Raw genomic sequence first — 119,664 nt, forward strand, 5'->3', positions numbered from 1 at the left:
AGATGCCAAAGGTATTGATATATGAGCTCACCCTGAGACTATGACGAGATGCGAGGCACGGAGAGGGGGGGCATTCAAGCTACTGGCCTCCATTCAAAACATAGATTTGCAGAGTAATAGCTCAGACGCCACAATTGTTTCTGGAGCTTTTCTTCTCCGCTTGTTTTGAACGCATTTCGGTGTCGTGCATGCGACTTGTCGATATAAGTAAGGCATCTCTTCAGACACTAGTCAAGTTTTCCATCTGGCTTTCTTTCCATTGTTGTGTCTCTGTGTCATTAATGTATTAATGCTGGCTCACATAAGCTGCCACGGGTGCCAGAAGTCTAACTGTCGGGCGCATGATGTAAGCTTTACTCGGGCCACTGTTATTCCACTGGTAGCTCATCCTGAGAGAGCAGGGCACATTTTCAGAATAACAGCAGTAGCAGCAGTGGGACAAACTGAAGTATTTCTCCATGGAGCCATACTGAGCTGCTTTGTCCGACTTGATGCTACAGTAGCTTTCTTGTGAAATGGTGTATGAACAGCAGTAGCCTTTGCTATAGACCACAACTGGAAAGGCAAAAGCAGGAATTGCATGCCAGCTGAGACAGGCCACTTTTTTGCAATGGATCATTTGGGGAATTTGTTAAATTGACAGCTCACTCCATGTAAAGTACAATATAGACAACAATTTTGCTGCAGGCTGGTGGACAACTTTGCAAAACCCTTAATTAAATCGAAAAATGTATTGTATTACAGTATCATTACAGGAGACATATGATGCTTATTCAGTTTTTCTTTCCTCTAGTGGGATTTATAGATTAATGGTGAATATAAAAGTTCTGCAAAAGTAAAAAGCGCAAAGTCTGCTTCGTCCCCACAGAAAACACTGCTCCTGAAGATCCTAAACTTCTCATCAGTTGTCCAGCCGATACTTCTGGGGAGTCGTGACATTCCGTGACATCACGATTCCGAACATTTGCATAATAGACGCCTCGCAGCTAGTCTGACACACCCCTTTGCAAAGCCAGGTAAAGCGAGAGTGAAAGCCGACATTTCCTACATGCACTGGAAGTGGGTCGCTGGCCAATCAGACTTGGCTTTATCAGGAGGGGGGCTTTAAAGAAACAGGAGCTATAACCAAGCAGTTCAGACAGAGGCTGAAAAGAGGAGCTGCAGCAATGGATAGTGTGAGGAAAGTTATGTGTTTTCTGAACATTAGAGCATGTAAATAATTTCAAGTAATAACACATTTTAAAAATTATTAACATGAATATGATCAGAATACGTTTCCTTCAAAATCTAAAAGTTAATTCTTGACCTTGGAAACAGCACCCTGATTATTAAGAGCCAATGGACTTTTAGACTGAGATGAGGCTGCTTTGGCTACTGATGGATAAAGTGAACATGGGTCGGCCATACAAGTGCTCCGAATTATGAAAGAATTTGAACATCATTGAGTGTGTAATTATTGTGCATTTTCATCTTGTGCACAAAAAACCTTAATGGAGACATAAATATCAACAAAACAATCCCACTGAACTGACTAATCAATGATCAGTTTCAATTACTCATTCATTACTCAATGTATGAACATTTATGTCTGGCAGTGAATGCCTGCGATTCAAATTCAACCAAAAAAAACATTGACAAATTTTGAGCTCCTCTGTCCGAACGGTAATATTCAACAAACCCTAGCACACTCATTTCTCTCCAATTTAAATGCAAACTGTCATTTTCTAGATGTGATCTTGCTCTTCCACAGAAAACCCTCTTAGGTCCATAACTACTGATTTGTCACATTGTGCCCAAAGTGTTTCTCCAAATTTGCATAATATGGTGCGGAATGTTTGTGAAAATGTGTGGGAGATGTGTGTGACTATGTGTGTGTGTGTGTGTGTGTGTGTCTGCAGGCTTTGGGATTGTTTACTACCGGTCTCTCCCTGCCCCTACTCATGATCGGCCCCTAATGCACTACAGCTGTTAGGGTCCTGACACAGGGGCCTCCCATCAACGGTTTCATTGTAATGGACTGTGTGTGTGTGTGTGTGTTGTGTGTACATACTTGCTTTTGTGCATGTTTTTTCCTGTGTTTGTGAATGAGTGTGTGTAGTTTTGTTTTTACATGAACATGTGTATGTGTAGGTGCTCCACTGTGGATATTTGTTGCTCCTTATGTGTATTTTTTCTGTCTCTCTGTGATGGCATGTTGATTCTGTGTGTGTGTGTGTGTGTGTGTGTGTGTGTGTGTGAGTGTGTGCGTGTGTGTGTGCGTGCTTACATGCATATCCTGTCCTCATACGAGTGGCCTCCTCTCCCTCCATCTAGCTTGTGTCTCCTCCCTCCTGCCTTTTCCAAAACCTAAAAAAACACAACTCTGATAATGAACCTATTAATCACTTAACAAGAGTCTTTTGTTTCAGCCCAGGTGAAACGCTCCCTTTTTATTTTCTCGTCACTATTCTCTCGCTGATCATAATACACCCTGGTGGCCTTGTTCGTTCATTTTCATTTTTAACTGTAGATGCTAGCTTACACCTGAGGTTGGTAAATTCTGTGCCAGGCTTTTTTATACTTCTCCCCTTCATCCAGTCTCTCACTCTTTCTTTGCAGCTAAAAAACCCTGAGCTCAGGTTTACTGATATAATCTCATAAAAAACATTTCTGTGCGGCGACATTCACATTCATTGTCATGCGTTTACGTCGTCCCCTGGATCGCCATGTTTCCACTTAAGAATCCATTGTGCAGACAGAATTAATCCTGGCTTCAGTTCAATAAATTGTGAAGGCCACTACTCACTACTCATACCCATTGTGCACATGGTAATGACGAACTGAAGTCTCATCCCTGCTCTTGCAACGCCCTGCTGCAGGGAAGGAGTGCAGGGCAAGGGGTGTGCCCAGGTCAGCGCTGCTCCGTTATGTTGACCGATCGCCGCCAACTCAGCCGCATAATGAAGAAATTAAGTTTCTGTAATGCACAAATGAGGTTATCATTGGTTTTGCAGCTGTTTACGGGGTCAAGGAGAGATGGCGTTTCCAATCGGGGCTCAATTTAGTCGAGGAATGTGATTAGATTTAGCCGTCTCAGTGTATTCTCTCTATTTGACCATGAATTAGATTAGGTAAATAGAAATCTAATGCCACTGATTGTTGGTGACATTGACATGTTCATATCGCTGTCTTATAGTGAGCGAGAGACGGGGGGGAATCGGCATGGATGTCGGCTCAGTCTGTGCATGTGTGTGTACATACAAAGCAAACAAACGCAATGTAAAAATGGGAACTACTGTTGTTGTTAGGAACCGTCCTGTGAAATCAAGATCACAGTTCATCTCTGCCAGCAGCTTATTACTGCGTAGGTACATTTTAGCCTTAGACGACCTCTAGTGGCTGGAGTGATTATGACAGGTGCAAAGGAGGAAGTCAGGTAATGTAGTGTAATGAGCGACATAGGCTACAATCTTTGGGGGAGTTGTGTACAGTTGTTTCCGTGCATCAGTGCAAGAAGTTTTCTCATGATATTTCAGTACCTGCTGCTTCTGAAAAGACGCTGACTATTTAAATATCAAAATCACATCTTACACCCTGTTGTCACCAATGCTGACATTTTGCAAAACAAACCTTTACCTCTGCGTTTGGGCTTCTCGTCCACATGCGAACAGCATTTTATGTCACTAAAACTGAGATTTTTACAAATGTAAATGCAATAGTGGCTATATACCGGTTTATCTACATTTGCTAGGTCTAATTACAAGTTAGCAGCTAAATTTAGTTAGACCACAACGTTCTTCTCTGGTATTTGATGGATTGTTGATGTAGACATTATTGCCATCTACTGGCCCGGCATGCTTGTTTGTAATGGTTCTTGTGTTCTCCTCTGGGCAAGGATATTTTCTAAAATGCAGGGGAAAATATCTGTTAAAAAATATAAATGCAGTAGTATAGACAAGGCCTATAAGTTAACAAGAAGTGTATATCTACCACTAATTTCAAACCGGATCAATCTCAAACTTTTTAACATAACTATCACCAGACAACAACCAACATCTTATAAAGATTGATTGAGAGTATGTGAGCATATGGGAAGTGTGCTGGGCTGAGATGACCTTCCACCTTTTATCCCTTATAGACCTAGCATTAGGTCCATGCATTATTCTTTCTAGTCAAAACCCGGTGCCAGCATTACCCACAATACAGCTCTACAGTTCCATTTGGACATTTGGCTGTATTCTGTCAGCAGCGGCTAATGTAGCCTCAAACCTCCAGGCTCGAGCAGAAATGAGCAGCAGGCTACCGAGGTCTGATAAGCTCACTTCTTCCTAACTCATTTTCAAAATCGTAGTCTTCAGACAAAAACCAACACTGATTCAAGTGACATCGCTTGAGGCAGTTTATCAGACCGCACACAGCTCCCTCTGCAGCCACAAAAGACTTTATCACAACCAAAAGGCCGTGGTGCTCCCCAAGACCTGCAAACAGCCTTTTGATGAGTCAAATCGGCAGAGATTCCTTTTAACTGCCCTTCATGTTGCTTTACGCTGGGAAAAAAGAACTTGCTGCCCATTGTGTAACACTATCACACATATCAGCTTCTTTTTATTCTTTGTGGAAACTATATAATGTTTACAATAGGGTGAAATATTTCAATCAAACCCTCACATTTAGTTGTCACCTGACTTATTTGGGGTCTTGTAGCCACTGGTAGTTTGTCCAAATCTTTCAATGTCCGGCTCTAATAAGTAATCATTGATCTGGACACAATGCCTCTGCACAGGGTGGCAACATATGAGAATTGATGAAACGTTGGTTGAACATGTTCAAATGTCCACTTTTGAGCACTTTAGGAGTAGGGCTTGTCCATTTTTGGAAAGATTAAATGGATTAATTGGTCCTCTGTGTTGAGGCTGTTTTGAAAAATACTGTTTCCAACTTAAAGACTAAACTTTCAATCAACTTTTAAGCACCAGCTAGACAAAAGAAGACTTTAATATGGTTGAAATTTCCGTAACAGTTCTATGTGATAAGATAATTTTTGTCCATATTTGACAAAAGTCCAAAAGAAGTGTGTGTGTGTATGTGTGTGTGTGAGAGAGCGAGTGTGTGAGAGAGACTGTACAGAAGGGGTCTGTTTGACTACAGTAGGTAGAGTGACAAGACTCGCTTTCTCTCCTTCCTCTGTGTGTGTGTGTGTGTGTGTGTGTGTGTGTTTAAGTATCACAGAAGTGGCAGTCTGTCAACTCTGCTTTTCTCTGTGCTCACCAGAACAATAGCTGGATTGGCCGTATGTGTGACATGTAGACCACACACCCTTAATAGTGACTGACAGCACTAAGGGCTGAAAGCAGCATGCACTACTGACACACACGCACACACACATATACAGTACGTCTACCTGAGGACACAATGGGTGTGGGTGATCTGTGAAGGTTTTAGCCAGTTTGTATATGTGTATTTTGTGTGCGTGCGTTTATTCATGCGTGTGAGCTTCAGCATATGTTCTGTTGAAAGCGTTCAGCTGTCTTCTCGTAACAAAACTGCTCCATGTACCAGAATCAAACGTCTCCTTTGCACCGCATCAAAACAAAGGGGGGAAAGAAAGAAGGGAAATTAAAGTCTGTTAAAGCTTTTATTCCGTCTCATTTGTTATAATATGGCCCTGGAGAAGAACTAGCTCGGATTGGCTGGAGCGTGTGCATTATTTTCAGATTCCTGCCTCACTTGTCCTTGCAATTGTTCTGCATTAGTAAAAGCCATAGAAAAGTAAGATTAACACCCATTTAGTATAAACTAATGGCTCCAAATCTTAGAAAAAAAACATATTCAGCGTAATAATGGGAAAAGTGAAAGAAAAGGTTATGATGGTACAAATTAATCGAAATGGATGAATAAAGAAGGTCGACATTCTGACTTATCATTGTACCTCAAGATTGACAAAGATAAGTTTTTTTTCTCTAAAACATGAATTTGTTTGATTTGACATCATCAGTTAATCATTATTGGTACTGTTTGAATGCAGGAGAATAGTGATTTAACCATCTGAACTGTTTTCTGTAGCATTCAGCTACACCTGAAAGCATTTTTACTCCTTATTGATCTCGATTCAGGGTTTGTTCTACAGTACATCCACTGTTTTTGTGTGTGTGTGTGAGGCTGCAACAACACCAAGGAACTAACTCAGCATGAATGAGTCCAACGCAAAATGTACTAAAATTAATTTATTTTGAACCTGTCCTGTCTTTGTTCTGCCCACGTTAGTTTAACACTTAAGTTTCTAGGCTGCAGCATAATTGCAAATATTTGCAAGCATCTGAAAGTAGATAATCTCCGGCTTTTGTTGTTGTAATTTTTGTGTCTAATTTGTATTTGGTTTTGAACAGATGTTCTGACAAACAGTTTCACCTCTGTTTCACCTTCAGTCCTGAGTGCTAAATTACCACCAAATGCCAATGTGTTTTAATACTTGAGGTCACAGAACTCTCGGGGGAGCAAAACAAACTATTGTTGTTTTACTACAGAAGACAAGCAGTTATTGTTAGTTTCCCATCATTCTGTGAGTTTGTGGAAAAGTTAGAGCCTGGTGCCTGCAGCTCTTTATTTAAGAGCTCACTGTGGCTCATCCTGGCTGTTGCATTACTCACTGTGATATTTCAGATTGATCCACTGAAAAAGTATTTATAAATATCTCTTATTTGTAAATGCATGGTTGATAAACAGTAGCGGTAAGTTCGAGGCTGACTGACAAAAGTACAAGTTGCATTTCCTCTACTTTTATAATACAAGTCAAACCAGTGTCTAATCGGTTAAAAAAGTTTATTGTGAAGCTGCAGCGGAAGGAAATGTTTAATTCCCACTCACATCAACTGAATTGAGAATTATTTCTGGGAGCGTCGCCATAGAAACCCAGTCTTAATACTCCAAATATCACATTTGTGTTACCCACCATCGATAGGAAGTGACTCAACTCAACTGACATCGTATTGTGTAAAAGTTTGAAATATATAACAAACTTTTGAAAATATTTGTGCATGTGTACACGAATAAATAGATAGATAGATAGATTTATTGATCCCAATACAGATGTATTTATATTTGTAGAAGTATGTTTTATATAGTTCAGGGTAGTTTATTCCATATTGATCAATTCTGCTCATGTTGCATAATAAAGTGCACGTGGGCTTGCAGTGGTGTTGTCGCTCTGAAGTGTGTCTACACGATGTGTGACTGTTGTCTGAGTGTGTGAAAACTGTGTGTGTGAGAGAGAGAGAGAGAGAGAGAGAGAGAGAGAGAGAGAGAGAGAGAGAGAGACTTGAGGAAGGGGGCAGCATTTACACTCTGGGAGTGATGAGCCCTCTGGTCAAATGGCCCCTCCTCTCTGCTCCCTCTCTCTTTTTCTCTCCCTCTCCCTCTCTCTCTCTCTCTCTCTCTCTCACACTCACACACACACACACACACACACTGAGCGACAGAGGCTCTGCTGCTGGCCCTTTAAGAGCGGAGCCTCGATCTCCCAGCTTACAGCCAGGGAGGGAGAAGAGGAGGGACAGAGGCAGAGAGAGAGAAAGAGAGAGAGGGTGTGAGGCTGGAAGTGTGTGAGTAAAGAGAGAGAGGGAGAGAGAGAGAGAGAGCGAGAGAGAGAGAGAGAGAGAGAGAAGCAGCAGTGCGTTGGAGAGGTTGAAGGATCACTTCTATCCCGTCTTGTCTTTGGGAGACTAACCTTGTTCATCTGAGCGCTGTGGGACTGTTTTATGTTGTTGTTGTCGAGAGAGACGGACCCTTACTCCAGCATGCTCACTGAGCCTGAGCTACCTCAGGAGTGTAACAGGTACGTGACGCTTTCGCTCACACACACACACACACACACATCACACACACACACTCACATGCACGCAGAGATGACAGAGATAGAGGACAGGACAGATGTAGGAGAAAGATATGTGTGTTTAAGAGGAGTCTGTAAATGTGTGTGTGTGTTGAGCATGTGAATTGTCTCACTGAGTTGGCTGAGTTTGGAGTGTGTGTGTGTGTGTGTGTTGTTAAGAGTTGATGATTGACTCTATGCTTTGGGAGAGATACCATATGCAAAGCAGGAATTATGTGTATGTTAGTGTGTGCGTGTTGGAGTGTGAGTTCATACATGTGTTTGTCCCAGCAGTGACATTAATCACTCCCTTTATCCCCCTCCGTCCCTCCTGACTTCAACTTGTTCATTCAACTCAAAACCTCCATAGACAAAACTGTGTTGAAAAGAAAAAGAGACACACACTCTCTCTCTCACACACACACACACACACACACACACACACACACACACACACACACACACACACACACACAGAAAGAGAGGTGTGTTTGTGAGTGTGTTTGTGTGCGATCCTCATCATCTCATCTCCACTGCTCACCACAACTTTCTTTACTTCTGCTTTACCCCGTCAAGCTATTTTTAAAGCCTCTCTCTGTATCAGCTTAACATTTCAACGAGCTGTCAAGTCAAAAATACGCAGGGAATTTTATTTTCATTTTTAAACACTGAAAAAAACAGAAAAAAAATTATGAAATTAAAATGTTTACACCTTCCCCTCCTGCTCAGCCTCCTCTTTTAAAATTGATTTATTTGCGTTTTCTTTAATCCAAAGTAAACACATGCAAACCCTCATTAATCCTATTGTGCATTATCTGCATGTTGTTGTTTTTTTTATTATTCTTGCCTTATGCTAATAGTAATCTCACTGTTGCTCTGATGTTTGTGCGTCATTTATAGGTGTGAACCCTCTAACCTTGTCCCTTTTCCGACACTGTCAACACAAGGGGTTTTGCCTTTGGAATAATGGTTGTTTGATGCTAATGCTGCGAAAGACAGATTATGTTATAATACCCATCGTTTTAATACTAACACACACACTCACATGTATGTAAGCGCTGACACATACACACTCACCTCTTCTCCATCGCCTGCTTGACTTTTATTGTATTAAAGTAGCGCTCTGTTTTGCCCCACGATGAAACTAATCTTTTTCTTTTCCCCGAGATAAACTGGGGTCGGTGGGGTGGGATTGGGAGGATTTCAGGGGCCCCCGTTGAATTAAGAACACATTTAGATGTGGCAAAAATGTGTTTTTAATAAAGCGTTCAATCTGGCAAAGTGGTTGAAGAGAGGGGGAGAGGAAAAAAAAAAAAGATAACAACAGCTAGGAGGAATTAAAAATTTAAAGGATTACACAGAAAAGCAGAATGTATGGAGATAAATGCAGGGATTACAATGACTTAGGAGGAGAGCGCTTAAAACTCTTGCTTTCCAGTAATGCACTCCATCACTGTGGCTCTGGCCGTGTGTGTGGGTGTGTGTGTGTGTGTGTGTGTGTATATGTGTGTGTGTGTGTGTGTGTGTGTGTGTGTGTGTGTGTGTGTGTGTGTGTGAGAGAGAGAGAGAGAGAGAGTGTGTTCATATGTGGATGGATGTATGTGTGCGAGTGAGCGAGCAAGAGGAGGGTATCTTCCAATGCGTGCATCGCCAGTGTGTGTATGCTCCAGCCTCAGTGGTCGCGATGCTCTCCGTTCCTGCGTATCTGTAAGTGCCCGCTCGCTTCCTTCACCCGTGCTTCTTCTTCTCATCATACTTCCTCTTCTTTTACTTTTCTACACTTCTTCTTCTTCTTCTTCTTCTTCTTCTTGTCTTTTTCCTGAATCATCCAATTGTTAAAATTCACTTGGACCCATGCAGGCTTGATGGAAAATAGCAGATGAAGAAAAGTTTGTTAGAGTTTTAGGTGAGGGGTTGTATTTTATTTCTTTCAGATTTGTTTTCGTAGAAGCGAGAAGTCATCATTGGCATTTTAAATTTGTTTGTGGCATATGAGTGATCTGCTCGGAAGCTTAAAACATGCATTTTTAATCTCCATTTATTTATGGCAGCAAAAGTCATGCGATTAACATTTTTGTGTCAACTTGTTAAGCTGTTAAAAAGACGTTATTCTTCAGTTCTCTATTATTAATCTTATTTTGTCTTGTATCATTTTTATACTAATTATTAATTTGATAATAAGTGCTTTTTTTATTTAGTTTTCTTGGCGCTCGGCTTTGTATACAAATTTCCAGCTGACGCTGAAAATAGTGGAAAGCAGGCTGCCTTCGCTAAACACGGCCTCATCTGTTCACGCAAACAGAACAGAAATGTGCCCATGGAGAGAAACGGAGGGATCCAAAAGCAACCAGGACGCAGATGAAAAAGACAGGGAGAGAAAAAGAGACATTTGGAGGAGGCTGCTGTGGCAGGGGAAGGGGGGTGAAGAGATGAAGGGGAAAAGAAATGATGTGGTCAAACTGACACATTCCTTGCCGATGGAGAGGAAGAAGAAGGGGTGGAAGGAGGATCAGCGGAGTTTTTACAGAAAAGTGAGAGTGGTGGAGGTGAAGAAAGGGGGGGGTGAGGAAGAGGTCTGTGTCGAAGTGGTGTTAAGGCGGTGGTGGATTTTCACACCCCTCCATTTGTCTTCTCCGTTTATTAGTGTGTGTGTGAGTAAGTTTTTTGGGGGTGATGGTGGTGGTGGCGGCAGTAGTCAACAGTAGATGTGTCAACACTTTGACCAGTTTAAGCAGGACGCAGGCTGATACAATCTGACATTACTTGCGTCGCACTCAGCCACAAGGACGGCATCAACAGCCCGAAGGATTTTTATTTTCTGAATTTCATTGAGACAAACAATATTTTTTATTTGTTCAAACACTTTATCTCAAGTGGTAAAACTACATTCAGTCTCATTCTATACTTGTGTACAGCTTTAAGGTACTTGATATATACTTGAGTATTATTTTCTGCTCATATTTCAGATACTTGTTGCAAAGATTACATTTTATTTATAGTTGTTTTTCAAATTAACGTTTTATATCAGAATAATTATCACATTATGAAAATATAATGCTCTGTTTAAGATGAAACCACCTGGTAGATAAAGTGGTTAGAATGACATTGACCCTGTGCAACAGTAAAAAGCAGCCTAATAATTATTATTACATCACTGCTACTTCAAATGTATTTTTCCCGAGGATACTTCTAAAACTTCTGATTTAAAAAAATTAAATTTTAGAATACAGAATTATACTTATCGCGTTCTGCCCCTCAGTTTATTTGTATTTATTTAATAATCATGGGCTTTTATTTTGTAAGGCGAGTTCTCGCGGTGTGGTGATTAAAAACTTGTTCCCGATTTAAGTGAGCAGTGCGGCTTCCAGTGTAAGTGTCGCTGTACTTCATTTAAAAGGGTGAGATTAAAGTGGTGTGTGTGTGTGTGTGTTTGAGGAAAGAGTGTGTGTGTGTGCGTCTGTAAAGGAGAGAGAGAGAGTAATTGAGTAGAGTGTCCGTGCTCCGCAAACTAATGCGGCATTCTGCCCCTCTCTTCCCCTGTGGCCCTATACCGGCCTCTCTCTCTCTCTCTCTCTTCTCCTCTCTCTCTCTCTCTCTCTCTCTATCTCTTGCTCACTCTCTCCCGCGGCCCCCCCCCACCACCACCACCACCACCTCGGACTGGAGGCCATTGTCTGGGCCATATTGTCTGTCCCCAGAGAGCCTTGATAACCGTGTCTCCATCCACGGAGCGAGAGGGGGGCCAAGAAAGAAAGAAAGAAAGAAAGAAAGAAAGAAAGAAAGAACGACAGACAGAAAAATACCAGAGGAGAATGCTAAAGCCCCCCCACCTCCTCCTCCTCCCTACTTCCTCCCTCTCTCTCTCAGCACACTCTCACCCCCTCACCCCTTTCCCCCGGCTCTCTCCCCCCGACCACGACCTCCCACTCCGGTGCGGTCAGCTGACCCCTTTTCGATAGCCAATAGAGGAAAGGGAAGAGGAACTTAAAAGTTTCATTTGTTGTTGTTTTGTGATGATGGAGGGGAGGAAGAGGAGGGTGAGGTGGTGTGGGGTAAAGGAGAGAAAGTGACAGGGAAAGAGAGAAAGTGTGCGTGTGTGTAAAACAGAGAGCAACAGAGAGAGATGTCCCTCCAGGCTAACTTGAATCTGGTCCTATGACATGAGGTCACAGGGGAGGGGTCAAAGGTCAGATGAAGGAATTGCATTGTCAACAGAGCAGGAGTGCATACGTGTGTGTGTGTGTATGTGAGAGAGTGTGTGTGCGCGTACTTATCCAGGATTTCACACTTCACATCCCTTGTTCTCTCTCCCTCTTCTCCTCTTCTTCATCCATGTCTACGATTATCCATCAATCTAGGCACCATGTCTTACACTAATCTGTCTATGTTGCTCTCCGTCTTTTCACACACACACACACACACACACACACACACACACACACCCTGTTTACCATCCTTCCAATCCACAATAGGGGACAGTATTAAGAGCGCTCGAGCTCCCTCCCAGAGCGCCACAATGAAACCTCTGTCTTTCCAGGTAGTGAGAGGGTGAGAGAGAGGGGCGGGGGGCCCGGCACGATAGAGAGAAGAAGGGGGGGGGGTGGGGGTCAAAGGAAAAGGAGGGAGCATTTGGGCTGAGGTGGGAAGAGTTTTCAAAAGTGTGGGACGAAAGAAAGAGGCCAGCTGGGAGTGTGTGTGTGTGTGTGTGTGTGTGTGTGTGTGTGTGTGTGTGTGTGTGTGTGTGTGTGTGTGTGTGTGTGTGTGTGTGTGTGTGTGTGTGTGTGTGTGTGTGTGTGTGTGTGTGTGCTCTGTCATTTATGTGAGAGAATTAGCTTGTATCTGTGTGTGTGCGTGTCTGGGTGTGTGTATGCTTGTGTGTGTGTATTTGTGCTTGTGTGTGTGCCTGGTTTACAGGGGCAGGCCAAGTCGCTGACAGTGAGACAAATGTTGTGACTCCTTTATGGATTGCTTAACAAATGCGGCACAAATAGCAGCCCCGGCACAACAATGGAAAAAAACACTGTTCCCTCGCTCAATAAACATTATGCAGCGTCTTCCCCCCCTCGCAAAAACACCAGGGGAGCGGGGCCGCCGTCCACCGGATGCACTTTTCCTCTCTCCGTCTGGTCCTTCTCCTCCTCCTCCTCCCCCCAAAAATCTCTCTTTCTGCTTTTCATCCATTTCCTATAGAAACACTCAAGATTTTCCCACAGACTGTCTTTGCTCAGATAGATACGGTAGATACTGATAGATTCTTTTTCTTCACTTCCCACTGTCCTTTATCTTGACTTCATCCTTCCTTCAGCGCAGAAATGTCATTGGCGATCACATCATCCGGTGACTCAGTGTAAAGACATAAATAAGGTTTTAAAGACGGGAGGAAAAGCTGAAAACATGACAAGAAAAGTATGTGGAGCGCTGCCTCGCTGGTGACTAAAGCTTTTGGGTGGACGAGGGGACGAGAGTGGAAGACGGACAAACAGAGAGAGAGAGAGAAAGAGAGGTAGTTCCAGAGGCCACATGAGTTGGCCCACGTATTCTGCTCCCACCCCCTTTCGCCTCTCTCCATGCACATACACACATACAGAACACATGACTGTCTCTCCAGCGAGTGTGTGTGTGATTAACAGCGGTGACATTAGGTTGTGTGTTATTGCCTTTTGTGGTTAAAGCTGGACAGGAAACACAGTTTGGGCCGTCGGCCGGCGATTTAGGGCACCTCACAGAGGATGCTTTGTGTGTGTGTGTGTGTGTGTGTGTGTGTGTGTGTGTGTGTGTGTGTGTGTGTGTGTGTGTGTGTGTGTGTGTGTGTGTGTGTGTGTGTGTGTGTGTGTGTGTGTGTGTGTGTGTGTGTGTGTGTGAGGCTCAGTGTATGTCTATGCTTGTGTGTGAGGGTGTGTCTGTGTGTGTATATGACTGTGAGCATATACAGGCAGGAGCTGTGTTCATATTTTCTCCCTGTTTCACACTGTTTACTCGAGCAGAAAATTTTTACTTTACGATGTCATGGCGCATTTACACTTCACGTCGAAACGTACTTGGAAAAATTTTGATTTAAATTTATACTTTTTGTTTCACATTTTTGGATACTTTCTCTCCATATCAAAATGTTTTTAAAGTATTTAAAATTTGAACTTTAATTCTTAGAAGTTGTTGACGTCCTCTCAAAGATTTGAAAAAGCAATTTATGAAGATCATCCAAACTGCTCTAACTCAACAGAGCCACACTAAGGAAAAGAGGGGATCTCAATGACTCCCTACTCCAGGTCCTCCATCTCTCATTCTTTTATCCCTCCATCTCTGCCTTTCTTCTCTGTTGCTGCCCTACTCTTCCCACTGTTTGAAAAGGACAGCCTATAAATAGATATTAGGCAATATCCTTAAGAGTCTGCACAGAGAAGAAGGGAGAGAAGGGAGGGAGGGGAGGGATGGAGCGACATTCTTACAAACAGCTGATTGTGTAAAGTGGGAACAGTAAGTAAGACAACACCGCCAGGGAAAGAGAGAGAGAAAGAGAGGGAGGGAGGCACGGAGACAGAGAGCAGGAGGACATTCGATGTTAAAATAAGTTCAAGAGTATGTGACTGAGAGATAGAGATGGAGAGAGAGAAGGATACATTATTTTTGAAAGCTGAGAACAACAAATGCAGCGAGGGGGGGGGGGGTGAAGAAAAAAAGGTGATGGCACTAAAGCGAGTGATACTGTGACACGTGTGGGAAACATTTGTTTAAATTCCCGCCTGAGGTGTCATACAGATGTAAATGTTGCGGTCGGCACCTCCGAGGCAAAACCACCACAGGCGCCTTATCTAAAAGGCGCATTCCGCTCAACTATTTTGATATGCCCTTCCATTCCCTCAAGAGAACAATTTCAAAGATAACTCACATTTCCAAGCAAATAGACTTGAGTGACAGGCAGGCACCTCTCAGCAGTCACAGGAAAAAAAACCCATCACTTTGACTCCTGATAGCACTTTGGAATTAGCCCCTGTGCTTATTTTTACTGTAGAAGATAAATTTGACTGACCGTGCAGTGCACGTATACGTTTGTGTAACAGTACAAATAATGGGTTGCAATTTAAAGAGAGACTGAGCACATGCATGCACACACACACACACACATGCACACGCAGAAGCACACACACTTTAGTGTGGAATTCTCCAGAGGAGGCTCCCACGCTCCCTGAAAGCTTGTTCTGAGTAGAGGAGTTAACAAGAGCAGTTAGCAGCATGATTATGTTAGCAGCCAGACACACAGAACCATGTGTGTGTGCGTGAGTGTGTGTGTAAGTGTGTGATAGCCTGTGACATTTCTGCGATGGCTGCTTTGTCTCTGCCTCGCTCCTCATTGAAGCTGAAACAAATCTTTGCCCCCATTTTGCTTAATTCATTTCATGTGTTTGTGTGTCTCTGCATGTGTGTGTGTGTGTGCTTTTTGAAGTGTTTTTGCATGTGTGAGCCGCCTCCCCTTTGCGTGTTCATAAGCTGTCTGCCTGTATTTAAACGTGCTTGCGTGTGCATAAGCTCGCCGCTGCTGACGTGCCAACATGAAATGGGCGCGTTGATTACAGCGAGTGGCGGCCAGGAGACGGTTAACCACCGTCAATGGCGATTATTTCGGCCCGTTAATGGACGTCGGTCGCTGTCCGATTAGTGACTTAGCAGTGGACATATGTGATATGAGAGGGACTTAGCCGAGGAGCCGCTAATCATCAAAAAGCCAAGGGGAAGTGGCGCTCTAATCTCAGCTTAGAGCTCTCACCATGTGCATAGTTGTGTGTTTGTGTGCATGTTTGCGTGCATGTGTGTGTGGCTACTGAAACAAAAATGAGAGGTTGAGGGAGGAGAAAAGACAAACAGATGATATCAGATGATTTTTTTGGGGGGAGTTTGCATGTTAATATGATTTGTAAATCAAAAAGTACACTGCAATATTGTTGCAAAAGTGTTATGTCACATGAAAGACCATTTGCTGTTTCAAGGAAAAGGCCTATAGCAGCATGTCTGTATGCTAATGACTGTGTTTGCTGTGACATGTTCAGTTTTTTCGAAAATGTGGCGAAATTATGTTAATTTTCTCTAATTATGACCTGGACCACACTGCCAATTTATAGACTTAATAAAACCTCATCTCTCTTTTTAATCCTCGCATCATCGGTCCGCGCTTTTGAAACGTCTTCCTTTCGGGGTCTCTCTCCCGGCGTGACAGCCCTGCCAAACTTTAAATGAAGTAGCCGGCGTAACCTGCACACCCGCCGTGCTGCAATTGTGTAGTAATTCCACTTCAAAGGGGGGGACGGGAGGGAGTGAGGGATTTTTATAGCCGGAGAGGAGCTGTGAACGGCCGCCCCCATTCATAGACACCCACCTCTGAGGAAGTAGTAGCAGAGTCGGGCGGGGGGGTCGGGTTGGACGGGTGTCAAGAGGAGCAGAGGGAAAGGAAGAAGAGGAGGAAGAGGGGCAGAATACAGCAAAAAGAATGATGAAATGAATTGTTTGCCTGCAAGTTATTTTCTTTACAAGAGCTCTCTGGAGGTTTTGGGTGTATCGGTGTTGTTTCCTGTGTTAATATTTAACTCTTAATTGTCCACGGCCCGTCCGTCCACAAATGCCAATGAGGCTACTGTGGCTAAATGATGGACAATAAAGCTGCAATAACACAGCGAATAATCCTCCCCTGCTTTCCAAGAGCCGAGCCAAAGTGCAACTCTAGGGAGGAGAGAGGAATCGAAGCTGACCCTGGGGTCTGTGTGGGGGGGACTGTGGTAGAGGTGTTCACACGTTGGGCACAAGAGATGTGTGTGTGTGTGTGTGTGTGTGTGTGTGTGTGTGTGTCTGAAACAAAAGGCCTCAGTGTGAGACAGTGAAAGGAGGTAAAGTAAACAGGCAGTGATGACAACAGACCTGCAGTGTTTAGGGCCTCTGTTCAACGTGTGTGTGTGTGTGTGTGTGTTTGCCGTGTGGCCTCTGAGCCCTGTAGTTTGTACAGCTGGACCTGCCTTTTGCATGGGTTCATGTGTGAAACAATCGTGTAAAAGTTTGTGCACACCCACACGGACCCACACACACATACATACAGAGAGCTTTCTCCTCAGCTGCTCTATCATCACACAAGTTACCTGAGGTTGTTTTCAGTTTTAATATCAGTTGAATTTAATGGCAGCAATTTTGTGATCTTATCTCTAACTTCTTATTGTCATTAAAACAAATACAGAATCTTTACTGGTCATTTATGGCCTCAGTTTTTGCTGAGCATGCCCACGCAGGTAGAGCGACTAAGAGATACAGATAAAGAAATCAGCTACAGATACACATTCCACTCAGTTTACTTCTGTGTGTGTGTGTGTGTGTGTGTGTGTGTGTGTGTGTGTGTTCAGCATTAAAACAGTCCCTTAAATTAAAAGATTGTAGTTTTGCAGAACCCAAATTTATTGTAAAATCTGTATCTGCGTACGGGTGACTTGGTAATTTTCTTATTCAACTTCAAATGAAGTATTACATGAGTTCCTCATTCACAGATTAAGCACACAAAGCTCTGTAGGGCCCACTGAAACACAACAAAATTGCTTCTGTGTTCCTAAAAACTTTTAGCAGATTAAAAAGGGTTTTCGGAAATAATCACATGATGACACAAAATTTGCAAACTGGTTTAAATTATTAGATTATCTATGAGGTCTATGAATCTCCAAAACCTTCCAAAAACAATTAAAGCATATTAAATTACATCAATATGGTGGAGAGTTTTACAGTATTACTGCAGCGGGCATGATTTGATTTCGAGCTTAGCCTCCCCTGTGATAGAGCGCCACGTTGCGTCTGTGAGCGCCGAGCTTTTCCTCGTCGCCTCCAGTGAGCAGCACTCAATATTGTTTGCCTTTCCACTGTCATAAGGTAAATAAGCACTGAATTAGTGGCAGGGCTGCTCCTCGGAACAATGCCAGATGTACAGTCCAGAGGAAATCCAATAGAGTCAAGAGGGTAATCAGTTTACTGGAGACAAGCAGGGACGGAGGGGGGTGTGGGGGGGAATTTAGGAGCGAGAGGCTGGAGAGGAAGACGGAGGAAATCAGAGACGGATGGTGATGATGATGCCGGTCTCGCTGAAGGAGAGAACGAGCGAATCAGAGAATCAGCCGGGTTTTAGTCAGACGCCTGTTGCTTCTTTCCTGGTTTCAGCTGCTTCCCATCACACTCACACCCCTCCCGTCATGTTTTCACTGTCCCTCCATCCACGCCTGCATCCCTCCATCCCTCCATCTCGACTCGAGCGTGAGCAGCCTATTACCCAGGGTCATAGTCACAGTGGCTTCAAGGCTGACAAGTGCATCTGAAAGCATTCAGGCGATGCTGAGAACCACATTAAATTCTATTATTGCCACGTAGTCGCTGCATCCCCGCTCAGCTGAAGTACAGGGAGGCAAATTTACCTTGTGAGTGACAGAGTTCACCTAATAGACGTGGCTTTATATCCTTTCCTTCTTTTCAAGGGAACAAAGCCGTGGTAACAAATGCAAACAGCAGGGCCCTCGCGTTGCCAGCTATTTTCCTCCGCTTCCTCTATTGTCCCGAGGTTTTTATAAACACATATAATTGTCACTGTGCATACTGCGCTCACTCACTGCCCATTGTCAAGACATGGTCATTTCCTCCAACAATGCCAGTGCAAGCGGGCTCCATTTGCAGTAATGGCCCCCGTCTTTTGGGGAAAAAAACATGAACGCTGAATGGTCTCCATGGTAAACATACTGTAAGACCTGAGAGTGTGTTTGAAGGTCAGCCAAGGAGCCTGGTGCTCGCAAAACCCCCTGAAGGGGATATTGTGTGGCGTTGCACGGTGAGAGCTCTGTCGTCTGAACGTGCAGAATGCGCAACAACAAATGGGAGATAGACAATTGGTGTGGGTTGTCATGTTGAAGGGGAGTTTGTGAATACCTGCTGGAAGGAGTTTGATCAGACTATCCAAGAGTTTCCAGGAACTAGTCATATCCACCGTAACCATCACACTGTCTGCTGCCACCATCATTATACAACTCCAGATCTCAACCTGTTATATCAATCCTTTTGTATATTGCTCACTGTTCCTCCTGTTTTTTTTTTCCTATCCTTTCTATCTCCCTTCTCCTCCTCTTTTTTTTCCAGGATGTCTTCCAAGCGACCAGCCTCTCCATATGGGGGGACAGATGGAGACGTAACCATGGCAACCAGCAGACAGCGAATGGAGGATGAGGAGAGCGAGGGACTAGGCGGTGTCATCCACCTCCCCCTGGTCTCCTACTGCAGCAAAGTGTCCCCTCGTTCGCCCGCCAACCGCAGCTTGGACAGCCCCACCAACACGGTGAGGACAGCTACCGTTATTCGTGCTTCCGATCTGGCTTCAGTGTTTCTGTGGGTGAATGTGCCCACCTATGGGCGACCGTGGCCTATGGTTAGGGTTAGGGATGACTCAAGGTCATGCTTTGAAACAGGGGGAACATTAGTTTTATCTCACTTGGGAAACATTATCCCAGTTGAAAGCTTGCAATAAAAAGTTTTATAATATTTTCTATGAAATAAACACGTGTTAAAATTCTGCACTCTCCGAGGCATAACTCAGTCAAATCTGAACACGCGTACATGACAGCCTACCTTTTTAAAATCCAGAGCGACTCGCTTTCTGAGGACATTATCTGATGATCACTGATAATATACAAACATATATCCACGTAAAAATCATTGGAAACAAAACTCTTCTTATAGCTCCAGAACTTGCTTAAGAATCTGCCTGTTTTAGTTCACCATGGCGATATTTGTCTAGAAGTAAAACAAAAAGTAGGCAAAAGTCAGAGCTCAAGGTGTCGCCAAAGGATAACTCCATGGCAACGTTATGCCTCTGTAGTTCCAAAACTATCAAAACTTTCAACTTTAAAAAAAAATATTTCATCAATGTGATGCTTTCAAATGACAAACCATTTCCCGTTGTTGTTTTTGTTTTTCCCCCATTAAAACCGCCAACACCTGCTGGTTGACTCCGCCCCCCTGGTCACCGGCTGCTTGGCCTTCATCTCGCCTCTTTCTCCGCTGGCTCTCTGCCCTTGGCATTACTTCCCATGAGGCCGTCTGTCTGTGTGTGTGTGTTTGAGAGGCTGGAGGTTAAAAGTGACCCCCGGGGCACAGACCCCAGATCAGATTATGTTCTGCGTAATCCTGACCTCCAGCATTAAGAAGGGAAAGTCAGGGCGTTGAGGGCGAGTGTCAGTGATTAAAGCTTCGTAAACGAGCTGGAGAAGTAGGCAGCACCTGTCTGACACTGAATTACAACTATTGCGAGAAAAATCTTTTCTTTTGTGGATGTACTTTGCAAGAAATTAATGACACTGACCTTGTTTATCTGTGAAATTGCTACATAATGTAGTTTTGGCAATGAAACATGCTCGCAGTAATTAGAATTGTATGGCTTATATTGAATTTACCGTCGTATCTGGACAAGGAAACAGAAATGTTTCTGCATATTGGAAATAAAATGGTGGCATATGCATCCTGGATCTCTTTCAACATGTTGTTTACTTCCCTTATGTTGTAACCTTTAAAACCTCAACACAAAAAACTGCACTTTTCTCAGCAGTGAGGAAACCGAATATATGGATGTTTATCTGTTGATTCTCGACAGAATTGAAAGGAGTCAAGTTTCTAAAGAGGCAGAAATTGACTTTCCCTGTGAGTGAAAAGCAGTTTGGCGCTGAGAGCTGGAGGTTATTGTTTTTTTTTTTTTAAATAGGAGAGTAGAGAGAAAGGAAAAAACACGGAGGTTCAAGGCTACTGTTTGGGCGCACACGTGTTTTCGCTTTTATGTGCGCTCCACCAGCCGTCGCCTTGAGCCCGTTTGATGCACAGTTGCGTGACTGCAAAATGTGAGCCATGGCAGTGAGTCACTTCATCTTTGGGATGAAGTGTGACATTGTTGGTGGTGCTGAATGTATGGCTCTGTTTTTGTAAGTGCTCTGTGCGTGTGTTATTCATGTAAAATAACAGTGTAGACTTCACAGTATACAGGCTTATTGTGAACTTCTTGTCGTGTGTGTGTGTGTGTGTGTGTGTGTGTGTGTGTGTGTGTGTGTGTGTGTGTGTGTGTGTGTGTGTGTGTGTGTGTGTGTGTGTGTGTGTGTGTGTGTGTGTGTGTGTTTGCCCAGCTCTATGTGCATTTAAAGATGACTCCTGCGTGTGGCTCATTACACATTCAATACATGTGGTGTGATTTACAATGCATGTTCATTACATACGCGTGATTACGTGACTGTATGGTCTATTACGTGTTGCTGGTTAGCATTATTAAATTTTTTTAATTGTATTTGCGAAACAAAAGGTTGACGATCCACAACGACAAATGTGTTTAACCTTTCAGGGCATCTGTGAAAAGAATCCTGCTCGTATCTAAACTGTCTCCAGTGTGTTTCCTCGGTGTGTGTGTGTGTGTTACAGTGTCTGCGCTCTTCCCCTGAGCCCTTACCTTGATACACACCTAGTCACAGTGGCGCTCTGATAACGACCGTCGACCTTTCCCCCATAGTGATGATAAAACAATGAAACGGTGCTTAAGGGCTGTAATGGAAAGCTAATTCTGTAATTAGCCCACTGATTAGCCCGCAGGCCCCTCCCCACGGTGGACTCTGCATGTGTGCCTACTGTAAACCAAAGTCCTGGGGCCACGCTGAAACACGTTCACACTCAGTCGCACAAACGCACACGTGCAAACTCACACATATACAGTACGTACACATCCACCAGGTTATCTGTTGCCGTTGAGGACAGTGATTAGTTAATCTGTGGTTCATTTAGATTAGATTTATATTTACACAACGTGAAATACAAAGAAGTCTACAAATACTACTATCATTAATATTTGGGCCTTTATCACTGTCCTGCTTGTGTTATTATGAGAGCACCCCTCATTAAAAGACCATTAAATATCCTCAAATTGACACACAGCGGCTTTTCTAGTACATTAATTGGCAGTAGAAGGGGGGGGCAGTGGTGGTGGGTTTGTGTGTGTTGGAAGGACTTGTGTTGTTTGAGGAGGGGGGCTCATACACTAGCATAATATCTGATGTGGATTATGAAGTGGCGAGCGTGGTGTGTGTGTGTGTGTGGCTGGTATGTGGGGATGGGGGCTTATCCCACTCCCCACTTGGCATGTTGTAAGATTTGTGTTAAGTTTATTTTTTTTTCAATCCTTCACCGCTGACTGTCACTGAAGAGTGGATGAGGAGGGAAACAGAAAGAGAGATGGAGAGGGAGGAGGAGATTTACACCAAGGCGGTGGGGGAGTGTCAGTGGGGGACTCTGAGAGCAGTGGGGTGGGGGTCTCTCTCCTAACATCGCCCATCCCTAACCCTCTTTCCCAGGGCAATTGTCGTAAAGTGATAGGGGGAAGTAAATGGCTCATCGGCGACCAGTTGACTTGGAAGTGAGGCGGCGGCAGAGGGGGGGAGAAGGGAGGAAGGAGTGGGAGGTGTGTGTGTGTGTGTGTGTGTGTGTGTGTGTGTGTGTGTGGGGGAGAGGGGGGAGATTACAGCTTTATCTTGTCATAGTAAATTAACACGGCAGCGGAGAAGAGCTCAGCTACACACTGACCTCTTCATCCCGCCCGCCTCGCCTGCCTGCTCGGCTTTGGCCCGGCTGCTTTACCTGACTGCTGCAGCTGTACGGCCACACACACAGACACACACACACACACACACACGTATTTTAAAAGCCTGAAAGGTGTTGGATTATTTGCTTTTTCTAAAATTTTTGTTTTTGCACAAACCCCGGCTCTCCGGATAAGAATGGTGGCGGCTCATAATGGCTTGCAAATGAAGGTAGTTTAGCTAAAAGGGTGTTTTTACTAAACGCGAGGTTCTCACCGTGCAGCTGGACCCTGATTGGCTGAGAGCAGCTTGGTTCAAATGCCTGATGGGATGGATTTTAGAAGCGGTTCAGTGAGGTCGGCCAATCGACACAACAAATCCAGTTATGACGCACCTGCAGTTTTCAAAAGGGATGGATTTTTAAAACTTTTAGTGATAAAAACAAAAGTAAACATATATGTAAAAATGGTGATTCAGGTTCATAGTGCATAGATGTGATATTTTTCTCGTTTGCTTTCTTTTACGTCTTATATGTGTTATTGCAAAACCTTGGAGGAAAAAATGTTTGCACATCAGGCAGAGGCGAGCATCTTCTTTCATAAATGTGTTAATGGACAAATACTAATTATTTCATTAACAGGCAGGATGCACGTTAACACGATAGAAAAACTATAAAGGCATTATTCCTTTTTCATTTTCCTCCACAAGGCCCCTCGTGGTTTTTTTTTTTTTGGTGTAATTTGTATGTGTGATTGTGTGTGTATGTGTGCGCGCTCATGTGAATTTGACAGATTTAACACAGTCATTGAGCAGTCTTGAGACACAGTGGTCACACTTAATTTCTCATGCCAGTGATGCACTAATGAATCAACACACGCTTGCCTGTCAACAGCGAGGGGTCGCGGTAAAATATACTGGCGTGCATTTTAGCCAAACTGCTATTTAAAACACAGAAAATACAGCTGCGTGTTTTTAGATAAGGAAAAGGGCAAGTGTGTAATTCTTGGACAATAAGTTGCAGTGGCCAATTAGTTAATACAATGGTGCTTATTTTCAATTTTGTTAATTAAGCAATGATATTAATGTATTCAAATAATTATCTGTGTCACACACCACATGCACATGTATTTTTTTAATATAGGGTTTCTTTGGTGAAGCTGAACCATATTGTTGGAACATGAGGATAAAAGTAATGTGTGTGTTTGCCGGCTTGTCCCAGCCTGAGGGACATCAGAGTCAAAACTGACAGTCTCTGTGTTTAGCCATGGCATGTAAAGGGATTTGCTGTGTGTGTGTGTGTGTGTGTGTGTGTGTTTGGCCGTGTATCGGAGGTGTGTTAAGTGTACGTCGAGGAGATTGGCAGCCCTGGCGCGGAGCTAAGTCTTACCCCCCTGCAGGAGTGATCAGTGACATTCTCCTGGTGTGTGTTTGTGCGTATTTTAGTTCAGCAGCCGCTTCCAGTTCTTTCCTACTGCCACATTGTCCATGCCCTGATCCACCACGACGCGCCAAGCATCAAATACTGTTTTCCACACGTACACCTTGCACCGTCCAAGACATGTCAGGTCCTCAGAAAGAGAGAGAGGGAGCGAGAGTTTTCTTCTGTCGGGCAATAGAGGAGGAGGAGGAAGGGAAGAAGACGAAGGAATAAAAAAAAAAAGAATGAACAGTGGCATCTGTGCTGGCTCTAGGAAAAGAAAATAGCATTTAGATTTTTTTTTTCCCTCTTTTTTTGGCAAGAGTTAAGTGTTTTTAAACCAACATCCCCTCACAGATGAGCTTAAGAAGACAAAAGTTGTTTAATTCGGTTCCATTGCAGAGGCAGTAAAAGGATAAAGAGAGTGAGGCGCAATTTTTACTTTGTTCCAGTCATTTGGAAGAGAATTGACATCTGCAAACTAAAGGCAGAACCGCCCACACTGCCAGCCTGCCACATCTAGTGCATATAAATACACGCATGCAGGCGAACACATTTACACACACACACCTACAGGCTATGTGCACTGTGTCACACATATATGCACAGAACTGCTCGCACACATGCACGCAGAGGAGGGCAGAGAGCGTTTACAGTATCCATAATTTGAGTTTGTACTTGGGAATAAATGAATGTTGATGAGAAAAGTTTTGCACCCCCCCCCCAATCGGCTAAGTGACACCCGTTTGCAATAGAGGGAGCTCGTCTTGTGTTTGGTTTTTTTCATCCCTCTGTCTGGTCGTGGACTTTGCGGTGCTGATCGCCAGCGAGGCTCATGGATTACATGTTATGAAGTCCAAAAAAAATCATAAGCCTTTAAAGTTGTCATCTTGACTCCACGCATGAAATAACCTCATGGTCCCCTAATGTACCGGGGGTCTTTTTGAAGAAGCCAGGGCTCCCCCCTCCCCGCTAATTCCCTGTGATTGGGGGGAAATTGACCTTCATTGTTGGACGCGGCGAGATGACATCTCAGTGGCAGCTTTTTGACGGAGTGAGGAAAAAAAAGGAGAAGAAAGATCCGACAACCCCCCCCCGACCCCAACTCCACCTCCCAACTCCATCCCCCTCCCGTATTCTTGTTCTGTTTGTTTTGTTTTGCGCGACATCTTTCTCGAAAGAAAAGAGTGTGGTTGTTTTAAGTAGGCGCTGGATTAGATAAATGGGATGTGACAGGTGTGACCGCTGCCTTCAAGATGCCTGCCTTCCTCTCTCTCGCTCTATGTATCTCTCCGTCAACTCTCTCCCTCTCTCTTTTCCTCTAATAACACTGCCTCTCTCTTTCTTTGACTTCCACCCGCTTACGCTCCTTCTCCCTCTCTCTCTCTCTCTCTCTCTCTCCGTTTCGCTCCATTTGCATGTCGTGGTGGAGCTGACGCAACTCGTAATCACAAAGCCGCTCATTTGAAGTCTGAATTTCCCTAATCTGAAGAACAGGAGAGGGTGAAAGAAAGAGAGATGCAACAAAGAAAAGACAGGAGCGGTCCGAGCTCTCAACTTGGTCAGGTGGTGTTGTAGAGGAGAAGAAGTAAAGTCTTTGAGCGCTTTAAGATCACAAGACGCTTCCCGAGCGCAGTTAGCGGCCACACCGGCAACTGACTAGAGTCTCATCGCCCTGTCACACAGTAAATACACAACCGCTACAGCCATATCTTCGCTGTCACACCCTGTCCCTCCGTTACAATGCATGTGCACGAGCGCAGAGGAGAGAATCTGTGAATTATTGAGCATGCTGACTTATCCAGAAAAACTCACACACGAGAGAGAGAGAGAGAGAGAGAGAGAGAGAGAGAGAGAGAGAGAGAGAGAGAGAGCCGGTGAAGTGTAGAAAATGCCAAGTGATAATGGTCTTCTACCTGACAATGAAAGCATCGTCAATATTGAAAGCCTCTGTCCGGCTTTATTCTCTCAGTAGAGCCCAGAGTAATGATTTGTTTGGATGGTTTGAGTTTATTTTTCACTCTTCTGCTGAAAAGATGCTTCTATTAAAAATAAAAAGCTTTTGCCTATCAAACAGAAACCGGAGTCATCTGGGGGCTGGATGACTTCACCGTGGACTCTGATCTCAGTGTTAAGTTCCACTTCCACCAGTAACCTGCGAGTTAATGATTAGAAAACCATCTCCGCCATAATATGCTGTAATGACATTAATACAGATGGAATGTGCCACTGTCTTTCTGTCTCTCTCTCTCTCTCTCTCATACACACACTGAGACAAACAGAGGTACTGTTAATGTGTGCCGCTGTCCCGGGTGGCGTGCTCCATACTGTGGTCAGATTAGCCAAAGATTAACCCTGTGGACCATTGACCCTCCTGTCTACAGACTGACTGGCTGACAGACTGACTGACTCGCTTTGTTTCTGTAATCAAACAACACACGCACACTTCTGCTTGTGCAAGGACCAGCACCCTCTTATTTGCCTGCGTGTCTGTCTATACGTGTGTGTGTGTGTGTGTGTGCTCTCGCTCGGAGCTGACGCCGTCCTCCCTTTCTCGGCGTCACCTCTTAATTGGGCTGAGTCGGCGTTAAGTCTATTATGCAGGCTGTCCAAGCAAACACAGGTTTTATTGGGTCAAAGATTAAGATGCTCAAAGTTACTTACCACTCAGCTGCTGTCGCGTTTTATTGTTTGTTTGTCGCTGTTTGTTTGTCGCCGTTTCATATAAGTTAAACAACCCCCTGCGGCCATGCTCGAGGGCGTAGAATTAATTTTAAGTTGTAAAAAGATGTCTTGAATTTGTCTACAAAGCTTTTAAAGTCACGACAGGTGATATTTTCTCATCTTGTGCACACAAGATATTAACTTGTTTGCACAAGATCACACAAGATAATTACCCTGTTCAGCAAATTATTCCTGCTGATGACAACCACGTATCTCAAGAATTTATGTTATACCACATTGCAAGGTGAAAATAAAACTAGATTAGCTGAGTTATCCGGTGCCTGTGTGCATCTGTAGTTGCTAGAAACGCCTCAGTAAATTATTTTTGTACGCACAATTTAACACAAATTGCCACGAACTGTTTCTAACCTTCAACTGGTGATGTCACAAAACTTAAACTCATATATGCACGTTTTAAAAATCGGATTGAGGATGAGCGCTGAAGAACTTTCAAATTCAGCCGATGAATTTTAAAAATTACTTCATACATAATTCTGCAAGCGAAGTAACTTTAAGCAAAATTTAATTTTGAAACTGTCTTCAAAATAACATTTTATCTGCTATTTCTTTGTGAGTATTGTGATTTCCAAAGGTCATTAAACGTAACATGTTTAAGACTGTAAATGCAGCCATACGACAGCAGGATAATTATTCATGGTGACAGCTTGGCAAAAGCCACAGAGCTTCACTTTGTATATTTTATATTTGGTCGCTGTCATGCTGATTTCTATTTTGTGTGTTGTGAATTTTCCTCTACCCGTTCCATTCCTTTCATAAGTTTATGGAAATGATTTGACGCGGCTCCAAAGCTTTGTTTTTTTGAAACGGGATCTATTTTCTTGTGATTCCTCTGAGTGATGCAGTTGCATCCTCAGCGTTAATTGTCACGAATCCTTAGGACAAAAGTAGCGTGGAACTGAAACTTGGGCTCGGGACTCGGTACAGTGGCGTTGGACGTCCCTCAAAGCCAAGTCGTTGGAGGCTTTGTAACAAGGAGTTTGCGCGACTCTAAGAACGCGTGGAGTCTTTTTGCTGTTCGTTTCATGTCTTCGTTCTGTCAAGTACCTCCAAGTCAGTCAAATGCAGATTCCAGAGGATGTGAGAGGGAGAAGAGAGAGGAGAAGTGTGCCCTAACTTGAGAAAACTGGCTGCTGATGAAAGTTGGTTGCATTGAGCTGTGGGAAGGGGAGATGGATAGAATAAAGGCAGCAAGAGAAGAGGAGGAGGATGAAGATAAAGAGTGGGTGTATGCCAGCTCCTCCCCTACCTCCTGCTACTTTTTCTTTCTCGTAGTTTATTTGTCCTGAAGTTTATGTACATTTTTAAAAAGCAATAATTAAATTTTCTTTACCTCCCCTCCCTTCAGGACCAGGACGGCACTAAGGGGAGCTCTCTGAGTCCTTACCCCCAGCACAATTCTACCTCACCGGGCAAAGAAGAAGGCGGAGGCGGGGGACGGGCCTGCAGCGACGGGGGCTCTGCCGCGGGCGCCCTGGGAACCCCAGAGAGACGCAAAGGCAGCCTGGCAGACGTGGTGGACACACTGAAACAACGCAAGATGGAGGAGCTGATCAAGAACGAGCCAGAAGGTCAGTGATGAAAAGAGGACACTCGTGCAGGCCAGATGTGTGATCCACAACTCCCCATCATCTCTCTGGCTCCGTGCCGCTCTTTTATCACATTCTGTTGTCCTTGCTCCCATCGTCTTTTCTTTACGTCTCTTTTCCTCTACGACTCTATCGCTCTCTCTCTGATATGAACCCACACGCATTTTAGATGAGAGGCGAGCCTTTGTTTTTCAGCACACAGACAGATAGCATCAGCTGTTTGGGCCGATTGTCCACAAAGCTTTGCATATTTATTTCAATCTGACAAATAAGTTACGTGTGCGTGTGTGTGGTGTACCAGTGTGTTATAAGCCTGCAAACATACTTGGAGATCATAACAACCATTAACTGGCTTAACTTTAAAGATTCATATTAAGATATCTTTTAGCCTTTTAATCAGTGAGGGTTATATGTCACACATCACTTCCTGCTACCTTTATAACCGTTGCTGTCTCAGGCCTCACTTTAAGACTTTACACACTGTCGTGGAAGCTAAAACAGATTGTTGCCCAGGGCTACGTAGCTTAGCTTGATTACCCCCACATTTCATTCTCAAATTTAGCCCTGGGCTAACAGTTGGAGTCCGTGAAAGAGATCAAATTAGCCAGTGGCAACTCTAATTTCCACTGGGCAGATAAATGGCAGCTTAAATCACAATGAAATGCATGTGGTAGTGACAATGTGATAAGGGGATCAACAACAGGTGTCCAACTCCTTAGGAAGACGGGATAATGTGCTGTAAATAATGTGGTGCTTTATGGGTGGAGGAAGAGTTGGTGTAACACACAGGGTGAGACTCAGTGTTACAACTGGTGGAGCTTTAAAGCCTTGCTAAAGGGCACTTAAACCAAGCAGCCTGGCCCATTCTATCCGATATGCATAGCAAAGAGGCATCTGACCTCAGTAAAACTTAACCCGAATAGTCGCAAAGGATAATTAGACCCAATATAAATGTGATCAAACTGAACGGACCAGAATATAATGAGGACACCAGCATTATGTGCTTATAATAACAAGCAGCCTTGGTCAAAAACAGCAACAGCATTGGCAGATTCTATGAGCAAATTAAATTTTAGAAAAGTTTTTTGGTATAGTTTATCCATCTATTTATCTGTCCATCCATCCATCCAGTATCTATACCTCTTATCCTTTGAGGGTCGCAGGGGGAGCTGGAGCCAATCCCAGCTGACATTTGGCGAGAGGCAGGGGTAGGACGGACAGGTCAACAACCACTCATGCTCACATTTATACCTATGGTAAATTTAGACTCTCCAATTAACTCCAATTTGCATGACTTTGGACTATAGGAGGAAGGTAAAGTACCCGGAGAAAACGGACACAGGGAGAACATGCCAATCCCACACAGCACCGCACCAACGTGCCCCCCCTTATACATTCAATTTATAGAAATGATTAAAAATCCTGCAACAACAATACATTCTGTCATCAACTAGAAAAGAATAATTTTCTACTCAGTTGCATAGCTGTGATTGTGTTGACAATCTGTTGACATTGCTGAAGTTGCTGCAGAATCTGGGGGTAATCACCGTCACTTTACTCAGAGGCAAAGCATTGGAACTTGTATTGGGTCTTGAGGAGCTGCTGCTTTTATTTACTGACAAACCGCAGCTTAAAGTGTGCACTCACCGCTAAATACACCCTACTAACAAGACTCTGCCTCGATCACCAGCACCTGTCTGTTGTGGGTGAAGCTGCACCGTCATTCTCGACTGCACACACACTAAGCACACACTGCAGGCTCTTAAGAGTGGACCTCTAAAGCAGATGAATGCTACAACATCCACTACATCGTCTGATGCACCTCCACACTTTTCCTTTAGCTTCTAAATCCACCACTGTTGCACCGTCAGATTTCTATTCACACATCTCTGTGAACTGTGCTCAGCCTCAAAACCCACTGAGCCCAGAAGGTGAAAGAATGTTGTCAATTTAAGTGTTGATGGGGTTAGGTCTTAGATGGGTCTTTAAGTGTACATGCACATGTGTGTTTGTGTTGCCCTGGTGCATCAACAGGCTTCCATTTCAAGCTGTGATGTGCTAACCTTATTTTGAAGGCTGTGAGGGGTTTTGAAAGCAGCAGAGGCTGCTGGTCAGCTCTCGCCGTCTGGCTGTTTTTATTCCAGTCGATAGAGACAGCCTGTTGTGGTACATTTTAGAAAGAAAGAAAGAAAGAGAAAACTGGGCTGCTTGTTGATCTGAGCTGTTTTGGGTTGTTCACTGCTTCGCTGGACCTCATGAACTGGCTGCACAGGAAAAAACTGAAATAATGGATCTTTATGAGTCAGCCAGCGCAGAGGGAGAGAATGGAGGAGAGGAAAGAGGAGAAGGGGGAGAAGAACAGGACAGAAGGAATAAGAGAAGGATATGAGGAGGAGGAGAGTGGAGGAGAGAAAGACCAGTGTCTTCACAGACCCCATTAGCAGAGTGCCACTGTGGTGCGGCATCCAAACCGACCCCGAGCATTATCTTGCCGTGCGTTTTAAATGAAACGCGTGAACAAAAGCCCCCAGTGCCTCCAGACCCACACACACACATGCAAAAACCCTGGCCAAGCAGGAAGAGAAAGGAAGAAAGAAAAGACAGTAAAGGAAGAAAAGGGGAAGCTGAGAAAAGATGAAGAGAGGCAGAGGGAAATGAAGAGAGTGGGGAGAGGGGGAGCGCGGGGGACGACAAGGGGCAGTATTGAGCGCAAGATAGAAATCCCTTTTCTGTGGCCGGCTAGCTATTGTTTGGCTGTGTGGCTCAGAAAGGCCATTAGCAGCAAACAGCAGGTTGGGATGAAAATTTAATGAAGGCTTTAATCATTATGAAAGGCCTGGAATATTACTGCTCTCTCTCTCTCTCTCTCTCTCTCTCTCTCTCTCTTTTACACACATGCCTGCGCGCTGCTTCCAGTCGGATCAATGACACACACACACACACATTCAAGAGTGTAGGAACATTAACACCAGGAGGAGCGTGAACAAGAGGCCAAAGACACAAAATGGGTCATAGAACGATAAACATCTTAAAAACAGAAAGAGAAGCTCGACTTGTCGAAGGCAGCCCCTGAGCCAGCAGACACACACACACACACACACACACACACACACACACACACACACACACACACACACACACACACACACACACACACTCACACAAGTATGGCTTAAGTTTGAAAGATATAGTTTTGTGTCTGTGGCTAGTGTTGCTCTACTTAGGCTAGATGAATGGAGAGTGGTAGATACTAGGTCAGTGTGTGTATTTGTGTGTGTGTGTGTGTGTGTGTGTGTGTGTGTGTGGCTCGAAGCCTCTGGGAGCATATATACTTGTGTATATGTATTTGCATATGTATTTGTGACAGAATGTGTATACACGTGTGTTTAGGGAAGCATTGCGTTTGGCCGTATGTGTGCAAGGTGTGTGTGTGTGTGTGTGTGTGTAGGCCTCTAATAAATGACTAGTCATGTTGTCCCCCATGGCCTGGCCCAACCATGCTCCACCGCTCCCCTGCTCTCTCCATTCATCTCCTGTCTTCCTCCACTGGCCACCTGCTACCCTAGAGATACACACTCTCACACACACCGTTACATACATGAGCAGATGCACACACATAACCAAACACGGCTCGCCATCGTCTCTTAATAAGTTCTTCTGGAGCGACAGGAAGACAGGAAGGAACGAGCGAGGATAAGAATGCCATGACACCGCCTTGTGTGTGTGTGTGTGTGTGTCCGTGTATTCATCTGGACTCGAGGCCACTTGGTGAAATGGCTCGTGCTGGAGTGTGTGTGTGTGTCATTATGTGGAATAATGAGAGCAGAGTGCAGAGCAGCGGCGCAGGAGGCGCAGGGTCGAGAGGAGAGTCGGTGCTTAAACCCCAAGAGACATGGCTGCAAGTTCAGGATGAACACACGCACACACGTTGGATGCAAAACTGACTCACACACACACACACACACATTCACCTGGGGAGGACAGTTCCCTTGGAGTTGCCATTTAGCCCCATGTAACCCCTGTGCCACAGAGCAAGGCCTAGTGATAATGTATTAGCCCAGGTGTGGGGGAAAAACAGGGGTGGTTGGTGGATGGATGGATAGATAAGATAGATGGATAGATACGATAGATGCATAGATAGATACGATAGATGGATAGATACAAAAGAAGGATGAGACAGATACAAGAGATATGATAGATGGATGAATGGATGGATACAATAGATAGAAAGATACATACATGCATACTGTGGGAATGTGATGGATGGGTAGATGGAAAGATGGATGTTAATCTATTCAATGAAAGAGGAGATACATGACTAAATGGGACACAGATGTTCCTCTCTGCCCCTGGAGTAGTGCCTCCACTGCCCAGGACTTTCACCACACACTCAACCTCATTCCTCTCCTCTTCCTCTCCTCTTCCTCTCGGCAGCTTTGACTGTAAGTGGCTGTCATTAATTGCCAGCTGAGCTCCGTCTCTGGTCCCGTCTGTTGACCCTCTGCTACCCAGCTACAGCTACCCGTCACTGGGGCTCCGTGGCCTCTGGGACTCTTTAGGTTTTCTCTTCTTTTAGCTATAAACGGAAACAGAGGTCCTCATCTAGAAATTTGTTTCCACAGAATGCATTAACTGTACATCTGTTGAGGTGGCCTAAATCTATTCAAAGTGATTCAAATTAAGCTGCATCAGGCTGCAGGCGGTCTGTATTTACTTAAGTCTAAAGTAGGTATGAAAAAAGTATAAAATTCAAAAACCTGCTTTTTAGGCTTTAAAAAGTCTTATATATGTAGAAATATTATACTAGTTCTTTAATATGTTTAAGTAGTTCTTAATTCTGTTAATTACGTTCATTAAATACTTTTTAAAAATAAAAATGTTTTGGCGACATGCTCAGTTGTAACGTCTCTGTGAGATGTAGATCTTTCTCAATGATACAGATATTAGCATGTTGTAATAAAATTACACTACAGTTAAACTGATAACTGAATTTATCTTGGTACATCCTGTCTCGTAGAGTTAGTTTGTAAAATAACGTGGGGTTTAAAGGGTTATTCTTTAGTCAGCTACTTTATTATATATTTGATTTTTGGGGAGTGCAAGATATCCTGAGACTCCGATATTCCTTTATATCTGTCGTACTAGACATAGGTCTTTAATTTCATTCATAAAGGGAGTAAAAAAGTCTTAAATAGAACTAAACCCTGAACATTGCATGTTGCATTTTTCAAATAAAAATTATTTTTTTGAAGGAGAGCAGCCGTTTCCATCATTGATCACTCCCTGCTCCGGGGGAAAAGCCTGGGAAACCATTTCATAGTGATGCAGCAGCAGTTTAAAATGTATTAATGTCACTTTGGTTTTCCTTACTCGATGAGATCAGAAGTAAATCCCTGTAGTGTCAAATGACAGTTTGTCTACAAGTGACGGCTGTAGCTATGAATAAGAATCAGATCAGTTTCCTCTGCTCTGCGTTGCCGGGGTCAACAAATGCCAATATTGTTCTTGTTTTACTGAGCCTGGGTGCAGCTCCGGGGTCAGACCCTTACCTTTGTATTTTATGGCCTTGATCTGGACACACGTGCAGGGCCACAACACACACACACACACACAGACATTCTGCCGTGTACAGGTTTACAGCCTTGCTGGCAACCTCGAGGTCAACCAGAATGGTGTTTTTATGGCTGAGCGTACTCGCCGCTCCGAGGCACCGGCTTCCATACTGAAAATGCCAACTCAATGACAGATGTCACACAACACACACTCACGGACACATGCTCTCACATGCACGCACAGCACTTCATCTATTTTCAAGGCAGGGAGGGAACCCAGGGCTTGCTTTTAGAGCGCACTGAGGCATTTTATAGGACAGCACTTAGGCGAGGCCATTGTGCCACACAAGCACACAGTGACCGGAGCTCCCTCACGCCTCCATACACTCCAATGGGTGACAATGGGAAGGGCGGATACGTTCTGCCAAGAAGAAGGAGAGAGCGAAAGAAAGGGATGGGGAAAAAAAAAGACCCGGAGAAGTGGAGGGTTCTCTCGTTCATCTGTCCATCAGTGTAGCCCCCTCCACCCTTCACTTTGCCTAATCCTTCTACTGCTCTGCTGTCTGGGGGGCTATGTCACACACACACACACACACACACACACACACACACACACACACACACACACACACACACACACACACACACACACGATAAACATCAACAATGGCATATACAATCCTCACATGGACCTGCAACTTTTTAAGCACATATCCCTGGAGGGAATTTGTGAACTGAAACACAGCAGCGCTCGTGCACACAAACACGCGCGCACACACACACACACACAGATGCACAACAGCAGGTTCACAGCCTAGCGTGGGAGCGGGCGAACGTCTTTATGTGATTTCCACCCTTTGTCGGTAATTAGTTAGTTGTATAAATTAACATGAAGTGCAGCAGGACTCTCACAGCCATTGTTTGTCGCGATCATTCTTCTCGCGCTGGGAAAAAGAGGAAGGCAAGTGAAATGAAACAGAAGGGGAGGTTGAAAGAGAGAGTTGTTTTTTCTTTTTCTCTTTTTATTCACTACAAGCGGGAAAAGTAAGTTCAGGGAAAGGAAGAAAAAACAAGATTTTGTGTCCTCTTTACCACTTAAAGCGCTCTAAATGCGCGGTCAGCATTTGTTAAAGAGAAGTTGACATCACGCTTATGAGACCAACTCTGCCTTGAACCCTCTGCTAAGAAGATCGGAATTCCGCTTGTTTTTTTTAATTTTTAAGCAATGCTTCCTATCCCGTGACCATTTTCCTCACAACAGTGAAAAGGAAATGGCATCCTTCTGCACCAATAAAACTCACTTTATGCTGCATATCCAAGAACACCAGTTCCTTCCATATATGTCATTCTTTCCAGTCATCCCAGTGTCATTGTGTCAGTTAACTTCATGGCGTTTGTAGTAGACGAGGGGGGGGGGAAATCATCATAGACATGGCTCACGATTCAAATCGAGTCAATTCGCTTTTTTCTTTTTGTTTTGTTTTCGCTCTCCCTCTTTTGTGGCATGAGAAACAGGCAACGTCATGGGGCAAACCTGAGGCCTATTGTGGGGCCGGGGCCATTGTTGGCGCGATGAAAGACGCATTCAAGTCACTTTTCTTATTGAATTGTTTTGCGTCTGCTTTTCAACGTGGCATTCTCTCCCCAGCCTTGCACGAGACAATCGGTGGGGATGAAACTCCTTTCTGCCATTCTACCCCGTCCAGATGAGCGATATTAAGGAGATGAATAGTGTGCGTGTGTGTGTGTGTGTGTGTGTGTGTGTGTGTGTGTGTGTGTGTGTGTGTGTGTGTGTGTGTGTGTGTGTGTGTGTGTGTGTGTGTGTGTGTGTGTGTGTGTGTGTGTGTGTGTGTGTGTGTGTGTGTGTGTGTTTGCATGGAGAAGCAGTGCCCCAGCTTTTGTCCAATACATGAGCATAAAGGGGCTTAGAGAGAAGAGAGAGAGGGCCCTGCGGTTTTCCTCATGGTGTGTGTGTCTGTGTGTGTTTTCGGCCTCCTGGTGTGGCATTAAGTTAAGGACAAAGGCCGAGGTCCATGAATCAGCCTGTGCTTCCATAGCTTAGCTTATTGTGACCAACTCACAATTTGACTGCCCTACAGTACAGTGTGTGTGTGTGTGTGTGTGTGTGTGTGTGTGTGTGTGTGTGTTGATACCTGGTGAAGAAGCAGAAGAACGGAGGGAATGTTTGTGTGCTTCTTCGAATTTGGTGTCATACACACCATATGAATGAGCTGCGTTTTGGTCGGTGTATGTGTTAAGTGTGTGTGTTTGTGTGAATCGGACTGTCCCGCATAAAGGCCCCCTGTCACCGACTCCAAAATATTAGACAGGCCCCAGTGTTTTGGCATCCGCACATTCACTCCCATTCAACTGCATGTCCCATGACCGAATCAGTGGAATCCATGATTTATCTGCTCAGCTTTCTCATAAACTCTCTTCATTTGCACGCCCTGTTGTTTTTCCTCCTTTTCTGACATTTCTTTTCCTTTTTGGCTCTTTTCTCCCATTCCCATGGAGAGACAGAGGAATGTTTTTATGCCGGGAAATGGCTTTGAAATTAATGAACCTTTTTTGCGTGAAGTGCCGACTTTCATTTGTCTCTCAATGACTTTATCAAAAGGATATGAAATGCAGCTGAAAAAAAAAAAAAAAAGTGGAAAGGAATTGCTGCTTGGAAGCTGTTTTCAGAAGCCCCCCCCAAACATTTTTACTTTATAAGAACAATTATCTATATTAAGTCAGCCAATAACTTCAACTTCTTCCATTGAGTAGTTTATGAACATACCAGGAGTTACTTTTTGAGTGGGTGCTTGTCATATTTTGGAATCCTTGATTTATTTCATTTTCGACTTTGTGCCATAGCAAAATCTAAAAGCTTCAAGCTTTCCAGACGCTGTCATTAACATGCACGTGTTACAGTGTGTGAGCACGGAGGCACTTAAGTGTACTTAGAATAAAGGGTGAAATAGGTGGAAGGTGCACACGAGTTCTTAGATTTGTATCTTAAGGAGAAATCATTTGTGGGTCCAGAATTTCCCAAGTAAGCTTCCTGGAAAGGAGTTTTGTCATTTGATATTTATTATATGGAAAGTTTTGAGAAAGTCATTTAGTTTTGTATCGCTTTCTGTTAGAGCTTATTAGCCATGGTTTTCCAAGACGTTCAGTGTGTGTACTTATAGTATATTGTACATATGTTTATATACAACTGTAAATGTACAGGCAAGCCCCGTACAGACAAGTATGTTTGCCTCTCTGTGCCTTAAACACCACACATTGCATGTTAATATATACAGAGACTACACCCCAGTTCTGACTGTATAATCCATGTAGGCTTGTGTACAAAGTAGCACAATCTGCTTAGTGCAATTTTACATCTTAGCGCCGACACACATGTGAAAGCATTAGAGCCCTGCTACTCCCCATCAGCCAAGTCAGCGGCGTCCAGCGCAGGATTTAAGGCCTGACATGGATGTAAAGGGGCTTTAAATGCCTTAGCTGAGGCGTGGGATTGGTGTACATCACTGCATAGCTCCTGTAACATGATTTTACATATGCAGTGTGTCGCCCTACACTTGACGACAGCCCGTGTGACCTGACCAAGGAGCCAACGCTTTACCCATGAGGAATCGGCGATAGCAAATTGGACGCATGCCTACGATCCATGCAATCGTCACCCATGGGGCCACCCTTATCCTTTCCGCTCCCTCTTATTTGAGCAGATAAGAAGGTGGTGTGTATCCTGTTGCGTAGCTCTAGCACTTCAGTCATTCACAGAGCAACAACTCAGGGAGCCAGTGACTCAGTCAGGGGTTTAATATGTCAGCCAGCCAGCCACACAGTTAGCCACTCAGCTATTCAGGCCTCCATTCAGTCAGAGAGGGAGTCATTCACTCAGCGGGTCCATCACCAAGTCAGTGTGTCAGTCTTTGAAGCCACGGGGTCTCCATTAATTAACCCCTGGCTCTCTGGTCAAAGGGCGGGTTCCGCAGATGAAGTGGTAGCGTCTGTGTTGTCAGCCCCAGGGGTCACGACCCTGAGCCCTCTGCACTGCCCAGCCTTATTTGAGCCAGATGTTGGAAGACAAGCATCTCCAGCGCCCCCTCTCAACTCCCACCCTCCTGCCCCGGCCACATTCTTGTCCTCCGCAGCTCACGCGGCAGATCCAATGCTCCTCGGGATCGCTGTCTGCCTGCCTGCTTCCCATCCCTCCTCTCTCCAGCAGTCTCTCTCTCTCCCCGTGGGATCCGTCCATTCACCTCTTCCCTCCCATCCCTCTATTTTCACCCCTCCCTCCTCGTTTGGCCCACTGCCCCTTTCCGCTTCGCTCAGAGGAGAGAGCGCCATGTGTGTGTGTTGCCTGGCAGCGTGCCCGTTCTCATCCCCCCACCACCTTCCCCCAGTTCCCTCCTTTTCTCCAACCTCATCCCTCCCTCTCATCTCATCTCTTGCTCTCCATCTTTTCCCTGTAGCCTCGCATCTATTCCTCTTCTCCACTACCTTACTCTCCATTCATCTCCTCCCACCTCCCTTTGTCCATGTCACTCTCTCCACCTGCTTCTAATCACTCCCCCTCCATCTCTTTCACTCCCTGCCTCCATTCATACTTCGCTCTCCCTCCTCCCTCGCGCCCTCTTCCTGTCGTCTCTTCCTTCGGCTGGGCTCAGGAGCAGTGAACAGGTGTTGTCTCCTTTTGATTTGGGTGCGTTCGGATTAATGCTGTCAGCTCAGCTGTTAAAACAACTGCCAGCGCCAGATGCCAGTCAGTTTGGGGCTGGAGCTGTCACCTACACACACATGCACGCACGCGCACACACATATTCAAACATCCAAACGCACACTCAGATGCAGACGTGCACACACACACACACATGCACAAGGCCTCTTGGCTCATTGTAATAGCGACAAAGCAAATCAGCTGCTGTACGCCAGTCATGTCTGTAACCCAGGTGTGTGTTTCTGAAGCCTTTCCAAAACATCGCAGTCAGTGGGTATAAAAGAGAAATCATACTGTAAGACATACATCATACAAGACATACATCATTTAAGATTTGTGTTAAGACCCCATTCAGACCTGTTATTAACATTTGTGCTGAGTGACCCCAATCATGATATAATTCTTCGTGGGACAGATTCATTTAATAAATATATTTTTTTCAATATTATCCATTTATAAAATAATTGTGGAGATCAGTTTTCATCCATCCTGAACCGAGGTTCGACATTTTTGAAATCTTATGAATTCATCAACTGTGACACATTTTAAAACTTATTACAAATCAAATACTGAATGTATTTGCTTCGATGCATTCTTAGTTTTAACTGTGAAATCTGAACTTGCACTTTTACCCTTGTGAGGACAATTGTGATCATTGTCCCACTGAACATGCTTACTGTGGGTCAAAAGGTCACCGAGCTTCTGAAGCAAAAAATTCATTTACAGCCAAAAAAATCCATTATTCACACAATAATCATCTACTTCTCTTATATAAAGACAAAACTCAAACTCAAAACTATTTTTGCATGTCATCACCTTGGTTTTTGCTCATTAAATCTTATCAGAGCTCGTCTTTAACTGAAAGTTGGACATTTGCTGGTGCGTTCAGTGAATAAACCTTCAGTGAGGCTTGTTTATATTAGCCTGGCCTATAACTGTGTTTACTGTTCGAGGAACTCTCCATTCCTAAGGCAACACATGATTTCTACCTCTCCACCTTCACCCTCCCTCCCTCCCTCCGGCTCCAGACCCTGCTCACACTCACTTGTTCCTTTCTTTCCTCCAAAACATCCATCCTGCCCCGTCTGCACTCGGCACACAAACAAATGGACACACACACACACACCTATCAGGAGTTTCTTAGAGCAGTGCAAGAACTGATACCCGCTTCGTCTTAAACTTTCATCTTCTATGTGTATGTGTGTGTGTCACCATTTTCTGGCACCGGCTCCCATCCTACGCTCGCAGCCGTTTTTTGGGCCTGACGAAGGCTTAAATTTAGAATCTGGATCCTTGTTGTTTTAACTTGTGAGTAAAATGATGATTAATTATGAGTATTGATGACCGGCGCTGTGTAATCGGTGTGTAACAGAGCTGTTTAAGGCTCCTTTTAGATGTGGGTGGAGCTCGCAAGATTCCTTTCCGTCTGCATTTGTGTGTGTGTGTGTGTGTGTGTGTGTGTGTCTCTCAGATGGTGAATAGTGGGCTTCAGTGTGGTGATGCTCATTTCTTGTTCCACTTTATATAGACACACATTTACAAACAAAAAGTCTGAAGGGAAACATTCCACTTTTCACCTTTTCCTTCTGGCAGATTTTTGATCCATCTTTATCTCTCTCTCCCTCTTGGTCTTCTCTCTCGCTCTCTCGCTCTCTCCCTCTCTCTCTAATTGAACTCATGTACTCATATTTGTTTCCAAGATTCACACTAGACTGTCTTGTGATGCTTGTTCAAGGAACAGTCCACACTAAGACACTGGACACTTGTTTGTTCGGTCATGTCTGTTTGTCTGACACACCGCTACACCCAAAAGCACATGCACCCTCTCTCACACACACACACACACACACACACACACACACACACACACACACACACACACACACACACACACACACACACACACACACACACACACACAAACACACACTACTAACATTGAGACCTCTGTCTAGGTCTCCCTTCCCCCTGTGAGTTAGTTAAGTGTGTGAAAGAGCTCGACCTCCAGACCCCTTGTCTCTAACCCAACTAACCAAACCGCGTCTTGCCCCAGTTTCCTGTACTGTCACGCCCTCCTCGTCCCGTTTTTGTTGGTTTGTGTCATTACACTAACAAAGTTACGGCCAAGGTTACCATAGCCCACTGAAGTCTCTGGTCTCCGCCGAGCCAAAGGTTGTTAAGACAATTAGCCCACTCAAAAAGAGTCATGGGTGTCTTGTCGGGGGAATGGAGCAGGAAGAGGGGAGGTGGTGGGGGTTTCAAAGACTGAAAGGAATGTTCGGGGAAGAAAAGACGTATTGATGCGGGGAGCCGCGTCTGCGAGGGGTCGAACAGAGACACAGTTAACTTGTCTGGATCGAGATACGAATGATCAGATTAACAGAGGATTGATTTGATAAAAAACAAACAGAATATGTCATGACAAAAAATGATTTGATACAATTCCAAATCATTTATTAGATACTGTGCATTATTAAATGTTTCCATCAGCAGTTATTATTTATTCAGGCTCTTGCTTTATATGCCAGTCTAACTTTCCATCTCCAGTGGGCGACTTGTACAACAAAGCTTATTGATCCGGAATCTGTTTTTAATGTTACCAATAACTAGGTGTCAACATTTTTTTAAAGGGATCATTTACTCCGAATGGCTTTTACATTAACACATTAGGTGCTGCAAATAATAAATAGTGACACAGGTGCAGTAACTAAATAAAAAAAAAACACTTCTAGTAAATTAGCAAGTTAGGGATGACATTATTTAACCCTGCAAAATCTGTTCACTACTTGTAAATGGTAATAGTCTGTATTTATATGACGCTTTTCTACAGTTTTTGTCATTCAGTCATTCACACACATCCATACAGTGCATCTGTGTGCAGCACTTTCTCTATCACACATCACTCACACACTGAGCCTCAGCGTCTTGCCCAAGGAAACTTGTGCGGAGATTAAACCACCAACCTTCTGGTTAGTGGACGACCCGCTCTACTTCCTCAGCCACAGCGACCTACAAGTATAGTGCACTTTGTGACAAGCAAGCTTGGCTTCATGTGTAAATAAGTTAGAGAGTCTGTTTTTATCCATTTATACAAATTCAAGTCCAACATTAGTCCCTCACTCTCGCTGCAGTACGTCCATTGTGCTCTGTTATTGTCATTCATTTGTGTAAGTTCTGCCGCTCCTATTCACTGGCCACAGATGGCAGAGTGATCTAAAGTTGACCTAACCGGCAGCATCAGCTGTTATTGACGAGGCAAATTTCCTCCACCAACCAAACAGTTTTTTTCTTCTCCGAAAAACAATGTGATCTTTCCAGGAAAATTGTGCGGTAGGAAAAGATTTCCAGGGAGAGACGTCGACGTGAGCGAATAATTGGTGCACAGTGACTATTAGGGCTCTAACAGGTCAGGCACACAAACTCTCGCAGGCGCACACACACAAACCCAAACACACACATGCTAGTCAGCAGAGCATTCCAGTGCTGTTTGGACTGTTGTTGCCATTGGTCTAATGGTTCTCACATGTCTGTCGCCCCATCTTTGAGCAGCACACAGGACAATGTGGGCTATTCTTAAGACTCTACAACGCGCTCTGTATCAAGCTGATCGACGCACAGATGGAACAAACATTCACACATAGAGAAGAGAGAGATGCATATCAAGATTCAAACACAAACAGAGGCAGAAGTGTGTGCGTGCATGTGCTTGTGTGTGTGTGTACGTCTGTTTGCGCTTGTCAACAGTGTCCGCGCTAACTGCAATAGGCGGGTCCCGCCTCCGCCGTCCAACAGCGTGAGGCCACTCTTAAGCCAGGCCAGCTGTCAATCAAACAGCCGACACGGGGCCAAAACTGTAATAGCATCAGAAATAACAGTCTTTACCCATCAGTCTCACATGCGCAAATGTACACGCACAAACACTCCAGCACAGGGGAGGTTAAAGTCACAGCTCAGCCCTGTTTGAATAGGCTTCCAACATGCAAAGCAGCATTAGTGTGTCAGGAGTGTCTTGCTGTTCTGTCTGTCTCTCTGTCATTGCTTTGACAGGCAGACCGAAAATGTCAAGACTCACAAGAGGGAACGCAGCACTTGGTGTGTGTGTGTGTGTGTGTGTGTGTGTGTGTGTGTGTGTGTGTGTGTGTGTGTGTGTGTGTGTGTGTGTGTGTGTGTGTGTGTGTGTGTGTGTGTGTGTGTGTGTGTGTGTGTGTGTGTGCCCGCGCTCTGTGTCTGCCTCTCTCACTCGTAGTTAATGCGTGGGTCACTTCTCCTCCTATACACGGCAGGCCCAACACACAATGTCTTCTTTTGTTGTCACGTTAAAGTGATGCAATAAAGCTGTGCAGTGACAAGGACGGCCCGGGGCCCGCCGCAGCGACAGAGACGTTGAGTGTATGTGTGTGTGTGTCTGTGTGTGTGTGTGGAGACAAGAGCGCTGAAGAGGGGTTATTGCCACGAGACAGATTGCAAGTGTCATTTTCCATTACAGCAGCCTGAGCCACTGTGTACGACACACACACACACACACAGATGTGCACAGATACACACTCATACACATGCCTTGGCCTACTTTAACAGGATGCTTTTGACAGGGAGAGATGTGCGTGCATTAAGAGAGTGCCGGACCCGACTATTTAACCCCCTCCTCACCCTAACGCCAGGTTGAGAAAGCAGAATTTGCACACACTCGCACCTTTTTCTTTTTCGCCTTGTCTGATTGGCTAATTCACAGGCTATTGATGTGGTTTTTTGGTCGTCCCACGAAACTTACGATTTCAAGAATGAAGCTGTTGCTGAAATCCTTTTAGTTATTGATTTTCATTGTTCAGTTGAAAGATTACATCACGGGCTAAGAAAAACTCGTTGACCTCTCGGGCTTATGACGCAGCCTCAGAACACATCGGGCTGTTTTTAAAAATGTGTCGTCGCATTGAGTAGGTGTGTTTTTCTCTTCTTTTTTGTTTAGTTTCCAGTCAGGAAAAGCAATGTTTTCACCTGGCGGCGTTTCAAAGGAAAACATTAAATACACTGAGTGTTAATACAGTGAACACATTGAGTCTAAATACAGCATGAGCCATTGTTGCATGTGAGCCTCTATTATCTATTCAAATGTCTCTCGTGAGGCTCTGTTTGTTAACCAGGCAATTAGCGGGCAGTATTTGGTGGTTATCAGTACCACAGTTGACACTTGGTCTCTTCAGCGTGTAAAGCATGAGGCTGTAAAATGAAAATGGGATCTGTGCTCGGTCCCATAGCTTGTCCCTAATAAGGTGCGGTGGCAGTGGCTATCAGGGGCCGAGCTGAATTAGTCCGCAGCGGATTCAAATGTCTAGATGCTATCAAACACCATTTAATGATAATGGAGGTCACAGAAGCAATTGGGAAAATGGTGTGTGAATGTGTGTGTGTGTGTGTGTGTGTGAAAGGACCGTTTCTCTGGTCTCCTGCAAAAAAACACAGCATTAAGATAGCATCGCTAATTTCTCCAGCTCGGCACAAAAACAACATGCAGAGGAGAGAGAGAAAACACACACACACACACACACACACAAAACAACACACGAGCAAAATGAAACAACAAGGAAAGTTTTTCGGCGACTTTCTCGAATGTCGCTCCAGATTTTGCCCTTCATCGTTCTTTCACAATGTCGCGCCCTCTCCGCTGCTATTTCTGACTGCCAGTGTGTGGATCTGGCTCGCTGAGATTTCATGCCAGTGTAAAAATTGGCTGAGGGTTTGGTTCAAATCAAATTGGACATAAGCACCCACAACACCATCTGTTAGGGAAAGGCAGTGGAGTGAAGGGCAGAACTCTGTATTCAGATAAATGGATTTCCAATTTATTAAATTGTTGACTGACACCCTTGTAAATTTTCACTTTACACGCCGCGGCCTATTCTTAGAGCATCACGTCTAATGGAAACATGTTGCTATAGTATACATCCATTCAATTCCTAATATTAGAAAAAAGATTCTGCTACATCTGTTGTTTTGTGAGTTAAATTCTACATTTTTATAGTTTTGCACACAAGAAGAAAAAAAAACTAATTTGTCGCTTTTTCAAGTTTTTATTTATTTATTTATTTCTAATACTGTCTGGCTTTAAATAGACAAAAATAAAACCCTCTCCCTGGTTAGTCTTCAGGTGTTTTGGCAAGTGATGTTGTGTGTGCCTTTTCTGTTAACAGCTGTGTCGCCCTGAAATGTGTTTAGAGACGCGTCTGTGATTGTCACAGTACTTTGGGGGGGGACCATATGTCCCCTGTCGCCTCACCCGAAAAACTTTAACTTTACTTTGCAAGGTGAATATCACACACATAGAACTCTCAGAAGTGGATGTCATGTCGCTCAGTGTGTATGTGTGTGTGTGTCCTGGTGTCCCCCTAGCCTGCCTACTGGTCTGGATGTTTATTAATAACTAAACTTGGAGCAGCTTCTGAATGACAAGTCACTACGGACGGCGAGAGCAACCGGGGACTGACGAGCACACACTCACACACACAGTGTTTCTTTCTGCTGCGATCCCCTGCTTCAGTGGGAGACGGGGAGCACTGGGAGGAGGGGGTTAGAAAGTAAGGAGGAGACGAAGGATGAGGAGGAGGAGAGGGATTTTAGTGTTTACACAGAGGCCCAGCCACGGCAGCAACTGTTGCCAAGCACTGTTCTCCCCAACAACAAGCCAGTAATTGGTACTTTCAGCAGCTAACCTTGCGGAGGTGGTGGTGCGAGGTGGGCTTGGACAAAAAGCTTTTTGATACATCTCCCTCTCTATCGCTGTCTCTCTTTCAATCCGCCATATATGGCCCGTGTGTTGTTTTTTTTCCCGTAATCTTGGCACGGCCCTCCTTCGCTTTGGAAATGATTGGCCTGCCTTTAGAAGGAATTGATGAAAATGTGTCCAGACACATGGCCCAGCTCAACCAGACATGAATTGATCATCAAAATATCAACATCATCATTTCGTAATGGAGTTGTGTTGGCTCCGTCAGCGTGGAGGGAGTAGCCGCGCTGTAAAAAAGCAAAAGCCGTGGTATCAAGAGTGTGTAAATAAGTGAGGAGTTTTTTTTTCTCCTCCAAATTCTGCTTTTATGAAGTTTCTTTGAACATCTCCATAATGTAGAAGATCCAGTCTGTTAAAAGTTGTAACATTTTACTACTGAAAGACTTCAGTTATCTCAGATTATTGAAATAGTAATGCTGCTTCCAGGTCTTGTTTTTTTTTGTAAGAGAAACAACTTGTTAGTTTTAAACCACAGCCCTATTCTTTGAATACTGCTGTAGTAGGTGTTGAGACAGGTAAATCTATAGCATACTTTAGTGCAGCTTGGATCTATATTGAGCAAACTATTTCTACGTCTGTGCAGGTGTGTTTGCAGCCTCGCCTCACGCTTGCACTAATTTTTCTTTTTCTTTAACCCAAATGAAGACGTAAAGGTTGGATTAGGGCAGAATAATAATAAGATTTCACTTGATTTGGCTTTTAAAGATATTTTTTTAATTCAGATTCTGCTTGCCATCTTCGGTCAAGGGTCTGCTCTCACTTCCTAAATCTAGGCTTAAGTGTCTTCTTTTAAGTCTCGGGAAAATTGGAGGCATATTCCTAAATTTAATTGGGGTGACAGATTATTATTGCACTTTTATTTCTATTATAATAATAATAATAATTATTACCATTATTATTTAAGTATTTCCATCTGTATTTAAACCATTTGTTTTCTTTTCGTGCAGCATGTTGTACTTTGTGATAAAATGCATGCTCTCAAATTAGAGTTAATTATTATTACTATTATTGTTAATCTAAAGAATGATGAGGGATCCTGGTCTGTCGTACTTGGTTCAGGTGTTTGCATGTCAGGTGCTGTGCTTCACCTTAAACTGGTTTAAATCTAATATTTGGGTCACGTGTAAACATACTCCTTCTGTCTCTGCCATGGCCGCCAGCTATTCTCACCGCACGTCTCCGCTCCTCACTCTCTCCCTCTCCCTCCCTCCGTTACTCCTTCCCTCCATCTCAATACTTCAGTGTTCAGGGTGGCAAGTCTTAGACAAACTCCACCAGTGCTTGTATAATTGCTTATTCAATGCTGACCCCTTCTCAGTTTAAGGGGGAGGGTGGTTGATGAGGAGGAGGAGGGGGAGGAGAATGGAGAAGGAAGGGGTTGGGGGGGGAGTAGCTGGAGCCTCCCCATGGCTGCCAAGGCCCAAGTCAATGTGGAGTCTGTTTTTGGGCCGGCCATGGGTCCCAAGCCAGGGCGCTTTCCTGTGGGCCCACCTCCTCCTCCTCCTCATCTTCACTCTCCTCCTTCATCCTCCACCCTCCTCTGAGCCCGGCTGGGCCTGGCGCTGGCACAGAGGTCCCTTTGTTGTGTACCCGAGAGCCTGGGCTCTCTCTCTCTCTATTTTCCTCCCCTCATTCTCTCTCTCTTTCTCTCCTTCCCTTTCTCTCTCTCTTTTTCCACACACCCACCACCTCCCCCTCACCTTCCTCTCCCTACCGTCTCCTCTAAAGGTCTCCAGGCTTCACAAATATGAGATAATAGGAAAAATAGAGCTGGCCGCTTGTGGTGACTCAGGGCAAAATGTCTGAGTGAAAAGTAGAGAGTGAGTGAGAGAGCGAGAGAGAGAGAGAGAGAGAGAAAAAGAGAGAGATGGTATTGTTCGTGAAGTCGGTCGGAGTGAGCTGGACTGAAGTTGAGTCTCCTCCCATCTCTCTCTCTCCCTCTCTCTTTCTCTCTTTCCTTCTCTCTCCAGCAGCTTCTGAACCAAAAGCTCGCTGTGGATCCAAAAGCCGGATGGGGGCTCGCTCTAACACACACACACACACACACACACGCTCGCACACGCTGTTTTCACTCTCTGTCTCTCTGCCTCTCTCGGCAGGTGGACGGGGTTGTTTTGGCTCGGCTGCAGGGCACCAGCTTGACTCCGTTTGAGCCAATGAGCCAAAATAATAGCCGACAATTCCAGAGTTATTGTCAGCGTTTTCCCCCCTCTGCTTTTCCCAGAATCCCTCTCAGCCGTGCGGGATCAGAAATCGGAACATCGCCCTCAGATTAATTAATTATGGCGCTTTCGCATGAAAGTCACCAGCGGGATTCGCAGTCATATACCGTGTGGTCAAAACATCAACGGACAGATTTTCATCTTAAACCCCTCCAACCTGTCCAGGCCCAAAGTTCCCAAAGATGCCTGGGTTGTCATATTTATATCTAAGTCTGTCTCTTTAAAATTACTTGAGGAGAAAGACAAGATGTGCACTGTGGAACTGAACACTTCCACTTTCTTTCTCTCCATCTTCTTTTAATTTCCCTCACCCCTTTATTCTTGTCAAGTGGGAGGAGGGTAATGTCCCTCGCCCTTGCCTCCCAACACCCCACCCTGCAAATATGCGGCCCACACCCCTGCGTGGGTACCAGACTCAACCCGCTTACCTCACAGAACGCTAACACACACACACAGACATATAGTACGTGTGTGCACGCACACACACACACACACACACACACATTCAGTGTCCCATACGTCACAAGAACAGGGAGTAGCCTCTCTGATTTTCATGGAAAGTGTTGTGCTGTCCTCCTTTATTATGTGATTCTTGGCCCTAATTAGCAATAGTAGACGCTCGCCGTGTTTCCATCCAACTGTCAAGCGAATCTTGTGAAAACCCCATGAAAAGTTGCAGAACATAAAATGTGAATCATGTGCATTTCCATCCGCTGAGCTGAAACAAATAAATCCGTGAATGTGAGAGACGTGGAAAGAGTTGTTTAAGAATTGTTTCGTATCAGGGGAGTTGTGATCATTGTGCAGTTCATATTCTAACTTAAAGACAAAGACGACCAGTTTGAGAAGTTAATGCGTGGGATAGGTCACAGTTACAGGATGTCCAAACACACCTTTTGACTCATGCACAAGTTGTGAGGATCTCAATCTGTTTACACACTCACATTTTGGCGACTTGTCTTTCTTATGGGGACAAAAATCAAATCCCCATTATGTAAATCATAAAATTTTAAGGTGAAGAGCTGTTTCAAGGTTAGGTTAAGGTTTAGGTTAAGGATAGGGTTAGGCAAGTAGTAACCATGGTTAAGGTTAGAGTGACAGTGGGGGTTCATTTCACATTGAGATCTCATCGATTTCTCCTCTCTTTTCTTCTCTTCTCTTCTCCTTCTCTTCCTACCACTCCTCTTGCCCATTTCCTCCCATTTTTCAGTCTGCCACACAATGAAAGAGCCCCTTGGCTTTTATTAATAGTTAAAGTGGCCCTGGTCTGTCACTGGGGACAATGGCTGCAGCCCTGTTAATAAATAAAAATAATAACTAGTAGATGGAGAGAGAGAGTGCAATGGAAAGAGAACAGGCGACACTGCCATTTGTTGTTCCCTCTCACTTGTCAAAGCTCTTTGGCTTAAAAGCCTCTGTCATTGTTAAGGGAGAGGGAGCTGGGGGGAGAGATGAGAGCGAGAGACATGGAGGAAGAGAGGGAGCGAGGGAGTGCCCGGGCCTAATAGCACCTGTTGGGGTGATGGTGAGACAGCTGTCACGGGCGGGGGGAGCACAGGAGCGCACTCATCTTCTACGAGTGTTTCCTTCCCTCCGCCTTGTTTTTGCAACCGCTTCTCTTTCTATCTTAACTCTACTCGTCCTCCTCCTACATTCATCCCCATCATCTGCTAACCTATTCCCTGAAGGCTTTGACAGGGACGCGGCGCTGAAACTCAGTTTGCTGACTAACTGGGTGAGTGGCGGCGTCAAAACCGCAAGGACAGACCAGTCAGAGCGCAAGGATGGGGGGAAGAGAAATAGAAGGAGTGAGAGATGGAGTGGCTGCAAGTTCACTATTCAGTATTGATCTTTGGCTTAGAGTGTGTGTGTTTGCAATTGTGCGCTCATTGTAATCAACGGAGCGTGATGCTCTTGTCTCAAAGCCAGAGGGAAGGACCTGATTCAGGCCTCTAGGGAGGCTGCAGGCACGCACACACACACACACTCACACTGAGGTATAGGTAGGACACGCTGCTGTGCTTCATGTGTGCCGGAGCAAGCCTTGTACATCTCGATTCTCTTTGCAACACCTCCTTGTTTGCTTGGGATCATGTGACATTTCAAATCCCAAAAATCTCCTGGTGGTTTCTCCTCCTCATTTCTCCAAATTCACTCCATCACAGATGGGAAAAAGAGGGAGAAATAGAGTTTGGGGGAAATCACTGTGTTTGCATGACGGGTAAAAGTACCTCGATTTGTTGTGTTTCACTTAGAGGAGAAAGAGCACTAAGATCTTCAACTCAATACACCTGACATGTCCCTCTCTGTGGAGAGCATTAGTGTTTGTGTCAAAACAGGCACAAGTGTGTGTGTGTGTGTGCAAGAGAACTGTCTAATACCAGCGAGATTAAGACTTTTTTCTTAAATCAGTCTTGTCGTTCTGGGGGGAAAAAATGTATCCAGGAACAAACAAACTTTTCAGCTGCTTTCAACATTTGCCAGAGTGTATACAGTGTGTGTGTGTGTGTGTGTGTGTGCAGCTACATATATGAGTGCATTCAACTGTATCTGTTGTGTATGTGTGTTTTGCAGGTATTTATGCATTCACGTGTGTGTGTGTGTTTGCGTTGGTTAATCACCCCTCTCAAAGTGTAAAACCTCTTTCCTTAGCAAGGACTCGTATCCCTAGTGCAGATGGCTCCCAGTAAATAGAATACTCTCTCTCTCTCTCGTTCTCGCTCACTCTCTCTCTCTCTCTCACACACACACCTTTTAGTCATCCTCATCACCTCCCTTTGTTCATGTCAAAGATAGACAACATGGTAAACAGGTTAATGGCGGTATTCATGTGTACATGCATGTTTGCGTGCGTTTAGATACTTTGATAGAGTATGTGCACACATCAAGCATTGAATCTCCATGTGTGTGCCCTCATGTGTGGCATTTCCCTTTACCCCCACTGTGTGTGTGTGTGTGTGTGCGTGCGAACATCCATGTGTGAGCGTGGCCATAGTTAGGATTGTAATTAGTGATTCTGCGGGTGTGTGTGTGTGTTAGGGTCTGTGGAGTGTGTATTGAAAACAAAGCACTAGCTGATAATGTGTCCATTGTGGTGGGTGCATTAAGGCCCTCTTTGTCTCAGGACCCACAGGGCTAATGATTCTCTAGCAGCAGGTGAGAGGGGAGAAAAAGCCTCTCGCTCTTTCTCTACTCCTTTCTCCTCCACTTGTCTCTCTCTTTATCTTGCTTCGTCTCTCTCTCTCTCTCTCTCTCTCTCTCTCTCTTTTTTCTCACTTGCTTTTGCTCTTCAGATTTCCTCTCTTTTTTTCGATTATCAGCTCCTCTCTTTCCACCTCTCTCTCTCCTGCTGATGCGACCATTAGGCTGAGCTGCCGCTGCCTTTATTACAGCAAATGGACTTTAAATGAGCTTTATTGTCATGTTGGCCAGCCAACTGAATCCCTCTCTCTCTCTCTCTCTTTTTCTCTCTCTCTCTCTCTCTTTCTTTTTTCTCTCTCTCTCTTTCTTTCTCTCTCTCTCTCACTCTCTTGCTCTCTTGCTCTCCCTCTCTCTCTCCTCTGCCTCCCCCCTCCTCACCTAAACAGAGGCCCCCAGCATTGAGAGGCTGTTGTCGAAGGACTGGAAGGATAAACTTTTGGCCATGGGCTCAGGGCACATTGGAGAAATTAAAGGTACGGTACAAACTAAGTACACCACTAAACTAAAGGGAGCTGCACTTAACTGTTGATTGAAGACATGTCTGATGTCCATTCATGAAAACTGTCCATAAATCTATTTAGAAATCATCAAGAGACTCATTTCAAATCTATATCCGCGTCATTTTCTTCAGTGTCAAAAGTAATTCAGGTGCTCATTGTCCGTATCCATGGTTACATTGCAAAGAAAGTGCAAGTAGTGAACGCGTCTTGTCGTTTTACGGTGTCGATTTACAATAATGTAAAGAGATAAGTGGGAAAACAGGCAATAGTGGGATGTAATTAAGTACTTTTACTGAATTACTGTAATTACTTAATTACTAAAGTACATTTTTCATGTGCCTGTACTTTACTTAAACAGATTTTTTGGGGGGGGACTTTTCACCTTTACTTCACTATATCTGCAAATACTTTAACAAATATGTTTGATTCTACTGCTACATTTTTGTCTATTTATTTGCACTTTTACGAAAGCAAAATACTGGAGTACTTCCTCAACTACTGAAAACACGTATATAACTTAAAAAAAGAATAAATGCCTCGGTAATATGAGCAGTGAGTACAGCATAAGCCTGTAAGTAAAGTGAAAGGAATCTGAGGAAAATCTGGTTAAATAGAAATAAACAGAAATGGACTGAATCCAGTTGAGCTGGAGTCAAATGAACCGAGCTGCCCTGAACTGAACCAGTCTTTGTCTGGTGCGTTTAACCAACAGGTCAGAAAGTCAGAGACGTCTCTGCTTGTTCATCAGCTCTGTGTTAATCTCAGTGTTAATCACCCATTTTATCCACACCAGCCGCTCTTAACGTCTGAGAGCGAGGCAGACAGAACAGAACAGAGCGCAGGAAAGAAGAGGGGGACGAGAGAGCTGCTGCGCTGTGAGCGGGCAAGAGCGAGAATCAGCCAGAGAGGGAAAGAGGGAAAAAGATGTGAGAGAGGCAGAGAAAAAGAGAGGGAGAGAGAGGTGGAAGGGACTGGCTGTTATTCCCTGTAACTCCGGGGCAAAGCTGTCGTTCTACTCTCGTAATTGAGCTTCATTAGGAAGCAAAGCAATATGTAATCAAAGAAGCTCGCGGAGCGGCGTCGCTGTCGAGAGGGGGGCTCCATTGATCAAACCCCCTTTTCCCAGCTCCCCGTCGCGTTGACATTTCTATGTAGGGGCGTCCCGCTTGGCGCACCACACACCAACAGCTGGGGAGCAATATCAGGAGCATGTATGAGAGTATCAGTGTGTGTGACGATGTGTGTGTGTTTGTGCGCAGTTTAAGTGTGTATGTCCCTTGTCCATGGCTCTGTCTTAAGAGTGCTGACATAATAATGTGTGTCGGTGAGTGTAAACCGTTATTGGCTATTATTGTGGGAAAAGATAGAAATATGTGGAAAGTGGGCGTACACCGGTTTGTTTCAAGTGTGTGCGTGCATGTGTGTGTGTGTGTGTGTGTGTCAGTGCATCCCTTAACCCCCCCTCACCCTCAATCCATTTCCATTGAAGAGCTTTGAGTGTGGAGCAGTGATTTTGAGCCACCACCTCCCGCTCCGTTGGCCTCCAGTAAAAGGCCCCATGCAGCTCCCATAGCAAAACTCACTCATTTACACATAAGTCACTTACATGGAGCCTGTTATAATGATACTTACTTAACTCTGTAACATTTATAACACAATTACCCTCTGTAGAACTTGTAGAAAAGCCGACTGCAAACTTGTGCAGCTCATTTTACCATAAGTGAAACTACTTAGAACAGTGTTTTCCTGTTCCCTCTCAGTTCTTCTTACGTTACATTAAATCTGATCCTTGCAAAAATACTTAAATATAACCCAATTCAAGGGGAAACAGCAGTATTCCTAACAGTCGTGGCCAGAAAAGTGTTGGGGGAAAAAACTATAATATTAACAAATAACGCCGATTGTCATGCTCAGTAAAAATATTAAGGCGAGATGCAATAAACAGCGACGGTAAGATACTCAGGCTACAAATCATGTCGCCAGTCCTGTCGCCACACAAGCCATGTACTGGGAAAATCAGGTTACCACAAACCATGTTGTATGTGCTTTAATCAAACTTAAATTGGATCAGGTTAAAAAATCAACTCAATTTGATTATTTGCAGTAATATGGTTATCGTGCTCATGTAAATGTACTTCTCAATATACTTGTTATACTTCCAGACTGTTTTCCTCCGTCGACATTCTTGTACCGATTCTGTCTCCCCCCTCCCCTCCCTCTTCTTCTCTTAACTCCCTTATCTTCCCTACACCATCTTCTCCTCTCCACCTCTCATTGCTGTCTTATCCTTTCCCTCCGCTCTGCTCCTTCTCTCCCTCCTCAGCCTTCTCATCCCCACACCTCCCTCCTTACCGTGGGGGAGTTATCAATGCAGCCGGGGTCATTAATTAGCGGCACGAACGCGGTGACAAGTATTACATTGTTACAAATTGGTTAATTACGCCGTAGTGCGAGTTATGTGTGTACTGAGAGGGAAAAACAGAGTGGGGTTGGTGCTGGTCCGGCAGGTTTGTAGGTAAGCACAGGCCGCAGCAATCTGCCTAAGGAGGAATGTGTGCGAACCGATGGAGGAAACCAGTTATCGATCCACCTTCCCGCCTCGCAGCAGCTGAGGAAACAGGCCGACGCGAGGTTGATTTATGGGGCTGAACCAGGGAAAATCTGAATGGGTGAGACAGGAGCGGCTCGCAGCTTCACAAGTTTTCTCAGAGCTTCGTCTCAGTTAGGAAGCGTGTTGTTTTCCTGGATTCTCCCTCGTCTTCTGCAAATAGCCTGGTTTACTGATGAAAGATCCACAGCTGAGAGGGGGATTGAGAACAGCTTGTATGAAAAAAAGAATAGACTGTCTGTCTTCTCTTTCGCACCTTACTACTCAGAATGTCCCTCCACCTCGGCACACACACACACACACACACACACACACACACACACACACACACACACACACACACAGTGCTTTTGCACAGAAGTACCTCATTTTACTGTGTTTGCATTTGTGTATGTGCATGGATGTGTGTGTGCACGTGCAAAGGGGGGGCTTAACCCTAAAACGAACGCTCCAGCAAGAAAGACCCCTTTGATCCATCATTTCACCTTTGCAACACCCCCACCCCAACCACCACCACCACCACCCTTCGTCTTCTCCCTCTTGCCCCCTTCCTCCCCCACCCCCATTTTGAACAGGCTAACGTTTTTAACACAAGGCTCTTTCTTGTCTTGGTCAGCTTCGGCTACACACACACACACACACACACACACACACACACACACACACACACACACACTCTTTCTGGCTCTACAAAGGTGGGTCTGTGAGTTAGGACAGCGGCGTGTTTATTTTTCCAGCGGCCAGCGCTCCCGACAGTTGCCTTTATTGTTCATTGTTGGCGGATGGATGGAGTGCGGGGGGGTGTCGGTGGGCAGCTGAGGGGGGGGTGAGGTGAGGTGGCAGTGGCTACCAACAGGGAGGACAAATGGATGGCTCTCACCTTCCCCGCGCGGTCAAAGGGCAGGTCAGCCGCCGCAGCTCGCCGCCTTCGCTCCCTCCGTCCCCTCGTCCGACTCCCCCCTTTCATCTCCCCTCTCGTGTTTTATCCTTTCTCTCCTTTCCTTCCCCCGTCTCTTTCTCCCTCTTTCTCCCTCTTTCTCCCTTCCTCATCTGGTTTGACTGGCCCAGGAATGTGGCCCTGTTAAAGGTAGCAGCTGAAGAACAATGGAGGATTGTGCTACTCCACACATGCGCGTACCCACATGCACACGCGCGCGCACACACACACACACACACACACACAACAAAGTCATGTAGGCAAACATCGGTACATATGACCAGACATGTGCGCACACACTCGTGCTGATTGTGCCTCAGTGTGCCTCTCTCTAACTACATCCTGTTGAATGATTTAGGCCTTGTGTGGAAGCGTGTGTGTGTGTGTTTGTGTGTGTGTGTGTAATGGAGCTGGTATGTCAGGATCTAAGGAGTCAAAGGTCAGGCCATGCTAAATGTGAGCAGGAGGTTGGCTGACTGCAGGGTAAACACAGACCAGACACTCTCCTTCTCTCTTTTGCTCTATTTCCCCCCTCTGTCTCTCACACTCTCTCTCACACACACACACACACACACGCACACACACAAATACAGCATGGCAAAAGACGAATCCCTGAATTTGCGCAATATTTACCACCAAATAAAATAAAATTCAGATATTTCCTCAAGTTTTAGCGCAAAAATGTAAATTTTAAACCAGGCTGAAGATTTATTGTGTTTGTTATACAAGAATGAATCTGGCTACGATTTTTTATATTTGTTTTGCCACCAGATTTTGCCTGTTTACAAACGTTTCAGTGCCAGATTTATTCTGTATTTCAATGACGGCAGTAACGGATGTGGTCTCGGTGATCACTGCTGTGCCCAGGGAAAGGAGTCAACATCTGGTTTTACAACTCAGCATGCAGCACATATGCCCACCTTCCGCTGACGTGCCCCCCTCCTGCTGTCAACTAACCCCTAACCAGTCATATATTAAGTTGACCAACAAGCCATGGATAGCTTTACATCGCTTTGTTGTTCCTTCCTCGCTTCCCTCATACCTCTGACCTCCGACCTCACCCCCACAATCCTTTCTGACCTCTGGATAGCCATGGAAATGTCAAACACACGATGAAAACCACGCCGTCACATCTCAGCTTGATTTAAAAAAAAATATATATAATTTCCAACTTTGTATCTTGTATGTTCATGTAACCGTGCATCTTTTCTGATGTTGTTCTTTGCCGTATTCTGATCCCTTTATTTCCCTTAAATCTATTGGGCTGAAACATAACTAACGCTGATTCCTTTGCAGCATATTCACTTTATTCACATTACTTTTGATATTTGAGGTAGAGAAAAAGCAATTTTACTTCCAAGGAAAATCAAACTGCAGATTGCTGGTGCCTTGCTGAAGGACACGACAGCAGGCACATAATTAACAACATATCTGCAATTTGACTGAAGGGTGAACCACAGATCCCAGTCAGCAGTTGTAGCATTTGGTTTACTGTCTGTCTATTTGTCTGCTACATCTGAACAGCTTTTAAAGTGCATCATAGTTTGTTTCACCAAAACACTGCAGAGATATTCTTTCTAGTTGTACCAATCAGGTTTTAATAGCCCAGTTTCATTGCGTAACCTTAGCCGAGTCTTGCTCTCTTCTTCAAAGTGCTGCCATCTCACCTTTGACCCCTTTCCCCCCCCCTACTCTCTCCTCTTAACCCCATAGGTACCCCAGACAGCCTGGCGGAGAAAGAGCGCCAGCTCATGGGCATGATTGGTCAGCTGAGCAGCCTGAGGGAGCAGCTCCTGGCGGCCCATGAAGAGCAGAAGAAGCTGGCCGCCTCGCAGATGGAGAAGCAGAGGCAACAGATGGAGCTTGCCAAGCAGCAACAGGACCAGGTAGAGGAAGTGTTTCATTTGGAAGTATGATGTGTGCCTAAACTGCAAAAAAAAAAGTTAAAAATACAAACTCTACAGGTTTTTCCTGATGTGTTTTTTGAAAACACATTTTCCCTGCAGTGATACCACCACATAAAAAAGCCTGTGCATTTATTTTGCCTGGCTGTAAACACTAAACAAAGGCACATTCTGGAATCAAATGCTATATGGACACACATAACTCACATACACATAGACACAGAAACATCACAAATGGTCATCAGACATCTTCACGCAGATTTACAGCAGGTGGACTCACAGGTATGATTGAAAGCAACAAATCACACAGCGGTTTTTTCTCTGTCCTCTACTGTCTCTCTCAATTACACACACACACACACACACACACACACACACACACACTCATGCACGTGCAAACACACATACATCTCATATAGTGTACATGTAGTCAGGGACATTGCAAAGGAATGAGCAGTGGTTATGTAGTGCTGGAGTGGATGTCGCTGAGACACACACATACACACTCCAAGCTCCCAGGCAAGAGTCTGCCAGGTATTTGCATAGAGAAGGGTTTCCCTCTTTGTTGTGCTTTTTCGCTCCTGGAAAGCTCGGGTTTACAAAGAGAACAACTTACACACAGGAACACAGCTGTAAGGACAAATCACCTGTGACAAACACAATGCCGTTCAGTGCCCTTGGCTGCATCCCGCACCAGTGCACATTCAATGAGTCTTGTCGTATGAGCACCATGAGTAGTGTATATGTGTACTGTACACGTTTAGTGCTTCCATTCCACTAGATTAAGCACTGGAGAGTTGTCTGTGCAGAAGTTAATTATATTTTTTTGGAATGTAGCTGAGGCGTTGATGCAAAACAAGTAAGAATGAATTCAAAAGAAGAGCAAACAAAGAAATTGGTTATAAGTAATGAATGACAGTTTGAGGATGTTGTGACATGTCATTTGGCGGATGCTTTTATCCAAAGCGACTTACAATTAGTGCATTCAACATCTATGAGGGGCCATTTAGGGGTTCAGTATCTTGCCCAAGGACACTTCGGCATGCAGATGGGAAAGACTGAGTATCGAACCGCTGACCTCATGGTTGGTGGACGACCACTATACCCCCTCAGTCACAGCCGCCTGTTGACCTGAAAATGTTACGTTGACTATTATGTATTTTTTTGTTCATCCAAACTGTCTTAAATGGATTGTATACATTTTATAAACCCCAATGCCACAGAATTGACTCAACCTGAGGAAGTAAATCCTGACATACAGACTCTTTCAGAGTCCTTCTCTGTATCAAAATGACAGAGAATGCTGTCAGTAAGTGTGTCGGTGTGACACTGATTGTCCGTTTGGCGATGAGCTGAGTCCAGATGAGATGAGCTTTTCAATATTTCATCGCAGGACATCGGCCCTGTGTCGTGCAAATGGGGCCTCGGAAACCTGCAGATGTGTCGCCTCTCCCCTAGGGCCTTTGCACACACACACACACACACATATGTACTATATATACTGTACGCTCTAAAAGTGCGTTGTGTGCTCTGTCCTCAGATTGCCCGGCAACAGCAGCAGCTTCTGCAGCAGCAACACAAAATCAACCTCCTGCAGCAACAAATCCAGGTGAGGCCGGTGTGTGGGTGTGTCATGGGTGGAGGGGGGTTCAATCTTGTGTCTGTGATTGTTACAACTTTTCTTTGCTCAGCCATCAGCATTTGGGACCTGAATCAGCTGTGACTTATTACATCCCCTCCCCTTTAAACACACACACACACACACACACATGCACGCAACTATTCACAACCTGTGTAATCACTTAAAAGTGGTCAGTCTGTTTGGAGAAATCAGAAGCTGGGAGCTGGCAAGTACAGTGTGTGCATCTTAAGTCCTTATTATATAAATCAAAGTTTACACATCAGACTGTCAGTGAAGCACACTTCCCTAATGTTTATTCCATTCTGTCTGTGAGTGATTGCTGAGCTTTTTGCAGAGAGCGCAGTAGATTGGCTCGCTTCAGCGACAGCTGCGTTGTACAAATCTAGAGTAGGCAACTCGGCCAGAAGACACTGGTGAGATGAAGAAACAGGTTCCAGAAAAATCCAGGGTTTGTTTTTATTTTTGGGCCATTTAGTGGTGACAGTAGAGGGATGACAGAAAAAGAGGGGAGGGAAGGAGAGGGTCGGCCCTGACCCATAGCCCTCCATGGTGAGCGGTTATTTTATTTGGTTCAATTTAAAAGGTAAAATAGCCTTATTTTGTGGGGTTTACCTGCATTTAAGTAACTCACATATACCTGCTTATTTTGGTGTAAAAGTAGTTATATATACAACATATCCTGCAGAGTTATGAGAAATAACAGTAGATAGAATTAAGCATTTTCTGGCTTTTACTTCTACACACATTTGGTGTTGTAATCAGCTTGTTTTTCTCCCCTCAGGAACAGGAAAGGATTATGTTTCCCTCTGCTCTTTGTCACCTGACATGCACAGGAGTAATTCTCCTCACCAGGCAACACCAGGACACACAAACTGAGTTGACGTCTTATTTGGAGCGACCTTGTTGTTACATAAATCAAATAATGTCGCTTGTACACACACATAGTCTTAAACAGACAAAAATATCGACCAAGTAGATGGAACTAAAAGGTCCCTGTCTTTAGGTCTAGTGAAAATGGGGGTGGGGGTATATTCACTTAAAAATGGAAGTATTGTCCTTTTTTTTTGGGGGGGGGGGCTACACTGGAGCCTCTATGTTGGTCCAGGTGGCTTGGACCGAATAGCCCAGGCCTTTGTAAAGGCAGACGACACTGAATTTTGAGCTGAGAAAGCCGCGCTTTGTGTCATAAAGAGACACCCTGTCCAAGAAGGAGCTCACACACACACACAGGCAGACGCACATTCCCTTTCCTCCGGAGAGTTTAGCCATGCACAGTTTGTGTGATAAGAGACCTTGTGATAGCATGTGTGTGGGACGTGTGTCTCTGTGAGTCTGCGGTTCTGCGTAAAGCAGCTGTGTTTATTTGCTTTGTGCGAGCTAAATTCTGAATTGTTTCTCGTTTTTTTTTTTTTTGTCCCTTTGACAAAAAAAGAGAGCACGTTTGTTTCTGAGGATTCCTCTGTGCATTCTTGAGCGTCCATCCCTTCACCCGTGCGTGTATGTGGCATGTGTGTGTTTGCCGCAGCTGTGTGTGTTAAGCTATAAACACGTCCGCTCATGATTCACTCCCTCACGACCCCGCAGAGACAAAGCTCTCTTTTCCCATGACTTTGCAACCTTTTCCCAAACAAGCATCTCACCATTGAACGGGCCCCAACAATAGTTTCTCACAAGCAGGGGCAGCTGTAGGCAGCCTCGTTAAGAGAGGGACACAATCAACAGGGGCTCGTCGCCGGAGCTCAACACACACACACATATTCACGTACATCGCACACATCAAAGTATGCACAAATATGGACAATAATATGAAATATGGGCCTTGATTCACTCGCACACACACATATCGCAAGCAGTCACAGAGAGCGTTGCACTCTCGCCCGATGATCAAACACACACTCATCATCAAAGACTTGGTTGAGAAATACACTGCTTAATCATTCATGAAGAGATTGTCCGCACAATCCCACAATACAATGGCCTGCCAGGGAGAGGGCACCAGGTTCAGTATGTTTGTGTGTGTGTGTGTGTGTGTGTGTGTGTGTGTGTGTGTGTGTGTGTGTGTGTGTGTGTGTGTGTGTGTGTGTGTGTGTGTGTGTGTGTGTGTGTGTGTGTGTGTGTGTGTGTGTGTGTGTGTTTTTGTCTGTATGATAAGCCCCTTGTGATTGCATTTCTCCCCAACAAGGCTGAGTTCAGCTGTCCCTCCGTGTGTGTGTGTGTCTGTGTGTGCGTGTGTTTGTGTCTGTGTGCGTCCTTGGCTTTGTTAGACCCAAACCCCGAAAGGCCTGTGAAGAATGCTTTCAACCGTCCACTTGGAAGAGGTGATGAAATGAAATGAATAATCAAGCTCATGAAAAAGAGAAGAGAGTGACACACATCCCCCCATGAAAGGAGGACAAATTATTTATTGTCCTCGCGTCCGGTTTCCTTTTTTTTGCACCCCGAAACCCAAATCAAGCTACCGATATGCATGTTAGCATCAGTTATTTAGGCCGACGGCACCCGCCGAACACGGTGCGGGCCAATGAGCGAGCGCAAGTTTATTTGCAGAGGCCAGTTCAGAAGCAACACCAGCTAATGACATACACTATTAACAGCACACACACTGGGATGCAGCGTTCATTAGGGTTCTCAAGTCACTAATTGATTCTACCTGGAATTATCCACAAATTAGCAACGATTATGATTCATTTATTTTCACACACATACACACACACTCTTGCATGTAGTTGCACACAAATTGTTCAAGGATTCTTTTATTCTGCATCAGCTAATCCTGGCTTAACCCTTGATCTGCTCTTTAGTCCACGTCCTGAATTTAAACTCAGTTTAACTTTAACCTCTATAGTGACTAATCCTAACCCTCAATCCAAGGCCTGATCCTAAATTATCCTTAACCTTAACCCAACTGACCTAATCAAAATTTCAGTCTTAAACTTAAACCCCAAGCCTGACCTTAAAACTTATCCCCCTGGGAAAGTAAATAACAAGAAAATCGACCCTTACTTTGTTGTTACCTTATTTTGTTCAGTCAGAGGGTAAAACTAGGAAAATAAGAACATGCATGTACAAAAAGACACGCAGACACACTCAAACACACACACACTCACTCCCACCCCCCGCTAAGGGGCTTCTTGTTAGGCTTGAAGGGGTGAGCACATTTCCTCAAACTTCCCTTTGCTTTCCCTCTCGTCTCCTCTCATTCTAATTAAGTGACTTGTCTTCGAGGCTCCCCTCGGTGTTGCCGGGGACGACTGTTGCTGGCGCGCGGGGAACCGCGACGGGGATGAAAGGAGCTCACCTGCCGAGCGGCTCGGAGCTTACCTTGAGAGCATGCACACATTTTCATAGAATAGACACACACACACACAATGTATATTGAAACAGAGGGATGAGGGGACAAAAGTGTGTCCTGCCTAATGAATCAAAACTTACTCAACCAAAACACACACACACACTCGCGAACATACTGTTAACGTGTCTTACTCTGTTGTGGTACCCCCGTGTGCTGTCTTTAATCTCATCGAGCTCCACCGTTGCTGTAAGTGGGAGTCGGCACAGCAGACAGAGAAGAAGAGAAAGTGAGGAAGAATGAGAAAATGAGTGAAGCCACCTGACTCTTTGACTGGTTGAAGAGAGGCCAGACATGCTGGCGATAGCGGCTAACAAGCTCCCTATTAAGGCTAATCTACATTGGTAACTCAATCACAAAGACACACACACCTCTCAGTGTGTGATACCTGATGCAGTCACAAGCACAGCCTGTGTCCGTGCCGAGTATTTTTCATTCTGTGGCAAAGGAAAAGGAAAAGAAAAGCAGAGACTATATAAAATAGCCTGCCTTTCATTCACTTTCACACACACACATATACAGTACACTGCATACACACAACACAACACCAGCACCTCTGTACTCTGTGCATAGGAGCGGCTAACCCAATTGCCTGTGTAATTGTTTAATCACTCCCATTACACCGCAACCAGTGTAATTTGTGTTTTACTTACACAAATGTGTCAATGTGCAGGCACACACACACACACACACGTAAGCTGGACCACGACCAACCAGCCATTCCCACTGAGACCTACCCTCGCTCACATGATTTCTCTCTAATGTACGCACACACAGACGTACCTGTGTGTGTGAGTGTGTGTGTGTGTGTGTCCTAGCCACTGCGGTGCCATTGTGACACGAACCGTTGCCCTTACACTCACAGCAGGCTGGCCTCTAATAGCCCCCCTCCACAGCAACTTAATGGACAAATATTAAAAGCCGGCTCCTTCTCTCTTTCTCTCTCACTCCCTCTCTCTCTCCAAATTAATTATTGGTTCTATCGCTCACACGTCCCCTCTTCAGCGATAGGTCATCCAGGTCTTGCATTAATTGCCGGAGCATATGGTCGCCAACAGATTTTAGCTGTGGGACTCGCACTTAAGCGGGGGCTATTTTGCGCGCTCAGATGCGAGCCATATTGTGCGGCGCTGGCAGCTATTGTTCGGCGCATTAACTTCATAGAGCTAATTACTCCCCAATAATAACTTTACCTTGGAGTTTTTAGCGCGCCGCGTGCCAACCAACCTGTTTCGCACCCCATATGTTAATTAGCGGCCACATCTTCATTATGCCGCAGCGGCGCTTTAAGTTCAAGCTGTGCCGCCTGGCGCGTGGTGAACGCAGCCTCGACTCGCTGCCAATTATCCAACTCTTGCTCCCCTCACCGTCTCTCCTTCTCTGACTCGTTCTTTCGTTCGTTCTGGTGTCCCTCTCGACTGTTTGTTTCCTGAGAAGTTCTCTCTCGCCTGGGTGAGATGTCGACGTGACTCTTTCTTTCCGTCATCTTTGCCCCCGTGAAAGTTCTCAGGAAAAAGTTTTCACACTCTTTCGTTTTAGTATATGATGCTCTCTGCATTCTTTTTTTTGCGCTCCCTTATCGCTGATTAGAGGATTTTCAGGCGAGTTTTGTTTGTTTCAGGTTTCTCTTCTGGGTGTGGAGGAGGGGTGCGCAGATAAAACGTGGAGCCCCTTCTTCTCCACGTCAGCAGCCCACAGTCGTAGCAGTGTGATGTTTTGCCTGTGTGTGTTGTAGGTTTTCATGTTCGCTTTGGGCCTGATGTGAAAGAGAAGCGGAGGAGTGCAATATTCCCCAAAGTGCCTGCTGTTTGAGATGTGCCTTTTCCTTTATGTGGGATCTGGAGATTGTCTGATAGATGTGGCCTCACTCTTCCTCTTCCTCTCTCTGTTTCTTTCACCCTTAAGTTCTCGTGCAGACTTTTTTTCCTCTTCTTCTGTCAATCCATTTCTTTGTCTCTGATTCTCATTCTCTGATTTGGGAGAGCTCTCTGTCCTTGTCTCGCTTTCAAAGTTTACATTATGATCAGTGATCACGGGGCTAACATACAGATCCCGTAATCCACTTTAAGGTATTGCATTATTGTATATCCAGTATAAGGATAAATATCAGATTAAGTCATTTTGTAGATGGCAAAGGAATGTAAATAAGAAGGAATGCACTGGGGGCCATGGTCAGGGAGATGGGTCCATTCCAGTGGCAAGTAGACAAACCCCCCTCTGTCCCCACCCTCCTCACCCTCTCACCCCTACACACACACACACACACACACACACACACACACACACAGTTCAGACAGTTTCAGAGGAGTCCCTTCTTTCTCGTTGTTAAGCTCAACTTGTTCTGACCCATGTTTTCTGCCTCATATATGTGTGTGTTGCACTTTACAGGTCTGTGTGTGTGTGTGTGTGTGTGTGTGTGTGTGTGTGTGTGTGTGTGTGTGTGTGTGTGTGTGTGTGTGTGTGTGTGTGTGTGTGTGTGTGTGTGTGTGTGTGTGTGCCAGTAAGCATGCTAGGGTAGCGGTGCTGCTCATCAGCTCAGCAGCTGTTACACTCATATCTAACTCAACTATTATAACAACAACATATGGGAGGGATTGAATCCTCCATACACCATCCCTCTGTCTCTGTCGTTATATTCCGTTTTTTTCTTTTATTCTTTTGGGCCTTTTTTCTTGCCATTTTGTTCCTTTTTTTTCTCTTTTGCTAGATCTTCTTATTCCATTGTGGAGACTTATGTGTTTTGTGCCACAGTTCTGTAGGCTGATAAATGTCTTCCCATTGTGTGCCGGCTTTTTGTTACGAGACAGAAAGAAGCAGAGATAGACAGGAGGAGATTTGGATGCTATTAAAGGATCTTTTATGATATTTTCATCTGCAAAGAAAGAACGCTAAGCCATGTGCACACACACACACACTCAGGCGTCATACACTATGTGTGCCACTGTGTCTATGCACAGTATGTACGTATAACAGCTGCCACGGACTCATCCTCCTCTCCTCTCCTCTCCTCTCCCTCTCCCTCTCCCTCTCTCCTCTCCTCCTCCTCTCCTCTCCTCTCCTCTCCTCTCCTCTCCTCTCCTCCCCTCCTCCTTCTCCTCCCTACGGTACATTACAGTATTTCTAGCCAGCTCCACTCCAGCATATGTCCAATTAGGCCTGAAAGGCAAAGTGGAAATGTTCTGTCTGTGATTCGTCCCCGCGGGGGTCCTGTCCGAGCGTTGCGCTGGAACGCCTCTCCCTTCTGATCGCGCGGCGCAGGCGGCTCGGCGGTTTATGGTTAACCAAAATGGTGGGGTAATTATTGTTTTTGGTGTAAGGGGGGAAACAGGAGCCGCTTGAAGAGAGCGCTATTCCCCCTGCGCTGTGATAGTTTGATTACAGTGCTGCTGGCTGCCGCGTGCCGACACACAGGAGCAGGGGGAGGGGGAGGAGGAGACACATACACACAGAAACAAATAGACATACACACATAGGTATTTACAGTACACAAGCATTCATACGCCCAGGGAAACTTGAGTATTACACACACAGACAGGGGAAGCTGGAAGCGCCGCATGCTCACTCTGAGCGACAGCAGCTCTCTCTCTCTATTTACCTGTCTCAAGCACTAACCACTTCAAGTGCCTACATCACTGAGACATTACCTGATTGTGTCGTGGCACAGCCGCATTCCTTATGATTGTGGAGCCATTTTCCAGCCATTTCCATCAATCCAGATCAATTTTCCACATCAAACAGCTTTTACCTGCTTATTGTCCCATTCAGCCATTACCGCTCTGGCCTCCTGGCAAAATAAGAGGAAGAAGGGGGAGAGACGAGATGAGTTGTAAAGAGGGAACAAAGTGCCGTGCAACCGGGAGTACAGGTCAAAGACCTAACGACCCCCATCAGGGGTTTGATTTCAAGGGACACGCTGCCATTTTAACGCATGCAGTTAGTTTAATCGTCATGAGGAGGGTTAGTCGGCCTGTGAAATCACTTTTCTGCTCACATGAGAAATTTATAACGGAAGCTTTTAGTGCAAAGTTTGGGTGTGAAGTTCATCAAGAAGGAAAGATGCTATGAGTGGCATTGTGGGAAATGAACAGGGCTAAAGGTCAGGGTTTTTTTATTCGTTTCACACAAGCACCCCCAACTTTATGGAAGTCCACTGCTATTTCCCTTTATGTCCATTTGGATTATTTGCTTTAGAAAGACATAATTTCTTTAATTTAAGTATTTATGTTTTGATCTGTTTCAAAACAGAGTTGATTTTTGTCCACTTCGACTTGTGAATATCAGATTTGGTTTCTACTACGGCACAGGAGGGGGAAAAAAAGGTTTTAATATCAGGACATAAACTGAAAACATGGCTGCAAACAATCACTGAACAAATGACAAAGCTTGTCCCTCAAGCCAGCACAGGTGGACTCCTAATACTTTTAAAGTCTGTTTTCAAACACCTGTTTTATGGCGTTTTTTAATCTTAATGTCTCGCAGAACTGAAAACATAAAAGTCTGAAAAACAACCTGAATATTGCATGAAAAAGTTTTATGCAGGAGAAGCGCAGTAGTGATTTGTTTAATAAGTTATTCGATTTTATCTCAGTGCAGTGTAGGCACAGCGTTGCATGTCCAAACATCTTAATAAATTTAAAGAAAGATACACGGCCTGATCGACCTATAGAGCTGAAGAGTCACCGAGGCTCAATTGATTATGTGATGTTTCCCACGAGTTTATAGAAAAACATTTGTATTCTTGTTCTGACTTTTTTTGGAGAATGGGAAAAAAATATGCACAGAATTTGGCTTGAACACCTTCCTCCTCTCTATGGCCGTTGTCTCTTCATCATACCAGCATTACTTTTCAGCTTTACAGTACAGCCGAGATAAGATCCATTCTCTTCTCCCTCCTCCTCCTCTCACCTTTTTCCACTCTCCCTCTCCTCCTCACTTCCTCATCCCTTCATGTCTTTTTCCCTTTTCAAACTGTCAGTCGGTCCATCACACGCAAGTCTTTGTGTGTTGTTTTTGGCAGAACGCTGTTTAGTGCAACCATCTGTCTCCTACTTTTCTCTCTTTCTGTCTCCCTCTCTCTCTCTCCGTCTCTCCCTCTCTCTCTCTCCCCCTCTCCTGTCATCCCTGCCAAAGCCACCCATCGGAGGAGCTTTTTTCTGCGTCTCCTTTTTAAAATCCTGGAAACCTTGTGAAGTCGTATGGCTCTCTGCCGACGCGCGCAGAGAGGATTGCGTCTGTGTGTGTGCGTATGTGTGTGTGTGTGTTTGGGTTGTTGGGGGAGAAGGAAGGGGGTTGAGGGGTGGTTTGATGTGGGGAGATGGGAGAGAACATCATCATCCAAATAAAGGAAGAGGCCAGCTGTTGTGAGAGGAGAGTGAACTGTCCTCGTGATTCGCTTTTTGTCTTTGAATCAAAGAGGTTGTGTGTGTGTGTGTGTGTGTGTGTGTGTGTGTGTGTGTGTGTGTGTGTGTGTGTGTGTGTGTGTGTGTGTGTGTGTGTGTGTGTGTGTGTGTGTGTGTGTGAGAGAGAGAGATTACTTTATCAGTGTCTTTCCAGACTTATGTCATACGTGTGTATTCAGCGAATTTCTATGGTTGGTTATTCAAAGAGATTTCAAATGTGCTCATGTTTTCTACCTACCTTTCCCTTCTCTTCTTCTTCTCCTCCTCCATCCACCCATCCTTCCTCACTGCCTTTCACGCCCACCCCTGCCCTCCATCCCCGCCTCTTCCACCTTCACCAGCAGGTCCAGGGCCAGCTCCCTCCGCTGATGATTCCCGTCTTTCCCCCGGACCAGAGGACCCTGGCGGCTGCCGCAGCCCAGCAGGGTTTCCTCATGCCCCCTGGCTTCAACTACAAGCCTGGCTGCAGTGAGTAACAACCACGCACAATCAAACGCCACACACACACGTGCGCTTGGAAATTTGTTAGAATGTGCAACTTGTGGAGTCAAAGAGGTTTTTGTGTACGGTTTTTCAAATGTTTTTCACCAGGCAAGGTAGAGTGTGACCGTTTTCCCACACAAGGACTCGGACTGTTTCCCAAAAGACAAGCTCGCCCCTACAACAACAGCTCTCTCTCTCTTAATAGAAAAACCAGTCCAAATACACCCCTTCCTGTTTACACTCTCCACCTCTTTCTCTTTATCTCCTTCTCTCTCTCGCTCAGTCTTTTTGGCTCCTTACTTTTGTCTTGTCTATTTTTTGATGTATAAAACAAGAAAATGCAGGACATGTTTATTTATTTTTTTGGCTATCAAGCTCCGGCTGTGTGGCAATGTGTTGTTTACCATGAGAGACAGAAAGAAGGAGAGAGAGAGAGAGAGAGAGAGAGAGAGAGAGAGAGAGAGAGAGAGAGAGAGAGAGAGAGAAGGGTGGGTGCTTGCCAGGGGATGCTGGGAATAAATGCACAGTGGGGGGGTGGGGGTGGTAATGTGACCTGCCCCAGGTTCTCCTCACATTAACAAGGGACGCAGCCAGAACATGTTTCCAACACAGCCCACACACACACAAACTTCCAGGCAGCCAGAGATGGTTTTGCGATTTTCCGAACACAAAAGGGATACAATGGAAGAAAAAAAAACTCAAACGCAGATCCGCGAGCGTGCACTGAAACGCAAGCTCGTGCACATTCGAGTCCTCGCTGCTAACCCCCCCACCCCCTCCACTCCCTTCGAGTTTCACAGCTTCCCAAACAAGTCCACTCCATTTTAATTAGTGCCATCTTCACCCATGCCCACTACCCACGTAAATACCCTGTCAAGTGGTGGGCTTGTCTTTTCACTGCCTCGGCCAACTCCAACCGGACTGGCACGCGGCGCCAGGCTGAGCCGCCCCTGAGAAAACTCTCTGGCAACTTTCAAAGTCGAAGCGAGGCAATGTAGTTTTTTGGTGCCGCGGCTCTAAATAGGACATGTGTAGCATTGTGCTCCGACATATTCTCACGGCGCTTCATAGCTTTGAAGATGAGAATAGATTTTATCTGCACAGTATGGACTTCTGTGAGCTGAGTGGCTGCCTGGTTGAAACACTTGTTGAACAGTAACACTTGTTCTGTTCGAGCTTCTAACACAACATGTTACAGCTAAAGATAACACCTCAATGTTGTTGCCAGGACTTTCTATAATTTACATTTTGTAGATTGAAATCTAAATTAGTGCAAAACAGACCTGCATTTTGATTTATGACTTTATGAAGTTACTTATTTGTTAAATAAACAAAAAAAGTCAATATGAAATTACTCAGTTACTGAAGACAAAGTTTTAGTGATGCCTATGCATAATATGTTATTCCACATATGGCCTTTGCAGTGCAGAGATGTTGTTGAGATGATAAAATGCTGGAATGGACCTTTAAATGCATTCAGTCAGGAAGCTGAGGGACTCTCAAGATTAGTCCCTGCTATAGCTTAAACCTCAGAAACACTGTAGGTTTAGTAAAGAATTCACTGAGCTTTATGTTTTAAATCAGTGCAATGCCCCTCTAAGTTATTTTAAAAATCTAAATTTGTGCATAAATCCACATTAAAGTAACACTGGTGAAATGTTTGCGTCTCTTTCTTGCCTCCATCAATCTCCCTCTTTCGTGGGTTTGTCAGTGAGAAATTTCGTTCCCGGCCGCCGAGGTCCCCCTGTCCCCAAGCCAAGAGCAACATGTTTGCTTTCCTCCGTCCTTCTCCCTTTTGTTACAGCAACCCCCAGGAGGAGCATAAATATCATGTTTGTCCAATGGAGTTGCAAAGAGAAGGGACCCCATCTCCTAGAATACACAGTCCTGAAATAATTCTCAAATTCCTCCTGCCCACCCCCTCCCCTGCTGTAGAAAAGAATGTCTCAGCTTCACTTTCTTTTTTTTAAATAGTTATATGGGAAAGTATGTCGAAAAGAGAGTCTGGCTCATGTAAAGCGCACATGCACACGCTTACATGGCCGCACACATGCACAATAGAGGGTCCTGCCAGGGCCAAGAGGCTGAGCACAGCACTGAAAGTCCAGGTCAGAAATGTGAGGTCAGGTCCTGTGAACATTTCCAAGTTTTCTCCATGCAGAGAGAAGTTTCCTCAGCATGACGCCGGTAGAAAAAGCTGAACTCCTCCTGTACTGTAATGTGATTGGTGGATATGTATGTATGCAAGTCAGAGCTGTCAGCAGACACATTTGAAATGTTATCAATATGACCATAATTAAGTTCAGTATTCTCTACTCGCCTCCTCCTCTATTACTCCTCTCCTCTCCTTCTCATTTCCTCTCCTCTTTTTTCACCTCTTCTCTCCCCCAATCCTCCTCTTCTCTCTTTTCTCCCCTCCTCCTTTTTCTCCTCTTGTGACCTCTCCTCCACTCCACTCCTCTCCTCTTTTCTCTATTCTCCTCTTGTCTCATCTCATCTCCTCACTTTTCTCCTCTCCTCTCTCCTTTTTCTCCTCTCCTCATCCCTGACCTTTCTCTCCCTCCCCTTTCCTCCCTCTCTCTCTGTGAGTAATTACAACACGGCCTATCTGCACCTGGTCACTAATAATCCGCACCCTTCCCTGCACTTCTGTCATCTCTACCTCTGCCCTGTCTGTCCGGCTATCTCTTGATTTATCATTCCTGACAGAGGGGTGAGGAGGTGCAGAGTAAGTTGTGAAGAGAGAAAGATGACAACAACAGGGACACGAGGAGAGAACAAATGGGAGAGCGGCGGCAAGACAGGACAACCGAAAGCAGCCCTCTCCCCACAAAGCAGAAGAAGAGACAGTTGAGAGTAGAGAGGAAAAAAGGGAGCGGAGAGCAGCGATGGCGGCTCTTAATTACGACGCTGGGGCCAGCTTTATCAGAATCCCCTCACCTCGCTGCTCTTTGTCAGGGGGTATTAAGGAGGAGGACACACAATCAGGCTTTTCATTAAGGCGCTACCGGCAGTGCACACAAAGGATGGCTTTAACAGCTGCGGAGGGGGACTCAGGTGGTGGTGGGGGCGAAGGTGGGATGAGAGGGAGGAGAGAAGCGAGATGGGTGAGGGTTAAGAGAGGGGGGATGCACAGAGAAAAAAAAGGAGATATGAAAAGAGAGGAAGAGAGGAGAAATAAAGGACTTTATGAAGGGGGCACTGGTGTGTAAAAATTGCTGCACTAAAATTACAAGAGTGAAAATGCTAAAACGTGATATTCTCTTGTCTTCAGGTGACCCCTACCCTCTTCAGCTCATCCCCACAACGATGGCTGCTGCCGCCGCTGCTGCTGCTGCCACACCTGGCCTGGGACCCCTACAGCTCCAGGTTAGATAACATATGACGCAGCAAAAGACACTTTAAATGTTACAAACTGATCATTTAAATTATGATAGAAAAAACATGCTGTTTTCCTTTTCACTATGGTGGTCCAATTGGGAATAAATCCCACTCACCCCTGACGGTGCTCACACCACACACTGCTGCAACACAGGACCACAAACACAGCCACAGGGGTAGATACACAGCTGTCACTTTCAGCCAAAGTGTGGACAGGGGAGCGATCTCCGAAAAACATGATCTCCACGATCAGAGCTCAGAAATCACACAGAACTGACAAGTGTAACTACAGCCTTCAGCTACGACCCAAGACAGGAAGTACATGGGGCTGATGCAGTCAGCTGGAGCGGGACAGACATGTTCAGATTGACTGTCAGAGTTCATCTGTGGAGGATGCTGAAGACATTTCCAGGCTCTTTCAAGAGCAAAGGGGCATCGACAGAATTTTTAACCCAGCAGATCAGAATTATGTTTACATGTTGTCCCAACTCTTCAAAAGCACAAAATAGTAGAAGAGTTGCCTACACAGGAAGCCACACCAAAATATTAGCTGTACTGAGTATGTATATGATGATGTCGAGCCATCATTTTTAAAGGGCCAGTCCATGTGTACGTGTGCTCTTTAAGTTTGATAAAGTGGTCGGCGACACAAAGTGAAGGAAACAAGAAAGCAGAGAAGAGATGATTCAGACAAAATCATAGACAAGATCATCGAGAGTCAACATCTGTTTTCCCACTTATCAAGATGAGTCTGACTTTGCTCCCCTCTCTGTCTGCATGTTTAGAATAAGTGGCCGATCGCTCTGTATCATCCTGACCTTCCTGACAACCGCTCGTACGCTCGCTCTCTCCCTCTGACCCCCGCACGCCGACAAACGCCCACAGACTAGACCTCACATACAGTACTTCCACTCTGATCCATGTAGGCTTTGGGGGGGTCCCCTTCTCCCGGGGGGTTAAGGGCTTGCATGGACGTCCTCTGAAACACATTAACCTCTGGCGTCGGGGCTCGGCCTCCGTACAGGCAGTCACTTTGAAACGCATATCGTAAAACATACCACACACACACACACCTGAGAGAAACAGCTGAATCTGTTTCACTTACTGTTGACACTCACAGAGGGGATGATGGGAAAATATGGGTTAAAGGTGAGGCAGTGTGTGTGTAATACATTTGCACCTGTCAGCCACATATGCTAGACACTACAGGGAGAATAGAGCAGCTATCACAGAGAATGGACCCCGCTGTCGTCACTGTTTTCATTATCACTCGCGAGTATGCGTGTGTGTGTTCCGACCGAGAATAATGTCCTCTGTGCTGGTATTACTGTTCCAATCTAGCTGTCCATATGTTCAGACTCACTCAAAATCTCCAGTTGCTTTGTCCACCTTGCAATTGGATTTTTTTAAACCAGCAGGGAGGGGTGAGAGGACATACAAAGTGCAAAAACACATCTCACTAGCAGATTTCTTTCTTACAATCCTCCCGGAAAAAACACACACACACGTCCCACACACGCTCACTCACACACACACACACACGCACACAAATACACAGTCACAGTTCGAGATTAAGGCTTTGTCCGAAAGAAACGGATTTGCCCGGGCTGACACAAGTACAGATGTCTCAATGTGGACGGATTTCCTTTGGGATCGCCTCTACGCCCTCATTTGATAAGGGGGTGTTTATATTGCCCGAGACGAGACATGACAGTGAGCCAGGGCCGCAGGTCGCCGAGGTAACACAGTGGTTTGGAAGAGAGGACACAAGTGGACCTACTTAGCTGAGACACACACACACACACAGATAGAGAATAAAGGTTTTTCAGAAACGGTACACATATACACATAGTCATCAGAGTATATGTGAACACACCTCATGTACACCGTGTCATACAGTTACATGCAACACAGAGTAAATCAACATGGTCTTGATTTCTGTGTCTTAAAGGTGTTTTAAGTACAAAATCCCGTATCTCAATTGTTTTTAATCTACAGAGGAATAATGTAAACCACAAAAAGAGGGGTAGACATGAAATTACTAAAATGTGTGTTTTAGTAATATACAGAACTCATTTCACTTTACTCTGGTTGATGTCAAGAGTTCTGTTACCTTACTATTACAGGTTAGGTCAGGGTTTGGGTTTGGGGTTAAGCTATCTTCTTTCATCTCTTTTTGAATAACTTTTTTGTCAATGAGATAGATACTTAGAAGCAGAGGCAACGCTTCTGTGGTTTCATGTCCAATAGTACAAGGCTAGTCTTTCTACCACCAGGGGAAGTGTGTTTTCTGGACATTCGCATGGGTTTTTTGTGTAGGTGGAATTAAGCGTGAGACCTGAAATAACCCTGACAACATGATGAAAAACAACAGAAACACACAAAGTTGTAGTTTAAAGTCCATATATTTTTAAATCAAATTATTTTTGAAATTCTTTATGATCAAGACTCTGAATCTGCTGTAAGCTGATAAAACAGTTGTTTATTTCACTTAAGCACATGTATTTACTAAATTATTAACTTTTTAGAGGATCCTGATATTACACCATTAACCATTTAGCACGTTCCAGTCTTTAACTTGAAAGTGTCCTTTGTAAACTGTCGATATAAAGGAAGAAATTAGTGAGATTTTTTTCTTAGATTACACTGCATTAAAACCGTCTGTATAGAAAGAGAGAAGACTTAGAGAGAAACTCTCAATAGCGTGGCTTTGAGTTAAGTGCTGTTCTTAGAAAAATGTATTAATCTCTCAATGATTTAAAGCTCTTTCTATGTTTGAAACATCCTCCATAGAAATCTGCAGAGTAGCTCGCACAGTCAATGGGAGCTTAACACACAATCCTCCGCAGAAGGTTTTCAAGGCTTTGGAGTGTACAAGGTTGGCATTTAGCATCTTAATCTGGGGGATGAGAGTGACATTGTGCATTAGAGCATGTTAATCTATCTCCCTATTGACCCCTGATATCATTGATATCATCTACGTCGCACAAATGGACTGAGAAGGACAGACAGAGCTCTGGTAAAAAAAAGGAAAGAAAAATGCACTTATCCTGGCGAGGCAGTGCGAGAGCGGCGATAAGATGAAAAAGGCAGAGGTGCCGGAGAGGTATTTAGAAGGATGATCAGTTAAGGGATAAACAGTGAGAACGACAGATGAGGGGTGGAGGTAAGTGGAGGAGAAAAGTGTGGATGTGCGAGAGGGGGAGAAAATGTGTGTGTGTGTGATATAAACAGGGTCAATGGCGCGGGTCAGGCATCATATGGAGAGGCAGATGTTGGAACATATTGTCCTGGATTACCGCAATGTACACCGGAGAGATGGATGGAGGAACAACCGACAGGCGGGCGAGAGAGGGGGAAGAGGGAGGAAAAAAAGAGAGGCAGGAACAGCTGAGAGGAGGTAAACGGGAAATCAATCGAACAACTCATTCCTCCAGAAAAACCTTATCTGGGAGAGAGAAAGAGCAGAGCGAAGCGTTTTCTACAGACGTGAGGATTGCGTCAGTGTTTGTGGTATCTCCTTCTCGGCCTTATAGACCCTGCAGAGTTGCAAGGAAATGCCATTTTGTGATAGCGGCAGGGGATCGATGTGAAATCAATAAGCAGAAGAGATAGGCGGCCGTCTCGGCTTTAACGCATAATGAGAAAAGGAAAAGGATTATTCACAGTATAATAAATCTTTAAAATCATCTATCAATGGCGCATTATTGGTGTAAATGCATAAACGTTATCCATCTATGTGGATTGTTTTTTTAAATGTTATTTATAACTTACTTCCGTGAGGAATAGGTTTCGATGAAATTAGTGACAAAAGTCAAAGTCAACTTTATTGAAATGCCGTTTCTCTCTGATTCCCGGTGTAAACATATAAGGAGACAGAACATATAAGAATGAAACATACTAGGTACTCAAAACACTGTACATAGCACAACATAGTATGATAAGGTGGACCACAGGATGTAGTAAATAGCAGTTAAAAATAGCAGCAGTCAAGGAACTAAAGAAACAAGTTGATAAAGAGGTTTTACATTGTCCAAAAACACTCTGCAGCTGAAAGAAAGCGCGGTGAGACAGACAGGAAGTCAGACAGACAGAACGCCGGAGAGGAATCCATTAAGATCCGTACAATAGTCCTCGTTGTCCGTGTAAACAATAGAGCTCAAGCTGCTCTGAAGCGCCGCTAACTCCGACAACAAAGACCAGGCGAGATGGTAATCTGACTAAAACTGCAGATTATTGACCAAGAATCTCTCTCACACACACACACACACACACACATAGCATCAATCGTACTAATACCAAACAATCACCCCAACATCTTCACTCAGAGAACGCAATAATCACATGTCACCTTCTCACTTCTTGTCAACAGAGCTCAGGCTGGACATGCTTACACACACATACATAAACACATTAGGGGGGTGGGTGTCATGTGACAGACTCACTGACCACTAGACACACTCACATGCACACACACACAGAGAAAAACACATGCAGATGTGTTGGCGCTGGTGTCACATTAAGGGATTATGGACAGAAGGAGTGAGGAGCTGGTCTTAACAGTTCAAATGGACACACACACACACACACACACACACACACACACACACACACACACACACACACAGAGCTCAGCAGTATGTCTGGCTAGTGAGTGACATTTCAAATTCCTTCGTTTCATCCTGCAACTACGATTGCATTCCCCCTTTACTCGTGTGTGTGTGTGTGTGTGTGTGTGTGTGTGTGTGCCTGCGCCTGTGTGAGTTCGCTCCTCCAGTCACCCCAGGGGGCTTTGCGCTGTCACTTCCTGTTTGTTGACATGTATGTCGTTGTGGCGACGCTCTGGCGCGCTCCACAGTGCCTCTGCCCTCTGTAATGTGTGTATGTGTGTGTGTGTGTGTGTGCATCGCTCGCCGGCCCATTGAGCAGGCTTTGAGTGACGGGAGCTGGCCTTGTAATGGAACTCAATTCACTCCGCAAATAAAGAGGCCTTTGAACCACTGGTCCGAATATGGCAGGACACACACACACACACACACACACACATACACACACACACACCGCCTGTGGTCCACTCGCTAGGGGGTTTGGCTGGTAGGGAAGGGAGGGGGAGTGAGGGGTGTTCATGCTCGGCTGCACCACCCACCCTCACCTCCCTCCCCTCCATCACTCTCTCTCTCAGGAGCCACAGTGCAGCTAATTGAAGAGAAACGGGCGAGCGGAGGCTGATCTGATCTCGGCGAGCTGGTCCTCCGCAACCGTGTCCGTGTGGCTCGCCAGAGCATGACCAATCTGATTTCCACATCAGCAGCAGCACACACACTCTCCTGCATGTACCTCAATTATCACCGTTCCCCTCTGTGTCTTTAGCAGCGGCAGACACTGTGGGCACAGGTTTATTCCCAAAACAGGGAGAAACTTCATCAGAGCCTCAGATAAACTGAAGCAAACTCATTCATTGGAGAAGATGTTCACTTTCTATTTAAAACAAAAAGTATTTTAAGAAGAGGCTTAAACAAAATGCTAAGGTGCTGAGAGAAGTCAAACTCAGAGAAAAGAAGAGTCACTTCAACACGTGAAAGTTTCTCTTTTCTATAAAACATGTTGCTTCTATGTCGCTGTTGCATTGTCGCACAGGGAAAGTACTCGTTGCCACATGTGAGTGACAGTCAAGCGTGAGAGTGCTTCACATTCAAATTTGAGTTTATTCCAGCACAACTACTTCATTGTGCGAGTGTGTCTGCTGCCAGTTTGAATGTCTCATTTTTTTGTTTCTTGTTTGTTTAAAAAGAGATAAATGCCTTTATTTAAGATAGCAGAGCGGAGCAGACGCTAATGTGGCTGTCAAGGGAGATAGAGAGAGGTACAAACAGTCAGGGAAAGAGAGAGAGAGAGAGAAATAGCAGTGACAGCATCTCTTCCTTGGCCATTTGCATAAACCAGCCTTTGTCTGACGCTGGTGGCCGGCAGCCAAGCGCCAACAGAAGGACGGAAGTTAAACTTCCAAAAAAAAGAATGGTCCTCTTCCAGAAAAATCTTCCACCAGAAATAAATAACAATTATAACTACTCAAAAAAGAAAAAAACAACACATCAGTTACTTCTCACAAAAAACAACCATTCTGCTCTTCAGAGGAGCGAATAACAATTCTGAGAGAAACAAAAAAATGGCATCTCGGAGATTTGTATTAGCCGACATGAAAGTAGATTGAGCTCCGCAGGATGATTTTGAGGAGGAAGACATGAAGAAGACGTGTTTATGAATGTTGAAGCTCCTTCCAAGTTGTGAATATTATGTTGTGTCTGTTGCTGTGGAAATACAGGCCAGAGACTGTTTTGTGTGATACAATGGTATTGCATAAATATTCCCGAGTATGTTCACACCATAGCGGCTCAAGCCATAATGCTTCTATTTAATTGGAAATTAATTAAATACATAAATAAGAAATGTGGGTAATGTTTTTTTTTTGTTTCCCTTGGCAGTTATTGAATCAGTTTATCTTTGTTTTAGACTATTTTATAGCGTTTTTGTGTGTTTTTGCATCTTATTGTCGGCGCACTAAAAACATCGTAGGCACAAGACACTTCTGGCATGTCCCATCTGGCATGTAGCTCCACGAAATTTTCTCTCTCTCTCTCTCTCTCTCTCTCTCTCTCTCTCTCTCTCTCTCTCTCTCTACATCATCACTTTTTTTTCACCTTGAGCAAGTGCCGGGCTCTCCGGCGTGACCTCGATAGCCCGAATGTTTTCTCTTTCTCCCACGATGCACCTGGAGGGGACATGGCCATCTCTGGGCCTGTCAGAGAGGCTGTTAGCGCTTCTCCCATGGGGTGAGGGAGGGGGTTGACAGTGGAATTGTCCCTCTCTGTCACACAAACACAAGCCCGGCCACTAATGGCCTCTTCTTCTTCTTCCAGAGCTTTTTAGCCGCCGTCTTCTTTTTTGTTTGTGCGCTCTCAAGTATTCATTTATTCATGTTGTCCCTTTCTTCTCCTTTTTCCCCCCCCTCCTTCCATCTCCTTTCTTACTATCCCTGCCACCCCCTCCACTCTTACCCTCTTGTCAAACCTGTCTGTCTCTCTGGCCTCTCTCCCCCTCCTCTCTACCTGTCTCTCTCTCTCACCTTGCAGCAGTTGTATGCCGCTCAGCTGGCGGCAATGCAGGTCTCCCCGGGGGGCAAGCAGCACGGAGGCAGCATGCAGTCCCAAGGCAACCTGGGCAGACACTCGCCACCCAGCAACACACACTCACACAGTGACAAAGGCCGCAGCTCCCCGCAACAACACAAGACCAAGGTAAAAAGAGATGTGTGTGCATGTAATACAGTTTGTGTTTAATACCAGAAGTGCCAGAGGAGTCTGCGCGTCAACTGTCAAACCTCTTTGATCAATATAAACTATTATTTTCAAATGTCCAGTCTAGAAAACAACATTTTCCTTCCAAAAATTCACACCTCTTTCTTATCTGGTTAAATATTATGTTTTTTTCAATAACAAAGTATTTTCTGAAAATTCAGCTATTGTCCTGATAATGGAATACAGATTCTTCTGTTTACTTTCAATGAAAATCAACTTTTTTCAACTTTATTTTTTCAGTGCAGTGACTCTGTCTTATTTCAAACATAGACAATAATCTTGGAAGTGGATTTCTATTTAAATCTATTCAACATTGGCAAATTCTTCCACTTTTTTAAGAAACTGCAATTTTTGTGACACCCGCTAACTGTACACACTCTGGCCTTCCTGGTGTTTCAACACAGACTGGGATTTTGTCTTTCACTGAAGTGCATGGTCTGAAAATTTGTGTCCAGGCTTGTTTGATTGTTGCATCGCTTCCCGAATCGTCTACTCTTTTTCAATCAAACAAGTGTCCTGAGCGACGGCCACCTCCTCATACTAAAGCACGCCTTGCTCCAACTAGATCCTAAATTCCACAGTCACCTCTGCAAGTCAAACACCCACAACTTTTATCACAGAACTCTAGCTGGCATGTGGTCGCGATGGACTTGTGGATGTATTGGTGTTTGTGCCGTTTTCTCGGCTGGCTGCCCAATAGGGGCGAGGGGAGGCCTTGTGCCCGTTCAAGTGGAATTCTATGAATATCTGGTGGGCTGTTGAGACCCCCATTACCTTCCCCCTCCCATAAACACTCGTACAAGCATACGCACACAAACACACATAACCTCCGTGACCCCTGCTGTCCTCTGTCTGCCCTAAGATCCCCCCTCCCTCCTCACACAAGGGTAGTGGTCAGTCACAAATCAACACACACACACACACACACACACACACACACGCGAGTGTGTGGGACAACACTATTGAGATCCCACTGAGTCTGACAATCTGAGCTCAGATTTGCTCTAACCCCACATTTTATCACATTACTCAAAAGTTTACCTTTTTTTCTTATACTTTTGCTTCGCATTCCTTTCCATCCCTCTCTTCTCCCTCCTTTTTCCTTTCCCTCTCATCTCATCTCTTCCATCCTCCTTGAGTTTCCTCTCCTTTTCCCTCCTATTGTCTCCTCTGTCCTCCTTGAGTCTCCTCTTGTCTCCACACTTTCCCTCTTACTTTCTTTCCACATTTTTACTTTTACATCTATTGTTTTGCTACTTGCAACTTAGTCCTCCTCGGCCATCAACTTGTTCTTGAACTGTGCCAAATCCTTTGATCTCACAAACAAACACACACAGTTAGGACAAGCTCCTGGTCCGGATTAAAGCTTGTGGTTGACCTCAGATCTTGCACCCCTGCTTCCTTTTCCCTCAGCCCTTCCCTCCACACACACACACAAACACACACACACACAGTACCATCCCACCCCATTGACACACGTCTTATTACCATATATATGGAGTTGGGTTGACAGGCAAGTGCTGCGGCCTGTGGTGGAGGGCACGCAGGAAGCTGTGATGGACTCCCCAGTCCAGCAGACCCACACAGACCCGGACGGGCCCCATGTAGCCAAAATGGCAGATTGACCGCAGAGCTGTTTTGGTGTCACTCCTCCTCCATGGAGTAGCTCTCTCAGCTTTGTCGATCACTCAAACTCCTTCTCCTCTTTTTTGATTTCTTTCATTCAGTCTAAACAGTGCAGCACTCTCACTCTTTCTCAAACTCTCTCTTTTCATGTCTCTCATTCTCTCTGTCTCTCTCTCTGGGTGAGTGACATGTATATTTCAAAGGTGTGCTCCCCCTGTGGGCTCTATCTCAGGTCTCTAGTCATTTAGAGACCTGCTGCCTGCCTCTGCTCACAGCTGTTTGGTCTCAGGCACACAGCGCTTAAGTGCTTTACCCTCGGGTGAGACACAGACACACACACACGTGCAAATGCACGGGCACACACACAGGTGTCGAACAAGATACCAACTAGAAACCATGCACCCCCCCCCCCCACTTACACACACACCCACACACACAGCCATGCAAAAAAAATCACTGCAGCACACATGCAGTTTTCTTCTATGCAAGAGTGGATTTTTAGGCAGGCATGCATACAGACCCATACAATAGTGCAATTCAAGTTATGCACCATATGTAGTCCTGCCGCTGACATGCATCACACACACACGCATCGGTGGAAAGAAACTAAGTAAGTAGCGTACTTAACTACAATTATATATCACTTTACTATTTCCTCTTTTTTAATACAGTCTACCTGTACACCACATTTAAGAGGTACAATATGTATATATTAATATTTAAATAATATGTTTTACTCAGCTGCATTAAATGCATACAATTGTTATTATAACTATTATTATATATGTATTACTATTCTGTAATATATTGTATAATAATATATTATATATTTTGTACGTATATTAAGAAGTTTAAATGAACCCCACCTCAAATAGTTAGATCATATGCTTTTATCATGCAACAAAAATAGATATATATTGTATCACTCTTAAAGGAGCCAGTCTGTATACTCAATATACAACTATCCAAGGTTGTACTTCTACTCAAGCTCTATTATAAATTCAGGGCTTTTAGATGTATTAAGTATTTGTACAATTGTAATACAACTTTTACTTAAGTAAAAGTCTTGTGTCTTAATACTCACATGTACACACACATTTGAATTTCAGATGTAGCATGCAGCTGTAATGGAGACCGAAACCTCAATTTACAACATCTGGCATAAATTGGCAATATACCAGATGCTGTCAATAGTACACAAACACACACACACACACACAAACGCAAACATGCAGTGCAGACCCCCGTCATCACTTTAAAAGGTTTTAGGAAGAAATTTGTGGCCTTTGGTTGCGGTTTTGGCTAAAATGCGATCGATAACCCTTGATGTCCTTGTATAACCGTAAAAGTATAAACTTTAACTAATGTGTCCTTGAGTTGATATCACGTATATGAGTCAGCAATTACAATCTGAACATGTATTTTTTATGGCCTAGTGCAGTTGAGGGGATAAAACTGTCACTGTCAAAGATAAAGTCGCGTCTATGCGACTGTTGTCGACGTACTAATTTGTATTCCCCAAATACAAATTAGTAGAAAATGCGAAGCACGTTTGCATACTTGAGGAATTAGTGTTTGAATCTGTGCCACATACTGTAAGACACAGTGTCATATCTGCCTGCTCTGTGTCGTCAGCTGTCTGATAGAATTAGATATGACAATATAATTAATATCCGAACAGTCACTTGTAGCTGGAAGGAAAGGAAGGGGGGAAGGAAAGAGAGACGGGAAGAGAGAGATGCAGGAAGAGAGGCACAAAACAAGGTTTGGATGTGGACATTGTAGCACACACACACAGACACACACACCTACACACACAGACCTGACAAGGATAAACGACAGCAGCGCGCACACTTGTCCTGTTAATTGAACCGTCAGCCTCTGTGATAAGATGCAGAGGCCTGATGTCGCTTTCACATGTATGCATCCATACACACACACACACACACACACACACACACACACACAGACACATACATGCATTATCTCTCTCTCTCTCTCTCTGTCCCTCTGGCTCTTGCTGTCACTCGGCATGTTTTCGGCCTCAAAGCTGGAGACTGTTTCATCAGCCAAGTGAGACACAAAGCAATTGTATTAATTCGAGATTCCAAGCCTTTGAGAGGCTTTAGAGCCACACGCACACGCACACACACACACACACACACACACACACTCTGTCATGAGATTTGGAGCTTGTTGAACACTGACACACACACACAACACACACACACACACACACACACACACACACACACACATAAACACATAAACAAGTCGGTCCAAGCCTCTCAGCTTCACTGTCTAAACTAATTCCTCCACACTGGCATAATGCAGGTTGGCCACCTTCCCACCATAGGATTTGGCTTGGCGCAGAGAGGAACCCCCCACAACACCCCCACTGTACAAGAGGCGGAGGCATTATCTATTTGTAATAAATATTCAAACGTGTTCGCAGCCAAAGCCCACCATAGTACGGGGTCAGGATTGAGAAGATCCTGCTCAGTTTTTTTTTTCTCTTCCCGTCTCTCTTTTCTCTCCTCTTCTTCTCCGGCCCATTGTCTCACTGAAGGCATCTTTGGGGGTCCCTCCATCTATTTAGAAAGACCCCCCTAATGAAGGACAATCCGGTTAGGCCTCATCGCACACGAACACACACACACAAACTTGGGATTGCACACACACACACACACACAGGCACGTACACATGTAGGGGCTTAATTGGAAGGGCTTAATTGAGTTGTGAGGGGCTCATAAGGCTTAGTACGACTCAAGGAGTGGGAATCAGGAAAAGTCGGCCTTAATGAGTGGAGATACTGCACACACACATACAGTACTTGCTACTGTATGCTGGATTCCGCAGCAATTAGACTAATGATCCAAAAATAAAGAAAAATAATGTCTCTGTTCTATTCAGTGGCTTGAATTTAACTACAGTAGATCCACACCTGTAATGCTAAAAGTTCCCTTTTTAAAATCCTCACATAAAGACAATTAATATATAAGTAAAAGTCAAGTAAGCAAGTAAGTAAAACTAAATAACCTTAAAAATAAACAAATTGTGTTCCTACAGCACACACACACACAGCCTGTCGTTGTGCGTCTTTATTGGCGGGCCCATTAAGCCGTCCCTCGCCCCATGTTGTGTCTGCCTTTTAATTGCGGAGTTTTAATTACACAGAGTGGTCCGTGTACATCTGGTCCCTGGGCGATCTAATTCCTTCCTTCCTGTCATGTGACCCTCGGAGGCTCCCTCTGATTGGATTAGGTCACCGGCAGGGGTGGTGTTGCCATGACGATTAACGTAATAACAGCTCCGGGCTTCGTGTGGTGGTCCACATGGCGATTCATTTAGGGAACCACAGTCTGGTCTATTGTGTGCCGACATCGGTTGATTTAGATGAGTGATACAGATGTATGAATACAGGGTGATAATTGGAATCATAATACATGGCGCCTACTTTATTATACAAATACTCAAAAAACAGATACTTCAAAAGACATGTTGGTTGGGGTGTGAGTTTGTGTGTGTGTGTTTGAGGCAGAAACTGCTGCTGGTCCCCTGTGTCTAATGGAGTAAGTGCTCATTGAAGTGGCAGGCAGTCCTCTGTTCTGTTTGCTGTTTGATACACTGAGACGTCACAGTGTCTTTAGTCTCTCACGGCTGTAAAGACAGTCCGCGGTGTTATTTTTCGTAGAGGAGTCCCGTGTTGTTTACAGACTCAGTTCAAGGTGTTTTTCCTCCTCACATGTTTGATTGTTGCTCGCGTCGCGGCCCTCGTTTGCAACATTTGTCACGGAGCAGCGTTACAGTACGACATGCTTACTGGAGCCTGCATGTGCATGAGTCATGTCGTCTCTGGTTTGTTTGAAGGGAGACTTTGCTGTGATCGGCAGTCAGATATTCTGCATGTGAATGTCAGTGGTTTGCACCAAAATGTATGACTATTTATTTCTTGTGTGTTCTGTTAATTTGTTTCACGTATGACGATCTGTTTTGAGACAGAGGCAGTGGCATGCACCTTGTTATCTGTCCCGCGGGCTTCCGTCAGATTTGCTGTGCATGGGTTTTTTCCCGTTTGATCCGTACGAGTTTGTCTCGGTTAAGGGACGGCGAGGGGGTCCCTCCGGCCTCCCGCTTCCAAATTTCTACGGTGGTCACAGCAGGCGAAACTGTGCTGTTTTGGTTTTTGCAGGACAGTGAGGGTGCACAGCCACTGAACCTGTCGGCCAAGCCTAAGGCATCCGAGAGCAAGTCACCCAACTCCCCCCCAACTTCCCCACAGGTCCCTGCTGCCGCTGCTGCCAAGCTGGGCCCCGCCGGTTCCATGAAGCACAGCATCGCCCCCTCCAGCATCGGAGGACCACCGACCAGAATCAGCTCAATAGGTAAATAGAATGAAATGTCACACACACACACACACACACACACAAACACACAAGTTGTTATAACATAGTACTAAATAAATGAAGTGCTAGCAAGATGGTTAGAGACTAATCTCGTGCTTACTTTCGTTTGGTCACTTTGAGCACTCCTTACCCTTCATTATCTATAGCAATTGTTAACTTTGAGGATCATATATACCACTGCTGTTAACACAAAAACCCCAAGTCTTGTGTTGCTTATCCACTATTTACTTATAATTTAATGCATTTTAGAGGTGGCTGGCTCAATGTAGCTCTTTTTTTCTCCAACTCCAACCATTCCCCAACATATTCTTGATGATTCTGCTGCCGAGAAGTTAAGGGGGTTAGAAGATCAGAGCTAGGCGGGGGACGGGAAGTGTTCAAAGTGACCAATCGAAGGAGGGGAGTCAGCCACTGTCCCTGCCTCACAGTCTCACATTTAAAACTTGTCGAGCGAGCTGCTCTCAGGCTATGTTGAAGTGTAGGGAAGGGCGAATATGAAAGTACGCCTTTTTGCTCGCAGACAAATGCTGTTCGGTGCACTTTTATCTTACGATTATTTTTCCAAATAAACGCTATACTGAACCTGTCTCAATTCATCTTCCTGCTACATAACTACCTCTGTATCTTATATACACATGTGCCGCAAAAAATGCGAACAAATATGTATATGAGAGTGATGGAGCGTAAAAGACTGTGCGTTGTAGTATTAAAAAAAAATAGCAACTGTTAATTTAGCATATATTTTTAAACATCATGAACATTTTAGGTGAACTATCATTATTATTAGTAGTAGAAGTGGTAGTAGCAACAATAAGAATACAAATAAACCTATGATAATAAACCTAATAAAAGTGTTGCTTCCTAATATGGATATGTACATCTTCAAGGAGCACAGTGATTCTTCTGCTAGTAGTGGCAAAGACGAAAATAGTGTTCTCCTCGTTCTCCTCCACTGTTGCTCGTGCCAGTACCATAATCATACCCGGCCATATGCACACGTACATAAAATATGACATAAACTAATCACAATTTTTTTGTACTCTTAATCCATTTTTCACGCAACACTGATAGTTCAAATATTACACATATGTAACAGGCTATAATTAGTGTGTTTGTGTTTTTGTTCCATGTCGCTGTTTGCCTCGGGGCTGCTTCATTGTTATGTGTTTATTAGTGAGTGAAAGAGACAGAGAGACATAGGAGAGATAGAGAGGGAGAGAGAGAGCAAGAGAGAGAGAGAGAGAGAGAGAGATGGGGATTAGCACATTTTTTTTCCCAAGCGATGAAGCGAGGGGGAATAATAAAGAGAGGAGCACATGACAGACAGGAGGTATCACCAATGAGATTAGACAAGCCTCTTACATGAGCCAGGACAGCGCAAAACACCCAGCATCAATGACACAATGACAGCACACACACACACACACACACACACACACACACACACACACACACGCACACACTCACATTAACACAATCCCACCTCCTCCTCCTATGCAATAGGCAGTTAGTCATTTTTTTCTGACTTCTTGGCTAATCTCACTGTTTTTCAACAAATCGGAGGATTTAATATCAGATTAGTGGATTTGCGGTCCCAGATGTTTTTTGTTCAGAAAAATGGATTACAGTGTTTAAAGTTTGTGTGTGATCCCTGCGGAATTATTTGTGTGTGGATACCAGTGTGTTTTTGTGTTGCACATCCAAGTCATGTCGTAGGAACACATAGGTCCCATCTGTTGCCACTGAGTTTACTCAGGCAGGCACCAGCACATTTGTTATTACGGTTCATATTAGGAATCTTGTTGCAAGTTCAGAGGGGGATAGAGGGGGCGGACAAATTGGAAAAGAGTCTAGAGGCGGTCGTTTTGATGTGGGAGTGAGCGTGTGTTCAGGTTATTTAAATTAAGCGAGAACAGGAACAGACGGACAGACACACATGCAGAGGATGCAGTGGAATTAAAAATGGTGGCAGCACTCTAGTCAGTGATGAAGACTGGAAATGTTCACAGATATAAATTCTAATTACAGAATCCATATGTGTCTTTTCTTCAGTTTGAGTCATATGGAAGTTAAAAGTATTTTTTGTTGGGTTAGAACAAAGGGTTTTAGAATTTTTTCAAAATCTTCCAGAGACAAATAAAACAACCGCAAAGATGACGGAAATGAATCTTAGTACAACCAACTCAAGTCCTTTACTTGCACTTAAATCAAATGTTTATCTGACAGCTTTAGTTACTTGTTACTTTACATTCATACAGCAATACCTATTCAATAGAAACTCAGTTTATTTTAATTCACGAATTAAACCAATCAAAAGTTTATATAGTATATAAATTAGCTCCACCTTAAACAACTACAAAATTAAAGTGATATAAACAGTAACAATTTAACACAGAAGAATGTAGTTTTTAATTGTGGTTTTTGTACTTAAACCTACATCTACCTCAATACTGATTATATGAACCTTCATAGAATTTTGCATAGTGTTAGAGAGGTATATTAATAGACAAGTAGTAAAGTAATATTGGTTTATTTAGTGTAAAGAAGATTGTTGGGGGACAGTTTCAGTCTGTCTCTGATAACTTCTCCATAGTGCACCTCTCTTTCGATTTTGACACCTACCAACCTAGAGGCATGTCCATCCTTCCAACCATCCATCCATCCATCCACTCAAACCAAACTGAAGGGCTGTCAGCGCCTGCAACCTCTGCCATAATCATACATTTGGTTTTTTTGTCCCTCATCTCCCGGCCAGAGTGTTTTTGTGGGTGAAAATGTATTTGCGCCTGTCTGGAGAGATTTGGTGCTCACTAAACTTGTGTGTGGGGTGAGAAGAGAGAGGGAGAGAGACCCCCTTCCCTTCTATCTGGGTCACATTCACTTGTCTGGATGGTCGGCATTGCTGTCAGTCTGAGAGCGACCCGCACACAAGAATATCCATCGGCCCCCCCTCTCTTTTGACACCAGATTAAAATTGACTGCCACCCGATTCCATTGCCCGCTCTCCTCTCCCTCCTCTGTACTCTCCCGCCCCCCCTTTTCGGCCCCCGCTCACATCCAGATTTTCCGGTTATGACTTCTGAAAGAGTTCACGGCTCTGTCATTACCAATCTGAAGCTGGTAATCTGGCCTGAGATGGCATTAGCGGTGCGGATTAGCGCAGATAAAGGCCCCATAAGCCAGCCACAGCTCTTTGTTAAGAGCTAACACGGCTGATAGAGAGAGGCGATAGCAGCGCACACAATCACACACAAATACACACTGCGGTCAGGGCAGATGCCTCAGATGCCTCATCGGCGGCTAAGCTGCGGAAATAATACAAATAATAGGTGACGAGGAGATCTGATCTTTGCCGGGCAGCGGGGCAGATGTTCTCTCACGGGGAAATTAGCAGGACTTTTAGCCTTAATAAGAGTCATCTGGTCACCTCTTGTCAAAGTAGGACAGTGAGGGTTCAGATGAGAAGAGGTAGGGGGTGTGTGTGTGTGTGTGTGTGTGTGTGTGTGTGTGTACGGCTGAGGGCAGGTGGGGAGGTGGTGGGCAGTATGTTCCAAGGCTAGCTATGGGCAGACTATGACTCACATGCCCAGCTCGACAGGCTAAAATGGTCAGTGCGTGTGTGTGTGTGTGCCTTCAAGTCATAGAGAGAGACGCACACAGAAAATGAGAGAGTGACACATACACACACACACACACTCCAAACTCCCCTCATCAAGTGCACGGGAATGTCTTTACCTTATGGTTCAGGGGAAGATTTATTCCAGTTGAAAACCTCCTGCCAGCCTCCCAAACCTAAAGACACACACACACAGATTTCAAGTATACGTAAAGTAGATAAAGATGCTCTAAATGAATTCGATCAACATTTTCACAGACTATTGCCAAATGTGCAAAACCGAATTAATTGCTCGTCCTCTCTGCGTCTCCGTACCTGTCTGTGCCTCAGCAGACTTGTTGTCATCGCTGTCCTCAACAGCCTACCTGAACGACCACGAGGCGGTGAGCAAGGCCTTCGCCGAGGCCCGGCAGATGAAGGAGCAGCTGAAGCGGGAGCAGCAGGTCCTGGACGCAAAGGTGGCTGCCGTCACCAACCTCAGCCTCAACAACGGACGCACCGACAAGGTAGACAACTTTAAATTATACCTATAAAGCTGGGCATGGTGTCAAACTGTGCTGTAGCTAAAGTTTAGAAGGAGAAATTATGTTTTAAATATAATGAAATCGTACAAAATCATTGGTGTTATAAAACAAAATATCCATAATTGTATCTTTAAGACCACTTGTGCACTTTAAAGTCTTTATGTATATTTGTTCTGATCTTTGGGATGCAAATGCATGCAGGACTTTTATGAGGAATGAGTCTAAATTCATAAATTCTCCCAAAAGGAAGAAAAAGAGTATCCAAAGTCCTCACAAGCTGCGTCAGCTCATTGTTCGATTGTAATAATTTGTCGTGCCATGTGCCATCCCTACCGCACCATGTAGGAGGCAAATCAGTGTACATTGTGCTCGCTGAAATGTGCTGAAGCTAAACGGGGCCAGATAAGGTAGAACCAGAGGCGTCTCAGAGGTAATGAGTGTGTCTGTAAGGCGCACTGCAGGGCTACGTGCGTGCGTGTTTGTGTGTGTGTGGCAAAGCGGAGCGTCGGGGAGACAGTAATGCGAAGTGACGGCACCGGCTCCTCGGCAGCGTGGCTAAATTGTGGTTATTTGTTAAACACATTGGGAGTCAGGTCGTGCACGCTCGCTCACACACACACAGAGCAAGCATTCAGTGCACTTGAAGCATCTGCACCGCTGACACTCAACATCTCTATCTGTCTCTTTCTGTTTCAAACAGTCAAACCCACACTGTATTCAGCCCAGGTTTATTGCGCACGTTAAGACAGAGTGTAGACAGTAATCTACTGGAGATACAGTGTAAACACTTCAGTCTTATAAACAGTTACATCTACAAGATCCTGAGGAAGTTTGATAAATTCTGCAGGAAAGTTAAATATTTTATTGTGTTTTTTATAGTTTGTTCAACACGGCCATTGCATTAGATGGAGGGTTTTAGCAATTTTATTACACCTTATTACATGCATTGTTTTTGTCCTTTTTTACTAAACTACTATATTTTATCATATAAGAATATATGTTATAATGGTTTATAAGATAAAACATTCACAATTTAAAAGGTTTAAACAATGCAGTTTTTCATGTTAAATTAAGAATTTAAATAGTAAAAACACACTTCAAGTTCTCACATTGTTTAATTTAAAGTCTCAGCTTTATATATATATATATATTTTTTTTTTTTAAGCAACCATGACTCCGATGCTAGCCGACTCCCATCTCCTCGGCCCGTTGGCTTTGTGCTACGCGTGCAAGTGCGAAGCATCTCGGCGCTCGGATACCACGGTGTCATCTCTGACACACTCAGAGGATTAGTTTTGTCGCTACTTTGTGTCTTGGCTCCAGTGTCAGCCATTCAATCCACTTTTCTCATGTACTGTACCGGGGCTTAATGTCAGACTAGGCTGTCATCCACTCTGTCTCCCTGTTCATCTCTGTCTCTGCAGCCACACACACACACACACACACACACACACACACACACACACACACACACACACACACACACACACAGCATCACAGTGTTGCAACAGCACATTTAATCTTTAAATCTAAAACTGTGAGACATATTTTATGCTCTGTTAATTCCTGGCATAAGGTTCGACTGATCATCTAAAACATCTCTGATTTACATATAAAATGACTAAATCATTCTAACCCAACCAAAGATTATTGTTTATTCATTAAAACATTATGAATTCAAAATTAAGTACTTTTTAAATGGCTTTTAAAAACACAAAAATGAACATTTTCCAGTAGGTCTCTGGCTTTTTATCTCCCTCTCCCCTCCCTGTCTTTTTAGCCATATTTATTCCAATCTCGGGGGGGAAATTATCTCTAACAATTAAACTCCGTTGGACTAAAAACAGAGAAAATGCATTTCATTATCATTCTGCCCTCCCTCCACCAGTCAGCCAGCTCGCCAGGGTCACATGTAAATGGAGAGGGACACTTTTTGGAAGGTTGTTTGAAAAGACGACAGTGTTTTGGGTGCCGGCGCTAATCGTATAATTAAACTGTAAAATGCTGGTGCACTACAGTGTGTGTGTGGGTGAGTGGGTGTGTGTTTGTGCCAGAGCATGTGTGTGTTCGTCGGCAGCCAGGTTCTAGTGCAGAGTGTGCCGGCTGTTTGCATTAAGCATGTAAATGCTCAGTAAATCAGCCTTTTATTGGTTGTAATAAATACCCAGGGGGACGCGCGGCGTGGCCTCGCTCTCGCCTGCGCCGCAGTCACTCGTTCTGTCGCTCAATAATGCGTCGACCCTCCGGGGCCTCTGCAGGAGAGAGGCAAGCAGCCGCACTCGGCTCTCGCAGGTGGCTGCCAGGAGTCGCTGCACACACACACACACACACACACACACATATATTATACAGTGTACACACCAATCCCTAAACATGCAAACAGGACTAAATGTAATCAACATTCTTGCACATGCAAACATACACACAGATGTGGGTCCAAGCGTGCAGGCGCAAAGCACTCTAACAATTTGATGTTGACATTAACATTTCCGCAGATTGACATGGAAATGAACAAAATCACAAACTGTCTATGTACCGAAACTACTGCTGCTATTTATCTGCTTTCTCTCTGTTTGGATTCATTAATAATAACAATATTATTAACTGATTTATTGCACATTAGACTAGAATGAGACTGAGATTCCTTCACTTATTGGTAACTGAAGTTTAAAGAGTTTCACTGGACAAACTTGGCTTTAGATCAGTGAACATCTTGTTTGATTTTTATGCTTCAAAACCATTTTTTTTGTTACACAAAACTGTTATTATTATTATTTAAAATCGGCCACATGAACGATGATGTTTGGTGATGAGAAAGGAAACGAGCCGGCGTCACTACAGGTCCGTGGTTTGGTTCATTCATACAGTTCACAGTCACTGACTCACTCGCTGTGAACTGTTTGTGTTGTTCAGGACAAGGCCGCCTTGGAGAGTCTGAGTCAACAGCTGAAGCAGCAGGCGGAGGACAAGTTCAGCCACGCCATGCTGGACTTCACCATGAGCGGAGACTCTGACGGTAGGCGCACACACACACACACAAGGACACACACACACACTTGTGCATGGAGTCTTTTAGGTGACAAAACTTACTTTCAATTGCTATATAGAAGAATTAGGCGACTAAATGTTGTTCTTAAGTTTAGGAGTTTTATAAGGGGATATATAACTAACACTAAAACATGTATGTACATCAACAACATGCTTTTTTCATGTTGACATCCTGTGAAAACCCTGCATCTCTCAAACTTTTAATGAGCTAAGAAGAATTTGACATTTCAGCTTCTTTCAAATAAATGATCAGATTTTTATGCAGTTTTATATCTTTGAGAAGCAACAGAATTTTCTCAACCCATCAAGCATAGAATTAAACATATTGAATTAAAATCAAATAAATGTCATTGGTTTTCCCTTAAGAGAATGTCATAAAGGAAAACACTCTTGTAAAGCACCTTATTTACGTCTGTATTCTATATTGTCTCTATAAAACCTTCCCTCCGTCTCCTCCCCTCCTCAGGCTCCCCCAGCGTGTCGGACTCCAGGATATTCCGGGAGGCCCGGGGTCGCGGCACCAGCGAGCCTCACATCAAACGGCCAATGAACGCCTTCATGGTCTGGGCCAAGGACGAGCGGAGAAAGATTCTGCAGGCCTTCCCCGACATGCACAACTCCAACATCAGCAAGATCCTCGGTAAAACACACACCCCCAGCCACACACACGAGCGCGTAGCCTTTGTCTCACCCCTGTCACCACTATAAAGGAAGATGCATGCACTGTGGGTTATGATTCCCGCTTTCTCAAACACACACACACACAAATATAAGCTTGCGGTGATTTCCTTACAAGCGGCGGCATTGTGTAAGCTGCTGTTAATGAACGGCTGGGGAGAGCGCGGCTCCGACAAATGATGATATAATTCATTATGCATTAAACAAGCAGCGCGAGGCCGCCTGACATTTCCCCCGGACCGCCGGGATCGGCCCTGACATTTTAAAGAGCTCCTAAGCGTTTTATAACACAGGGAAATCTGGTTTTAATAAGCCTGCTCTCTCCCCCTCTTTCTCCCCCTCTCTCCCCCTCTGTCTCTCGATTGCTAACAGATCGCAGAACAGACAAAAAGCAGAGCGAGAACAGCCAAGTGCTGACAGCTTTTACCCATTAAACATACAGTAGTCAAGTGCAAATTCAGCCCAGATATGAAACACACAGGGAAAAACGTGCTCAAGATTACACCCACGCGCACACAGACACACACATGCAGGAGAGTGATGGTACAAATCTATGAGCAGAAACTGAGCTCAGAGAGATGGCAGCAGGTTAAGTGAAGTCCTCATTAGTTTAGATGAGTACCTGTCGTCCTCGCTGTTCTGCTCATTAACCTCACTTTCCCAGATCTGCGTTCTCCTCACCGGGTGAAACTTCCACCATTATCTTTTGTGTGTGTGTGTGTGTGTGTGTGTTTTTCAACTGAGTGACAGTATGCAGACGTGATATAGGGTCACACATGTCACACAGACATTTGTACCTCCCACACTCTGTAATTAATTTTCCACGCCGACGTACAAGATCAAATTAAATCACCTCCTCAAAACCGATTTTTATCATCATGCTCCTGTAAAATAATCACAACCCTCTTTAATGGTTTGTTCTAACGTTTACAGCTCTGCCGTTATTTCTCTTATCGTGCTTCAGTTACACTCGCCAGTTGCAGACACGCTGTGTGACCGAAACAGATCGATGGGATTGTTAACAGTGTTTTCCTCCACCTCTCTCTCTCCCTCCGTCCAGGCTCGCGCTGGAAAGCCATGACCAACCTGGAGAAGCAGCCATACTACGAGGAGCAGGCTCGCCTCAGCAAGCAGCATCTGGAAAAGTACCCAGACTACAAGTACAAGCCGAGGCCCAAACGCACCTGCCTGGTGGACGGCAAGAAGCTGCGTATTGGCGAGTACAAGGCCATCATGAGGTCCCGCAGACAGGAAATGAGACAATATTTCAGTGTGGGGTAAGACGACTGTTTTCCACTCGTGTTGCTTAGAAATGGGGCCCAAATGGAAACATGTGTCATAAGGAAGCAAGTAGTTTTTATACTTAGAGGGGATTTTGTGTTTTTATATTTATACTATAATTAACACATAAATAGAGTGAATGAAGTGTTAATATAAACTCATTAGATGTTTTTGTTCATACAGGAACCACATCTCATGGTGGATATTTTAAAAACAAATCATTTTCTACAGTATTTATTGAACATGAAGTACATTTGATTCATAATGTTGCTGTAAATGTCCAGTAAGCAACAAGGTTTGAAATAACTTGGAAACTAACTTTGATTTTATTTTTTCATGATTATTCTGGTTTTGGGGCAAACCATTTTCAAGATCATTTTTTTCTTGATGTAGAAGATTTGTTGTTATAATGCAAAAGCTCAAGAAAAAAAGTTTCCAACCCTGGGGTCTGGACCCAATCATGAGTATATAAAGTACTTTTTTCCTTCCTTAAAACTGGATTTTTTTTCATATAAAAAAACAGACAACGAAACAGATTTCCACGAAACTTGGTGGAAGGATATGGTATAAAACCAGGCATATTTAGGGGACAGATATTTTCCAAGAGTTTGCAATTTGGTGCAGTTTGATTGAATTTAAGGCGACTGTTGGACACTTACTCTGTACTGAGTGCCATTCTGGTATAATATATAATGTGATTGGATGATTCATATTTCCCCCTCTGTGTTTACAGGCAGCAGGGCCAGCTGCCCTTGTCCTCAGCGGGCGTGGTTTACCCAGGTGCCCTGTCCATGGCGGGGATACCCTCACCCCAGATGCCCTCTGAGCACTCAAGCATGTCCAGCAGCCCCGAACCCAACGCCAACCACCACCAGAACCCCCACATGCCCGGCTTGAAGGGGGACGAGCCACGCATCAAGGAGGAGGAGCTGCGGCTGGACGACAGCAACGGCTACGACGAGTTTGAATACGAGGACGAAGAGGCCGACTACACCAGCGATAACGAGAACCATATCACCCAATAGGACGCCGCGAGAGCCGCGTACTTCTAAAGCCAATCACAACTGGTTAACCCCCACCCCTTAAAAAAAATCCCAAACCCACCAATCAGGAGGAAGAACTTTCTCTTTTGCCAATCACTTTGAGTCCCAATCTCCCAAAAACCTGCCACCCTTTACCCACTTCCTTACTGACATGGACTCTTTTAACAGAGCCAGACCCCAACCCTAATACCCCTCTCCCCTCCCACCGGAGTCCTGATACCAGCATCTGATCAATCAACTGAAGCACAGGACCTGTCACTCACACTGACTGTTACACAAACCGGAGTCTGGGAGGAGGAGATGACCGGAGACGACTCCTGAAGCTTGCTGAGGAATACTCAAGTACTACTGCAAGAGTTTGAGTAATGCACCAAGTGAGGAGAAATAAAAAAATCACTCTCAGAAAAAGCAACCTTTTAGACCCGTTTGTAGACGAGGAGACGTTTTGAAAACGAAAAACGACGGAACAGTGGACCTGTCAAAAGGCCAAACAGATGACACTTTAAGATGGCGGACCTGTTTGTTATCAAGAGACACTTTTAAAGAAAAAAAACAGCTTTTTTTGTTCTTTGGTTCTATAATATTCTCACTCAGGTACACGGTGCCAATAAGTGGCTTGTGAATGTGATTTGTTGTTTTTGTGCTACAAGTTTGAATAATAATAGAAAAAAGAGACATTTCTTTTCCCCCCTGTTTTGTTGTTAAGCACCTGAGAGATATCAGACATGTTTATTTTTAACAAAAACGATATCTTTTCTTCGACCTCGCAGCGTGCTGTCAGCGACCACCCTCCCCTTCCCCTTTTTTTCTCTGTGTTTTTGTGACTGCCCCCTCCCCCACCGACCCCCACCTGTTTGGAATCCAACGGGACGGTCCGGCAGCGCAGCGTGGACCGTTCCCCCTTTCACTGGATTTTCAGGGTGGGGGAGGTGGGGAGGAAGGGGGTGAGTCCCTGGGGCGTCACGGAGCAAGACGCGAAAGCACTGTGTTGTGAGACAATCCGCCAGTTTCCCTCTCGCTCCGTCCCCTTTCTGTCGCGATCTCGTCGCAGGGCGGGACATCGCTCAGCTTCGACAGTGTGTGTGAGTGTCGGTGTGTTCTGTGTACTCATTTTACTGGGTGTGATCTTCTTCTTTTTTTTTTATATAATGCAAAAAAAGAAAGAAGCGAAAAACGTCCAGGACACAGAAAAGACAGGCAACTCATGCTGCTTCTGTGCTTCAGGCTACATCCACACTACTATGTGTATGTTTAGAGCCGCTAAAATGGTGAAGTTTGGAAACGCTGCTGGCTCCGTTTTAGTTTGAAAACTGGGGAGCAGAAACTGAGATGTTTGAAAACGACAATATAGACACTCACAACCGTTGCTGATTGGGTCTTTCCGGTCACTGCGTAGCCTTCACTGATTCGTCAGGCTCCTGTCAGAAAACTACCAACATCAGCCTCGGCTACCAGTGTAGAATGCAACATGGATAATCAAATACACGTGTTGCTGACCCTATCGTCTTTGCTAACAGCTGTTGTGCATTGAAACTACATTTTACAATGATACAACTGCCTATATGCAGGAGATGAGCTATTATTCAAGCAATCTGCGACAATTCCCATGTAAACCTGCACGCACATGCCCAATGTACGTGGTCACGTTATATGCGTTCAGGCGGGTTAGAATGGACGGGTATTAAAACTGAAACACTCGTTTGAGTTTGGAAACTCCGCTTTCAAACGAAAACGTAGAAGTATGGATTTAGCTTTACTGTAGCACACGTATGCACATTCACAAATACACACATATACACACACACACACACACACACAAACTGTTGTTCTGTCCCTCAGTGTTTTCCCACTCCCTCCAATCAGCGTCGTATTGCTGTCCCCAGTGGGCAGAGCCGAGGTGAAGTCAGCCAGTCAGTGTTTTTGTTTGTATTTGAATACTGTATTTTATTATTTTCTCTTCAAGCTGCCTCTAGTCTAATAATATTATTAACAATAATTATAAGGACGGTCAGCGTTTCCTAAGTTTAGTAAGTTATGTACAGTATAATTTATTTTTCTCTTTATCGGTTTTTTATGACCATATGAAACTATGACAGTCAATGAAACATTATTCTATTATAGCTGTAGGTATTTAGATCTAAACAAAAGTTGTCATTTTACCTTTTCTTTGTTTCTTTGTTCCCTTCTTTTTTTGACGCGTTAATTTTTTTTGTATTAATCCTGCGGATGGGTGGGCAGGTGGGTGGAGTTAGGACAGCGAGCTGGACTGACGGACTCGACACCAGCCCTCCTCCGAGCTGAAGATGTAAACCTTTCTATGTCCACACCTATTTCTGAAAAGCACTCAGACTCTGTGCAGTCAGAGAAAAATGTTTTTTTTTAAATTGTCATAATAATTTTATTTGTAATGGTTATTATAATGTATAATGTGAAGTTTCCTCTGTTTTATTTTGCCTTTTTTTTTTTTTTTTGGGAAATCAGTTTTTATCACTTTTGGAAACTGTTTTCAGTGAACAAAGAATCCCGTCCCCGTTTACTTGTTTGGCCGCCTCACTGAGACACAGTGGAACATCAGTGGGTTGGATCCACACACACACACATATGCATGCACAAACACAATCACTAACACATTCACACACACTAAAAACGAAGAGATTATCATGACAACCAAACAAATCCTATGCTGTCATTTTTGTAGTATTCTAGATTTAAAAACATACATATATTTAGTTTTTGTGATAGTGATAGTGAATTTTTATTTTTTTAATGATAGGAAAGCAGTGTTTACCATGATCCACCAAGGGTGTTCCACTGTGTGTGTGCGTTTGTGTGTGTGCGTTTATGCGTGTGCATGTGTGTGTGTGTGTGTGTGTGTGAGACGACCAGACGCACTTACAGTATCAGTCACTTCTCATCAGGAGCCCTTTGCTTTGTTTTAGCTCCACGCTGATGCTACAGGAGCCATGACTACTCTTCAGGTGTGCCGTCACATAGTGATCCCCCCCAACAATCACAATATAGATGTTCGCCATGCGCCACTTCATGAGCCTCCGGCTCTTAATTTTGCTGTATAGTCACCCCTGCTATCACGCTGTGGTTCAACCCGATGCTGGAGAGAGAGGGGGGAGAGTACAGAGTGGATCGAGCCACCTTTTAGGGTATCACAGGGGTGGGTGGGGCTTGGGGGATCGGGGGGGCATTAAGACGTCAATCATCCCTGCTGGCAAGGTCTGTCCCCATATCAAGACAATGAAAATGATGATGATGATGATGATAATATTATTTAAGACAATCAAAGTCATGAGTGGAGCTCAAAACAAAGTAAGAATTATTACAAGTAAAAAAAAATATCTTACCATCTCAACTTGAAAAATCAAGAAAGATAATTATGTAAATATAACATAGAGTTATAGATTTATATTTTGTTCATAACACAGTGTAATATAAGTTGTATATTTCTTTTTTTTTCTCTCCCTACTGTCTCTTTTATTGATGTTATATACATGCCACAGAAATGCCAGAGTTGCAGTACTCTCACAAAAAAAATATCAAAGAAATAAAGAAAAACATGAAAAAAAAAAAAAGCCGTGGGCTGCCACCACCATCTGTTCTAAGTTCACTTTTTTTTCAGTATTACTGCCAGACAAGGCTCTAATAAAGACAGCAATGTGTTCGGTAAAACTTGTGCTGGTCCTGGTCACTTCTTCGCTTCCACACATGCATTCACACAATACAACACGTTCACATAAACATACAAATATACACTGCCATTGTTTTTCAAAAAAAATACAGCAAAAAAAGTCTTGTTCACTTGTTTGTGTGAAATTAATGAAAAGATGAATGAGATAAATTCATTTTAAAGGCTTAATGAACAGGTGATATTTTTATTTTCCACCTCCAACATGATGGTGATACAGTCATCACAGCGGCGGCGTTCACCCGCGTGTCGCCGAACAATTCAATCATCTCCATAACAACATGTTAATTATGCTAAGTCCACCTTCTTGCCCCTCCAATCAGAGGGTCAGCTGGGAGGCGTGGAGCCGAATCGCGGCCCGTTAGCAACCTGATAACCTAATTAAGCGCAACAAGGAACGTGGGAGACGAGGAGGAAGAGGAGGGGTGCTGAGTGAGCGGGTGATGAAATGTGTGTACATGTTAAAAAAGAGAGAAGCCCCGTCAAAGTGCCTGATGCCAGCTGCCCGTGCCGCTGTTGCCAGTTCAGAAAACAAATCTTTAATTGATGTTGAGGATGTTCAGGCCTCCATTTTGAAGAGGTTAAAACAAAACACAAAACCCCACTCAGTGTGCCCATTAATATGCTGTCCCCATCTGTGTCCATATGTTCCACAATCGACCCCCACCCGCCAGGTCAGACGCTCGGCGCATAAAAACAGTTAAATGCACTCCGAGGAGATGATTTTACGTGATTTGCTAATTACCATAGCTTCACACACACACACACACAAACACACATACATGAAAAAGCCCCTTTGATGCAATAAAGAAGCACGACGGGGGCAGATCCACAACTCCTACGGTAAGTGGAGGACTAAGTTGTTCTCTGGGCGTTGTTGAATTTTTCAGTGGCAGCCTGGAGGTAAAAACCTGAGAAAAGGTTTATGTTTGAATAGTTGAGGAGCAGGAAGGGGATTCAGATTTTTTTTCTTTTCCTTTATTGTCAGCACTACACAAGACGCTGGAGGAAGCAAACGGTGGCTAGACTCAGATTAAATCACACACACAGGCATAAACTGTACACACACACACTGATACCCTAAGGTGTACTGTAGGTGTTAGCTCAGCTTAAACCACAATTATCCACTGGGTATTTCCATCACAATAGTTGAGACAAAGGAGTGAAAACTATTACAGTGGGCACTTTACATCTGAGCGTCTCTTTAGCTGCTTTTTTTTTTCAATATGAATTAATTTCCTCTAACTTTTTTCTCCCGCATGTGCACAGAAACGTATAGGTTTGTCTCGACGCGCTCGTACGTGTGTTTTCCACTGGGTGACTTGTGGCCTTCGCTCTGCGCCAGCTCAGTCAAATGTGCAGCCTTTTTTTCTCGACCGTGGGTGTTTGGAAATTGAGTGAAAACGATGTCACATTAATGATTTAAAGTCGGTAATAGGATGTGCTGTGACGCTGAGCCGCCAGCTAAGCTGAGTTTAAGGCTCCGGCGTTAATGTATTCATGAGGAGGAGGGATTATACAGAGACAAGAGCAGCTAGAGAGCTGAGTGCAGCAGAGCAGCCAGGGCCAACAGGCCTGTTAGATATTATATATAACTACATTTATACTGTGTGAGTACACACTTCACAATGCAGGAGGTGGGACTGCACACACACACACACAGTGAACTGTAGAGTGGAATAAAAAAAAAGGAGAAATAAAAGCTGCGATATTAGAATTACATTTGATTGTAATGCAACAATATTTTTATTGATGAAGAAGAGAACGCTTTGTGAATGAATTTGAAGATGACAAAACTGTTTCTCCGGCAGAAAAAATACATAAGACAATAAAGCTGATATATAACAGAATATATGAAGTCTAAATAACAGCATATATAAAGAATATACTCAAGTTAGATAAAGAATATACATAGGATATATAAATTAATATAAAAGGATACATACAGGATATATAAAGGATATGTTATGGATTTATACAGGATGTATAACAATATGCAGAGGATATATAACAGAATATATAAAAGATATATACAAGATATATACAAAGTATATGTAACAGATATAAAAAGGACATATAAGGGAAATATACAGAATATGTAACAGATATACTACAGTATATACAGAATATGTAAAGAATACATACAGGGTATATACAGTAACTATATGAACATGATATACAAAGTATATATACACGATATATTAAGAATTTATAAGGGATTTATATAAGAAAATATATAATGGTTAGATACTGGACATATTGATATAAACAGAATATATAAAGGATATATACAAGAGAAACTAGATTCTCTAGTTTGAAAATATAATACTATTTGGTTGATTCTTGAAGTAAACAGAATTTCAAAAAAGCTTAAAATTGCATATGAATTCAAGAAACCACATAATATTACAAATGTATGTTTATCTGTTCGAGCTGTTTCCTTCTCTTTCATCTCTCTTTCTATGGCAGCCCTGCTAATACCCTGTCTAACATACTAATATATACACAAACTGCAGCATCATTAAAACAGGAAAAGATGCTCATAAAAGTCGCATCATAAAAATTATTTCTGCAAAGTACTTAAGCTGCAAAAAAATTTCAAATATTTCATTAGTCATTTCTCATTTTCAACCTGAAAAGAAAAGTGAGGCTCCGTGCCTGGGGCCATTAATATTAGGTGGCTGATGCATTAAGAGTCCATAAAATAATCCCATATAAGAAAGTACCTGCACTCAAACCATAAAAATGAAGTAACGCAATGCAGAGATGCAAAATAAAATATAGATATGCAAGCATATGGTACATTAAATATATATATATTTCATCATTTTGGCAGATGGCCACAGAGTTACTTTATTTTCCGTGATTTAAGTGTGAGGAGCTTTACATGTTGGATTTATGTGTGACAGTTCACATGTCGCAAATTATCACATGACAGCACTGCTCAGTCCTCGTGTCTTTACATACAGAAACAACAAATTACGTTTAATCACTTGTATGTGTTGTTTCTGGAGGGGAGAAGTTTGTACATCGGAGGGTGTAAGAAAATGTGGCCGATGACCAAGCGGATGTTCCAGAGGTGTGACTTCCTCGCCACTCCTTCCACTTCCTTCAGTCAGGTCTCAATGAGCAAAGTAATCAGCGTGACACGAGACAAACAATCACAAAGCGCCGTCAGTGCTTGAGCGACGGCCCTAATGTGACAGATCTGAGAGCGGCGGCGTGTGAGGGACAGGCGTGGCACGCAGCGGGACAGCTGGGCCCGCGGGCTGATCCCCGATCAAGACTGGGAAACTGGCTCGACGCCCCTGACACGTCGCCCCTCTGCTCAGCCGCCACTCTCACATGAAACGCTCACCGGCTCCATGAGCGGCGGCAGTGGCGGCAGCAGCTGGCCTACTTTCACCCCTCTCTCCCTGTCTGGCTCCGTCAAAATGTACGCATTTATTTATTTCCCCCCAAATATCTGCGTGTTTGTGTCACGGTTGTTTGTTGTCTGTCTCTCTGTCAATGATTTGTGCTCATTTCTGCTTTCATTCATAAGATTGACATCCTGTCTCCTTTGACCTTTGACCTCAACAACCTGAGGTTTCTTTACTGCAGCAATATCACTCAACATAAAATACAAAAGACTTTGTCAAATTCAAAGCTGAGTAGATGAGATAAAACCACAAAGTTTTACTCTTTTCATTTATTATATTTTATGTAACTAAAAAAGGTTAAAAGACTGACATTTATGTAACAGTTTGCTAATAACATAATCGTGATTAAACAGACATAGAGGAGCAGAGCAGAGACGATTTAAATGATCGTCAGATGTTAACGTGTAGGTGGGCCAATCGCTAGAGAGCCGCACAACTTTTTTACAGCAAACTTGAAAACGTGATGTTCGCTGAGCAGCCGTATCAAAGCGAGATAAAGAAGTCCGTGGGCGCTTTAACATCACTCCATGAAATATATCATTTTATTGAGGGAAGGGAGGAAAAAAAAACCTTGTAAAACTGTTATTTTCTCTCCCCATCAACACCCTAATGCACACATGCAAATATTATGCTAATGGTATGTTAATTGGTGGAGTAGCTGCAAAGCAGCCCTGCTGTTCAAATGACTGGTGAGAAAATAGGTGGGGTCAGTCGCAAGCTGTAAAAGCAGCTCCAACACAAATAAACAAAACCCTCGGGGATTAACAGAACAAGGGCCAGTGATAAACGGATGAGAAGAGAGACAGGGAATACAACAGGCTGTGAGCGGAGGGGACAAGGGAATCAGCTCAGGGATATGGAAATATGACGAAGCGGAGGGACAAGGGGAAAGGGAATAAGTGGAGGAAGAGGGGTAAAATGGGTTTATGACAGGGATTAAACGGGGACATGGTAGGAAAAATAAGACGCAGGACAGAGGTGGAGTGAATAAGTACAGGGTAAAGCAGGCTGAGAGGTGTTATATTAAAAGGCAAGAGGTAAAAGAGGGGGAGTAAATAAAAGGATAAAGCAATAAGCACAGTGAAAGGAATTAGGTAAAAAATATAAGAAGAAAAGAATGAGAGAACAGAGGTAAAGACATATTTGCATGTTAGCAAGGATGAAAAAGTAAATGAACAAAGTTGTCATAAGGAACCTGAAGCCTAAAGGATATTGGAATACTTGAGTGGAGACGCAAGCATATGTAGACAGTTGCATTTATACACAATTGATATTAAAGGAATGCAAACTAATGGATTATGTTATATATAAAAATGAGGGTTCAAACCTACCATACAAAGTTCATCTTTTTCTACATTATATGTATTTAAGTTAAACTCCTGACTTCTTTAATATATAATATATCCCAATATACACTTCCATGCCAGAACTACAAACTGCTCGGACATAACTGGATTTTCACCAGCATTGGAACACACAGGGTTTTTGTGTTCAAAGACGGGAAACGTAAACTAGAGTCACAATTTTTTTTGCTATATTTCCAGAGACTTTGCTGTCTTTCAGAATATGTGTGATGTACTCAGAGGAAAGAAGGAAGCAGCCACCAACCGACAACATTGAGTGTTTACGAATGTAAACAGGCTTTAAGAATGAAAGTGAACCTGGACACATTCGTCTTCATGGCTCGGCTTTTTCCTTTCACACAAGTGAGAAGAGTGTGTGGGTGAGCAGCATGAATCCAAGGCACATTTAAACCAGGAATGAACATGTGATCTGTGTCAAGAAACATCTGGATTATAAAAATGATTTAATTTGTCCAACAATGCTGTGGACAGGCAACGTCCTCTTACAGGAGACGTACCGCTGCAGCTGGACTTGTAGCTTGTGGCGGCTGTGACTCAAGAGGTAGAGTGGGTCATCCACTAAATTGAGGGTCAGCAGTTCGATCCCAGTCTATCTTATTCCGAAGCCAAAGTGTCCGTGTGCAAGATACTGAGCCCCAAAATGGCCCCTGAGGGCTGCATTTACAAATAAAAAATATATAAACGTCCCATTGATGTAATCCAGATGTAATCCGATCACAGTTCACTCTGCATACAATTGAATTAATATATGTCTGTGGAGGAGGCTCAGAGAGCAGCTGCAGGTGAACCAGGGAGAGGCGATTGGCACAGCTGAGACCAGTTGTGCCAATCGCCTCTCCCTGGATTCAAAAGGCAGCAGGGGAGCTGCCAGAGAGACACAGAACACGGGGAGAGACTCATGAGAGACGCTGCAGAGCTGCAGAGCTGCAAAGCTGCAAAGCTAGATGCCAGCAGAAATGGCGGCCACTTTATGTTTAGAGTTTGGTGACTTTATGTTTGACTTAGCAAAGTAAGCTGAAAAGCAACATGTTTACGTCTGGCTGTGTGTGGGAGACCCCGGTGGCATCGTCGATTGGCACAACTAGTCTTAGCTGTGCCAATCACCTCTCCCTGGTTCACCTGCAGGTGCTCTCTGAGCCTCCTCCACAATGTTGTTTATATGTACATATGTATTATGTATATTTTACTACGTCCACACGACCTCATCTCAAAGCGAGATTTCAAAAGACAGGAATTCATACATTGAATTTCTTAAATTGCAACCTGGGTTACATTCTACAATGATTTTCCCACAAAATCATTTTCTCTCTGGTCCATCGGCAGACAGATTTCATGTTGCCTGATCCTGACAAAAAAAGCACAGGTTTTTGCTCCTTTAACCACAGAACGTTTGGGAGATTTGGGGTCACAACATTTTGCTTTTCAAAGAGAGCTAAATGTAATTGTAGGTTGGAGAAGTTGAAACCAGAAAACACAGATGTTAGTTAAGAGGCACAAAAACACCCAGAGTGAACATAACGTATGTCGTATAGAGAATATTAACAGAGAGGAAAGATATTAATAAGTTCTGGGAAATTCTTCGACACAACTATCATGAGATTCATGAAGTTCGTTTTCTGCCAGGAATTAAGCGTCTCCATACCCCATGTTACAACATATAATTGTTTGGAGTATTGAGAGTTGTGAAACATTACAGCGCGAACACCCTAAATAAATAAGGCGCCCGATACTTTTCTTATGAATCTGTCAGGGGCTTTTAGAGCAGCGGGCCTCCAGTGCCTCTGGTCTTTTCCTGTGTGTAGCAGTGTAATGTGTGAGAGCTCAGCAGGCCCTGGCAGGAGCATCGCTATTTGGAAGCTGTCAGTGTCCACGCCATGCCAACCAGCCACTAGATATCCCCCCACCCGAAAAAAACCCAACAACATCCCCTCTGGAACCCCAAATGGATGCCAGTTTCTCAGACAGCCCACCGCTGACCCCTTCAGGCCAGGAAACTGTTGTCCAGCCAAGGAGCCAAAGAGCCCATGGGGCCTCGAATCCCTACCCTCCAACAAGACTCTAAGATGGCTGTGTTGGCTGCTTATCCAGGCCTGGGAAAGAAAGGCAGAGAGACATAGAGGGAGAATGTGGAGAGGGAGAGCAAGTTTTTGCATGTTTAATTTGATCGCCTCGTCTCCTCACTTTTGCTCCAAGATTAAAAAGCCCACTTACTCCTCTCTTTGCTCTGGAGTTTGTTTTTTAATATATGACAAGGATTTCCCCGGCATCCACGTTCTCCAGACGGCGATGCAGACGCCACGAGCCATGCAGCAGACAGCCATGTGTCCTGACAGTTGACTTTGAATCGGAGTTGAGATTAGATTTTACCAGCTTTGTTTTTGTGTTTTTTGTTTCGCTTTTTTTTACAAGAGGTTGCAAAAGGTTGCGAGAAAGACAAACTGCCCTCTTGGCTGTCGTCACGTATTTGTCCTCCGCTGCTTTTGTGTCCCCTCGCGTCGTGACCAAACATGACCAGCTGGCTCCGTCCCCCTGCCTCTGGGCCCTGTGTGGAATTGTTAAGGGTTTTTTTCTCAGATTGGGACAAATCCAGGACAATCCAGCCAGAGTGTGGCTGAGCGATGGTGAAAAACACGAAGGGGGGAAAAAAAAAAAGGGACAGGAAGCGGTGTGATAGTGGAGGGATTGTCGGTTTTAAAGTTTCAAACTCAGACAGCTGTCGTATCACAAGGGTCAGAGGGATTTCCTGGATGGAGGTGTCCTAATGGCTTGGTGTTAATATGAATTCATAGACGACCCATTAGCGCCTCTTCGCTCACCCGCCTCCTCCTCTGCCTCAGTCCCACCATAATGGCCCTGGCTCAGGCCGCAAGTCTGCATGTAGCGGATATAGTGTGGATTTATTCTGATGTTCAGAGGGATTACATCCTCAGTGAGCTGTGTATTATGAGTAGATTTAGGCCCATAACTCCTGAAGATAAGGGCGGATTGGGGCGATTGTTTAAACGGCATGTGTTAGCCATCATCACTGTGACACGAGGTCGATAGTGTGTGTGTGTGTGTGTGTGTGTGTGTGAGAGAGAAAGAGAAAAAGGGAACGATTCAAGACAATAAAATGTTCAGAGCAACGCTGTTCATTGAAATTCCAATCCTATCTCATTCACAATACTAAAACTGTACTCTGAAACGCTCTGAACGAATTCAAATTAATGCTTTATGTAACCGAAATGCCTGTTTGGATAATGAAAAGCTTTTCATCAAAAAAAGGAAATTCCGACGATTATGCACAATCAATGGAATTTCTTTCAAACATCAGCACTTTGGTAGAGTTTTGTTCCAACTGTTTTAAAAAGAGAAATGATTACAAACTAATAAGTGGAGTAGGAAAAAGCTAATTATGTTTCTTTTTTAGAGGATAAATAAGTTGTTTGAAAGACTGGTAATGGATCTGTGGAGAATTTAGCATTTCGTTTGAACAAAAGGTGCAAGAAAATTGGAGTCTGACCCAAATGTCACTTCACCTTCAAGAGCCAAATAGCAAAAGCTATTTTCCAATGATAAAATCCTATTTGCTTCAACACTAAAACAGTTGTGTTGAGTCTGAGAAAACTGCAAATCCGAGACATCCAGTCTTCCTGATGTCCCGTTGGGCGCCTGGACATAAATTTGGAGATCCGACGTGCCGCTGCTCGACACGTGTGAGCTCTGGTATTGTGGTCGAGAGCGCAGTGTGGCTGAGCGGCCCTGCGGTGAGGCTCTTTACAAGGCCTCGGGGACGAGTGAGAGACCACACTGACCACAAAACACAGCTCCATAAACACTGTCAGAGAGCTCGACTTCAGCAGAGGACGCCCGGCACACTGAGCCGAGGACTAGAGGCCTGTCGGATAACTTCACTGACAAAGATGGAGTCCCACATGGACACAGCAGCTATTATTTTGCCGTAACTTTTAAACCAATCATCAGTCAAAATGTATAAGATGCACCTTACAAAATATGTAATTAATGGCTTATTAAAGGACTACTGTGTGGCTTTTAAAGAAATCTATTGGCAGAAATTATGTATAATATTCATAACAATATTTTCATCAGTGTATAATGACATGAAATTAAGAATTGCAATGATTTTGTTACCTTAGAATGAGGCCTTTATGTCTATATAGAGAGCAGGTCCTCTTCCTCGGAGTCCACCATGTTCCACTGCCATGTTTCTACAGTAGCCCAGAATGGACAAACCAAACACTGGCTCTAGAGAGGAGAAGACCTTTCTTACTGGTCCTCGCTGCTTGATGACACTAACTATTACAAACTGATCCTTTAATAGTGACTTTAAATGAAGTATTGCTGTTTAAGTAAGTAATAAGCCATTATTCGTGGGAATTTATATTTTTAGTTGCTTCTTTAATTGTAATTTTAAAGCTTAGAGTTCAAAATCATTTACTTGCATGCGTTTCTCTCATTTTATAGAAAGTTTCTAAATTGTAACTAGTGATTAATTAATTATTTGTAATGTTTTTTTTAAATCAGTAATAAGCAGTAATTATTATATATATGACCAACGTTAATGTTTCCAGGCTGTAAAACACACCTTTTGTTCAGTGCATAAACCTCCTCCAGTATATTTATCCTACAGTCATTTACCTCATAGGAAAAAAGCTGCAGAGCCTCTACACCCAAACTCCATTTAAACGCTTTAACATTACACCAAGCAATGTAAAGCTACATGAATTATGGCAAAGTGAGACGTGAGTGAATTACAAACATCCATAGAGGACTTGATGGCCTGTTAGAGAGACATGAGTAAAATGTCAGTGAGTACAGTAACAGTTGTAATCAGTGGGATATTTTTCCTCCTCCGTCGCTGCCCATCAATCAGTGTTGAAACGAAGCAGCGATCCAGTGAGCCTTTCCCTTCAGTATTGTGCCAAGCTGTCAATTTACAGACAGAAGTATGCCGACTCTAAAATGTTTCCAATAAATAAACATTACTGTGCAAGAGGACAGCTCTTTCTGCATGCTGTGTGTGTGTGTGTGTGTGTGTGTGTGTGTGTGTGTGTGTGTGTCTCTCTCTCTCTCTGCCGGTACAGTGCACGTTGCCAGATCTACAGCCTACATTCAGACAGCGACAGACAGACATTATGTAGCTGTGTCACACACACACAGGGGGAGAGAGGAGCGGGGAGAGAACGAGCATCTCTGCTTGTTATTCAGCTTATGGATTATGTTCTGTTTAAATGACATCTCTACAGCTCTGCAAAAACAACTTTAAAGCCTCCTTTTTTTAAATCGCATAACATATTTCATCAAAGTTCCTCCAAAAATAAACGCGGTCACAATGAACGCGTCGAGAGGCCTCGCAGAAAGTCGAGCCGGTTGTGGGCCAGATGACAGCAAATCATCTAATCCCTCTCTCGCCAAGGGTCGGAGGTCAACTTCCTGCTTCTGATATCGAAGCAGAAGAGTTGACAGAAAAATATCATTGTCTCGTCAAATTTTGCTTTAGCCTTTTTATGTGACAATTGTTTGCTTTCAACTTTGCCTTTTTTTCCCCCGCTCTCTTTCTCTCGGGTATACACACTCACTGAAATGCCCCCAGACGGATGTAATTGGTGTGCAGGGGACGGCTGCCGCAAATAACTGTAATTACTAAAAATGACTTGTTGTATGAAAACAGTCACGCGTGCCGTTTTGCGTTTTGAATAGAGCGGTCAGATGTCAGCGGAACTTTGGGTAACAGCACTTTGCGACTCATTTTTAGCACATTAAAACTCATTGTTTTCAGCGGCGCCGCGGCTCTCGCTGAACTCTTCACACACTATGTGAAATTAACTGATTTTTTTTACAGCAGGAGAGCTGCTGGAGAGAGGGGTCAGCACACACACACACACACACACACACACACACACACACACACACACACACACACACACACACACACACACACACACACACACACACACACACACACACACACACACACACACACACACACACACACACACTAAAACCATTTGATAATGATAATGCACAACAGACGGATACACATAACAAGCAGGCACGACGAGGACAACGCCAAAGCATTCGTCAACAGAGAGGTGTAAACACACACCAAAACTTGCTCATCCTTTCAGTTGTGCCCTTTGAAGTCCTCAAATATCATGAAGCATTTACGATCTAATTATGTGTTTCTCCTCTCGTCCTAGTCCCCCCCCCCTCTCTTTTCCTCTCTCCGTTCTCCCCCCTTCGAGCCAGCTGTGAATTGTGGGGGAGAAAAGCAAACGCCACAACTAGCAACGGGCGAAAGCATGAAGATGAGCCTGCACGGAGAGAAAAAAAATACAGGGAGGGAGGGATGCAGGGAGAGGAAGAGGAAGAGGAGGATGTGTGTTGACAGTTGGTATGTCCGCTACTCTTTGGGTCATTAGGAAAGTGATGCCCTTACCACCCCCAACACACACACACACACACACACACACACACACACACACACACACACACACACACACACACACACACACACACACACACACACACACACACACACACACACACACACACACACACACACACACACACACACGGGAAGCTGATCCAAATGCTGCAGGGAAGCTTGAACCACAACCAGGACTCATCAGCCAGGCCAAACCTGACCACCAAACCCCACCAGGGTGAGTCTGAGCGGGGGTAAGGAGCCTCTAAACGTCCCTTGAAACCCCTTAGAAGTGACTGGAGGTGTTTTGTCTGAGTAAGTGAATTTATGTGCAAATAAAAATACAGCTCCCGGGCTGCAGGGCCTCTTCGGCCATGTCTGTCTGCTTGGTAAATAAATCTAAAAGTGTCTCTTTCCACCGAGAGCCATAAAGATACATTAAATAAAAGACAAATTCTCACAAATTAGAAAAAGGCAATCTGGGGGACAAGCTGTAAGTGTTGTGTGTTAGGACAACTGCTCCTGTGTGTGAATACATGTCTGCTGTCACTGCTCAAACAGTTTGAAGTGATACAGTTCTTATTTGCAATGGTATATGTGTGTGTCCGTTTAACAAGAACATAATCTATAGGAAGGTGCAAGGTGTGTGTCTGTGCATGTGGGCGGGCGAAGGCTTGTGTGTGTGTGTGTGTGCGTGTGTTTTTCTGTGAATGCTAAGAAGAGAAAGAAAATACATTTTAAAGAATGCATGTGTGCACAGGGGAGGATCGTGTGTGCGCATCGGATGTGTCCCCGTTTCGGCACGCCGCTCGCTCTTTCCCTTCCGCCCCTCCACAAATCTCGGCAGTGGCGGTGGCGGTGACATTTGGGAGCAATTTTGAAGTGCGCCCGCAAAGGTTGTCAAGGGATTAATCTCATCTCACGCTGGGGCGCAGAAAAAAACGGCTTCCTCCAAGAATTAAACACAATTTACCCATCAAGACGAGTCTTTCAGGACGGGAGACAAGCATAAATAATATCTCCTCGGTCCAGATTCGCTAATTTACAAGCTTAGCATCTCCAAATGTTATTAGTGGGAATGACGAGGTTACCAGAAGGCGCTGTAGGGAATGATTTGTTATCCGGGCGAGCAGCAGCTGCGGCAGAAAGCGCATGTTTTGGAGTGCTCGGATAGAAAAGAGAGACATACCTGACACCCACTGGCTCACCCCTCGTCCCCCCCCCCCCCGCCGCCACTGCAACACCCGGGCCCTGCACACACCTCAGGCTGGCAAATAGTGAACTTGGCATCTCTTGAGCTAATGTTCTTTTCCACTCCTCTCATTCTCATTCGCTTTCAGTCTCCCCCCTTTTCTCCCTCTCTCTCTCTCTCTCTCTCTCTCTCATTGCTGTCTATTTTCCTCTGTTTTCCCTCGACTGCTTCTTCCCTCTCTCCCTCTGTATCGCTCTTTCTCTCCCACTTGCTCTTGAGGCTCGAAACATCAAATAGAACATTTGGGCAACCGTTGTCATCTTGGCAAGTGTTGAAGTAGCTCTCGTTTGCAATAGAAAAAAAGAGATAGAGAGAGAAGAAAGTTAGTGTTTTTTAGATATTCAGCCGCTCTCAACATATCAGTCAAAGCGAATACAGATGTCTCTATGCCTCGTCCAAAAATATGTTCCACTCTTCTAAAGATCTATATCGCCATCTTTGCTCGGTCACCGTCAATCACTGCGCCACCCGAGTGCTCTGGCCAAGTTTAGCACAATTTTTCCCCGCGATTAACTTTGTAAATAACCAGGTGCCTCCCGAATTTGGATGCGGCACCTTTTTTTCTAAGCTGACAAGAAGCTCACATCCTCAATCTGACATCTCCCGTTGTTGTGTGAGATGGATCCCTCGCTCGGCGTGCGTGCCTTTGTGCACGCATGTAGGTGTGCATGTACGAGCGAGTGTGTGTGTTCAGGGGAGAGTATTTTTGATCTGCGCTGGCTGTTTATCTTGCTGAAACAGGAGTCTCCCGTCACTCCGGTCCCTTTCTGATCCTGACAGATGAGTTCAACCCCAGCCCGCAGCCTCCGAGGAGAAGAGAGAAGGAGAAGGAGAGCGAGGCAAAGGAGAAGGTGGGGAGAGGGGAGGGGGGGTTTACAGAAAGAAACAGATGGATATAGGAAAAATAGAAATGGGAGCGAAAATGAGGCGAAAGAAAGAAAGCAGATAGAGGTGGAGAAAAAGGGGAGAAGACAGACAGAAAGGGAGAGGAGTGGAGGAGAGAGGAGAGGGCGCTTAGCTTCACCTGCCAGTCTGTGTTAGTGGGGATGAGCCAGAGTTCCCTGCTTCTGGAAGCTTAGTGTCAAAGGTGGGACTGCAGGGCTCTGTCTGACATGTGTGTGTGTGTGGGTGTGTGTGTATACTGTATACGTGTGTGTGGGTATGTGTCTTCTTCGTGCCCAGTAGGGGTTCCCCTGCATGTTCCCACTACTCACCTCTCCACTGCTCCTCACATCATTTCCTCATCTTGCCATCACTTAGGGTTTGGGGGGTGATTGCAGTGTGCGTGCGTGTGTGTGTGTGTGTGTGTGGATGGGTAACATTGCATCTCCTCAGACAACCCAAACAGAGGACCCTAATCTCCGCCAAACTAATTGGATGATACATCTTTGTCTTGTTTTTGACAACATTCCTTTTTTTAAATACATTTTACATTTCTGGGCCATGTCTAGAGTTAAATTTGAACAAAAATATACAATTGCTCTACTGTTATCTGAAGAAAATCACAGCAAGAGGAAGTTCAAACCAACACGTTTTATAATATGAAATGTCTAATATTTTATATCAGAACACCAGGGATTACATGCCAATTTTACAGCGGCTATGAAATATAGTTTATAATATTCCACCAATAAAAATGTGCAGTGTTGAGATGTTACAATTTACTGTACTCATGTATCTGTACTTTATTTAAGTAATTCAGTTTCATTTTTACTCCACCTCTTACATCCACCACACTTTTAAAATGCATTGTGTTACATGTTCATGTTAAAAGTAAACAATAACAAGAGGAGAATCGATGCACTGATCAGAGCGGGCAGGTAATGATGTACCGTCGCATTAAGGAATAGGCTACACTCTGCGAGTACTTACTTACTTTTACTCAAGCAGAAAAGTTAATGTGGTACTTTTACTATACTTGGCTACACTCACGTCTATATATTTGTACTTTCACTTAAGTAAAATGTTTGAGTCCTTCCTCCACCAGTAAAAATATACCACATCACCACTACATTCGGGCAGTTTGGATACAATTGGTCAGACACAAAGGTTTGTGACCTCTGGTGAAACTCATTTAAAACATTCTTCAAATACCCCTCTACATTCATATCCTGATTCAACATGTTTGCAATGTTGACAGAACAGGGGCTTAACAATCCGTACATGGTGCCACCTCTGTTCTTAACCCTTGAGGTGAGGAAAAACTACCAAAAAAAAATTTTAACAGGAAAAGTTAATTTGATACAATGAATACAATGATATAAGAGTGAACAACATCAGTAAATTGCTTTAAATAAAACAATAAACTAAGAGTTGCTATAAAGCTTTAACGTGCTGAAGGGTTACCCTGTGTTGGTGCATCACCACAAATGACCCCTCTCACATACGAGTAATCATATGATCCATTGTTAATATTTAAAAATATATTATAGACGATTGAAGATTTCCCTTAAATACATCAAACACAAACACATCAGCACATGCTTTCAATTAACTTCCTCTGTAACCTCATGTGAGTCACCTTGTTGAAAAGTAACTCACCTGTCACTCAACATCAGTGGACTCTGCAGAATCCAGCTGCGCTTTTACTTCTGTCAGTGAGTTAACAAGCTGTTAGACAGTTCTGACTGTAAGTAAGATATGAGCTGATTTTACTAAGACACATGGATGAATTTGGTTGAATTTCCAGATGTGATGGGGCATTTGTCCTTTTGTTTGCATTGAAGTCTGACACGTTCTCGACTCAACTGTTAAGCTTGAAATGGTTCTTATAAAGGCTGCTACACCGGACTTTTAAAACCCCAGAGGTGAGCAACACACATTACCCTAACGCTGGATATTTAATCATTTGCATTATTTAATTTGTAATTTATAATTAGGTTTTTACTTTTCTAACAGATCCGTAAAGCTCTGGGAGAGGGATCCCTTACATGTGCCTTTCTCTCTGAGGTTTCTACGTTTTTTTCTTTTCCTGATTAAAGTTGTTTTGGGTAGTTTTACCTCACTCTATAGTCGAGGGCTAAGGACAGAGGATGTTGCAACTGTTAAGCTCTATGAGGCAAATTGTGATTTTTGAGAATGGGCTATACTAAGAACATTTGATTGATTGATAGTGAGTAGATCCCATGTGAATATTTGAATCAAAAATACCCCCTATTTAGTATCTATAAGCAGCATATAAATATTTGATAATTTATGGTTTTATAATGTTAATAACATACTATTATATAGTTATATGCTGAGTGTAACTGTACAGGGTTTTGGTTTTTCAAAATTGTTTTCTTACTTTCGCCACACTGCTTCCATACCTTTGTAATTGCTCTTGGACCCCCAGCAGAATCCTATCACCCCCCACCACCACCTCCTCAACTCCCACCTGCCCCTCTGACTGACGTCTTGCCCCTCTGACAACCCCCCACAAGCTCTCCAATTCATTTCATACCTCTGCCGGTTACCGCCCACACAGGCCTTCTTCCTCGCACGCTTCCCTCCGCCAAGTAACAGGGGGCCCCCGCCGATGCCCGAGGCTCCACGACACTATCTCCCTTGCACACACACACACACACACACACACACACACTGCCCGTCACCACCTCGGCAGCACCGGGCCATCTGTAGAGTCTCAGTATGCTGGTGTGGCGAGCCAAGTCACCTTGCTGTTACACAACTAGTTTAACAACCTTTCACATGCACTCCACAAGCACAACTTCAGTTAGCTACACAGACAGCGACAATGTGTGCCTTTGTTTGTGTGGAGGTGGGAGGCTTTTGTGTGCATGTGTGTAGGTGTAAGGGTGTTTGTGCATCTTAAGGGAGATGCTGCAGCGGGAGAGTGCAAACATGGGGGGGCAATGTGATTTCAGCCCGTCTATTGAACTGGCGTAATTGGGAGCGTGACCGTCAGCGTAGCGGCTGGAACGCTATATGTCAGACCAACTGCTTTTAGTGCCACCTCTCCTTCCCTTTTTCTCCCTCACACACACACACACACACACACACACACACACACACACACACACACTCACACACTCTTTTATCTCTCCCCTTCGCTTTACATTGCCCGTTCTCACCTCCAACCCTTCCATGTGTCTCTCCTGAATGGGATGGAAGCTCATTCTTTTCACAGCCCAACATCTTCACCAAGTCTCAGCCGAGAGGCCTTAAAGAATGTACCGTATGTTGCGAGCGGTCGGACCTCTCACCCCTGCCCGACCTGCCCGGAGAAAAGGAAAAACAGCAGATCTTTGTGATGGCTTGTAAGCAGGATCCGAAGTTTCTCCCACTCTGCAATGCAGAGAGACCTTGACTTCAACCCCCCTGACCCATCGCAAGATGGGAGCCGTAAATGCATAATGGTTTTCATTGAAAAGAACGCCACGCCGAAAAGATGCTGCCCGGCAAATAGGCCAATTTGTCTGAAAACACCCCTTCTACAAGGTGTTTGTTCACATTCTCACATTCTGTTATTTTATTAGAGTGCTTGCTTCTTGAAAAGTCTCGATAATGCTTACAGGCCTGTAAAAATTAGACCTTACGAAGAGGTAGCTCAACCGCTTTGATACAACACCACTGAATATTTCTCCCTTTCTCTTTGCTTCTTACTTGTTTATCTTAAATGCCACTCTAACTTAAAACCTTCCTCAAATTTCTGTGTTTTTTTCCCCACGCACCTCTCTCTCCTCTCCTCTTTCTGTTTCGCTTTCTCTCAGATCCGTGACAGATAGAACGAGGACCACAGGGCCACGGAGTGGAGGCTGTGAAAAATCTCACTTTTAATGACTTTTAATGAGATTCATAAAACATGCAGAAACTTGCAGAAAAAGGGAGAGCGAGAGATAGAGAGAGAAAGAAACAGAGGGAAGGAGCGAGAGCGAGAGACGGAGAGAAAAGCAGCACCGCCCGCCACCAAGCTGACAGCGAGCAGGCTTGACATTTGGCCTCTCGTAATTAGGGAAGTGCCAGATTCCGTCCCACTAAATCTCAACTCAAAATCATTATTCTCGACGGTGTTGACTCCGCAATGTCCGACCCGCTTAAGCCCTCCTCGGTGCTTTTTTGTCCCCCCCCCCTCCTACCCCTCTCCCCCGTAAATATCGCAGCCAAAATTACATTACAGTTTTGCGCTTGCCTCCCCCTTAATTGCTTGCCCTCCAAACACAATCTGCTTTGGCAATACATAAGATGGTGTGTGAGTTAACAGCGACAGTGAGTTGGCAGCGAGGCAGCTGAGCGGCGGTCTGTGAAAAAAAGGGAGCACTAAGACGAGGAGATAAAGTGTGGAGGAGAGCTGGAGAGGAGCTGATCACACACAGACAAGCTGGGGAGCAGCAGACAGATGCCATGAGAGCACGGCTGTCATCCGCACAGCCAGGATGGAGGGAGGGAGGAGAGGCGGCGGCGCCGAGGAGAGGCCAGGATGTGGAGAGAGAGATGCAGGAAGAAAGCAGAAGTGGAAGAAGGGAGAGGGGGAAAAGTGGTTGAAAGCAGCAGAGGAGGCAACTGTAAGAGAGGGAAGTGTAATGAAAAATTTTAACGGGAGTGGGAAGGAGAGAGAGATGACTCCTCCACCTCCGAAAAATGCTGGGGTTGGGAGGAATCATATTGGTTTATAGTTTAATAGTTTGAATAAATTAACTTTGTGCCTCATAATTTATAGTCAAAACATTACTTGCAGTATATACTGTGGAGTGTAGATTAACATGCTGGAAAAATGGAAAAAACTAAGATCGTGCCAGTTCAATGTCATTATCAAGTGTAAATGAATATGTTTTATTGCATATAAATATGCATATGTTCGTGCACATTAACAAATGTTTTTGTATTCAGTGTTGTCAGGTTTAATTGCCTATTCTCTCTCAATATTGCAAAGATATATAGTGATAATAACATTTTATATTGCTAAATGCTAATAAAATTCAAACTCTATAGAAGAAAAGAAATTTAAATTAAATTGAACTAACTAAATTAAACCAGTCCCCCAGTATGCAATGTACACCAGTCTGAATGTCCAATTTAAATCAAATCAATTGAAATAAAAAACAATCAATGTTTCACTTCAGGACATCACATAACTGTACATCCTCTGCTCTTTGCTTCCTCATACAGGGATTCAATGAGGACCGATTCTGTTTGATTAATAGGTAGAAAATAGGTTATTGAATGAAAGGAAAAAAAATGAATGGAACTTATGAGAGGGACAAAGGAAGTTTTAGTTTGTAGAAATGTATTAGGGGGTTGGAGCAAGAAAGCAAACAACGTCATGACCTAAAAAAATCTGTCTACTGTTACTGATCCAATCTTTACTCTAAGAAGTTAAAACAAGTGAATCAGAGCACGAGGTAAAAATGATTTTCAGTCTTTCATTCAGATGATCCAGTCAGATCATGTGTCGTCTTACAAAAACAATTTATTTTAAGTCTTTGCAGTCAATCACTTTGTATCAGAATTAAAAGAAGAAAAAAGAGAAACACTCCAAATGTGCTATAACCTCAAGCTTATACCACTCAGTGTGCACCATCCTCTCAACACCCGCAAAAAGAAACTATCGCCACGAGCTCTTTTAACTCCACTCTCAGAGAAGTTTAGACAAAGTTCCCTCCTTTTTCCTCGCACTCGGAGGCTTGTGTCTTGCAGAGAGAGCCCATCACAAAGCGTCAGCTAATCTGGGAGATGGCAAAGAGGGGACATGGGTTTGACAGGGGTTCGCTTACGCCATAAGCCTGCCATTAACGCTAATCCGCATGGGTGATGAGCAGAGGAGGGGCTGTGGCGAGCGGGGAGGGACAAGACAGCCTGTAAATATCAATAACAAATAGGAGACGTGTCGGTATTAGCCCCTTCCACCCAGTTCCACCACCACACCCTCATCCCAGCCCAGTGTGGCCCCCATGTCTTTATCCTTTATCTTGGAGGGATTGGGCTGAAATTAATCTCTCCAGCCGTTATGACAGTCAATTAGTGGAGAAGAATGTAGCCGGACTCAAGATGCTTGAAAGTGAACGTATGGGGGTTTGTGCAGTGTGTATGTGTGTGTGTCAGTGAGTTTGATACTGAGGAGTTGTGTGTGTGCGTGTGTCTAGAGAGATGTTCCACAATGACAACTATCTCTCTGTCCGCCCCCCTGGAGAGCAGATGGGATATGAGCCTGCCAATGAGACGAGAAGAAAGAGTGGTATGTGCGTGTGATGTATGTGTGTGTGTGTCAGTCATGCATATGCGCGCACACATGCATAAGGGCATTCGTGTGTGTCTGTGTGTGTTTCTGTGCATTCAGCAACAGTAGCTCATCAAAGTCTTCCCATACTTACAGTTCTTCGAGCGAGAGGCTGCTACATGTATTTAAATGGCCGCTTTGTAAAGATATGACACCTACAGTATGGACATATAGGGGCAAACCACACAAGCATAATAAATTAGGTTTTCACAAAGTACAAGTCTTTTTGTTTGTCTTTTTCCTGCTATAAAATCAAATACTGATAAATTATCATTTTTAAATTTCTGTTTATAAAGTCATATGTCATGTAAGAAATCATGAGTCGTCATCCAGTTGCAGGTAATTTAGCTGAATGCAGAGCACCGAACACTTCCTATTACAAACAGGAAAAAGTATTCCTCAAAACATGTCTTACTTTCTATGACATTAACTATAAACTCCTTCTTCAACTTCCCAGACTTGGCTGTGAATTTAAGCTGCACCTTTTTCACACTTTTGAGGAAAAGATCTTAAATGATTTGAGTGAATGATGTACCAGCAACAGATGGATGACTTCAGTGTCTGTGTTCTCGATTCTTAACAGATAAGTTAACCGAATGAGGTGGTAAACTTGGTGTGAAACATAACATTTTCATAATTACTTCAAAAATTACCTCTTCAAATGCTTCACTTCTGTCTGAAAACTTTCTGATAAAGGTTATCTGTTTTTTTGCTTGATATTTTAATTGATTAATCAATTCTGTCAATATTATTTTTCTATAAAATGCCACAAAATAGTGAAAATTGCCTTTATTATAGTCTTGTCATCCTTACACTGGCTTCCCATCAACATCAACAGCTCATTTTAAGATGCATGTTTTCACATATAGAGCACACTGCATGATCAGGCCCCTGATAACACTGCTGCCCAATCCGACCGGCTTACCGGTCGTCCCACGAACCTGATGAAAACCTTAAGGTGATGGTGCTTTCGAAGTTGTGGCCCCAAAGTTATGGAATACTCTTCCTATTGATTTACATTGTGCAGTATCTGTTGAACCCTTTAAAAAACAACTAAAACCCATTTATTCACGCTGACTTTTGTCTCACCATGTAGTGTTTCTATTGTTTTTCTGTTGCATGTTTTCCACAGTTTTAAGCGCATATATTGATTGTGTATCACTTCTTTCTGGTGTTATTATATCTTTGTGAATCTCTTTGTGACTTGAGTCTGGGAAACTTCACTTACTATATTATTTACCAGATCACAAAGTGACATCTACTTTATTGAAAAAGGGACATGGGCTTCTATCAAATCAAATATCTCAAATATATCAATCAAAGTAAAAAATATATATCTCAAGGAAAAGAGTTAAAAGAGTCACTGTAAGCTTGTTTACCTTTTAGAATGCTGGTGAAACAAACAGCCGGCGGTGGAGCCTGGCTCCGTCCCTGCCCCCGGGGAGAGGTTAGGGCAGCCACCCAGGTGCCCTGAACCAGAATGAGAGAGGGGCTGCGTAAACTGGGCCGCAGGATGCCCCCGGTCCCTTGAATGCGTCTCCTAGGGCAGAGAGGATCCGGAGGCCAGCCCAGCGTGGTCCAAAACTGAGCTCGAGTCAGCCCAGGGGACCAGGACAATAGCCAAGAATGTGTTCATATGGTAATGCAATCAACATCAAATCTAACGAGAGCAGATTTGGGAGTTTTTTTGTTGTATATTTATTGTGCTTTTTTTTTAAGTTATGAAGGCGCACATATTCTCATGCCCATAAACCCTTCTGAACTGTACGTAAACATATTCGTATGCACACATATAAGCGGGCTTACGTACACACACGCGCACAGATGAGAGAACACACACGGGA

At 44.2% G+C, this 119,664-nt stretch overlaps 1 protein-coding gene across 12 annotated transcripts; it reads left to right on the plus strand.

The window, feature by feature from the left end:
- The first annotated feature begins 7,545 nt into the window (after window positions 1-7,545).
- sox5 (SRY-box transcription factor 5) lies at window positions 7,546-97,618 on the plus strand. Of its 12 annotated transcripts, none has more exons than XM_035147593.2 (15): window positions 7,546-7,810; window positions 18,986-19,181; window positions 27,957-28,179; window positions 51,051-51,137; window positions 56,423-56,595; window positions 58,154-58,222; window positions 67,345-67,471; window positions 70,761-70,855; window positions 77,998-78,162; window positions 84,042-84,234; window positions 88,202-88,377; window positions 91,309-91,411; window positions 91,910-92,083; window positions 93,182-93,398; window positions 94,136-97,618. In XM_035147593.2, exons 1-15 carry the CDS (start codon window positions 7,734-7,736, stop codon window positions 94,425-94,427), a joined length of 2,367 nt encoding a protein of 788 aa, XP_035003484.1. In that variant the 5' UTR covers window positions 7,546-7,733; the 3' UTR covers window positions 94,428-97,618. The 12 variants fall into 12 exon arrangements, with proteins under 12 accessions (XP_035003484.1, XP_035003485.1, XP_035003488.1 ...); XM_035147594.2 differs by having other exon boundaries at window positions 88,205-88,377; XM_035147597.2 differs by having other exon boundaries at window positions 88,232-88,377.
- The last annotated feature ends 22,046 nt before the right edge of the window (window positions 97,619-119,664 follow it).

Source organism: Hippoglossus stenolepis, chromosome 22 (genome assembly GCF_022539355.2).
Source record: "Hippoglossus stenolepis isolate QCI-W04-F060 chromosome 22, HSTE1.2, whole genome shotgun sequence".
Classification (NCBI taxonomy): domain Eukaryota; kingdom Metazoa; phylum Chordata; class Actinopteri; order Pleuronectiformes; family Pleuronectidae; genus Hippoglossus; species Hippoglossus stenolepis.

Excerpts from the sequence above, each read along its gene's own strand:
- sox5 (XM_035147593.2), top strand. The coding sequence starts at position 7,734 with ATGTTGTTGTTGTCGAGAGAGACGGACCCTTACTCCAGCATGCTCACT. Across the intron at positions 70,856-77,997 it reads TGGGACCCCTACAGCTCCAG|CAGTTGTATGCCGCTCAGCT; the intron begins GTTAGATAACAT and ends CTCACCTTGCAG. Across the intron at positions 93,399-94,135 it reads AGACAATATTTCAGTGTGGG|GCAGCAGGGCCAGCTGCCCT; the intron begins GTAAGACGACTG and ends CTGTGTTTACAG.